This window comes from Mytilus californianus, unplaced genomic scaffold (genome assembly GCF_021869535.1).
Source record: "Mytilus californianus isolate M0D057914Y unplaced genomic scaffold, xbMytCali1.0.p SCAF_90, whole genome shotgun sequence".
Taxonomy (NCBI): Eukaryota; Metazoa; Mollusca; class Bivalvia; order Mytilida; family Mytilidae; genus Mytilus; species Mytilus californianus.
In genome coordinates, this window is record NW_026262746.1 from 93,995 (window position 1) to 238,173 (window position 144,179).

The following is a 144,179-nucleotide window of genomic DNA, read 5'->3' on the forward strand; positions in this document are numbered from 1 at the left end:
AGTCTGGAGCTGGCATGTCAGTAACTGCTAATAGTCCTTTCTTAATGTATGTATCATTGCCATTTACCTTAGTTTCTTTTGTTACCTATTCTGACATCGGACTCGGACTTCTTTTGAACTGAGTTTTTCTGTGCGTATTGCTGTGTGTTTGTTTATTCTACATTGGCTAGAGGTATAGGGGTAGGGTTGAGATCTCACAAAATATGTTTAACCCCGCCGCATTTTTGTGCCTGTCTGAAGTCAGGGGCCTCTGGCCTTTGTAAGTCTTGTTTGTTTTTCAATTTTAGTTCATTTATATGTTTTGGAGTTTAGTATGACGTCAATTTTCACTGAACTAGTACACATTTTTATTTATGCGCCAACTGAAGCCCGCCTACAGGTGCGGAATTTTCTCGCTGTGTTGAAGACCCATTGGTGGACTTCGGCTGTTTTCTCTTTGTTCGGATTGTTGTCTCTTTGACATTTCCCCATTTCCATTCTCAATTTAAAAAAAAAATCATTTTCAATTTTATAAGACAGTTATAGGTTTCAAACGATGCATCATTCAAAGTTTAAAACAGGGAAAGAGAAGCAATATTCATGGTTTAAAAGAGAGAAAGAGAAAATAAATGATAAGTTTTTAATCAAAATCGTTCCTTTTTTAAATGCCGGTCAAAGACAAATTGTTCCAAGCTGTTATCAATTTCAAACAATAAGATACAAATTTGTGATTGATAAAGTCATTAAATAATAATTGTTTTTGCAGGTTAACACCACCAATCAGCCCGAATTAGTTCTTTTCGCTAGTTACAAATGTACAAATGGTCATATTTAATGTACGCTTAACATACAAAGCAACGGTTCTTTAAAACAAGACCCTGAGAAGTTCAGAATAGGTCCCTCAAAATTTCATTGTGTAGATATATAAAAAATCAAAAGGGGGGAAAATTTGATGATACTCAGGCCCACCCCTTAAAAGTGTGTAAGCTTAGATTTTTTTTTTCTAATGTAGGATAATTTTTTGATAAAAGATGATTCATTATTAAATTATATTCGCATTTAATATCAGTTGAATTATGCAATATATTTGAAAATAATCATCTTGAACTAAAAGTGGAACATAATCTATTCAAATAGAATGCACTTCATACTTAAATGATTTTCTCAAAACGTTATTTGAACGTGCCTTCATTCCTTCAAAGCCATTCAATATCAGAAAGTATAATTGATAATAAATGATATTGATACAGATACAGAATGCCACTATGTGAATATAGTAAAACCAATTTAGGTAGATACACATTCACTTACATAGAACAACTGAAATACGATGTATTATATGCTATTCAAGATTTTTTCCAGGTGTTAAAATTGTTTTGTTTTCATATAAAGAAAGAAATTTAAGTAAATGATAGCAAACTTATGCTTTGGTAAAAAATCACAAATTTTGTAAAATAGCTTCATATGCGAAGATTTGAAAAGGATGTATAGGTGTAATAAATTATTCTAAAGTGATCGAAAGTACAAAACAATATTTAAAAAGTGGTATAATCTACCTTTGTACTAAAAATCCGCTTGTGTTTTAAGTTAGGATTTTAAATCGATATATAGGTATAATATGCTATTTCAAATTGTTACTCAATGGCAATATAGGGTAAAAAGTTAAAAGAAAACATGTAAATTTAGAGAAACGTCTTTTTATGGTTGGATTTCAAACAAAAAAAATATATAGGTATAACTACATTCCAAATTATTTCCTGGTGTCAAAATTGTGATATAAACTCAGTTTTTGTAAAGAGTTGATGAACTTTAAGATATACCCTTTTGTTTTGCATTTCAAAGAAAATCGAACGTTTAGTAATTCAGCAGATAGTGTAACGATAAAAATATTTATTTTACATATTTGTATTTTGATTTATATGTGGCGTTATAGTTGTCTTTTTGACATTGTTTTCATCTCCCCTTTTTATTCAATATTGTATTTATATTGTGTCATAGATCAAATTTATTCGTTCAGTGTATATTTACTTGTTTTTGTTGATATGTCTTTTTGATAGAGTTAAGCCATTTAAATTGATGTTTTATTGTGTGTGTCTCTATGTTGTAATGTTACACTACTATTTCAGGATAGGGTGAATGTTGGCGCCTGTTAAAACGTTTAAACCCACTGCATTTGTTTGCACCTGTCCTAAGTCAGGAATTTGTTGTTCAGTAGTTTTCGTTTGTTATGTGATTCATAAGTGTTTTTCGTTTATCGTTTTTTATATAGATTAGACCGTTGGTTTTTCTGTTTGAATTATTCACACTAGACATTTTGGGGACCTTTATAGCTTGCTGTTCGGTGTGAGCCAAGGCGCCGTGTTGAAGGCCGTACTTCGATACATAATTGTGTACTATTTACAAATTGTGACTTGGGTGGAGAGTTGTCTCATTGGCACTCATACCATATCTTCCTATTATTATTTTACAAGGTCTGCCTACATCACTAATGTAAAAGTTATTCTCATTTCTCATTAATTATCATGATTATAGTCTGTGCTATAGATATAACACATCAAAACTTATTATTTTTTGTATTTTCTTCTTTTGCAGAAATTAAATGGTAAATTAAACCTTACACACATTAATTTCACTATCGTAGCCCAGGAACCTAGAAAGTGGTTGCTTGACATGTCTGTCATATATCTATGTTTGTTATTTTTTTATTTGGAGTATTTGGTGATGACAGTACATCTCGATTGTTTCTATTCAAACTTGAATAGACTTGTGACAATTACGATATTGGCATATTGTATAGACACCTGTCAAATGCTGAGGAGTATATGTTGTTGTTTGATGTCTCAACGATGTGTAACCTTGTATACGTAATGCCGATATTTTACATAATAGGATTTAAAACTAGATTTTATATCTCTTATTCGCAGTGGTCTGGTTTATAGTTGTCTCTGTGTTATCTCAAAATCTTTGCTGTATTTAGCTGCAGCATTTGTCATTAAACTCACAGTGACGCACTTTCTTTTCTTCAAGGACATTGGAAGAGAAAAGACGTGGTTGAAAGGCTAAGAATCATTCATTTAATCTGTGTCCATCGATGTTTAATTTGTTAAAGAAATATTTTTACATAGTGAAATACATAATGAAACGGCTTTAATTTTGTAGAATTAACATTATTGCGTCGTTATTTGTACAATTTAAGCGCATAATTAGAATTATATCATAGCCAGGAGACGTGCGTAAATATTTCGCAAATCGGCCACAGTTCCGTAGAGTTGTCTTGTGTTTGCAATTATGTAGCTTTTATGATTGATTTATTTATATAAAGAAAACTTCGTCGTCAGCAATTTTATTGTGCACATGCAATATTTTGTTTCCCGATTTTGTATAGTATTTGGCGTCTGTATGATAATTAAATCGATGACATATGTCCATAATCTTGTTTTAAATTGGCAGAGATATCCAGTTTGATATTTTAAGCTTGTGTGCATTGTTGGAACGTGAATTTTTGGATGATTGCCTGTTTGTCGGCAAGTCCGATTGCTGTGATTACACGTTTGTTTATGAATGAGGTAATCCTAGGCAGTTCAGATATACATTTAATCATTTAATAGTCCATTCTATATCCTATCATGATGTGGCTTGATATTTGAAGAAATTTTGCTCGAATCGCTGTAGATGTCGTCTTACATTATACTAGATTTTTTCTCAAAATATTGAACTGATTATGACAATACTTGACAGAAATGCTTGAAAAAACCAGTATTACAAAAGAAAAAAAATCACATTTAGTTTATTCAACAAAAAAGTCTTCTTCAGATGTAATACCACCAAATCAAAGTACGTCACATCCGGTTGCATACGAAAAAGGGTCGAAAAAAATATTCCCTTGAATTTGAAAGTTGTAGGAAATGAATCCTACATTTCATTGCAGTAAAAAAAAATTTGGTCATAAACTTATATCTTAGGTGTTTTCAGAGCACCATTATTTTTTTATTTGGTGTTTCTAAAGAATGATTTGTAAACTTGAGGTTACATGGGTAGTAAAGCTTGTACATAGATAAAAAAGGGGTAAACATATGATTGGTTAACTTCCAGTGATGGTTGTTTTCTTATATGCAATGAAATGTTATATGAAATTTTGTCTATAGTAATGGACAGGACAAACCTTTACTCATGCCAAGTATTTCTTTATTTGAAACATAGATAAATTCAAATTAGGACAAAAATTGGTCTTTTCAGACTTTTACACTTTTGTAGTGATAACACCTACACTTACTTAAATACTCTGAAAAGCACGTGGGAAGATCATGCAATTTACACATATCGATATATATATATATATATATATATATATATATATTTATATATATGACATATCTTACATCATTAATCAAATACTTTTAAAGATTTGTGATTTGGTAAAACTTGATCACATGTACACTTGTATTTACTCAGTTTGCACGCCAATATTGTCAGAAAAGTAGCTTTTCGTAGGTCATATTGCACAGGCCATACATCATGTTTCTAAAAATACAATCTTGAAATCTCCAAATGACACTGATGTTGTTTGAAGAGCCTATAAATATAGAAACGATCCTTGTTCGCTTATATGTCCTTTGAATAAAATTATCTTAAAATGTTATCAATTACTCTATAATTAGATTGTTTTTTTGATATTGTTGTTTTCGGTAACACCATTAATTATGTTATAAATAAATTAAAAAACATAGCTAAAATATGTATTCCTTTACAGTTATGAAAGTTACAGAAAAGAAGACACTCAAATTTACAAAGACAAAGAAAAAAAAACCAAACAAACAAGTAGGAGATTCCAAAACCATACATACAACGCATCCATAGATTTGAGTAATTTTCAACATAGTTTTTGGAATCGCAAGTTTCATATAAATATCATTAGCATTTGCATGTGCTCACTATTTCGTACTACAAGATGTGTATAAAAAGATTAATTTTTTTCACATTTCTGTAGAAAAATCAAAATTATGCGATCTTTGGCTATTAAATATATGTAATTTAGAAATAAAACTTATTGAACGAATACTTTAAGCTTAAACAACCTACTGTTACAAATACTTTTTTTTGTAGGTCGAAAACGGGGCTCGGTGCGCCTCCTCCTTTACTTGCCGTTTAAAGTCTATTTTACATTAACTTTCTTTGCTTTCGTGCTAGCTAGACGGAGATAAGGTTACTTCTGTGGTTGAAGTATATGCGTTTCTAGTTTTACAGGTTGTTCAAATGTATCAATAGTTTTTGTACATTTTAATGAGACTATTGAATGTCTTATTGTAGTATTTGTAAGATTCCGCATGTTTTGGCAGTTCGTGGTTTCTTGATATTATATCGCATACATGTTCTTTGATGTTAAGAATTGCGACATTTAAGTATTTCTTCTAGTCTGGTGCTATGGGGTATTCTTTCAATTGCAAAGAAGTTTGTGCGTATTTCCATGAAGCAGGCCACATGATGAATTTAAGGTTATGAAAAGCAATCAGAATAAAGCTTAAGATTTATTAAGCGTGTATGAATTTGTGCCATACATTAATGCACACCATATCTCTTCCACCGTTTCCTTGTTGTGTCTAGCGTACTAAATTACAAGCCTGGCATCTGCGATGAGTTTTTACAACCATTGGGTCGATTTTGCTGCTGGTAAACGTTTCGTCCCCAAGGTTTTCACTAGCCCAATAGTCGGTATTTTTGTGTTGACACGAAATATCATTCATGTGATAATTTCTTTTAAATTTAATGCAGATAAAATTTTACACCATTCGAAACACTAAGAGTTTTCTTACCTGAGTCATAAAGTGCCTAAGCTGTTTTTTCTTCAGCTTTTCAGAAATCCTGGTATTTAATGCTCTTCACCTTTGTATATAATTTGGCCTTAAAACTGGTTTAATTCGAACGCTACTGATGAGTCTTATGAAACTGAAACGCAAGTCTGGCGTAAAATTATAAGCTTAGTTAGTATCTTTGATAATTTTTTACTACAGTTGCGTTGATACCACTGCAGGTGGATGGCAGGGTATTACCACATTATATTCAGCATTGTTTTGTTGAAACGAATTATTGTTGATCTGTTCATTTTCTGTAAGTTTAAGGCTTACGGCGTTTTGGACTACTCGAAACATTCATAGATTTCTAAACCCAGACACGTATTGCCTTAGTCATATTTCGCAAAACCCTGGGTATATTTGTATTGTTTTCAACCATTTGGTCGACGCTCCTGCTGGTAAACACTTCGTCCCCGAGTGTATCAGCATTAAAGTAGTCAACATTGTTTTGCAAATTACTATGTTATTGGTGAATAAATTTACTGCTTATAAAATTCTTATTCGAAACATATATAATTCGTTGCATGTAGCCTATTTAATAATATTTTTAGTGAAGATTAATTCCAGAAAGTACTTTTAAAAGTAATTATTTTTCTCCTTGTACGCATGAATAGCTAAACAGAATTGACAAAATTGTAAATATTTTCGTTTAAATAATATGTCGATGTGAAAAATAAACATTTTGAAAATGATATTTAGTTTCACTTGAAATTATTCAATTGTGGAGGTTTAAATATACATATAGAAAGATTCATTTTCATACTACATGTCTTGTTGGGTAAATAGTCAAGTGGAAAAGTGAGTTTATTCGCTTTAAGGTAAGTTCACACTGTGCTTACTTTTAGTATAAAAGACATTAACAACTTAAATTATATTTTGCCAACAGTAAAATAATTGACATAATTAAATATATTTTTTTTCTTTTTAAGCTTTTCCATCAATTGCTTGCTCGATGTCTTCAACAAGTCCAAGCTCCTTGTGAAGAATAAATCTAATTTGCAATTCTATTATATTAATAAATTATAAAACATCAATCTAATAGAGGTTTCTTTACATTAACTAAGAATTTAATCTCTTCTAACTTTTTATGTATAATACATTCGTTTTGTAAATTCTCTAATGAATAGACAAAATACATCAAGTCCTTTCATTTTCTGATCAGATACATAGTAGGATTTATAAATTGAATATCCAATAATAGTTATTAGATAGTTAAAGCCAAAGTAATATTTTATCTGATATTTTATAGCCAAAAAAAAAAAAGATCTTTTAACGTGATAGCTTTTCCTATGTTATTTGTCTCCAAAAATTGTTTAAAAAGGAACATGATATAAAATAATGATGATAATCTTCTTCAGTAAAGCATTTGTTACATAAATATTTGTCTGTTACCTTCCATCTAAACAATAACTTTTTAGTAGGTTATATACTCTGTAAACGTTTCCATGGATACATCTTCAATTTATTTTTTTCTAAATAGTAAAAAATAAAGCTGTACAATGGTTTCAAATGAAATTCTGTTTGTAATGGTAATAAATTTAACCATAATACATTTATACCAAACGGTTTCACAACTTTGTTCTTTTCTTATCTGTTATATAATAACTTATTTGGCAAAAAAGAAATGTCAATATAGTTACCACTTATTGACAAACATTCAAACATTGTCTTTTTACATTGCCTCTACTTCTCGTAGAATTCTCTGATCTAAGACATTGTAACCAATCTTTTGGAATTGCGTTTTTTAAGGATGTCAACTCAGCTACCCAGTTGAAATTATTTTTTTTTTTTGCAAAATAACATTCGTGAAATTTCCCCATTTTCATCTAAAATGCCATTCATATTAATCAAATTACCGTTTATCCAATTTTTGAAAAATAGACATTTGTTATCAAATTTAATGTATTTATTTCCCCAAATAATTTATTTTCTAATTTTGTAAAAGGTTTTTGGTTTATCTGTCTGTCCTCCTACTTTCATCCAGCTTTTTAATACATTTTTATGAAATTTTGGAATATTTGGTAGATATCTATCAACTTTATTATAATCCATATTCATATCAACTACTAGGCAAATGTTTTCCTAAGCCTTGTAAATATTTTAAAGGTATAAGTTGCCATCTGGCAATATCTGTATTTAAGAATCTACCTATTCATGATGCTTTTAGTGATTCATCACATTCATACTAAAATATTAAATATATTAGAGGTGTAATGCCACCATTGATTTTCTCCTTTTAGTCCTTGTTAAATTTACACTTTCCAAAACAACGTGCAGAATTATTCTTTGTGTCAAGTAAAGAAATACTTGGCATTAGTAAAACTTTATCTTGTCCAGGCTATCGTTTCACAAAAAATCGCACGGCAATCTTAGATCTTACGTCGGTCGTACGTCAAATCGTAAGTTTTTTACCGTTTCATAAACAATCGTAAGTAGAATTTTAGTTTGATCGTAAACTTACGAGTGTTAGTAGGCAGTAGTAAGTCAAATCGTAGTGATTTAACCTGTTGACATTTGGATCATTTTGTTAAAATCAACAATATTACATTATCTAACAGAAAATTAAGACACATTGGATGAACAGAATACATGAATTCATGCTATTTTGTCCAAATCATACGTAACTAAAATTTTGAATTCCTGAAATAAACGTAAATTTACCATTCCTGCATTTGAGTTTATTTTAATTTAACAAAAATGGACACTTTGCTTCCAAAAATCCAAAGATTTGACCATAAAAACTTAGAAGTAATCGAACATTGTCGAACTAGCACAGCTCAAAAGGGACTTTTAATTTACACATTTCGATTATTTCAAAACGAATAACAATCCAGAAAGAGTTGAGAAAACAATAATTTATATACATGAATGTAATGGTAGAGTTGTATATGCCCTGAATCCATATGTTCGATATAATTACACCAGCTGCCATGCGCTCTATCAGGTTCGCAGTTGTTTTAGGTATAAAATGTATGCTTCAACCCCGTACTCAATACCTGCTTTGTTCTTTTCGATTAAAACATTTCTATAATTCTAGGATAATTTGAAAAATATGATATTTCACTTTGTCATTATGTGATTGTTTATGTTAATTTCATTTTCAAATTTAGAATGTTGAAGGTATAAAAAACTGAAATTTTAAAATCCTAAATATGTTTTCTTCAGTTTCAAATTTTTGTTAAGGTAACGAGATTCTTATTTTTTAGCATTTAAATGGATGGAAGGAAACATTGGAATATCTCTATTTTTTTCAAGTTCCCACTTTATTGAAAGGAAATAAATTCAAGACCCCACTTTCAAAGACATAAAATGTTCACACACCCCTCCTCATTTCTCAATACTTTTGTATTATTATTATTATTATTATTATTATTATTATTATTATTATTATTATTATTATTATTATTATTATTATTATTATTAATATTTTTTTTGTATTTGGATATGCTAAATATGGTATCATTGTCACTAACCACACCTTCATTCCATTATAGCTTCAGATAAAAATACTCTCCTTGAAGAATATGTTGAAACTTAGAATTTGTGATCTTAAGAATTGATCCGAGCGAAAATCATTTTCTTTGTGTCAAAATATTACATTTGCTTTATTGTATGGGGAGCGCATGGTAGGTTGTGCGTCTCTTGATTATGCATCTCTAGGTCATAAAGGGAAAATAGTACACTGTATTCATCAACAGCAATGATTTTTGCATGTTTGAAATAGAGTTGCTCAAATCTTTTGAAAACATTTCGATGCATCCCCCACCATTTGAAGTATAAAAAAGAAGTTGGATGCTCCCTCTCCCCAATCAAAGTGAAGCAGATAATTTCCAAAGGCAGTCCCTAATTTCTCCCTCTTTGTAATTGTAGTAGTTATATTAGCTCGAACTCATATTCATTTCGCTATTATTCGTGTATGTTTTCAATTATTAAAAAAAATGTTGTTCTTCTCGATTTATCCTTTTAAATGTTCCTATACATATGGTTTTGGTTTTGTCAAAAATAAATTCGATAATTATGTACAATTTAATTACAATTTTAAGACAGTTCTTAGCATCGTCGATCATTGTACTTCCATGCATAAAAAAACCACATTGATAGGAACATCAACAAATTACAAACAATGATATCAACAAATAATCTTATTAATTGCATCCAAATATTTAGTTACATTACTTGGCAGGAAATTGTACATTGGCAATATTTCATGCTGACAATGTCAATTCTTCAACGTATGTCGGCAAGTATAAATGCAATTTTTTTAAAAAAGATAGCATATGGGATAGGGCAGAAATTTTCCCTTAAAATAAACCTCCAACAGACCCATAATGATGTTATAACAAGGAATCTTTACCGTGCAGAGTGTGGAAATCGTATGCATAGGGGATCGTTTTCAATATAATGGAATTTGATGCGACTGTCATACAAGTGAGAGGTTTAGCTAGCTATAAAACCAGGTTGAAGCCACAATTTTCTACATAAGAAAATGCCTGTACCAAGTCAGGAATATGACAGTTGTAATCCATTCGTTTGATGTGCTTGAGCTTTTGATTTTGCCATTTGTTTAGGGACTTTCCGTTTTTAATTTTCCTCGGAGTTCAGTATTTTTGTGATTTTATTTTTTTCCATACTGAGCAAACGTGGCTGCGTACTTATGCATCCAGCACATACGAACGGACGACCATTTCAGGGAAGGTTTTACGTCGTGACGAGAGAGGATCAGGCAGTATAATTTGTATCTATACTAGTCAATTCATTGAGGGTTAAAAGACAGAACGTATAGTAGTTCATATACGACAATTGATACGACATAAATGCCACGAGCAGTGTTAAAAGGCTAGTGAACGCTGTAGTTGAACTATTTAGACAACTCGTCCACCGAGGCCCCTATAAAGTTACAAAATTCTCTTGAATACTAATTTTTTGTCAATAGTTTTGTTTGTTGATAGTATTGAGAATTTTGTCTATCTTTGACATTTCCCTTCGAGTAGTATATTTACCACATGTATCTACTAGCATCTGTACAATTCGAAAACTCTCACAATTAGGATATAAAAACACTTCCCAACAATTGTTTAACAAATATGCAAATTAACAAAGATACGGGTATTGGTGTCCTATGGACACATATTCTTGCAATTTATTTATTTAACATTAATGTTTTAGCCACAAATTGCTGACTGGTCATCTAATGAAAAAAAAGTTATATGAGGGTCTGACTGAAGTTGACAGAATAGAGAATATAAGGGGTTAACATTAAAGAAAATGGATTAAAAAATAAAGAACCGAGAAAAATAGGCCAAAATTATAAGGATAGAGAATAATGTGCCAAATTTATAAAGAATATAGAAAAATGGTTAAAAAAAATAAAGAATACAGATTAGAAGGCAACCCCACCAAGATCCTCTTATATTCTTGATATCTCTTTCTTTAGTTACATTAAATTGACGGCTATAGCGCGCTCCTTAATTGAGACAAAGGGGGTTTTGGGGGTGTGTATAAGCGGGATTTAAGATTCGCCCTTTATAGATACACAAATGCAAAATTTCAAATTGATTTTCGTCATGACTTAAAAGAATTGGAAATTTGGGAAAACTACAACCCCCAGATACAAAAAAAAAAAAATAAAAAAATACGTAGACACTTATGCTTTTAATTTTTTTTTAATCTCCTGTTGACCATTATATTTTTGGATGACACAGTAGCAAATGCATAGCATATCATTATAAAATATGAAATGAAAATATGCATATACTTTTTACATGTCCAAGTCTAAATGTTGTCTTGCCAAAAGGTAGATTCCTCTTTTAAAACAAAAGGCTAGACACGCATCAGAAACTATCACAATGCTTAATGAATATTATACCAGTTCATAATTAACATTTGAAGATACGAATAATTTCATGTAAACAATTAAGAAATTCATATTGATTTGGATTCAAAACATTCCGAAATGCCGAAGTCCCAATGAATGTGTCTTGGTTTTGTTTTATGATTTCATCATTCTTCAACATTATCAAAAACAGACCGTGATTGCCAAAAAAAAAAAACAAAAACAAAACCACCACCAGCCAATGTTTTTCTAATAAAACCAAAGCAAAATATATCTTAAACCTTTTTTTTCGACCCTTTTTCGTTTGCAACCGGATGTAACGTACTATGATTTGGTGGTATGACAAAAAGAAAAATATCAAATGCGAATTTGACAGGTTTGAATTAAGATATTAAAATGACAACAATAACCTTAATCTTAAAAACAAAATGAGGGTAGTGAAATATTAACTGGACCATTGGCCAAAAAATAAATGTAAACAAAAAAGAAATCTTGTTTATGCTAACATTATGTCTAGATTCAGAAAATGGTACAGTTCATATACAATCATAAGCTCTTCGACGGTTTCGGTTCTTATACTTCGCTAGGATGAAATTCTTCGAATCGTAATCGAAGTTATATAATTCTTTCAATTTATTGCTCGGAATAGTGAATATACTAATATATTAGAGTAATCGATATTTTCATCAATCGTCATTTGTAACAATTTAAATATCAAACTCAAATATTTCCCCATCTCAGCTCAGCTATCCAGTTAAAGTCAAATTCATTTCCTGTCGCAGGGTATCTGAGTTCCTCCCCTTTAGAGATTGATACACATCTAAAACAAACTGATCCTGATGATAGTTCTTTCGTTATGAGTACACAGAGTCTTTATCACTTTTACTCACTATCAAATCAGAAGTCACAGCATAAACGAACTGGTATCGAATGTGTGAAGCAACAAGTTCAACAAGAAATTTGGTATCCGTTTTTAAACAATGTTAAAAAAAGTTTTGCCGTCAATAATTTTGCATTTTTGTAGTTAATGCAAAGTTATCAAATACACCAGATGTAAAGTTGAACACCATATCTGATTTTATTGTAACAATTGGTTAATGTTAATATAACAACCACTACTCACTAATACTTATTGGTAGGAACGAGCCGCTGGAATGGGTAACTTTTTCAAGCATTATAATATATAATAAGGACGAAAAATGTAGATTAAATAATCCAATGTAAGTATCATTAGCTGACCTGTCAAGAATATCCCATGTGATATCGCAATCATTTGCATTGCACTGGTCCTGTCGTAAACTTTTTCAAAGATATTCTACCCTTAAACTACAAATTCAAACTAAAAAAAGAGATTAATTTAGAATGACGTTTATACTTTTTTTCCAATCAATCAACAAACATGGTCACAATGGCTAAACTTTAGACATTGAGGGGATGCATGAATTCTAAAACCCTAAAAGATTTAGGGCCATGAGTAGAGAAAGGTTTAAGAATTCACAGAATGTCAAATTCTACCTAGTTCCTCTTTTCACAAACATGGTGCTCGGTCGTTAATTGTCTGTTTAGTGTTTTGTATTTCTATTATTTGTTGTTTTGGGGACTCGTTTTTGCCATGTCGTTGTCAGTTTTGTTTTATTGAACTATGAGTTAAGATATTTCTTTGGTATCCTCCCGTGGTTAACTACCGCCCTCCTTTACATGATAACTATTATTGAAAATAATACAAATGGTAACAATACTTACGTCAAACACCTACAGAAAATGAATTTACCGCAAGAAAAAATGTCAAGATCATTTTCAGTTATTCAGGACGTGTTCTACCTTGGCCACTACTGGAGACGAACGCTTTGCGTTTGATTCATGAGCGTCTAGAAAATTTCGTACAAATTAGTACATCGATAAAATAGTTGTTTAGGAACTTTCATCAGTGTTAAGTGACAAGTATCAATTTGACATACAATTGTTTTTGCAGATTCATAAGACTTGTTACCATTTATTCGAGCTTAATCTATAGTTTTCAATACACTGATTGATATTGCTTTGATATTCATTTCCTTCCGTGAAAATACTGCTGCTTTTTCAATTCTCCAAAATGATATTTATTTGACAGTTATATGATTATAAACTTCAATGACAATAAAATCTGTTTTCTGGAATAGCGTACAAATTGTAACTAGCTTTAACGATGGAAGTGGCTGTTGACGAAATGCAAACATTAAAACTTGCGATCCCCGCTTTCAGTAAAATCGGGTTTCTACATTTTATATTTTGCGTTATAAATCGCAAATATGAACAATATGTAAAAATCGATTTTTCTCTGTCACTATGATACGTAGTTATATGAGAATAGAATTCATTTCTTCACTTTGCAATGTATATTAATTTTATGTTATTCGCATTCCTTATCATAAAGTATTTAAACCTGTTAAATGAGACACATTAAATCAGCCCCCATTATAAATATTGTAAATACGTCATAAAAACCTCAACTTGATTTAGATGTTTACCTTGTATTAATCTTTGCAAAAAGTCCTTATGTCAATATATATATGATTTTATTTGTGTAATTGTATTAATCGCTGTACTGATTAATCCACACTCCCATAGATTTGTATGTCATGTGTTGCTATTTATAGGCACTTATATATATATAATACGTCTAAATAACAGCCCAACAATGTAAGATCTGTAAATTTGCGGAAGCCGGGATTCGAACTTATGCTACTGAGATATCGTGGCACCAAATCGCCTTGCATTATACCCGGCGCGCTAGACCACTCGACCACCTAGGCTCGAGAAAAATCAAGCTTTCGGTGGCCGGGTGTTACCTTTCCTAGTCAGTTTTTATCTAGCGTCGTAACACAGTATATGACACATAAGGCATGGAGATGGAATATTACAGATCAGCTGAATTATCTATCGTAGAGGATCTTACAAATTAATGTAGGATGCAGTCATAGAAATAATTATATTATAAGTACGTCTGAACTAGTGACAACTCTACGACAGATTTTATCCATCGGATCACCAGTGATGGTGATACAAGGCTGAAAACACATTCTGTATATATATTTCGTCTAAATAACAGATGAACAATGTTAGATCTGTAAATTTGCGGAAGCAAATTTTTGTTCTTCCCTGGCCGGGATTCGAACTCTTGCTACTGAGATATCGTGGCACCAAATCGCCTTGCATTATGCCCGGCGCGCTAGATCACTCGACTACCTAGGCTCGACAAAAATCTAGCTTTCGGTGGCCGGGTCTTACCTTTCCTCGTCAGTTTTTATTAAGCGTCGTAACACATACAGTACATGATATATTAGACACGAAGATGGAATATTACAGATCAGCTGAATTATCTATCGTAGAGGATCATACAAATTAATGTAGGATGCAGTCACAGAAATAATTATATTTTAGGTACGTCTGAACCAGTGACAACTCTACGACAGATTTTATCCATTGATCACAAGTGATGGTGATACAAGGCTGAAAACACATTCTGTATATATAACTCGTCTAAATAACAGCTCAACAATGTTAAATCTGTACATTTGCGGAAGCAAATGTTTGTTCTTTCCTAGCCGGAATTCGAACTCATGCTACTGAGATATCGTGGCACCAAATCGCCTTGCATTATGGCCGGCGCGCTAGATATATATATATATATATCAAAAATGTTCATGACATTTTTGTCCCAACTTGTATATATATATAATATTAAGATGAAGGACGACATATTGCCCTTGCGTATTTCACACAATTCACCAAAATATTTGATTTTGTTTTTTGGGGTAATCAAGATTCGAATCTCTATAATGCAGCTAGCAACACAATACACGTTAAAATAAAATCTTTTTTCTTACGAGTTTTACATAATTCGGAATGTGTACATAACATTGATAATAATATGTGTCAATTATGGTTATTTGCCATTTTTTAACACTTTACCCGAATAAATATCTATAATGATGGTGAAAATTTTATATAAGGAAGTACACCACTAATTCATAGCCCCATTGCTTTCTATGTTAAATTCCTCAATTTCAAGCAGACACAGCTATTTTGTTTCAAGTTCAAATAAAGTGACAATCATTGCATGTCAAAGCAACACTTTATGGTGTCTTGTACTGGAAAAATCAACATACCTTTAATGGCATATAAGAAAGAACTGGTTCCCGGAACTTCGGATGTACCAAAACAGGTACTTCAGATATGACATACAGGCAAAAAGTACCCTCTTTATAAAATTTGGTGCAGTTTTTTTAACATTCAAAATTATAAGTAAAAAAGTGTTCTACAATAATCACCAGTCATTCAGCTTTCATTTAATACCAACAATACCTAAATATTCTACATATTTTGAAAGTTACACTCATGCGTAGGAACTATTTTGTGTTAAATATGTACTACTTTCTGGTATGTGCTTTCTGGCCGGGCCGAATTAGTGGTGTTACACCTATAACAGAACCAAACTTGCTATACTGACTTCAGCATCACTTTATTTCATTCTATGATCTATTTCAAGCAATAAAAAACACATAAGGCTTAAGTCCAAATACTATTTTACTAATTTTAAGCTCAAATTGGACTGGTAGTAACATATAGGTTATTCAAAGAAAACTGCATATGGATATTATAAATGGCCAATATACTTATTTTATTCTCAATATCATTGTTGTATTTAATAATTTCTGTTAGGAAACAATGTGCTTACCAATAGTCATATTCCACCAGAGTTTGTTCATTTAATAAAAATAAATTAGACCAAACCTAAGACATAATTGAGAAAATTGTCCCCCCTTTTTTCTTCAAATTTGAAAAGGGACATGTTTGGTATAAACCATACTTCTGTGGTACAACATAGATTATAAAGAGCAATTTATATATTTTCAGCTGGATAACTTGCTAAACTGGTTCAAAATTGCATGAACAGTGAGATTTTGGAATTCTTATATGAGTATATACCAATTGCCTAGGTTGTAAAAGGCTATCATAAGAAAACCAATAAAACTTGAAAAATCATAGGATTATTTGACCAAGAGATATTTTTTTACCATAAACAAGTCATTATATACATGTTTTATTGATTGCAATCCCAAATAATGCAAAAATAAGAATTTGGAGTCAAGTCTTAACTGCATGCATGTTGTGTGACCATAAAAGGCTAAAATACCTGATTATGTCAATTTAAGAGCTGAAATTTCCCATAAACAGAATTGTTCATCCAAAAAAGATGATTAAACATGTTTACTTACATCAAATATGACTTATTTTCATTGGAATAGGTACAACTTCTAAAAATTGAATTTCTGATGATTCTCTGTAATAGGAAGTACACCACTAATTCATAGCCCCATTGCTTTCTATGTTAAATTCCTCAATTTCAAGCAGACACAGCTACTTTGTTTCAAGTTCAAATAAAGTGACAATCATTGCATGTCAAAGCAACACTTTATGGTGTCTTGTACTGGAAAAATCAACATACCTTTAATGGCATATAAGAAAGAACTGGTTCCCGGAACTTCGGATGTACCAAAACAGGTACTTCAGATCTGACATACAGGCAAAAAGTACCCTCTTCATAAAATTTGGTGCAGTTTTTTTAACATTCAAAATTATAAGTAAAAAAGTGTTCTACAATAATCACCAGTCATTCAGCTTTCATTTGATACCAACAATACATAAATATTCTACATATTTTGAAAGTTACACTCATGCGTAGGAACTATTTTGTGTTAAATATGTACTACTTTCTGGTATGTGCTTTCTGGCCGGGCCGAATTAGTGGTGTTACACCATAAATGTGGTACTCGTTATTCCGAAATTAGGTAATTGTAACACGTATACATTAGATGTTCAACAAATCCACTCTTTCACAAATTTAAAATTTGACTTAGGACGCTGAAAGTGTTTAATCGCTTAAATTGACATAAGAAATCGCACGCATGTAATAAAGCTTCAAGATCATTGAATTTTATAAAAGGAAATTAGTCTTAAAAATTAGATTCCTATTGCAAATATATTCCAAACGTTGATTATGTAATAATTGGAATAAATTTGAAGATATGTAATATCATATCTGTTTACACAATGGTTCTCTTAAACACCTTAATCATCATTCACCTTAGTAAATGGAAAATAATACCTGTTTCTGTTAATACTACAAGCTATTGAAAGACATGTAGGCCTTACAATATTTTCTTTGCTTGTCGGTGAACAAACCAATTGGTTGATAGTTGTCTCATTCATATCATTGGCATCAAATTATATCTCCCTTCTTTTATTTTGAATAAGTCTGGCACTGCCAGTGGCCGCTTGCAACGAATAACAATGCTAATAAATTAATGTTTCTGTATACCTAAAACCAAATATCAACACTTATCCTTACTGTAAACACCAAACAGTCTAAACTGTTTTAAAATGTACGTTTTTGTTTCAAACTCTCCGTTCATTTTCTCCTGGTATTGGGATTGATTTGTTACTTGAAGTGAAAATGAAATATTTGAGGGTTTATTTGGCAGTTATATTTTTCAAATAAATGATTAGATTTTATTTAAGACAATGCTTGTTACATTCAATTATACATTGTATAGCCAACCCGATAAGTATGAATGTAAGAACATACTGGTGTCAATAAAACAGCAACCCTAAATAAGAAGATGTGGTATGAGTGCCAATGAGACAACCCTCCATCCAAGTCGAAATGTGTAAAAAGTAAACAATTATAGGTCAATGTACGGCCTTTAACAAGGGACCTTGGCTCACACCGAACAGCATGCTATAAAGGGCCCAAAAATATCTGGTGTAAAACAGGATGGCACAATATAAATACAATATTAATAAAAAAGGGGGCAGATGTCAAACAATATCAGCAAGACAACTATAATCTAGGAAAACATGGCGTTAAATAAAATAACGTACACAGGTAAATTTAAATACTAGTATTATAATTTTGTTGAAAGGAGAACTGGAGTACGAAAATATTTTTTGCAAAATAAATAAATTTGTTGTTTATAGTACGAGAACAGAAGTGAAAATTTATCATCATTCTAAATACTTATTTAAGGTGGTACATATTAAAAATAGTGAAACGAGATATATCACAAAATAAGTAAACATTGAATAACAAAAATGCTTTACAAATTGTGTCAACAGGTCAAATTGACACGAAAGTACGATCTGAGAGTACTCGCAGTTACTGAAAGCTAATTAGAAATAAAAAAAAAACAAACAATAAATAATAAAAAAAAACATGTATCATAGACTTAAATCAACTAAAACACATCCCACGGATTTATTGTTTTAACGCCATGGACAGTCAAATAAGACATGACTTTTGCAATGTCAGATTAAAAGTATCGACAGGCAGTAGGACTATTAGGATGGGACCTTATAATAAATATGTATAATGTTATATATTTATAAAGCAATCTCTGTATAGAAAATGAACGTGAATGTGTATTTATGCATCCAAAAATCATTCGGAAAGAATACAAATTTAGTTATGTTTTAATTTGAGTTGATGACCAAATCGTTATTTGTGTCAATGTAAACATTATTCAAAGATTTTATTACAACATTGATAGGTATCAGACATAAAGGGTTTATAATATTCCAAGTAATCACAAAAACAGGGCTTAAAAGCCTGACTCGCAGGACATTCAAATTTATTGGTAACAAGGGGTGTCGTACTAGCACTCGAATTGGGTTTATTACCTCTTTCATCATGCTTCTTGAGTCTAAAACAATCAGCCATCACGTGACCATTTTTCTTGCAATAAGCACAAGTCAGTGACTTCTTCTCAAAAGGATCAAATTTTGGACTAGACTTATTATTACTAGATTGACTCTTATTCTATTGAACACTTACTGGCTTACTGTCAGTATGCTCAGTACTTTGATTTTTGTAATTTCCGCTCGAAATATTAAAATTTTGACCTTTGAAACTTCTTTAATGCGAAAGGGTATAATTATAGGACATAACAGATGCATCTTGCAATGTCTCAACAGTTTTGTCATCAAAATGTGTTTTTTGTTTAAATGAACACACTGCTTGAACTCTAGTCCCTTTGATTTTTTATCGCAGGAAATAAAATTGAAAACTTTTGTATTTTCTTATAAAATCTTTTTCCAGATGTGCAAAAGAAAACCACTGATGTTTGTGATGATGTTAATGTAGGCGATGTTTCTCCAATTAAGCAACATCATTACCGGCTCATTTACCTAAATCTTGATTTTATGAGACAAGAAATTAGATATATGCTTGATATTGATAAAACCTTTCGTTTTGTGACTGATTTCAGGAAAGTAAATTCAGTTTCAAAACCTCATTCCTATCCGATTTCAAGGATAGAAGATTGCATTGATAATATTGGGCAAGCAAACTTTGTGCGCAAATTTTATCTATTGAAAGGTTATTGGCAGGTATCCCTAACACAGATAGCGCGTGAAATATCAGCTTTTGTCATACAATATGGTTTATTTCAGTTACTGTCATGCCGTTTGCTATGAAAAGTGCTCCAGCTACATTTCAAAGAATGATCAGCAATGTTATAAAAGATTTAGACTGTTGTTATGCTTTTATTGATGATCTTTTTTTATGTAGTGCTAGCTGGGAGGAGCATTTAAAACATTTATATGATACTCTAGATAGATTGTCACAATCTAATTTGACTGTTAATCTAGGTAGAGGTGAATTTTGTCTAACCACTGTTATGTAGGACATATAGTTGGCTGAGGTCAAGTAACCCCTATTATGTCTAAAGAGGATGCAATTAACAAATTTCCTCCTCCTACAAATAAAAAACAACTTATGAAATATTTAGGCATGATTGGATTTTACAAGAAATTCTGTTCAAATGTTGCTACTGTTGTTCAATCATTGACTTATCTTTTACGGAAAGATTATAAATTGATATGGAGTGATAATTGTCAAAACGCTTTTGAAAATAGTAAAAAAGTCCTGTTCTGGTCACACCAAACGTTGAAAAACAATTCAAACTTGCCGTTGACGCCAGTGATATTGGTGAGGGTGCCGTATTATAACAAGAAACAGATGATAATCATGATAATGTTGAGAAACCTATTTCAGATTTTTCCAAGAAATTGGATAACATCAGAAAAATTATTAAACTTTTGAAAAAGAGTGTTTTGTTCTATTGTTTGCACTGCAACATTTTGATGTATATTTAAATCCCAATATGCATCCTATTCTTGTTTATACTGATCATATTCCTCTCACCTTCTTACAAAAAATGAGAAACAAAAACCAGTGGTTGACTAGGTGAAGTTTATTGTTACAGAAATACGATGTAATTGTAAAACATGATAAAGGTAAAGATAATGTAATATCAGATGCTTTATTTAGATCTTATCAAAACACTGTATATATACTATATATTTTTGTATATTTTGTTCATGCAAGTTTTCGTTACACTCAAACTGTTTTTAAGGGGGGGGTGGGAGGGGGGGGGGGGATGATGGGGGTAGGGGGTTATGATATTGAAAGTAATGTGTTTATTTATCTTTGTATTTTATGTTTTATGTGGCCTTATAAGTTTTTTACAGAATAATGTGATAATTTCGCAGTTTAGAAATCTCTTAAACAATTGATACTGATGGCATGATTAGAACTTATTTACTTACATAACGATTCCAGAATGATAGTAATCGACAATGCGTAACTTAAACTTCCCTGAGTGTTCTAGAAGTTTCCCTTCTTTAGTTTTCTATGAGTTTCCCCTCTACAGTATTACAAAAATTTCCGTGATAACTAGATATACAGACACCGAAATTATATTTATCAGATATTAATATGCTTGGATTCTCAAAAGATCTCTGGAGTACTTGGCTTGACACTTGTATTTACTTTATCTTCATCATACTAGATTGTGAACATATTGGACACATTTCGTCAAAGTTAAGAGGAGAATTCCGGATAAAGAAAAGACAAGGGATTGGGAATATTTTAACAGTTAAGTTGACAGTTCAATTTGTATAATATTTCTTGTAAACTTGTGTATAATAAATTTTTTTAAAATTTTATAAATGATTTGTGTCTTTTGTTGGCTACAATTCAAAGGTGATTTCTGGCCGTAACAGTGTTCTAGTGTTCGGTGACCCATATTGGCTCACGTTATGCACGTTTCGTCTTAACGGACAAATAGAATAAAAGGCTAATTGCCAATCCAATCAAAGTTCTCCAACTAATATTCTTTTTTAAAACGTTCTATCGTATTACTGTAAAAATACACATTGCAAGAAAAACACATACATTTCAGACAAATAGAAATACCTGAAGAGCGAACATTGTCAATTTGAGTTAGATATTCTTTTTAAGGATGTTATTTTTAAACATTTCCCATAGAAATTTAATCACTTTTAAAAAAAAATATTTCACTCTAGCACAGTATCACAACTTCACGTATTTATATCTATACATATCCCAACTCGATTGTTAAGCCCGTGTGTGTAGTGAAGTCATAGATTTTGACGAACGTAATCAATACATCACTTGTAAATTATTCAGAAAGGGATTTCGTTACCATAAATTACTGAAACCTTTTACTTAATTCTTTCATAGTTACAAGGATTTCATTACTATATTTTGCTGTACCTATCAATATTTTGTGAATTGAGGCTGTAAGGATGTTGCTTAATTGGAGAAACATCGCCTACATTAACATCATCACAAACATCAGTGGTTTTCTTTGGCACATCTGGAAAAAGATTTTATAAGAAAATACAAAAGTTTTCAATTTTATTTCCTGCGATAAAAAATCAAAGGGACTAGAGTTCAAGCAGTGTGTTCATTTAAACTAAAAACACATTTTGATGACAAAACTGTTGAGACATTGCAAGATGCATGTGTTATGTCCTATAATTATACCCTTTCGCATTAAAGAAGTTTCAAAGGTCAAAATTTTAATATTTCGAGCGGAAATTACAAAAATCAAAGTACTGAGCATACTGACAGTAAGCCAGTAAGTGTTCAACAGAATAAGAGTCAATCTAGTAATAATAAGTCTAGTCCAAAATTTGATCCTTTTGAGAAGAAGTCACTGACTTGTGCTTATTGCAAGAAAAATGGTCACGTGATGGCTGATTGTTTTAGACTCAAGAAGCATAATGAAAGAGGTAATAAACCCAATTCGAGTGCTAGTACGACACCCCTTGTTACCAATAAGTTTGAATGTCCTGCGAGTCAGGCTTTTAAGCCAAATTTTTGTGATTACATGGAATATTATAAACCCTTTATGTCTGATGGGTTTGTTTTTATTGTTAATAAGACTACATTTCAGCCTATTACGATTTTACGGGACACGGGAGCTTCTCAGACTTTGTTGTTAGAAGGTATGTTGCCTTTGTCAGAGGAGACCTTCGTTTGTGCGTCCGTTTTGTTACAAGGTGTGGTGTTAGGTTCTATAGATGTTCCCCTCCATCGTATTTATTTGACGTCAAATTTAACTACTGGACCAGTTGTTGTGGGTGTCCGTCCTAATCTCCCTGTTGGGGGTGTTTGATTATTGCTAGGAAATGATCTAGCTAGGGAACTATGTCCAGCTTGTGTTGATAGTGGGGCTATGTAAAGAAACCAACAAAATGAGGATTTACAAGAAGACCAGTATGATTATATGGAGCTTTCTGACACTTTCATTGCCGATATTGCAGGTTCCTGTAGTTCAGAAAAGAAAGTCCATAATAAAACCACCTAGTTCTACCAAGCATGTAATGATGCCATGGCCAGATGTTAACAGCCATTCATTAGACAGAAACAAATTGTGGAAGAACAAAATAAAGACCCTAAGGTTCATCAACTTCGCAAAGGGGCTCAACCACAGGAGGAGGTAAACAAAGTGGTCGAATGCTACTACCATCAAGACGGCATTTTAATGAAGAAGTGGAGCAAACCTGATGCTATCCCAGAGGAGGAATGGAAAGTGGTATACCAACTGGAGGTGCCTTAAGTCTATAGGCAAGAACTTATTGGTCTTGCCCACGACCCTCCCTTGGCCGGACATTTAGGTATGAGGAAGTCTTGCCTTTAAGTTTTGCAACATTTTTACTGGCCAAGACTGAGATGTGATGTCACAAAATACTGCAAATTATGCCATATATGTCAGGGTGGTGGTAAGCCTAACCAGAAAATACTACCAGCACAACTTCTGCCAATTCCAGCCTTTGAAGGACCATTTGGCAGAGTACTAATTGACTGCGCTGGACCTTTACCAAAGACCAAGACTGGAAATGTATATTTATTGACGATCATGTGTACCTCCACTCGCTTTCCCGAGGCTATTCCTTTCAGGAATATCAAGTTTTTCACGTTATTAGGACTTCCTTAGTCTTTACAGTCCGACCAGGGTTCACATTTCATGTCAGGTTTATTCCAGGAGGTCGTGTACCAGTGCTTATCATCCAGAATCTCAAGGTGCCTTAGAACGTTTTCATCAAACATTGAAGAACATAATTAGAATTGTTTGTCTTCAATTTAACAGGGACTGGGATGGTACAGATCCGAGATTAATCGCAGTCACTGACAGTTATTTCAAAACCAATAACAACTAATAACAAAACCTATTTTAAAGAAAGAGTTTAAACTAACCACCGTCTGAGACAAGGCGATCAGATCTTTGATTGTTTCTGTTTAACTTATTCACATTTTTTAGACTTTTGACGATTAAATGATTATTATATTCTATAGGCGCTGGTCTCCTATACCCCTAGTCAATGTAGAAAAAACAAACACACAGCAATACGCACAGTAAAACTCAGTTTAAACGAAATCCGAGTCCGATGTCAGAATAGGTAACAAAAGAAACTAAGCAAAATGACAATGACACATACATTAACAAAGGACTACTAGCAGTAACTGACATGCCAGCTCCAGAATTCAATTAAACTGATTGAAAGGTTATGTCTTCATCACATGAAAATCAAGCACAATCCCTCCCGTTAGGGGTTTAGTATCATACCATCATAGGATATATGAGAAGAACATAACCCGTATCATGCCAACAACTGGTTTTAGAACAAATGTGTTTATTTCCGATGAAAAAACCCTATGAGTGAATCAATATTAATACCAAAATTTGCCATCTTCAATGACCTGACAATAGTATCGTAACTATTTCCTTTCTGAATAAGTCTGTTTAAAGGTTTGGTTAGCTTCTGTGGTGAATGTCGAGATTTTTGTGCTTTGTAAAAAATATAACCATTAAAGATTGGATATGAAATACCTGAACGTATAAGCCGTCTGCGTGTTGATTTATATTTACGAATGGTGTCCTTATACCGATGATAAAATTAAGTAAATGTTTTGACCAGTTTGTGATATCGGAAACACTGGTGTAATAATTTTTCAGTAATACAGAAATTTTTTCGTTAAAATCAAATACGTTGTTACATCCACGAGCGAATCAAACAAGTTGAGATATATAAACACCATATGGTAACGTCACCATCTAAAAATGGATAAATAACAGTAGGAAATGAAAAATCATCTCTTTTATCATAAATGTTGATATCAAGCTTTTCTTTAAAGATATATATATATATATATCAAGATCCTGGAAAGGGCAGTATTCATTGTAAGTATTAGCTTTATTTAAAGTCAGTTCAGCAGGATAAATCTCTTTAGTGTACATACTGAAGTCGTCATTATTGGGAGCCAATTATCATCCAAATATTTAAAAGTGTTATTAAATTTTTGTATCAGGTGTTGTTTCGATGGGTCTTTGCTGATCTTAGTCATAAATTGTAACTCATAACAATACAGAAACAGGTCCGCAATAAGTGGTGCACAGTTAGTCCCCGTTGGAATTCCAATAACTTGACGATATACAGAATCTCCATAGCGAACAAAACTGTTATCTGGTAATAATTCAAGGGCAGTTAAAGTATCAAAGCAGGTCCAATTGACGTAGTTCTTTTGTTTGGTGTTACTAAAAATTAATCTTAAAGAGTTTGAACAAACATATTCTCAATCTGAGATTTCAAATGCCCATTTAATTAGATGTGTGATTTTTCACTTAATAAGATTATAAGGCAAAGTGGTATATAGGGTAGAAAAATCAAAACTTTGAAAAGATGAAAAGATTCAAAATCACCAATATAAGCATGCAATTTATCAAGTACTTCCAACGAGTTTTTGACACTCCAAAAGTAATAATTCCACTATTTTCAAAGGCCTTATTTGAACAATTTATCAGCAGGTTTTTGATTGTACCAAGTGTACTTGTAAGTAGAATAGACAGTTTAGTAGTGGACAAATGGCTTGAAGACGAAATAAATCTGTATTTGTAAGGTGTTTTGTGCTGCTTCGGAAGCCAGTACATAGTTGAAACTTTCATTGTATTTAGTTCTGCTTGTAAAGAGGTAGCTAAAAGTTTATGTTTGTTACAGATGTCATATTCCAAATATGGAGTCAGTTGAAATGTTGGTGAATTTGTGCTTTCCTTTTGCAGAAACTCAATGTAAAACTTACGTCAAACAATAATGATATTATAAGCAGCCTTATCAGCCGGGAAAAAAACAAATTCCTTGACGAGTTCTTTTAACTTATGTTTGATACGAGCAATAGAGCTACTACGGTTGTTGTAAAATGTTCTTTAAAATGTTGTATACGTATATCAACTATGTTCATTACTGAATTAAAAAAAGAATATAAGGATTTCTTGTCAGCTTAAATATATGTATAAGGATTTCTTGTCAGATTAAATACAATATGTCTAAATCGGAACGTGAATGCATACAGAAATTAAAAATCGACAATACTATATGTATTTATAAAGCCGATAAAAATAACACGACTGTAATACAGAATAAACGTGATTATCTTATTGAAGGCGAATCCCAATTAAATGACGGTATTCACTATACTAAAATACTAAATATTGACATAAAAAACACCAGAAAAATAGTCAATAAAATGGTATACCGTATGATTGATTGATTGTTGGTTGCTTTACGTCCAGTGGCAAATATTTCATGCATATTCAGGACGAGAACAAGTTCACAATAAATACAATAGGTAGGTTCTGTAATAAATTAAGGGATTAAGGTCGGAGAAATTTAGACTGCCACGGGAAATGAGGGTATATTGGATAGGGACAGAAATTTAGCCTTGTAACAGGTCACCTACGGACCCCTCAAAGAGTTGTTGCAAGGGTTCTTATCGTGCAAAGAGCGTGGCACTCTCTTTAAACGAGGCATCGGATTTAACGTCCCCATTCTGACCGGACGTGGCTGCAAATTTGTACATCCCGCACAGCCAAACGGACGCCCCACTTTGACGAGGGTTTTACCGCCGGTCGGAGGAAGACCAATGGTGACCATACTTCTATTCCCCAGTCACCCTTGGGGATTATACCGTATGAAAGAAAATGATGAAATAGACGAAATGTCTTTCAAATTCGTCACGAAGACAGACAGTTAAAACTTCGGAAGAAACAATATAAGAATAAAATAACAGGCAGAAATATGTTCATTACAACGTATCATTATAATGCTGAATATCTTAAAAAGATTATAACAAAGTTCTGGTATATAATTCGGAAAGATCCGATTGCCAAACAAATATTTAAATCTAAACCAGATATGGGTTTTAAAAACAATAAGAATATTAGCGACATGATAATTAATCATTAAGTCGAAGAACCCCTCCACAGGAGGCTTTATAATATAGTGTATACTGTGAAAAAGATGTAATAAAGACATGACACCGATTTATTTCAACAGATCACGTATCTGAGATAACCGACGGTTTCTTAAATGTCCATGTTTCTACCCAGCAGGGTACCTACACATATTTCTTCAAATGCTAAACATGGAGACTTTTGTATATTATCATATAGATGATAAAACAAACACGCCAGTATACCCTGAATTCAACAATATGACATTGATAAATACTATCTCTACTATATCCCGTGTAGACTTATGTTAAAGTAATTAGTGATAAAAATAAAGACAATAAGTCTCTTCATTAATTACACAAAAGTGTTGATCAACTTGGTCAGTTTCTTCAGTCTGTAAAAATACTAACTACAACGTAGACCTATATGCACGTGTAGTTAATAAATTAAAAAAACTGTTATGAAACAGACAAACATCTATCTATGATATTAGATATGAAATAAATACATAAAGGTCGGACTCTGATGAAGGTTTACATGGGAATACTCCCGAAAGAACCCGAAACATTGCATATTAAATTCGAAAGAAATAAGCAATAAAAAGTACGTAGTGTCAGGTCAAAAATATTGATACCATACCATGAATAAGTGGGTTTATGGTCTTTTTATAAAACTAGCCGAAGACATTGATTCACAATACCCCACCACGGGAGGCTTTAGTATACAGTCATTATACTGTGAAACAGATGTAAAAAGACGTGATGCCGATTTATTTCAAGAGATCACGTACAAGGGAAAACAGAATGGTTCCTTTTATATTCATGCATAGACCCGACATGGAATCTACACAAACCTCTTCAATTGTTAAACATGGAGACATTTGTATATTATCAAATAGGTGTTAAAACATACACGACAGTCTAGTGTAAATTCAACAGTATAGCACTGATAACTACTATCTCTATTAGATCTCGTGTAGATTTATGATAGATTAGATTACGAGAATACAGACAATAAGTCTTTTCATTATATATATGAATAATTAACCAACGATGCTGATCTACTTGGTCAGTTTCTTTAGTCTGTAAAAAGACTAGCTACAACGTAGACCTATATGCACGTGTAGTAAATTTGAAAAAAACTGTTATGAAACAGACACACATCTATCTACTATACTAGATATAAAATAAATATATAAAGGTCGGCCTCTGATGAGGGTTTACCTGGGATTATTCCCGAAAGAACCCGAAACATTGCATATAAAATTCTAAAGAATTAAGCAATAACAATTACGTAGTGTCAGGTCAGAAATATTGATACCATACCATGAATAAGTGGGTTTATGGTCTTTTTATAAAACAACTTTATATTTTGAATATCAAAATGACCCGTAGTGCCCTCCGTAAACATAAGAGATAAGAAGTTTTACCAGATTCCTTTTGGTGTCATATGTATCTTTATATCAACTAATGATATCCATAATTTTATGAAGATTGCGAGAAAAGGGAGGTCAATCCATCGTCCTGTACCCTTTCACCTGAATTTTCGACGATTTCTAGGTGAAAAATTAAGCCCTCCGGAGGTATCGAAGATGACATTATTCTATATACGATTTTTTGCTGAAAAGTGGCGATTTCAGGTCACTGAATATATTTTATACAAACTCAATCCACCATTTTCTACATAAGAAAATGCCTGTACCTGGTCAGGAATATGACAGTTGTTATCCATTTGTTTGATGTGTTTGAGCTTTTGATTTTGCCATTTGATTAGGGACTTTCCTTTTGAATTTTCCTCGGAGTTCAGTATTTTGTGACTTTACTTTATACACAGGCAATTTTGAAAAAAGAAATATCGCAACGTCTTTGGCGTTACATTAAGTTGTCACATACTTGTGTTGTTTTGGCTGAGGCATATTTCTCAATATGAAGCTTCAGTTTAAAAGGCAGACCTTAGTTCCGAGGTGTCCTACCAGTGTAGTAGGCAGTATTTTGGTCATGGAATGACAACGCGGATACTGTTTGATTGAAAGTTGCTTTTATGAGGTTTGGGAATCATTTTGAAATTAAGGAATATATAGCCATCATGCAATGCTCTCATCCCTCGCTCGCATTTTGAATTGTAGATCCATTTTGGTTGTATTATCTCTTCAATGTTAGTATTGATTTAAGTTTGTTTTTTGTAGATTTGTTTACCGGATGAAAGTAAATTTCGTAGTCAGTGCTTCGTTACATACATGTATTTCAATTTATACATATTTACAGTTTTTCTGTTAATAAATTACGAACATATTAAGACATTAAGGTTCCAAGACCCTTATGACAGTTAACTAGCTATAATGTGTAGGTCCTTATTGGTCATGACATTAAAGAGTCTTTAAACATTAATGGCTTTTCCGTGGTTTGAGTGTACCTGATAAAGGTACCAATAAAAAAGCACTTCGAACGCACAAAAGTTATAAAGTATTTATTTCATTCACCAAGCTGCTATTATATAAATTTTGCTATTCTCCTTATGTTTTCAGTAGTATCTTAATTCTGTATAATAACACAACAGACATAAGCAATCATATTATGACTGGTCCCTTGCTTTTGATACGCATTTACTTAAACATAATTAAATCAGCATCAATTTTTGAGAAATTTGTTTTACTTTTTTATGTTTCGAATAATTATATGAAAACTTGATAGATTTCAATCTGGCTGATGAAAAAATTTAATAATTGTAAGCAATCACCTTTTTCAGTAGAGCTTGTTTGCCTAACGTTCAAATAAAATGACAGTTATTTCATGTTAAAACTATACATTGTCCTGACAAGTTCCGAATGTTTCAACATACTTTTAGTTGCATATAAGGGCGGACTGGTTCTCGGAATTTTGATACTTCAAAATGGGGTTCTTCTGATCTGAGCAACAGGGCAAATATACCTCCTTTTTATTTCATATATTTGTTTCAATATTCATTCAAGAGAAAATTTCAACAACGGGTCTGCAGTGATCCCAAGTCCTTGCACTTTCATTTGATACCAAAAGTATCTAATAAAGGTAATAGTAGTTTACCGCTGTTCAATAGCCATAAATCGATTTAACTGAAACAAATCCGGGTCACAAACCAAAACTGAGGGAAACACATCAACTATAAGACGCTACAAAAAACAAACGCCAACATTCATAGAAACGGACTATGTGATAACAATTGCCTTATTCCTGACTAGGTAAACGACATTTTAAGAAAAAATGGTGGGTTGAACCTGGTTTTATGGCTAGCCAAACCGCCCGTTTATATGTTAAAATACTGCTAAACGTGCTACTATAGACCAATTTACAGCTATGCGTAGGAAATGTTTTGTTTCAAATGTGTACCACTTTCTAGTATGTTCTTTCTGACCAGGCCCTAATAAGTGTGTTGATACCCATAACAAAACCAATCTTGATATATTTACTTCTGATTTCCTTAAATTCATTCTAAAATATTGAAGCAAAAAAAAAAAAAAAAAAACCCGCATAAAGCTTTTGTCCAAACACTATTTCTTTGAATTCAAATTATAACTGGATAAGTAATATATGAGTCATACAAAGAAAATCTCATAATGTTAATAAAAAAGACCAATATGGGACCTTTTTTCCCATTATATACCACTTCTAATTTGTTGATATATATTCTAATAACAATTTTCTTACCTTATTTTCATCAGAGATTGTTTATTGAATTTAATAAAAATAAAATTGAGAATGGAAAGGGGGAATGTTTTAAAGAGACAACAACCCAACCAAAGATCAGAAAACTGCCCAAGGCCACCAAGAGGTGTTCAACACAGCAAAAAAATCTGGAACCCAAAGGCAGACTTCAGCTGACCCCTTCAGAACAATGTCTACTAGTTCATAGAAATTGGACGTCTCACTAAACCCCAAAGCATATAAATGAACCGAAATTAGAAAAAACATACAAGACTAACAATGGCTAGAGGTTCCTGACTTTGGACAAGCCCAAATATGCGACGGGTTAAACATGTTTTGTGATATCTCTACCCTCCCCCTATACCTCTAGCCAATGTAAAATAACCAAACACACAGGAATACGCACGGTAAAACTCAGTTTAAAAGAAGCCCGAGTCCGATGTTAGAATAATTATTCTAATAAGACGTCCTTATTACGCTTTGTAAACAAAGCCGTGTTCTAATGTAGATACTCAATGGGGTGGAAATGGGAATAGCCGCTAACACTCAGAGTAAAAAATCGACAAATATAATGCCTACCCATGTTAAAATGAGCATATATCATAACATGAAGGAATTATTTCTTAAATAGAAGAAACTAAGCAAAATGACAATTATAACACAAATTAACAAAGAACTACTATCAATTACTGACATGTCAGCTCCAGACCTCACTCAAACTGATCGAAAGAATATGTCTTCATTATATAACAATCAAGCACAAACTCCTTCCCGATAGGAGTTGAGTAGCATACTATCATACAATATACGAGGAGAACATATCATGCCAACAGTTGGTTTGAGAATAAATGCGTTACTTTCCTATGCAAAGATCCTATGTGTACATCAATATTATTTAAAAACAATGCCATCTTTAATGACCTGACAACAGTATCGTAACTATAACCCTTTGGAATAAGTCTGTTATAAGGTTTGATTACCTTTTGATGTAAATGACGATTTGTTTGCGCTTTGTATTGAATATTACCATTACAGATTGGATGTGAAATACGTGAACGTATAAGATGTCTGCAACTTGATTTATATTTACAAAGATGTCCTTGTATCGATGATAAAATCCAGAAAATGTTTTGGCAAGTTTGTGATATATAAAAAACCCTTGTTTAATAATTTTTCAGTAAAAGAGCGATTTCTTTCGTTCAGATCAAATACGTTGTTACATACACGAGCGAATTGAACAAGTTGAGATATTAAAAAACCATAAGATGATGACAAGGGAACGTCACCTTCTAAAAATTGATAAATAACACTAGGAAATAAAAAATAATCCCTTTTTTCGTTAATATAGTAGTCAAAATATCAAATGTAATTGGAATATTGTCCTCCCTTTTGTCTGCATGGTGGAAAATGGCTGTTTTGATCAAAACCATACTTTGTGTAATTACATTGATAAACAGGAGCAATTTATGTATATCCAAGCCAGTTAACCTGCACAACTTGATGCTTTTCAAGTGAGATTTTGGAATTTTTATATAATATACTAATTTCCTAAGTCATAGAATGATATAATAAGAAAAACAATAAAACATGAAAACTTAAAATTTAATTTGATCTAAATATTTTGCAACAGCTATTGTTTTTTTACTATAAAACATTTCTAATTTCCATTTTACATACATTTCATTCTAAAACATTACTAAAACTGAAGCATAATATCAAGTCATTACTGTTGGCATGCTAAATAACACAGTTTTTCATAAACACAAATGATTTAAAATGATCCATAACAATACATGGTATACATTTTGATTGTATTGAGTATAATGTAAAAATTGAGAATTTCACAGGCTTTTCATTGGCAGGTATAAACGACTTATTGACGATTTCATGTCAAAACTCTACCTTATTCTGACATGTTGTGAAAAAATCAACGAACTTTGAATAACATATTAGAGTACAATGATTTCCTGATGGTTGTAGCACAAAACAGGCACTTCGGATCCGAGCAACAGGACAAATATGCTCTCCTATTTTAATTGCATATATATATTTATATTTTTTCGTTTGGGCTTGTATTATATTTGCCTTCGGGTTTATATGATCCGTTCATCCTATTTTGACTCCTCAAAATTCAGGAGTCTATCCTAAATTGAGGTAAATTGTATGGCTTTCCGAATAACGTTTCGATTCCTTACATCACTGAAGAGACATTAATTGTCGAAATCCGGATATGGTGTACAAAAACCTTTGCACCATTTGTAAGCGGTATAACATCTTTTCCGCAAGTTTATTGTTTTCTGTTTAGTATTAAATTTATATTTAAGATCCATTTATTACATCGGTGATCCGTTTATTTGGCAATCGCCAATGGCAGTCAGCAGGGTTTAAGAACATTTGTTGTTCGACCTGTTAGTCAAATGCGTTTGTTAAAATATACTTTTTCACTTTTTTGGTCTTTTGGAAAATGTTGTTTGTGCTGTATTTAGACCCCTCTAACAAGAAATTTGTTTTGCATGCACACGTATAAAAATTGCGGTTTTTATCCAACGCAATCATAGGTTTGAACGTTGTTTTCAATTTAGACTTGTTTATATTTTTTCGTTTGGGCTTGTATTATATTTGCCTTCGGGTTTATATGATCCGTTCATCCTATTTTGACTCCTCAAAATTCAGGGGTCTATCCTAAATTGAGGTAAATTGTATGGCTTTCCAAATACCGTTTCGATTCCTTACATCACTGAAGAGACATTAATTGTCGAAATCCGGATATGGTGTACAAAAACCTTTGCACCATTTGTAAGCGGTATAACATCTTTTCCGCAAGTTTATTGTTTTTCTGTTTAGTATTAAATTTATATTTAAGATCCATTTATTACATCGGTGATCCGTTTATTTGGCAATCGCCAATGGCAGTCAGCAGGGTTTAAGAACATTTGTTGTTCGACCTGTTAGTCAAATGCGTTTTGTTAAAATATACTTTTTCACTTTTTTGGTCTTTTGGAAAATGTTGTTTGTGCTGTATTTAGACCCCTCTAACAAGAAATTTGTTTTGCATGCACACGTATAAAAATTGCGGTTTTTATCCAACGCAATCATAGGTTTGAACGTTGTTTTCAATTTAGACTTGTTTATATTTTTTCGTTTGGGCTTGTATTATATTTGCCTTCGGGTTTATATGATCCGTTCATCCTATTTTGACTCCTCAAAATTCAGGAGTCTATCCTAAATTGAGGTAACTTGTATGGCTTTCCAAATACCGTTTCGATTCCTAACATCACTGAAGAGACATTAATTGTCGAAATCCGGATATGGTGTACAAAAACCTTTGCACCTTTTGTTAGCGGTATAACATCTTTTCCGCAAGTTTATTGTTTTCTGTTTAGTATTAAATTTATATTTAAGATCCATTTATTACATCGGTGATCCGTTTATTTGGCAATTGCCGATGGCAGTCAGCAGGGTTTAAGAACATTTGTTGTTCGACCTGTTAGTCAAATGCGTTTTGTTAAAATATACTTTTTCACTTTTTTGGTCTTTTGGAAAATGTTGTTTGTGCTGTATTTAGACCCCTCTAACAAGAAATTTGTTTTGCATGCACACGTATAAAAATTGCGGTTTTTATCCAACGCAATCATAGGTTTGAACGTTGTTTTCAATTTAGACTTGTTTATATTTTTTCGTTTGGGCTTGTATTATATTTGCCTTCGGGTTTATATGATCCGTTCATCCTATTTTGACTCCTCAAAATTCAGGAGTCTATCCTAAATTGAGGTAAATTGTATGGCTTTCCAAATACCGTTTCGATTCCTAACATCACTGAAGAGACATTAATTGTCGAAATCCGGATATGGTGTACAAAAACCTTTGCACCTTTTGTTAGCGGTATAACATCTTTTCCGCAAATTTATTGTTTTCTGTTTAGTATTAAATTTATATTTAAGATCCATTTATTACATCGGTGATCCGTTTATTTAGCAATCGCCAATGGCAGTCAGCAGGGTTTAAGAACAATTGTTGTTCGACCTGTTAGTCAAATGCGTTTTGTTAAAATATACTTTTTCACTTTTTTGGTCTTTTGGAAAATGTTGTTTGTGCTGTATTTAGACCCCTCTAACAAGAAATTTGTTTTGCATGCACACGTATAAAAATTGCGGTTTTTATCCAACGCAATCATAGGTTTGAACGTTGTTTTCAATTTAGACTTGTTTATATTTTTTCGTTTGGGCTTGTATTATATTTGCCTTCGGGTTTATATGATCCGTTCATCCTATTTTGACTCCTCAAAATTCAGGAGTCTATCCTAAATTGAGGTAAATTGTATGGCTTTCCAAATACCGTTTCGATTCCTAACATCACTGAAGAGACATTAATTGTCGAAATCCGGATATGGTGTACAAAAACCTTTGCACCTTTTGTTAGCGGTATAACATCTTTTCCGCAAGTTTATTGTTTTCTGTTTAGTATTAAATTTATATTTAAGATCCATTTATTACATCGGTGATCCGTTTATTTGGCAATTGCCGATGGCAGTCAGCAGGGTTTAAGAACATTTGTTGTTCGACCTGTTAGTCAAATGCGTTTTGTTAAAATATACTTTTTCACTTTTTTGGTCTTTTGGAAAATGTTGGTTGTGCTGTATTTAGACCCCTCTAACAAGAAATTTGTTTTGCATGCACACGTATAAAAATTGCGGTTTTTATCCAACGCAATCATAGGTTTGAACGTTGTTTTCAATTTAGACTTGTTTATATTTTTTCGTTTGGGCTTGTATTATATTTGCCTTCGGGTTTATATGATCCGTTCATCCTATTTTGACTCCTCAAAATTCAGGAGTCTATCCTCAATTGAGGTAAATTGTATGGCTTTCCAAATACCGTTTCGATTCCTAACATCACTGAAGAGACATTAATTGTCGAAATCCGGATATGGTGTACAAAAACCTTTGCACCTTTTGTTAGCGGTATAACATCTTTTCCGCAAATTTATTGTTTTCTGTTTAGTATTAAATTTATATTTAAGATCCATTTATTACATCGGTGATCCGTTTATTTAGCAATCGCCAATGGCAGTCAGCAGGGTTTAAGAACAATTGTTGTTCGACCTGTTAGTCAAATGCGTTTTGTTAAAATATACTTTTTCACTTTTTTGGTCTATTGGAAAATGTTGTTTGTGCTGTATTTAGACCCCTCTAACAAGAAATTTGTTTTGCATGCACACGTATAAAAATTGCGGTTTTTATCCAACGCAATCAAAAGTTTGAACGTTGTTTTCAATTTAGACTTGTTTATATTTTTTCGTTTGGGCTTGTATTATATTTGCCTTCGAATTTATATGATCCGTTCATCCTATTTTGACTCCTCAAAATTCAGGAGTCTATCCTCAATTGAGGTAAATTGTATGGCTTTCCAAATACCGTTTCGATTCCTAACATCACTGAAGAGACATTAAATGTCGAAATCCGGATATGGTGTACAAAAACCTTTGCACCTTTTGTTAGCGGTATAACATCTTTTCCGCAAGTTTATTGTTTTCTGTTTAGTATTAAATTTATATTTAAGATCCATTTATTACATCGGTGATCCGTTTATTTGGCAATCGCCAATGGCAGTCAGCAGGGTTTAAGAACATTTGTTGTTCGACCTGTTAGTCAAATGCGTTTTGTTAAAATATACTTTTTCACTTTTTTGGTCTATTGGAAAATGTTGTTTGTGCTGTATTTAGACCCCTCTAACAAGAAATTTGTTTTGCATGCACACGTATAAAAATTGCGATTTTTATCCAACGCAATCATAGGTTTGAACGTTGTTTTCAATTTAGACTTGTATATATATATATATATATATTAGTTTTATTATTGAAGAGAATTTTTCGACAACAAGTCTACAGTAATCCTTGCACTTTCAATTGATACCAAAAGTATCTAAATGTGTTACTTGTAGACAAATTTATAGCTATGAGTAGGAAATATGTTGTTTAAAATGTTTACCACTTTCTTGTATGTTCTTTCTGAAAGCTAGTTGTTCTATACAATTTTTCGTAAGGCCTGTTAAAGCATTTACGAGTTGTTAAGTTGAAAATAACCGTTTCAGTACTGAAAAAACCACTGAAGAGCAACTATTTTTTATCAAATTTACACAGTTAAATTCAAAAACGACGACTTTCCTCCTTTTTCTTAAAATAAACACTTTCCTAAGGAAATCTTACGTAAAATCTTCAACACATTGTATGCTGGAAATATATAAAAATAGGCCGTACTTTGACCTTTAACGGTTTACTTTTTAAAAAATTGTGACTTGGACGGATTGTCTCATTGGCACACACATTCAACTTAACAGTGTTAAGATATGTTTGTCCTACAGAATGTTGTAAATAATTGGATGCAGCATCTGTATCTTTTATGATGCGTCAGGTATACACATGACGAGATAAATGTAGTTAATTATACTTACTTTTAGTTATTTCTTAACAGATGACGTATAACGACCGTGTCACCCAGATAATGAATATACTTCCATTGACTTATGTATTCACAGTATATACACGATTTGAAATCATGGCATGAGCTCAACAGCTCTAAAAAGATGGAACAGTATATTAGACAGTCATATTTAGTCGTGGTGTCAACTTTCAAACTTATAAACTCCGTAAAAGTCAGAACTGTTCAGACAATTCGCTTGCAGTTTATCAAAATCTGTGAAGTCAATATTCAGACTGTTCAGTTGTCGTCATTTACCTGTTCACTTCAACATCATATTTAATTGTCTGCAAAGCTACTGAACTGTAATTAATTGACAGCAAGCGTATTGTCTGAACGATTCTGAATTTACCATAGTGGATTTGTCTGAAAAATAAAAAACTGAACATGACTGAAAATTTTTATTATTCAGACATTTCAGAGAATGTTAAGATCAACATCATCGTTTAAGACTAAGTTTTAAATACTAGTGATTCTAATATGACGTGCTTCTTTCGTTTTGTAAACAGCACCATGATAAAGTTCTTGATATATCTTTACTTAGCACAAACTCAAGAATGTATATGATAATGGCTGTTATAATATCCCCCCCCCCCCCCCACGTAAATCCACATGTATTGTAACCAATGTGCAAACGCTATGCCGATTTGTAGTAAAGATTGCAATTGAAATAAAAACTGCGGAACCTTTATTCTTGTTTTGAGGCATAACAAAAAGAATTAATGCAATAGACGTCGAAAAATGTACAAAATCAAAATGAAATAAATTTCCGCAAAATTCCATTAACTTTTTTGACGCATTTAAGTCATTTCAAACATGACGTCATATGAATGAAAACTTCAAAGCTGAAGGTTTTTCCGTTGCGTTAACCCTCAAAATTCGGATAATAATACATTAAAATGAAGTTTTGAGGTAGGTGTTGTTTTATTTTCTATTCTATTGCAATATTCGCACATTTACTGATTTCAGCACATCAACATGGCGGCTCATTAGTACGAAATGTCAACTGTGGATTTGACGGTAGCTTACGAGAAAAAAATAAGCTAAAAATGGCAAATGTTGGGGTTAAAAATTAAAAGAATTAAAAACCTTTATTTAAGAAAAAACGCATGCAAGCTATAGATTTATTAGACATATTGTTAGCCTTATTTGACAGGGGGTAAAATAGAACAGCCACACAAACGCCATACCAACCCTCGCTTCTGATTTTTAATTATCGTATTTGTCCTATTAAAGTCGTCTTAATTCATTGAAGCCATATATTTGTTGTAAATTTACACATGGCCTGGACCGTTATATTCGTTAATTTTATCCCTCGCTAAAGCTCAGGATAAAATTCGAAAATAACAGCCCAGGCCATGATCTGTTAATGTCCAACAAATATATGGCTTCCACGAATTATTTCTTAAATGAAATCAATGACATTAATGCAGGTCTATGTAACGAGAAGAATACAATTGCTGGAGGACATCTGAGTTTTCCTCTCTGTTTATGATAAAATTCTCTATTTCAGGAAGATGAAATCGAATGCCATTCAAGTCACAAAAAGGTGAGCGTAATATTTGATTGATTGAATGTTATTACAATAGTTTTGACTAAACCTTACTAAAAAATTCAACGTTCAAGTGTCAGGAACTAGTAGTTCAGTGGTTGTCGGCGATTCATGCCTGTCATATTTGTATTTTGTGAATTGTTTTGTTATAAAAGAGGGACGAAAGATACAAGAGGGACAGTCAAACTCATAGATCGAAAACAAACTGACAACGCCATGGCCAAAAATTAAAAGACAAACAGACAAATAATAGTACAGATAAAATAGGCCGTTAGTTTTTTCTCAAATGAAGTGTTTCATATTTTTCATGGTGTGTTTTTATAACCGACTATATGGTATTGTTTTTTCTCCCATTGTTGAAGGCGGTACAATTGTCTAAAATTGCTTACATCCACCACATCTGAACTTTGTTTACCATAAATTTCTTAAAACATTTACTAAATTCTTTCATAGATACACATAGTTGATTAGTAACTTTTGCTGTACTTTATTAAAAACGGTATTTCACATTCGAAATTTTACTATAATATTGTACTAAAATCGCGGAAATCACAATGTAACCGTGTAAACCCATCGAACCTTTCAACAAACCTAGTAAAGGTTATCTTATTAATGTTGTAATAAGATCTTTGAATATTGTTTACATTGGCACTAACATCGATTTTGTCTTCAACATGAACAAATTTGTATTCTGGTCGAATGGTTTTTGGGATGTAGAAATACACATCTACGTTTATTTTCTTTTTAGAGATTGCTTTATCTATATTCATCATGACACATATTTATCATAAACGTATATTCTAACGAACCTACTTGCTCTCTGTCATTAATTTTGGCATAGAACAAGTCATAGATACAAGAAGATGTGGTATGAGTGCCAATGAGACAACTCGCCATTCAAGTCACAATTTGTAAAAGTAAACATTTATAGGTCAAAGTACGGCTTCTTTGACTGTCTGTGGCGTATGAACACTAAATCTGTTGGATGTGCTTTAGTTTATTTTAGTCTCTGATGCATAATTTGTTATTATTGATTTTTGTGATCTTTAACTAGCTTTCAGTAAATGCAAGTACTCTCAAATCGTACTTGCGTGCTAATTTGACCGGTTGACACTATTTGTTATGCATTTCTGGGATTCATTGTTTACTTATTTTGTGTTTCTGAGATTTAAATTTACCTGTGTACGTTGTTTTATTGAACGTTATATATAGACTGTAGGTACTGAGTTGTTCATCATCTTGATTACGTTTTATAGTGTTCTTTTATTTGTCTTTGTTAATTATTACTTTTACTGTTGTCTATTTTTGGTAATATCCATTTGACGTGGTTCTGTACTTATACATTCCCGTCATTGTGTTATTATGCTATGGTAAAATTGTGGTGTTCTTGTCTTTCGCTTTTGCTATTGTGCATTGTCTATATGCCTGTTTTTTTTTGCTTTGTTGACATATTTGTTTGTTTTATAATGATTAAGATTATAACACAATGTTGATAGCTCTACCCCTATTTTTGTCATTTTTACTTATTATGTATGTTTCTTTTGTTCACACATTGTTGTCATTATAATGGAATTTTAGACGACTGTCATACAAGTGAGAGGTTTAGCTAGTTATAAAACCAGGTTTAATTCACCATTTTCTACATAAGAAAATGCCTGTACCAAGTCAGGAATATGACAGTTGTTATCCATTCGTTCGATGTGATTGAGCTTTTGAATTTGCAGTTTGATTAGGGACTTTCTATTTTTTTTTACTTTTTAGTTTAACCCGGGTTAGAGTTGAATTTGACACTGTTCTTACATCTTTTTTTTTTTATTAATATTGTATTTATATTGTGTGATAGATAAAACTTATTCGTGCAGTGTATGTTTACTTGTTTTTGTTTAAATATCTTTTTGATTGAGTTAATCCATTTCAATTGATATTTTATAGTTGGGTCCTTTTTTGTTGTCATGTTACATTACTGTCTCAGGTTAGGGTGAAGGTTGGCGCCTGTTAAAACAATTAAACTCGCTGCATTTTTATGGACCTATGCTAAATAAAGGCAATAGTAGTATACCGCTGTTTAATAGCCATAAATCGATTTAACTGAAACAAATCCGGGTCACAAACAAAAACTGAGGGAAACACATCAAGTATAAGAGGAAACAAAACGGAACAACAGAAACACTGAACTGCTTAAATAACAAACGCCAACATATATAGAAACGGACTATGTGATAACAATTGCCATATTCCTAACTTGGTACAGATCTTTTAAAGAAAACATGGTGGGTTGAACCTGGTTTTATGGCTAGTCAGGAGATTGTTGTTCGGTGGTCGTCGTTTGTTGGTGTGATTCATAATTGTTACTCGATTCTCGTTTTTGTTTATAAATTAGCCGTTGGTTTTCCTGTTTGAATGTTTTTACACTAGTCATTTTGGGGTCCATTATAGCTAGCTGTTTGGTTTGAGCCAAGCGTCCGCGTTGAAGGCCGTACTTTAACCTATAATTGTTAACTTTTTATACATTGTGACTTGGATGGAGAGTTGTCTGATTGGCACTCATACCAAAACTTCTTATTTATATTTGGTGGATAGTTGTCTCTATATCACATCTCCTTACTTTCATAGCTTTCCATCATATACATGTATGGGATAGTAAGCTCTGAATTTTAAATTAATGTTACAAAAACAATGAAAACAACACGTGACAAATCCATTCATCTGAAGATTGCTGAAGCGCTTTTTATGATTTACCTTCACCAGGAACGTTGTTAAAAATGCAATAATAATAAATTCAGGAATACCCAGAGTAAATCAATGAAAACCGGAATATGTATACGTACCTCAACACGTGCCTGAAAGAGTTTGAATCTTAGTTTCTAAACATTTTCTTCATTAATGACCGACGAGTTTAAGAGACGTTTTAAATCATGTCTGTACAATTAATTAATTTAATTAATGTTATGCATCTGAGGCAACTTTCTGGATTTACCTTCATCAGGAACACCCAAAATGGACAATTGAAATCCATGGATGTACCTAAATACGTGAAGAGATATATGAACAAAATCACATTTGAATAGTAGCGAAATCCTTTTAAGGTCAACTTTTCTTAAGAGAGTTCCAACATGAGTTTCTTATTTATTTTCAAATGCATCAACAAAACATTTAAGAAAGGTATATTTTTTAACGCATGTCTGTACCGAAGCACTGACAACTGAACTGGTGATACTCTTGGAAACTAGCAGTCCTTCAGCAATGGAATCGATCTTCCTGTAAAAATGAAATAAACACTTTATAAATGCTGTACGTCCGGTGCACTATTCTTGAATGACCTTCATCAGGAACGCTCACAAAGCCTACCATTTTAAAGCCGAGATTGCTTAAATGAACATTTTATGACTAAAATGGAACTAGAAATAATAGCCAGATCCATCTTACATGTCTTAGGCAAACTATGTTCGAAGGTGTTGGAACCTGATTAGCTTCTATATCTTATTTAAAATTTGGCCATAGAAAAGTTTAAGAAATGTATGTTTTTAATTATGGCAGTACCAGTGTAAACGAAAAATTCAGGCGTTATATTCCGCTGATCTACGTATACTACATTGACGCCTGAATGCATCGACAATGAAAAATCTTCAATCAATCATTCGGAATTAGCTCGGGATTAATCTTTCTCGATAAAATGGATTTGATTGCTGATTGGTCACATCTTCTTTAGAGCACCAATAAAAATCCAGCATTTGTGAAGAGTTTTTATCGTCTAAAGAATTCAGGACCTTCCAAGTAGGAGAGATCGAATACGGGGAGGTATTGAATTATTCGGGTTAGTGCCAGTGCACTGATTACTGAGCTGATGTAAGTTACATTCCGCCAGCAGCAAATTCAATCAACATTAAAAACATTAAATAAAGGCTGATGATACCTCGGGGACTAACAGTTCACCAAGAGCGGAATTGATTGGATGCTTAAAATTAATTGAATTTTTCGTGTCTGAAGGACTTCACTGAACTAACCTTCATAAATAAACGCTCAAAGTAAAACAACAAATTATAACCAAGGATGCATAAGTACCTTAGCACATTTATATATATCTTACATCTTACATTCATTTGTAGGATCCTTTACAATAGATAATTCAGCTGATCTGTAACAATTCCATCTTCATGCCTTATATATCATGTACTGTGTTACGACGCTAGATTAAAACTGACGAGGAAAGGTAACACCCGGCCACCGAAAGCTTTATTATTGTAGAGCCTAGGTGGTCGAGTGGTCTAGCGCATCGGGCATAGTGCAAGGCGATTTGGTTTTGATTTTGAACAAAAAATTTGCGAAAGCAAATTTACAGATCTAACATTGTTGGGCTGATGTTTAGACGAATTATATATATATATATAGTGTCTAAGAATAGCAAGAATCAACATTCAATCTATCTAGGCGTGGATCAGTTTGTAAATAAACTGATGCAGTTACTACATTAAATTATATAAGTGCCTAAGAATGTTACTTTAACACACTAATGAGTGTTATAAAATTAGTTGTTATATTCTATATTATTCACGCAATATTTCGCTAAACAAGTTAGCTTCATCAGGCGCGTGCAGCCAACCAGGTAAAAGTTAGAGGATGTAAAGAAATTTTTGCAGCTCAATGTTAAATGTTTAGAAAAATATTTTTGCCGCTTATTGTACATAGCAATTCCTAAATCAAAACAAATAGTTGTTTTAGTTAAATAGAATGAAGTTCAGGATTTTTTTTTTGGTTTTGGGTAGAACTGTTTTTCATCTCTCTCATTAAGTCCATCAGGTTCAAGAGCACGTAACTGATGCATCCAGAACCTTTCTCATTGTTTTCTCCTTTGGGAGTCCCAATTTTGGTTTACCTCAATTATTTGAAAGGTGATATTTTCAAAAGTATGCCCTGTTCTTAAGAGGTGTCTCGTAATTGGACAGTTTCTTCCTTTTGTATAAAAAGACCGGTGATTGTTAAGTCTGATGTTGAATTTAGTTTCTGTTTCACCAACATACTGCAGCTTGCAAGTTCCACAAGTAGAAATATAAATACTATTTTCCGTTTTGCAATTAGATGTAACATAGATGTTGTATCGCTGCTTTGTTACTGTGCTGCTGAAAGAGTGGTCAGCGTTGGCGACTTTACAGTACTTACAATTGGTTCTTCCGCATTGTTTGTAACACCCAATTTTAGAAGTCTCTTGTTTCTTTATTTTAGATGTGACAAGTATGTCTTTGAGATTTTTGGGTCTGCGATAGGCAATAACAGGAGGTGATGGAAAAATTTCTTTTAAGGAAGAGTCATTTTCGATAAGACGCCAGTGCTTGCGGATAGTAGATGAAATATTTGTCAAATCGGGATGGAAGGTGACAACAAACGGAATTCTATCTGCGCGGGTCGTCTTATCTTTGTATTCCATGAAGATAGCTCGATCTTTTTCTTTGGCTTTATCAAAAGCGTCTGTAATATTTTGGTTTTGTATCCTCTAGATTTTAGTTGTTTTTTAGTTGTCCCAAACGATAGTTGAGTTTGGATTCCGAGGAGCAAATTCGCTTTAGTCTGATGGCTTGACTGTAAAGTATGCTCCTGGAGCAGTGTTTCGGGTGACAACTTTTTGGAGAAAGGAACTGGTGTTTATCAGTTTTCTTTGTGTGGAGATCAGTTGTCATGACCCCGTTTTTTACAAATGTGGTGGTGTCGAGAAAAACAATTTTCTCGCTTGAAAATTCAGATGTATATTTAATTGAATGATGGAACTGATTACAATGAACTAAGAAATCTTGTAAATGTTCTGCAGTACCGTTCCATTTCATGTCAATATCATCAATAAAACGGAGCCATGACAAGGGTTTGTATGGCACACTCAAAAGGATGCGTTCTTCAAGATCCCCCATAAAAATTTTGGCAAAAGAAGGTGCCATTTTTGTTCCCATACTAGTTCCGTCAATCTGTAAAAAGTGCTTGTCGTTGAAAATAAAATTGTTATTTTCAAGAACTAGCTTGAGCAATTGAACTAGACAGTCAGTTTGTGGATGTTTATCCTTTCGAGTGTTCCATACTTTTTCACACGCGACTATTCCTTCATCTTTTGGAATATTTGTGTATAAAGAACACACATCTATTGAAACCAAAATTGTGTCATTAGGTAAAGGACTTTAAGAATTCATTTTCTTCAAATAGTCATTGTATCTTGAATATGAGATGGCAGTTGTCTAACATGTGGTCTAAGGTGGTATTCAACAAATTCTGAAATTTTTTCGGTGGGATGGTCATTAGCTGATACTATAGGTCTCCCTGGAATCCCTTCTTTATGGAGTTTTGGAAGTAAGTAAAATCGACCGGCTGTGCAAGTTTCGTCTGGGCGTAGATAATCGTAAGTATCGTCATCAATTTGTTTATTTTTCGTCTGGGCGTAGATAATCGTATGTATCGTCATCAATTTGTTTATCTTTCGTTTGGGCGTAGATAATCGTACGTATCGTCATCAGTTTTTTTATCTTTCGTCTGGGCGTAGATAATCGTACGTATAGTCATCAATTTGTTTATCTTTCGTCTGGGTGTAGATAATCGTACGTATCGTCATCAATTTGTTTATCTTTCGTCTGGGCGTAGAAAATCGTACGTATCGTCATCAATTTGTTTATCTTTCGTCTGGGCGTAGATAATCGTACGTATCGTCATCAATTTGTTTATCTTTCGTCTGGGCGTAGATTATCGTACGTATCGTCATCAATTTGTTTATCTTTCGTCTGGGCGTAGATAATCGTACGTATCGTCATCAATTTGTTTATCTTTCGTCTGGGCGTAGATAATCGTACGTATCGTCATCAAAGCAGTGATAAAACATCTATGTTACATCTAATTGCAAAACGGAAAATAGTATTTATATTCTTACTTGTGGAAGTTGCAAGCTGCAGTATGTTAATGAAACAGAAACGAGAAACCTCTTAAGAACAGGGCATACTTTTGAAAATATCACCTTTCAAATAATTGAGGTAAACCAAAATTGGGACTCCCAAAGGAGAAAACAGAGAGAAGGGTTCTGGATGCATCAGCTACGTACTCTTGAACCTGATGGACTTAATGAGAGAGATGAAAAACAGTTCTACCCAAAACCAAAGGAATAAATCCTGAACTTCATTCTATTTCACCAAAACAACTATTTGTTTTAATTAAAGAATTACTATGTACAATAAGCGGCAAAAATATTTTTCTGGACATTTAACATTGAGCTGCAAGAAATTTGTTTACATCCCCTAACTTTTACCTGGTTGGCTGCACGCACCTGATGAAGCTAATTTGTTTAGCGAAATATTGCGTGAATAATATAAGATATAACAACTAATTTTATAACACTCATTAGTGTGTTAAAGTTACATTCTTAGGCACTTATAGATATATATATAGTCAACGATCTTTCCCACGAGGGCGCTGGATTGTTACGAGGAACGATACATGTACACAATAAATAAATTATATAAAAGTCTGAAAGGTGTACAAAACAACACCAATAACTAAAAAAGAAAACTATAAATGTAATTATTTATAAATATTTCGGATAACAGATATCCTTCATCAGTATGATTATGATCATGGATGTCAAATGAATCATATCAATCTACTTTGATTAAACTATAACAATCTTAAAATTTAATCAATAAAACAGTTAAACCGAACATCATAGTTTAGACTCTTGTACAATTCTAAAAAAATTAAACATGACATAGGTTATATAGCTATTTACAACAGAGACTGCAAAGATATGCTTCAAATAAAAATAGTAATGTGCGATATGAACTGGCACAATTCTAAAATCGAAAAGGTGACGACAGTAACGATGTTACAAGAACGATTGCGTGAATAAACATTCCAAATAAACAGCACTGACCGATCTAAGTTTGTAAATATTTCAAATTTGACAACGGTAGAGTAATTACAACAGAGGCTGCGTATTTAAACATCCCAAATAAGTAGCAGTTAAAAAATATAATAATAAATTTCGACTAAGGTTAAACAGTTGAACGTGAATGGATACTTTTACATCCCTCCAAAATGAATAGAACCAAGCAATTGAAACTGATATATTTACAAAAATTTTAAGAGTTGACTTCCATCTTCGACAACATGTTGAAGACTTACCATTTCACATCAAAGATACTACCGATTATCTTAGAAAAATGCAGGCCTTAAATCCACTTCCATCCGACACGACACTTGTCTCTATGGACGTCAGCTCCCTCTACACGAATATTCCACATGCAGATGGCATTGATGCATGTGAAGAAGTTTGGAATTCCCGACCAGTGAAATATCCATCTACTGAATGCCTGGTCGAAATGCTCACGCTGGTACTAAAAAACAACAACTTAACTTTTGGTGGAGATCATTATCTGCAAGTTAATGGAACTGCTATGGGCACCACAATGGCTCCATTATATGCCAACAAATTTATGGGCAAATAAGAAAAACAACTCCTTGAATCTTGATCGAAAAACCGCTTTCCTGGTTTAGATTTATAGATGATGTGGATATGAAATGGAATAAAAGTGACGAGGACTTAGATACATTCATCATTCATGCCAACAACATACTTCCAAGTATCAAATTTACTCATGAGAAATCTAAATCCAAAATTACCTTCCTCGATACCTCCAGCTCGCTCACAGATGGCATCATATCCACTGATCTATATTCTAAGCCTACTGACACTCACCAATATCAGTCCCCTAAAAGTTGCCATCCTGCTTACTGTACTGAGAGCAACCCGCTTGAAGAGAAGGGGCTACAAACACAGAACTATCCAAAAAGGTTTTCAGAAAGCGGAAACTATTCCAAGGAGTAAACTGTTAGAATACAAATATAAAAATTAAATTAAAAGGACTCCATGTGTTCTTACTTACCACCCATCTCTCAAAAAACAGCTTTGGTATCATTCGTGAGCATTGGAAAACAATTGAAAAGAATTCCAAACTATCCAAGATTTTTCCCGAGCCTCCAATGATAGCTTTTAGGCAACCCAATAGTTTGCGGAACCTGCTGGTGCGGGCTGAAGAGTCTGATAATAGAAGTTCTTCTGAAGAAAGTCGTTCGTGTGATGAAAAACGCTCCAAATGCTGCCTACAGATGCATCACTCATCACCTTTTCACAGTAAGGCAACCAAAAATAACTATAGAATATTTTGCAATGTTACCTGCAAAAGTATGAATGCTATTTACATTCTAGAATGTTCGGTTTGTGGCCTCCAATATGTTGGTGAGTCAAAGCAGCCTTTCCACAAACTCCTCAATGGCCATAGGAGTGATATCTCTAAGAAGCCACTTCTCCCAGCTTCTCAGCATTTCAGACAGTCTGGTCACAAACTTGATGAATTTAACCGCATGAAAATCCTAGTGATTGACCAAAATATTCACTGGAGTGATGCCCAGCGACAGGTTCGGGAAAGTTTTCGGATAAAGAAACTAAATGTACATCATCCAAACGGCTTCAATAAAAAATACTAAGTTTTATTTTTCAATCATTTTGGGATGTAAATATACACAGTCACGTATATTTGAGTATCGAGTTTTGTTTTATATTATGATGTTCAGGATTTTAGATTAAATCAATAGACCAAGACTTACCTGTATTACTGAGCTATTTTTATACATACAATCAGTATTGTTAAAATCATTGACACTGAAGAAGGCTACTTGTTAAGCCGAAATATTTGTCAACACGATTTAATAACAACATTCGTATAATACCATCTTATATTAGTATCGTTGTGCAAATTTCTAGACTTATATATATATATAAGTGCCTATAAATAGCAACACATAACATACGAATCTATTTGAGTGTGGATTAATCAGTACAAAGATTAATTCAATTACACAAATGAAATTATAAATTGCCTAACAATGTAATTTTAACACACTATTGCGTATGTAAATATTAGAATGTTTAAAATATTTACAACGCGATAAAAGATAAACGCAATATTTCGCTAGACAAACTAGCTACATCAAGCGTGCATCTATTCAGGTGAAATCGGATGTAGATAAGAAACTTATGCGGCTCACTGTACATACATTTAGCTGTCTTGTAAAGAATTCCAAATTTGGATCAAGTTCAAGATTATTTACAAAATTGGTGGTTGAAGTTTACAACGTCCATTGGCCAACATCACAGGATAAAAAGGACGATGCTGTGTACTAAGTTATTCTTTTATTCTTTATTATCGTCCTTTGTATCCTGTATATATATGATCCGTTCATCCTATTTGAACTCTTCAAAATTCAAGAGTCTATCCTAAATTGAGGTAAATTTTATGGCCTTCCAAATACCGTCTCGATTCCTAACATCACTGAAGAGACATTGATTGTCAAAATCCGGATATGGTGTACTAATTTTTGCACCTTTTGTTTGCGGTACACCATCTTTTCCGCAAGTTTATTGTTTTCTGTTTGGTATTTGATTAATAGTTAAGATCCATTTTGTTACATCTAGTGATCCGTTTATTTGACAATCGCCTTTGGCAGTCAGCAGGGTTTAGGAACATCCGTTGTTCGTCCTGCTAATGAAATGCGTTGTGTTAAAATATACTTTTTCACTTTTTTGGTCTTTTGGAAAATGTTGTTTGTGCTGTATTTAGACCCCTCTACCAAGAAATTTGTTTTGCATGCACACGTATAAAAATTGCAGTTTTTATCTAACGCAATCATCGGTTTGAACGTTGTTTTCAATTTAGTCTTGTGTATATTTTTTCGTTTGGGCTTGTATTATATTTGCCTTTGGGTTTATATGATCCGTTCATCCTATTTGAACTCTTTAATATTCAAGAGTCTATCCTAAATTGAGGTAAAGTATATGTCCTTCGAAATACCGTTTCGATTCCTAATATCACTGAAGAGACATTAATTGTCGATATCCGGATATGGTGTACTAATTTTTGCACCTTTTGTTTGCGGTACACCATCTTTTCTGCTAGTTTATTGTTTTCTGTTTGGTATTTAATAAATAGTTAAGATCCATTTTGTAACATCTATTGATCCGTTTATTTGGCAAGCGCCAATGGCAATCAGCAGGGTTTAAGAACATCCGTTGTTGGTCCTGCTAGTCAAATGCGTTTTGTAAAAATATACTTTTTCACTGTTTTGGTCTTTTGGAAAATGTTGAATGTGCTGTATTTAGACCCTTCTACCAAGAAATTTGTTTTGCATGCACACGTATAAAAATTGCGTTTTTTTTTCCAACGCAATCATAGGTTTGAACGTTGTTTTCAATTTAGTCTTATTTATATTTTTTCGTTTGGGCTTGTACTATATTTGCCTTTGGGTTTATATGATCCGTTCATCCTATTTGGACTCTTCAACATTCAAGAGTCTATCCTAGATTGAGGTAAATTATATGGCCTTCCAAACACAGTCTCGATTCCTAACAACACTGAAGAGACATTAATTGTCAAAATCCGGAGATGGTGTACAAATTTTTGCACCTTTTGTTTGCGGTATATCATCTTTTCCGCAAGTTTATTGTTTTCTGTTTGGTATTTAATTAATAGTTAAGATCCATTTTGTAACATCTAGTGATCCGTTTATTTGGCAATCGCCAATGGCAGTCAGCAGGGTTTAAGAACATCCGTTGTTCGTCCTGCTAGTCAAATGCGTTTTGTTAAAATATACTTTTCACTTTTTTGGTCTTTTGGAAAATGTTGTTTGTGCTGTATTTAGACCCTTCTACTAAGAAATTTGTTTTGCATGCAGACGTATAAAAATTGCGTTTTTTTTTCAACGCAATCATAGGTTTGAACGTTGTTTCCAATTTAGTCTTGTTTATATTTTTTCGTTTGGACTTGTATTATATTTGCCTTTGGGTTTATATGATCCGTTCATCCTATTTCGACTCTTCAAAATTCAAGAGTCTATCCTTAATTGAGGTAAATTATATGACCTTCCAAATACCGTTTCGATTCCTATCATCTCTGAAGAGACATTAATTGTAATGGTATTTAATTAATAATTAAGATCCGCTTTGTTACATCTGGTGATCTGTTTATTTGGCAATCGCCATGGCAGTCAGCAGGGTTTAAGAGCATCCGTTGTTCGACCTGCTAGGCAAATGAGTTTTGTTAAAATACACCTTTTTTTTTTTAACTTTTTTGGTCTTTTGTGAAACGTTGTTTGTGCTATATTGTTAGACCCATCTTCCAAGAAATTTGTTTTGCATGCACACTTACATCAAATTTATTCGTTCAGTGTATGTTCACTTGTGTTAATATGTCTTTTGATTGAGTTAAGCCATTTCAATTGATATTTTATAGTAAGTCTTTGTATGTTGTGATGTTACACTATTGTTCCAGGTAAGGGTGAAGATTGGTACCTATTAAAACGTTTAAACCGGCTGCATTTGTTTGCACCTGTCCTAAGTCAAGACTCTGATGTTCAGTGGTTCTCGTTTGTTGATGTGGTTCATAAGAGTTTCTCGTTTTTTTGTATAGATTAGACAGTTGTTTTTTTCTGTTTGAATGGTTTTACCTAGTCATTTTTGGGGCCCTTTATATCTTGCTGTTCGATGTGAGCCAAGGCTCCTTGTTGAAGACCGTACTTTGATCTAAAGTGGTTTACTTTTACAAATTGTGACTTGGATGGAGAGTTATATCATTGGCACTCATACCACATCTTCGTATATCTATATGCACGCATACAAATTGCGGTTTTTATCCAACGCAATCATAGGTTTGAACGTTGTTTTCGGTTTAGTCTTGGCTATAGCCAAATCCATATGTGGGATTAAAGTATGAATTTCACAGAAATAATCTATATGAAAATAAATTCAAATAATATTGTCTTTACATGTAAATCGTATTACTACGAATGTCTTGTAAAAGAATTAGAAATAAATGAGCACTCAGGTAATCCCACATACAAAGACATATCATTTGACAAGGATGAGATTTTAGCAAATCATAAGTCCTTCATGGCTTCAATGAACACTACATTGAACACCAAATCGGAGGACTTACCTTGTTTGTATTGGATACCTAAGCTTCACAAAATTCCTTACAAACAACGGTACATTGCCGGCTCATCTGCATGTTCAACTAAAGAATTGTCCATTAGATTGACTAAAATTCTGTCCGCAGTGAAAGAGAGTCTTCAGAAATACTGTGAAACTGTTTACTCGCGTAGTGGTATTAACCACATGTGGATTCTTAAAAATTCGAAAGAAGTTCTAGATAATTTTAAATCTCGGTCTTTTTTTGAAATTCATTCTATCAAAACTTTTGATTTTTCAACCCTGTATACCACCATTCCCCATGTGAAATTGAAAAATCGCCTTAAAGAAATAATCCGCAATGCCTTTTATCATAAAAATGGTAGCATACGCTATAAATTTATTACTTTGGGATATCATAAGGCATATTTTGTTAATAGTGAACAAAAGAGTAAAACATGCTACGGAGAAGAACAAGTGATCAGTATGCTGGAATTTCTTATCGACAACATATTTGTTGAATTTGGAGGTAGACCTTTTCAACAAATTGTCGGCATTCCTATGGGAACGAACTGTGCGCCTCTTCTTGTCGACCTCTTCTTATTTTCATATGAATCGGAGTTCCTTCAGACACTTGTCAAAAACAAGAAGATCAAAGAAGCCAGACTATTTAATTTCACTTTCATATATATTGATAATGTTCTTTCCATTAACAATCCGAACTTTTCTGATTGGGTTCCATTAGTATATCCCCCAGAACTAGAAATTAAAGAAACAACAGACACGGCTTCCTCCGCCTCATTTTTAGACTTATATCTCGAATTTGACATACACAGTCATCTCAGTACTAGAATCTATGACAAACGAGACGATTTTAATTTTAAGATTATAAATTTCCCCCACCTTAGTAGCAATATACCAACTTCAGCTGCACATGGGATGTATATTTCCCAACTTATTCGATATTCAAGAGCTTGCAGCTCCTACTCAGACTTTTTAAAACGTCACCAGTGTCTGAGCAGAAAGTTGATGAACCACGGGTATGTCAAAGAACGTCTCTTCCTTTTTCTAAAAAAGTTCATCGGAAGGTACCAAGACCTTGTTGATAAATATTCCGTATCAACTTCACAAATAATACATGATGGTCTTGAAGTATAGATTCTGCGTACTTACGTTGTTTATCATCTTAACAACGTGTTATATTGTTCTTTCATTTGTCTTTGTTCTATTATTTATATTACTTTTACTGTTTGGTTTGTTTTCTGTGATATCCATTTGACGTGGCTCGATACTTATACATCCCGTCAATGTGTTTGTATTATCTTTCATTTTTGCTGGTGTGTTTTGTATATGCGACTTTTTGTGTTTCTGTGGTTCTTATACCGTGACTCTGTACTTTTAAAGATCCCGTCATTATGTTATTGTTCTATTATATGTCATTATGTTATTGTTCTATTATAAATTTGAAAATACTTTGAACGACAAACGACAAATTTATTTTACTCGCGTAGTGGTATTAACCATATGTGGATTCTTAAAAATTCTAAAGAACTTCTGGACAATTTTAAATCTCGGTCTATTTCTGAAATTAATTCTAACATAACTTTTGATTTTTTAACCCTGTATACCAACATTCCCCATGTGAAATTATAAAAATTGTTTTGAATAAACATTGAACGACAAAATTTCTTATGTGACGTTTCCCTTTTCTGACGTCAGACACGTGAAGCAATGAATGTGGTTTTTAATTTGATAGATGCTTTTGTTCTTTTTTGTAAATGATTGTTTGTTTTGATATTGTAACACAGTGATGACTGCTGTACCCATATTTTGACTATTTTATTTATTATGTCTGTTTTGTTCACGCATCGTTGTGAATATAACGAAATTTGATGAGACTATCGTACAAGTGAGAGGTTTAGCGCTATAAAACCAGGTTCAATCCACCATTTTCTACATCGGAAATGCCTGTACCAAGTCAGGAATACGACAGTTGTTATCCCTTCGTTTGATGTGTTTAAGCTCTTGATTTTGCCACTTGATTAGGATTTATATCTAGAAATTGACTATGAGGGTCGGTTGAAAACAAAACTTTACGACAAAAGAGATGATTTCAGCTTCCAAATAGTGAAGCATTGGGAAGCTGAAATCATCACTTCGTAAATTTTACGGACGCCATCACGAGTTGGTTGACCGTTATGGAATATCTGTTATATAAATGATATCGGATATGTTCCTTATGTCGTAACTACAATCCCGTTCCCTTTTCACGAATGTGATCTACCGAATTAAACTTTTAACCTTTATTTGTGACATTTTTACCTATTGTGTCTGTTTGTTTTGTTCACGCATCATTAGCAATATTATTAAAATTTGATGCGACTGTCGTACAAGTGAGAGGTTTGGCGCTATAAAACCAGGTTCAATCCACCATTTTCTACATTTGAAAATGCCTGTAACAAGTCAGGAATATGACAGTTGTTGTCCATTCGTTTGATGTGTTTTGTCATTTGATTTTGCCATGTGATTAGGGACTTTCCGATTGAATTTTCCTCGGAGTTCAGTATTTTTGTGATTTTACTTTTTTTCCACATACCATACATTTGTTGTGTATCATTTTTTTCCTATAGAATGCTATATTTGATATGACATATGTTAGAGCTAGTGACGTTCTTAGATATAATATACACTTTTATGTTTTTGTTTTGAATGAATCATGTATCTGCTATGGAAAAATATAACTTTCAAAAAGTCTCCCCTCTTTTTTCTAAAAAAGTATATAAAAAATAAAAAAATAATACAGAAACACCTCAATATTCGGAATAAATCAATGCCCGTTAGAATAGATATTTCATATACCTCATACATTTTATCATATCAACATGCCATGTAAATTTCTAAGTCCTAAGACATCAATGAGAGGCTACTGGTTTCTATCAAATCTACACAGAATACACAGAAAAGTTGTTAAAAAGACAGTCCTCTCGTTATTTAAATGCACACTTTCAACAGGTGTACTTACAAAAATTAAGCACTACATAGGATAGACGTGATTTCATCAACAATGTTAATGTACGTTATTTTCATTCATCTATAGTATAGCACTTTTGTATTTCGACTGAACGGTGTAAAAACCTTGTCTACAGTGTTATGCATCTGTTTCTTTCGATGTCATGTCAAGCATTAAAACGTCGTATTGTGTAAACATAAATATATGGATTCTCCACTTTACATGAATGACATATTATGATTAAGATTATCTATATTGTTGATTTTAATAAGGCTTGCCTAGTACATGCATCATTTGAATAAATGACATTTGAAATAGTGACGAAACTTATTAAACTGACCAGCCTAGAATCAAACTATTCCAACCTTATTACATTTCAGTTAACAAAAAATTGTTGCAATGTATGCATTAACAATACTCTGTACGAGAACGGAAAAGAGGAGACAATCTAAGTACTGTCTCTTTTTGCACAATTATATATTTTTTTTTTTCAGTGATATTAAACCACCCACCGTGCAAGTCCGAAAAGGGTGAGTGTAATATATCATTCAAGGCGTGTTTCAAAAATATTTTTCTAAAAACAAAATCCTTTGAGGTTATCAATAAACTGGAAAATTCAAACTATGTAGGTTTTTTTCATCGTAAATGCAATAATTACTTTAGAAGTTTAAATCATTGTGTAGTATCGTGTAGAATTTAATGTTCATATGTTTCCAAAGTCAAACTATTTAAGAAATAATTTATATCACATGAAAGAGGGACGAAAGATACCAGAGGGACAGTCAAACTCATAGATCGAAAACAAACTGACAAAGCCATGGCCAAAAATAAAAAGACAAACAGACAAATAATAGTACAGATGACACAACATAGAAAACTAAAGACTAAGCAACACGAACCCAACCAAAAACTGGGGGTGATCTCAGGTGCTCCGGAAGGGCAAACAGATCCTGCTCCACATGTGGCACCCGTCGTGTTGCTTATGTTATTACAAATCCGGTAAATAGTCTAATTCGGTAAGTCACATTCGTGAAAAGGGAAGGGTATTGTAGTTTCGACATAAGGAACATATCCGATATCATCTGTAAACAGTTATTCCATAACAGTGAACCAACTCGTGATGGCGTCCGTAAAATTTACGAAGGGATGATTTCAACTTCACCATTTGGAACTCTTGGCTTAATAGCTTCCTTGTGAGCAGCTTGTGTGTTCCTCTATCAAGGAAATCATGATAGGAAACACAAGCCCGGGAATATCGTATCATTTGGGAGATATACACTCCGTATGCAAGCGCTGCATAGTCACCAAATTTTGTATTATTTAGTGAGAGAACATCTATATAGCGGAACGTAGAGTTAAAGGATATTGCTAAAGATGTATTGAAATATTTCAAATATAGTTTTAAATGAATAAACGGCTGAATATCAAGATACATTTCTAGTTAAAAGATGAACACGTGCCTGTTTGTCTATTTGTCAAGTTTTTAGTGAATCTATATAACAGTACACCATGTAGTACTAGTCTGAAAGTAACGTGCAGCTTAACAGAGAATATACATGCATAATGAAGAAATGCTTATTTCTATTTGTTTGTCACTAAAAGTGAAATCATTTTCATTAACATTTGATATAACAACCTTTTTATACTATCTTACTTCTGCGATGGTAAAGGATAATATAATAAAACTAGAAAAACAAATACTGTTATTTTTTAAGCATTATGTGATGATCCTCATGCAGAGTTATCGGATACGGACACTTTTCACATCTACAAATGATCGAAAGCTTTTAGTTACATTTTTGAATCAATGGGTATAACACTGTTATACTACTGTTGCCTTTATTTATAACAAATTTTGTCAATCCTCTTATACACTAGTAACGGTTAACTACTTAAACGGTCATTTTAAAATAAAACAGCTCTTAAATGTTTGCATTTTGCAAAAAAAAAACATGTCAAGACCTTTTTCGGTCGTTCAGTACATAGTCAGTACACTGTCTACCGGTTGCGATTAAGAAAAGGACAGTACTGGTTCAGGTAATCAAGAATTGAACGCTTTTAGTTTGATTCAGTAGCACCAAGACCGTTTTCGTTTAAATCAGTACATCGGGAAGATAGTTGTGAGGTAAATTTCAGTAGCGAAGTGCCAGGTAAATCTATCAATTTTGACATACAATTGTTTGTGCAGATGTTTAGGATTGTCTCCCTTTTTTGGAGCTTGGTCTATAATTTTCACTACACTGGTTGATTTCTCAATGATATTCATTTCTTTCCGTGAAAAATACTTCTGCTTTGTTTCATTGTCCGACATAAACTATATTTGACAGTCAAATGATTATACATCATAATGAAAATGTGTTAGGAGTTGCTTACAAATGTTTACCTAGCTTTAACGACGAAAGTGACTATTGACAAAATGCAAACCTTGAAACTTACAATCCCCCTGCTTCCAGAAAAGTTGAGTTTCTACAATTGTATGACTTTATAGATTTTGTTGAATAAATCGCACGAATCAAATATACTTAGTTATTGTATATATCAAGTTTCATAATAACTGTATGACACTTGGATTTATGAGAAATCAGTTCATTCATTCACTCTGCAATTTATATTTGTTTTATGTTTATTTGAATCCATGATCAGTTAGTATAAAAAACCTGTTGAATGTGACACATTAAATTAACACCATTTAATATTGCAAATAAGTTATAAAAACATCAACTTGATTTATATATTTAACCTATATAAATCTTCGCAAAAATCTACTTTGACATATAGAAGATTAATTTATATTATCAAAATCGTACAAGACATTTGTTTACAACTTGTATATATAAAAATATAATATAAAGAGGAAAGTCGACATTATCCCCATGCACCCACACCATTGGACACATCACCTGGACATGTGTTGTTATTTTTGATATTATAAAGATTAGACTCTAATATAGCAAGCAACACATCACACATTTACATTAACCAAAACATTTTACAATTAGTCTTTATATTAATATCATTTTCGTATTTTTTTAATGGTTTTTGTGCATGGAAGGGGATAACATTTTACGATCTGAAGCAGTATGGAAATCCATTGAATAGTTAGCTAATGGTTTATTTGGTTGATTTTCAATTGAATTAAACAAGGGACAACTCATTTACAAATGGAAGCTGATCAATCTACAAATAATGCACCTTACATCGTAATCAAGGGTCTTTTATAAATTTTCGTGTAAACTTAAAGAATCATCATTCAAAACAATATTTAAAATTCAGCAATTTCTTTTTGCAGCAATTAAAAGACTTCAATTTTTTATGATTCGGAATGTATAAGGAATAGAAATTATATCTGTTAATAAAAAGAGACAACAACCCGACCACTGAGCAGAAAACAGCCCAAGGCCACCAATGGGTCTTCAACACTGCGAGAAAATAACGCACCCGGAGACGGGCTTCGGCTGGCTACTAAAAATAAATGTGTACAACCAGTTGTTGGCATGATACGGGTTATGTTCTTCTCATATATTTTATGATGGTATAATACTAAACCCCTAACGCGAGGTATTGTGCTTGATTTTCATATGATGAAGACATAATCTTTCAATCAGTTTAATTGAGGTCTGGAGCTGGCATGTCAGTAACTGCTAGTAGTCTTTTTTTAATTTATGTATCATTGTCATTTTGCTTAGTTTCTTTTGTTACTTATTCTGACATTGGACTCGGACTTCTTTGTAATTGAGTTTTACAGTGCGTATTGCTGTGTGTTTCTTTATTTTACATTGGCTAAAGGTATAGGGAGAGGGTTGAGATCTCTCAAAACATCTTTATCCCCGCAGCATTTTTGCGCCTGTCCCAAGTCAGGAGCCTCTGGCCTTTGTTAGTCTGGTATGTTTTTTAATTTTAGTTCATTTATATATTATGGAGTTTAGTATGACGTCCATTTTCACTGAATTAGTACACATTTTTATTTAGGGGCCAGCTGAGGCCCACCTCCGGGTGCGGGATTTTCTCGCTGAGTTGAAGACCCATTGGTGGCCTTCGGCTGTTATCTGCTCTTTGGTCGAGTTGTTGTCTCTTTGACATATTCCATATTTCCATTCTCAATTCTAAGTTCACAAACTCCGAAACATCTAAAGGATCTAAAATTGAAAAAAACCTTACAAAACTTACAAAGGCCAGAGGCTCCTTCCTGACTTGGGACAGGCGCAAACATGCGGCGGGATTAAACATGTTTAATAAGATAACAACCCTCTCCCTATACCTCTAGCCATATAAAATAAACAAAGCATTACGAACAGTAAAACTCAGCTCAAAAGCAGTCCGATGTTAGAATAGGTAACAAAAGAAACTAAGCAAAATGACAATGATACATAAATTAACAAAGGAATACTAGCAGTTACTGATATACCAGATCCAGACATCAATTTAACTGATAAAAAGATTATGTCTTCATCATAAGAAAATCAAGCACAATCCCTCCCGTTAGGGGTTAAGTATCATATCATCATAATATATATGAGAAGAACATAACCCGTATCATGCCAACAACTGGTTTAAGAACACATGTGTTTATTCCGATGCAAAGACCCTATGAGTGAATGCATATTGATTCCAAAATATGCCATCTTTAATGACGTGACAACAGTATCGTAACTATATCCTTTCTTAATAAGTCTGTTCAAAGGTTTGATTAGCTTTGAGATGAATGACGACAATTTTGTGCTTTGTATAGAATATTACCATAAAAGATTGGATGTAAAATACCTGAACGGATAAGATGTTTGCATGTTGATTTATATTTACGAATGATGTCCCTGTACTGATGATAAAATTTAGTAAATGTTTTAACTAGTTCGTGATATCGAAAACCCTGCTGTAATAATTTTCAGTAATGCAGAGATTTCTTCGTTAAAAAAAAAAAAAAAACGTTGTTACATACACGAGCGAATAGAACAAGTTAAGATATATAAACACCATACGAATGTGACAAGGGAACGTCACCATCTGAAAATTGATAATTAACAATAGGAAATGAAATCATCTCTTTTATCGTAAATTTTGGTGTTAAGCTTTCCGTTAAAGATATATATATCAAGATCCAGGCAGTGTTCGTTGTTAGTATTTGCTTTATTTAAAGTCAGTTCTTCAGGATAAATCTCCGACAAACTGAAGTAGATATTATGGAGAGCCAGCCAATATATAGAAAACATATATAAAAGTGTTATTAATTTTTTGTATAAGGTGTTGTTATGATGGGTCTTTGCCGATTTAGTCATAAATTGTAACTCATAACAATACAGAAACAGATACACAATAAGTGGTGCACAGTAAATACCAATTGGAATTCCGATAATTCTCCATAGAGAAAAAAAATGTTATCTAATAAAAATTCACGTGCAGTTATCGTATCAAAGCAGGTCCAATTGACATAGTTCTTTTGTTTGCTGTTACTTAGATTTTATTCAGTTAACTAGTGAAATATTTGCCGCTGTCAACCGATATATAATTTTTAACTGTGACTTCAAATACTATTTTTGTCTTCTGCAGACTGTATTGGTTTTTTTTTTAATTTTGCTTTAAATGTAAAAAAATATTTCATATATGCAAGTACATGATAAACCCTTTTGATTATACGACAAATTCTGAACGGCCGATAGTATGATTGTAGACTACGGGAAAGTTCTAACCAATACTATCCTAGACGACTTTGTCAAGTTTTTTTAAGCTTGACAATGACAAAAATGAGTTTTGATATATAGTGTGAATTATGAAGTTAACTCTTTAAGACTACATCAAAAGTGTCAAATAAAATAATCCTTTGTTTTTTAGTTTGTATTAATGCTGTCTAATTAATAAAGTATAACCTGGTTTTATGATGACTTGGAGATGGTGATAACAATCTAAAAAATACTATTCTAGGATAAACAAATTTGCCACCCTTTCTTTTTTTTCTTTTTGGTTTTACCTCATTTAAATATCAATTAGATAATGATAACAGATTCGAAATCACCAATAGTAAGCATGCAATTCATCAGGTACTTCCAACGAAATTTTGACACTCCAAAAGTAATATGCTCCACTGTTTTCAAAGGCATTATTTGAACAATTTATTACCAGGTTATTTGATTGTACTAAGTGTACTTGTAAGTAGAATAGACAGTTTAATATTGGAACAATGGCTTGATAGGAAAAAACGAGCTATTATAGTTTTTATCAGGAGTCTTTACTTTATCCAAATTATAATCATTAAAATGAAGTCACTGTCAGATTAACCATGCCAGACAGATGATTTCCACCTTACAATCATTGCATACCGCAAATGTAGTGCCTTATAGCATCTGAAAAATAGACCAAACCACAAAAACTAAACGCTGTTCAATAAACCATGACATTGAGGTCAAGGTCTGATGACACCTGTCAATCGAACATACATCTTACAATAAATTCCATACACCAAATATAGTTGATCTACTGATTATAATATCTGAGAAACAGACTTGACCACTAAACTTTCACCTTAATCACTGATCTATGAAATGATGTCAAGGTCATGTGAACCCTGCCTGACAGACATGTTGATCTTGCAAGGAACCCATTCTCCAAATATAGTTATCCTATTTATAGTATTTCACCTTTCAAAAACAATTTTGTCTCCAGCAGTAACTGAACCATAAAAATGAGGTCAATTGAAATGAACATAAGATAGACGGAAACTTCTTTCAATATTAACTGTCTGCATAAAAGATAAGAAGCATCCAGGCCTTTTAGCTTCTAAAACGTAAAGCTTTATACAAATAGTTTACGCTGTCACCGCTGCATATTTCCTGCATACTGCATAGTCGCAGGCGAGACAATAAATTGATACTTTGAAGTATTGTTTAAAATGCTTGACCAGTATTAAATGCCAGTTTGACAATAAACAGAAATTTAAACTATTACTTATATACATTCAGACTTTGAATACATCAAGCAGTCAATTGACACTAAACAATAGTGACGAACCGTGAGAGGCCCTCGTGGGTAGTCAAGGTCGTTTAACACTCACCAGTGGTAGTTTAAACAATTGCAATGTCATCATTAACTCCAGATGTGATGAACTATAAATGTCACTGAAACTAGGAATTCTCATTATCCATATTTTAAATGAATAATTATCCAAGGTATTCATGAATTCAGGTATGATGCGTATTAATATTCACTGAAATTTCTTGACATGCTTGATAACGACAAAGTATAAAATTCTGAATGATAGTGTCTTTTAAGGTGTTACTTTATTTTATAGTGTTACTGTTAAATTGAGGCTTACATGGTATTTGTTTTGTTCAATTATTTTAAGTCAGACATAGTCATTACTTTCTAAAAAACAACAAGTAATTTCTTTTGATCATGTTGATAGAAAAGAATTACTGCAAAGATAAGTTAGAAGGATAAAAATACCCAGAAATAAATCCTTGTTACTATGCTATAGAATTTCTCTTTGTTCAAGTGAATGTATGAATGAATAAACTTTTTGGATGTTAATGTATAAAATTGAGAATGGAAATGGGGAATGTGTCAAAGAGACAACAACCCGACCACAGAACAGACAACAGCAGAAGGCCACCAACAGGTCTTCAATGCAGCGAGAAATTCCCGCACCCGGAGGCGTCCTTCAGCTGGCCCCTAAACAAATATATATACTAGTTCAGTGATAATGAACGCCATACTAAACTCCAAATTGTACACAAGAAACTAAAATTAAAAATAATACAAGACTAACAAAGGCTAGAGGCTCCTGACTTGGGACAGGCGCAAAAATGCGGCGGGGTTAAACATGTTTATGAGATCTCAACCCTCCCCCTATACCTCTAGCCAATGTAGAAAAGTAAACGCATAACAATACGCACATTAAAATTCAGTTCAAGAGAAGTCCGAGTCTGATGTCAGAAGATGTAACCAAAGAAAATAAACAAAATGACAATAATACATAAATAACAACAGACTACTAGCAGTTAACTGACATGCCAGCTCCAGACTTCAATTAAATTGATTGAAAGATTATGTCTTCATCATATGAATATCAGGCACAATCCTTCCCGTTAGGGGTTTAGTATCATACCATCATAACATATATGAGAAGAACATAACCCGTGTCATGTAGCATATTTTACCTCTGGTTAACCATAACTTTTAACGTTTTAAGCAAGCTAAAATAGCTGACATTTCCTTCTACAATTTTGTAGTAAATCTTGAGTTTCATTTGACCTTTGTTGTGTTATACTTTTTTACTTATTACAGCTTGTATTAAACATGTTAAATAATGCTTTGTAGTTTTTACCCAAATCATACTTTATTTATTTTATTTTAGTTATTTACCAAATTTTATGTTGATAAATCAATACTCACTTAACTTTTAAAAACTACATTTTTTTCTATCCCAAATACCAGAATAAAATTATATCATGTTGTTTTATTTTTGTCTTAAAATTTTTGATTTATTTTGAATATATCCAAACTTTGAAGGGGACAATTAACATTTGTGAAAATCATTACAAAATCATCTCCAATACCCATGACTGTTTAAAATTCATCCCTCAAGGCAATACACTATTGTGTCTTTATCTGTTTATTACCTATTGCATGCATATAAGAATTCCTGATTAGTACCTATTCAATGTCAACATCCTGATTAGTACCTATTCAATTTCAACATCCTGATTATTACCTATTCTAATTTCAGATTTGCATGGTCATGAATTCATGTTCAGTAAATATATTTTAAATATTTATTTTGAAATTGAATTATAGGTATTTCTTTTATTTAGATTCATACAAATGTTCTTTAAACTAAATTCTTAGACATACCATGTAGTTAACAAAGTCAATTTTGTGACAACTTACTTGGTAATACAATATATCTTAAATATTCTGAACTTCATGGAATACTTAGTTACCATGTTTTCCTGTTTGAATGGTTTTACACTAGTCATTTGTGGGGTCCTTTATAGCTTGCTGTTCGGTGTGAGCTACGTCTCTGTGCTGAAGGCCGTACTTTGGTCTATAATGGTTTAATTTTTACAAATTGTGACTTGGATGGAGAGTTGTCTCATTGGCACTCATACAACATCTTCTTATATCTATTTACATACACATTTTATGCCTACAGATAGATTTTTGTTGTTGTTCGTTTTTCACATATTCAATGTTAAATATAGACTAATCAAAAATAAAACATTAATCAAGTAAAAAAGTCAAAAAATCTGCTGTCAGATGTGAATGAACATGATGAATAAACTCATCATAGATACCAGGATTGAAATTTTGTATTTGCGCATGTGTGATATATGTAAAGATACATCAACCCAACAAAAATGTAACCAATATACAAATGATGTAGAAAAATAACACTCATAAATAGAAAGTTATTTATTGATGTAGTAAATAATAAAAAGACGCTCAAATTTAAAAAAAAGTTATGATGCAAACTTTGCTCTTTAAATATGTTTTGTATTTCTTTTTAACTGAAAACCATGTAGCAATAACACGATAAAATATTTATAGATATTTTATTCATTGTAATTATCCATTTTGAAAAAAGATGCAACTTCCACAACCTTTTGTTCAATATGAATCCTTGAGCACATGATGAAACAATTAAAATTTTTTGTAAAATAAACCTTTTTTAAATTGTTTGTGCATTGCTTCAGGAAAATCAACTTAATAAAATTGTTTTATTTTATTGATTAATATTATTTTGAACCATCATATAAATACTCACTTTCAATGCTTTATGTAATTAGATATATTCATTTAATTGAACTGATCTTTTGTCCATGACTCAAGAATATTTAAAAAATATGCTAATAATGTATTCTTGCCAAATAAATCACCTAAAATGATAATGTTCAAAGCAAAATATATGAATATTTGGTTTGTAGTCAAATTCAACATCAATGTTTTCAAATTCTAGTTAATAATATTTTAAAAACACCTTCGAAATGCAAGTAATTATTGTACATTATCCATCAGGTATTGAAGTAAAACCAGGGAAATACTTGTAAATAAAGGCAACAGTAGTATACCGGTGTTCAAACCAGCATTAGCACCATAATATATGGGTATGCACAACTGGAACAAAGATTTAAATAAAACAATTATTTAAATAAATTTAAATAAAACATATATATATATAATCTACACAGTTGGCCACATACTCATCAGGCAAGGCTTGTAAAATTAGTAGCAGGCCTGTAAGAATTTCTATCATCGGCCAATAAAATCTATACAAAACTATAAAAAAAGTTGCATCTGGCCTGTGACTGCCTAATTTGACTATGAGAACAGCATATAGTCTGGTGTGCATGTACACGATGTAGGAACTATAAATATTCTAGTCTTTTTATACTGTATCTGTACTAGCGGCATGAACTGCTTATGATTTTCCTATTTTCATTTTGATCTAATAAGAGTTTTAAAAAAAGGAATGAACATAACGGAGTGTTTGGCTGTGGGTTTACGGAATAGAGAACAATGGACCAAAAACATATTAATAAAAAAATTATGGGTACAACATATAAAGAATAGAGAATAATGGTCTAAAGAATTAAAGAATACAGAAATGAAGGACCCTCAATCTATACCGTCATTAAGGGAGGGAAAGGGGTCATACATGAATTTCAATAATGCAAAGTGCGGCGATATAGAACGTCGATGAATACCTGTAGAAAGAAAGAATGTCCCCTTAACAATCCTGGATCCGCAACTTACCTGACTAAATGTAAACATGAGAGACATGCTTTAAAATATCGTTCATTTCTACTCACTGTATGCAATTTCCAGCTCAGCTTATATTGTAATCGAACATCTGTAGCTTCCCTTCTACAATTTTGTGTAAAATGTAGTTTCCAAACCTACCGGTCGGCCTGCAGGAATGCAACAAAAAATTAAAAAGAGAAAACAGTTTACGGTGAAGAATTTTTTCCCGTTGTTAATAAAACTTGACATATTTGATAAAAGATAAAAAAATTATCATAAAAAATATCCTTCAAGGATAGCAATTCTAATCAAACCAGTTTTTACATTAGTAGCAAGATTCTGAAACGGTCATTTTGGTCTGATCAAGTCTTAATCGACTGAATTTACCGCAAGGGAAAAACGGTAAGACTTTTTCAGACTTTTAGACGCTGTTCCGATATATCGTTTTCAGTCCGTTCAGTCATGTCAATATAAACAAGACAGTTTGTTCTAGCTTTCGATAAGACCACGTTCAGATCAAACTAAACCAAGGGGAAAATGCTGTTTGGATTGTGTAAGATCGTGTTTAGTCGTGTTAAGATTTTAAAGATTCGGATGCAAAACGGGCAGCACTTTCTCTATGCGTATCAGGTGTTGCGCCCCCTTTATGAATAAAATCGACAAAGCTTGGAGAATATTCTTTTGTGGTATTTTTATGTAATATTGTATGTCTATTTCATTTAATAACGTATGCAAACTTACAATTAATTTTTTTCCGAAAGAATTTTAAAATTGATTTGGTTATATAAGAAAAGAATAATGGTTGTAACCTGAAAAGTGTGTAAATAATAAAAACTACGCAGTCGTGCTTTCTGGCATTAAGTAATCCTGTATTTTCTTCATTCCGTCTGTAAAGATTTAATGATAAGTAATAAATCTTAAAAATGTTCTTTAACAAATTTTCGTCTGTAATGTAAAATAATTGTTTTTAGCCATATAAAATTGGTTGAGGAATATATATTCTAAGTATCTGATTTACTTTAATTTGTTTTAATTTTTGACAGATGACAGATGTTTGGTGAAAGTTATGTTATAGAAAAAGTCCAAATAACTGTCCATTCCTAAGAAATAATGGAGCGAAGGCACGTTTCTGTGTGTGTTACATTTTAATGTTGTGTTTTTGTTGTGTCGTTGTTCCCCTCTTATATTTGATGCGTTTCCCTCAGTTTTAGTGTGTAACCCGGATTTGTTTTTATCTCTATCGATTTATGAGTTTCGAACAACGGTATACTACTGTTGCCTTTATTTGGACTTTCGCTAACGTAAATAAAGGCAACAGTAGTATACCACTGTTCGAAACTCATAAACACAACACAACACACAACACAACAAAAACACAACATTAAAATATAACACACACAGAAACGAACTATAATGTAACAATGGCCATTTTCCTGACTTGGTACAGGACATTTTAAGAAAAAAATGGTGGGTTGAACCTGGTTTTGTGGCATGCCAAACCTCCCGCTTTTATGGTAATGTTAAATATAACATTAAAATGACAACATTACATGACATGACTACAATACAAATAAATGGGAGAACATATAGGACACACAAGACTAACCAGTGACGCTCAGATGAAAAAAGTCTGAAAGCCAAAACAAGTACAAAGCTGAAGAGCACCGAGGACCAAAACTTCCAAAAAGTTGCGCCTAACACGGCCAGGGTTTTCTGCCTAGGACAAGAACATCCTTATTATTTAGAATAATTCATACTTTTGCAAACAGTAAATTTTATAGAATGACTATATAAAAGATATACATGATAAAACCGAAGTGGGGACTAACTTCTGAATAAAAACGGATAAAACGGATTGAAATACACCTTAAATATTAAGAACGAATCTTTAGATTATAACATTTTAAAGAATTTTATTTCATTTTGTAATGGTTTTCTTTTCATTTTCCCCGTGGAGTACCCAATAATCCACAGGCAAAATTTAAGATCAAGCTGACCATCTACTCACTTAACGAAGTATTTATGAACATTAGAATAATACCTATAAAAAGATCTTGAATACAGTTCATCCAGATGTATGTTTTAAGTCATTGGATACGCACGTCTTTCTTGTGGTGGGATTGCAATAATGTTCATTTCTGTCTTTAAGTGGTATTTCGGGAGAGAGAAAAAACTAATATTTATGCATATATGTTAATGGATTATGTGTGTTTTTTGTTTGATAAATCTTAGATGAAGAATCTTCTGAGAAAATGACATGGTACAACTAGAATAAATTTCCAGGTATATAACACTCTAGTATAGGTTATTTATTTAATAAGGGTGTGCTCGATTTGAAGTCATATCTGAAACAAAATATGATTATATATTTCAAACCATTCTATTAGATCAAATAAAATTAAACAAGAAAACAGTGTTTCATGTTTCATGTTTCATGCATAACCCAACATATTTTTTCGCTCCCTTTGCTCATAAAAACGATGAAAATGTTATGCATGTTTTAGAGTCTTGGATAGCAATACAAGCAAACTGAAAACATTTTTTTCATTCTTACCTATTATCAGAAAGGAGGCAAAAATATTTAGAAAAAAACCCGCGTGATTAAAAACATTTCTAGATTGCGTTTTGTATGTCTTTAACTTAAATGGAAAACAACTTTTTGATTCCATTTAAACATTTCAAGATTAACGCCGTCATTTGCACTGCCGATATAACTGTTATATTTGCCACTGGACATATAACAACAGTGAAGGAATTCGATTGTGTTACGCGTTTTTGTTGAAAATTGAATAAAAATCCCGCCCAATATTTAACACAAGCCTTATTCAAATGTTATCGATACCCCTCAAATTCTATTCATTTGTACGATATTCAAATTATAACAATGAAAAATCAAATAATATACTGAATAAGGCATTTTGACCATTTCAATTTCTTAAACTATTTATTCTATTTAACCACAATATTATTGTAGAAACTATCTGAGTAATATTTCTTTTTTACTGTACATATTAAAATGGAACAAACTATTTGTGCTGTACAAAATCAAAATACAACACATTGAATTTCAAGCAAATGATATCTCAAATGGTAAAGTTAAAAGCAAATCTGTAAGGGAAATATATTTTTCTCTAATTTTCCTTATTGTATAATGTTAATGTGTTCAATGTTACAAAGGAATTCAACTGAGTAGACATATTTGATATTTTGTAGATGCATAGAAGAGGAATGGCACTCAATGGAAAATATTCGTTTTTACCCGCTTCGATACTATCCGTTACAAGATTTGCATCGGAAAACAAATTGTGGATAATGTTGTAGAATTTTAGTGAAAGCGATACTATATATTATACGATGGAATTACGACTCGCAAATAAAAGCTGTTCATTAATAATGAGATATTTGGTGTTCATTGTATTACTACGAGGTCATCCCAATTTAAAAAAAAACTCAATTTAATATCAGCCGTTTTAGTAAGTTTTCATCTTCATTCAATATCGCGTTACGTCCTTTACAACTATTTCCATGGATGAACACTTTTTAGGAAAACTGAAACGGAATGTCACACACTATCTAAATAATTATAACTACCCATGCAACGCTGTGGCTGTTTTATCCATGGACACGTGATGGAAGTAAAATGAAATATGTTTCCATGTTTTATCATATATCATATACATTTGCAAATTATAAAAAAAATGTTTTTTTTTCAAAAATAAATGCAACAAGTTTACAAGCATATTTTAAGAATTTATATTACCATTAGGTACAGATGGGTGCGGTCCTAACCTGTACAAAAGTTAACTTTGAGCAGACTTGTTGACTGCTTTTCAAGTTAACTTGGGAAATTTTCAGCAGACAAGCAAGTTAACTTTGTCGTTGGTAGACCAGACCTACGGTCTGCTTTTTAGGACTGCTGCAGACCTATTGACAGGTCTGCTCCAGACCAGACCTGTGGACAAGTCTGCTTTTGACCAGTCCTGAGGACAGGTCTGCCCCAGACCAGACCTGTGGACAGGTCTGCTCCAGACCAGACCTGTGGACAGGTCTGATCCAGACCAGACCTGTGGACAGGTCTGATCCTGACCAGACCTGTGGACAAGTCTGCTATTGACCAGACCTGGGAACAGGTCTGCTTATGACAGATTACCGTGTTTATGACTTTTGTTATCAGACCTGAGCCTTTAATATGTATCGCATCGTTCTTTTTTCCCTGTATAGCAAATTTCTTTACTCGTTAGACTCTATCGATATTATACACATTAAAAAAATTTCTTTTTTTCATTTCATGTATTCTTATATACATTACACAATGGCTATAAAATTATACACTTGTGATCACATACAGCTATCATTAAAGAAAGGAAAGTTTTTATTTAATCAGAAGGCGGATAGAAAGGTTATCCAACGCATCGGGACAATATTTTTATGTCATGGGATATCAACATCATTGTCGACGTTGCTTCGTTCCCCATTTTTAACAGTCTCTTCCTAAATTAAACTTTATGCATTACATGGATATTTCATCGTAATTCACCTTGTTTGCCTTGGATTTGCGATTCTGTTTTCGACAAAATATTTTAACGAAAATTGTACAGTGTCCGGATACATAAGGTATTGAATAATTATGAACAATCTCGTCAATTTCGTCAGATTTGTCTTTACGGATTAAAAATGATGATATGGGACTTCCAAAACAATATACTCGTTGGGCACATGAATGAAATAGTTGCCACTTGAGGTTTAGCTACAAACAAAATCAATCAACCGACATAATGTACCAACAGTATACTATTCCCAGAAGAGAACTTCTTATACTTTTCATTATAAAGTAAAAATGAAATCAGACATGTCAGTGTTGGATGATGCAGTCAAATAGTTTTGTTATACACACCATCCTGAACTACTAACTTTAGTGATGGTCTAATATTATTAATACAGAGATGAAAAGCTGACAATCTAAATTGATGCGGAAAAGATATTGCATCCATTGTTTTCCAATATTGCTGTCATTTGTATTATAATACATTATACATCCTGACATAAAAAAAACTTCTGATTAAATATAATGCATCCATATAGATTTACATACTAAAGTGGAAATATGGTCAGTTTTAGTTGATACAGTCATAACATTTTGCTATACCAGTCAGCCTGATCGGTATCAAAAGTACTGAAATTTTGTTACATATCAATATATTGAACAAAAGGAGGACATGCTGGCACTCTAAATTTATGTGGACAAAATTTTGTATTCATTGAGTTCCAATATTACTGTCATTTGTACTATACATTAAATCCTGACATAAAAATAGTTGCTGATTTACTATGTGGCTATATAGAGTTACAAAATAAAGTGCAAATATGGTCAGTTTTGGTTGATACGGTCAAATAATTTTGTTATAGGAGTCAGCCTGGGGTATCAAAACTACTGAAATTTTGTTACGTATCAATATATTGAACAAAAGGAGGACATGCTGGCACTCTAAATTTATGTGGACAAAAATTTGTAGTTGTTGTGTTCCAATATTGCTGTCATTTGTATTATACATTAAATCCTGACATAAAAATATTACCGAATTATTATGCGGCTATAAGGATTCACATAATAAAGTGCAAATAAGGTCAGTTTTGATTGATGCGGTCTAATAATTTTGCAATACAAGTCAGCCTGGGGTATCAAAACTACTGAAATTTAGTTACGTATCAATATATCATGTATATTGACCAAAAGGAGGACATGCTGGCACTCTAAATTTATGCGGTCAAAATTTTGTAGTTGTTGTGTTCCAATATTGCTGTCATTTGTATTATACATTAAATCCTGACATAAAAATAGTTGCTGATTTACTATGCGGCTATATAGATTTACAAAATAAAGTGCAAATATGGTCAGTTTTGGTTAATGCGGTCAAATAATTTTGCTATACAAATCAGCCTGAGGTATCAAAACTACTGAAATTTAATTACGTATCAATATATCATGTATATTGAACAAAAGGAGGACATGCTGGCACTCTAAATTTATGCGGACAAATTTTGTAGTTGTTGTGTTCCAATATTGCTGTCATTTGTATTATACATTAAATCCTGACATAAAAATAGTTGCTGATTTACTATGCGGCTATATAAATTTACAAAATAAAATGCAAATATGGTCAGTTTTGGTTAATGCGGTCAAATAATTTTGCTATACAAGTCAGCCTGAGGTATCAAAACTACTGAAATTTTGTTACGTATCAATATTTTGAACAAAAGGAGGACATGCTGGCACTCTAAATTTATGCAGACAAAAATTTGTAGTTGTTGTGTTCCAATATTGCTGTCATTTGTTTTATACATTAAATCCTGACATAAAAATAGTTGCTGATTTACTATGTGGCTATATAGATTTACAAAATAAAGTGCAAATATGGTCAGTTTTGGTTGATACGGTCAAATAAATTTGTTATAGGAGTCAGCCTGGGGTATCAAAACTACTGAAATTTTATTACGTATCAATATATTGAACAAAAGGAGGACATGCTGGCACTCTAAATTTATGTGGACAAAAATTTGTAGTTGTTGTGTTTAAATATTGCTGTCATTTGTATTATACATTAAATCCTGACATGAAAATAGTTGCTGATTTACTATGCGGCTACATAGATTTACAAAATAAAGTGCAAATATGTTCAGTTTTGGTTAATGCGGTCAAATAATTTTGCTATACAAATCAGCCTGAGGTATCAAAACTACTGAATTTAATTACGTATCAATATATCATTTATATTGAACAAAAGGAGGACATGCTGGCACTCTAAATGTATGCGGACAAATTTTTAGTTGTTGTGTTCCAATATTGCTGTCATTTGTATTATACATTAAATCCTGACATAAAAATAGTTGCTGATTTACTATGTGGCTATATAGATTTACAAAATAAAGTGCAAATATGGTCAGTTTTGGTTGATACGGTCAAAGAATTTTGTTATAGGAGTCAGCCTGAAGTATCAAAACTACTGAAATTTTGTTACGTATCAATATTTTGAACAAAAGGAGGACATGCTGGCACTCTAAATTTATGTGGACAAAAATTTGTAGTTGTTGTGTTCCAATATTGCTGTCATTTGTATTATACATTAAATCCTGACATGAAAATAGTTGCTGATTTACTATGCGGCTATATAGATTTACAAAACAAAGTGCAAATATGGTCAGTTTTGGTTAATGCGGTCAAATAATTTTGCTATACAAGTCAGCCTGAGGTATCAAAACTACTGAAATTTAGTTATGTATCAATATATCATGTATATTGAACAAAAGGAGGACATGTTGGTACTCTAAATTTATGTGGACAAAATTTTGTAGTTGTTGTGTTCCAATATTGCTGTCATTTGTATTATAAATTACATCCTGACATAAAAATAGTTGCTGATTTACTATGTAGCTATATAGATTTACAAACTAAAGTGCAAATATGGTCAGTTTTGGTTGATACGGTCAAATAATTTTGTTATAGGAGTCAGCCTGGGGTATCAAAAGCACTGAAATTTTGTTACATATCAATATATTGAACAAAAGGACGACGTGCTGGCACTCTAAATTTATGTGGACAAAAATTTGTAGTTGTTGTGTTCCAATAATGCTGTCATTTGTATTATACATTAAATCCTGACATAAAAATAGTTGCTGATTTACTATGTGGCTATATAGATTTACAAAATAAAGTGCAAATATGGTCAGTTTTGGTTGATACGGTTAAAGAATTTTGTTATAGGAGTCAGCCTGAGGTATCAAAACTACTGAAATTTTGTTACGTATCAATATTTTGAACAAAAGGAGGACATGTTGGCACTCTAAATTTATGTGGACAAAAATTTGTAGTTGTTGTGTTCCAATATTGCTGTCATTTGTATTATACATTTTGTACATTAAATCCTGACATAAAAATAGTTGCTGATTTACTATGTGGCTATATAGATTTACAAAATAAAGTGCAAATATGGTCAGTTTTGGTTGATACGGTTAAAGAATTTTGTTATAGGAGTCAGCCTGAGGTATCAAAACTACTGAAATTTTGCTACGTATCAATATTTTGAACAAAAGGAGGACATGTTGGCACTCTAAATTTATGTGGACAAAAATTTGTAGTTGTTGTGTTCCAATATTGCTGTCATTTGTATTATACATTAAATCCTGACATGAAAATAGTTGCTGATTTACTATGCGGCTATATAGATTTACAAAACAAAGTGCAAATATGGTCAGTTTTGGTTAATGCGGTCAAATAATTTTGCTATACAAGTCAGCCTGAGGTATCAAAACTACTGAAATTTAGTTATGTATCAATATATCATGTATATTGAACAAAAGGAGGACATGTTGGCACTCTAAATTTATGCGGACACAATTTTGTAGCTGTTGTGTTCCAATATTGCTGTCATTTGTATTATACATTAAATCCTGACATAAAAATAGTTGCTGATTTACTATGTGGCTATATAGATTTACAAAATAAAGTGCAAATATGGTCAGTTTTGGTTGATACGGTCAAATAATTTTGTTATAGGAGTCAGCCTGGGGTATCAAAACTACTGAAATTTTGTTACATATCAATATATTGAACAAAGGGAGGACATGCTGGCACTCTAAATTTATGTTGACAAAATTTTGTAGTTGTTGTGTTCCAATATTGCTGTCATTTGTATTATACATTTTGTACATTAAATCCTGACATAAAAATAGTTGCTGATTTACTATGTGGCTATATAGATTTACAAAATAAAGTGCAAATATGGTCAGTTTTGGTTGATACGGTCAAATAATTTTGTTATAGGAGTCAGCCTGGGGTATCAAAACTACTGAAATTTTGTTACATATCAATATATTGAACAAAAGGAGGACATGTTGGCACTCTAAATTTATGCGGACACAATTTTGTAGCTGTTGTGTTCCAATATTGCTGTCATTTGTATTATACATTAAATCCTGACATAAAAATAGTTGCTTATTTACTATGTGGCTATATAGATTTACAAAATAAAGTGCAAATATGGTAAGTTTTGGTTGATACGGTCAAATAATTTTGTTATAGGAGTCAGCCTGGGGTATCAAAACTACTGAAATTTTGTTACGTATCAATATATTGAACAAAAGGATGACATGCTGGCACTCTAAATTTATGCGAACAAAAATTTGTAGTTGTTGTGTTCCAATATTGCTGTCATTTGTATTATACATTAAATCCTGAAATAAAAATAGTTGCTGATTTATTATGCGGCTATATTGATTTACAAAATAAAGTGCAAATATGATCAGTTTTGGTTGTTACGGTCAAATAATTTGGTATAGGAGTCAGCCTGAGGTATCAAAACTACTGAAATTTTGTTGCGAGACAATATTTTGATTAAAAAGAGGACATGCTGGCAATCTAGATTTATACGGACAAAATTTTGTATTCACATTATGTTCCAATATTGCTGTCATTTGTATTATACAATACATCCTGACATAAAAATAGTTGCTGATTTACTATGTGGCTATATAGATTTACAAAATAAAGTACAAATATGGTCAGTTTTTGTTGATACGGTCAAATAATGTTGCTATACGAGTCAGCCTGAGGTATCAAAACTACTGAAATTTTGTTACGTATCAATATATTGAACAAAAGGAGGACATGCTGGCACTCTAAATTTATGAGGACAAAAATTTGTAGTTGTTGTGTTCCAATATTGCTGTCATTTGTATTATACATTAAATCCTGACATGCAAATAGTTGCTGATTTACTATGCAGCTATATAGATTTACAAAATAAAGTGCAAATATGGTCAGTTTTGGTTAATGCGGTCAAATAATTTTGTTATAGGAGTCAGCTTGAGGTATCAAAACTACTGAAATTTTGTTGTGAGACAATATTTTGATTTAAAAGAGGACATGCTGGCAATCTAGATTTATACTGACAAAATTTTGTTTTCACATTATGTTCCAATATTGCTGTCATTTGTATTATGCAATACATCCTGACATAAAATATTACTGAATTATTATGCGGCTTTTTAGATTTACATGATAAAGTGCAAATTTGGTAAGTTTTGGTTGATACGGTCAAATAATTTTGCTATACGAGTCAGGCTGGGATATCAAAAATACTGAAATTTTGTTACGTATCAATATATTGAACAAAAGGAGGACATGCTGGCACTCTTAATTTATGCGGGTAAAATTTTGTAGTGATTGTGTTCCAATATTGCTGTCATTTGTATTATATATTCTATCCCGACATAAAAATATTTCTGATTTACTTTACGGCTATATAGATTTACATTATAAAGTGCAAATATGGTTAAAACGATTTAAAGAATTTGATATGTATTGGAATATATATTCAGCTCGTGAGCATTGTAACCATTATCGTTTTTTTAATATATAGAAAGGCAGATCACGGATAAATTTGTATATAAACAAGCAAAGTTTTATGCGTACTCAATTTACAAATAGATCACTTCAACACGGAGCTACATGTATTTAATCATGTTTATATCACGGAAGTATTAAATTGACTTTATTTTTTTTATATTTATACTAAGAAACAAAGACATTAAAAGATATTAAAAAAATCGATGTAGAGTGGTCCTGGTTACAAGTTAACTTAGTGTTGAGCAGACCAGGTCAAAAGTTAACTTGAGATCAGGTCTGGTTCGATCGGAGTTGTCAAAATCAAAGTTAACTTGTGTTAACTTATGACAGAACTGGTTTCGAAGTTAACTTATATCAATAACGGACCTGTTTCCAAGTTAACTTTTTCGGCAGACATAAAAACAGTCCTAGGACCAAGTCCGCTTTTCAAGTTAACTAGATTGTGGTCCTAGGACTGGTCAGAGCAGTCCTAAAATCCTGTCACAGGTTTACTTTGACCAGTCCAAATGACTGGTTATCAAGTTAACTTGCTGTACAGGTTAGGACTGCACCCATCTGTACCTATAAAGCCCGATTTTGATACTTCTCTCTCATTTTTTACCATCAAGTTTTTTTTAGTAAGAACTAATGAAAGAATAAATTATATAATAGAAAATTATAGAATGGCACAAGTTAAGAAACGATTGATAAGAAAAAGAGAGAGAGAGAGAGTGAGAGAGAGAGCAGCTGAAACACGAACTATTGGGAATTGAGATAAATAGTTCAATCATCTTCTGTATCGTTGCAAACTTCTAAAACAATCTGATGAGTAAGCTGGTTTCTACAATCACCACTGCCCTGACAACAACAAATGCTGGTGCACGACAAATTTTGTTCGTAGCATACGCAAGATTTGCTGCAAATATTTTTGCCTTAACACGTACAAACAAGGTCCTGTAAAAAGTCAGAGGACATTGGATTCAAAATACTAAGTAAGAACCCTTAGAAAGCTCCGACGTCACTCTTGAGTTTATTTTGATATCACCGTGTACTGATTGAACATGGTTTTTTTTGGGTCAAATACATCTGCGATGAATTGACTCTTCACGGCAACAGATGTGTCAATATTAGAACCAGCTAGATTGACAAACTTTGATACATGCATGGGTTTTATTCGACGCCTTATACTTGTCATTTTGGCCAATTCCGATTAACGAAGACGTGTCGCACCTGTAAGATCGTGATCAGATCGTAGTGAGCCTGATATCAGCGGTCCAATAACTAAAAAAAGTAACATATGTCGTAAACTGGTAAAAACCGTTGTGTGTCTTTGATTGAAGAACACTTTCCAGTCTGAAACCACAATTCATCATGCTTGACATCTGAGGAACCTAAGATCTACCACCAATTGAAATAAACCTCCTTATTCTTTCTGATGATTTTGAAGTGTTCCACACTTTATCGATCAAACACATCCACGACACACCCGAAGTTTTCAAAACAAGACAAAAGGACTTTAAAGACGTCATTGGCCAAATCTGCAAAACTGTTCATACCATACATTTCTGTACAGTATCACATGAAAGTGCATTGTAATCATTTTCCATATGAAAACATTGTCATCTTCTAACTAGGCAAAAGTATTTATAAGAGAGGTAGGAATAAATTGTAAAGCTGTCATTTTGACGGAAATAAATAGCAGTAATTTGAAATTTCGAACGATCGTAAACTGCTTTTCACAATTGTTTCCGGATCATGAAGGGTCTTGCAGAAAGAAACAAAATGTATCTAGCAAATTATACGACAACAAAAAAAATTTTTCCTCACAAACAGACCATCATGTAGCCTTTTGTTAGTTTGTGGAAAGCAACATCATGCTCCGACTGGTTTTGAAGCATCAGAAACACGTTTTGTTTTCATTTCATCCAGTAGTTAACAATGCATGCTTTATGATGCAGCGCCTTGTCATTGAAGTAACCTTTGGAGAGTAAACTTACCACTGGATAGTCTGTCTGGTAATTTGCCTCATTTAAATCATAATCGGCACGCTTAAATGACTGAACATGCATTAATTGCTCATCTCGTTGTATGACTTTTGTCTGCAGAATGAATATGTGGACTAGTCTATTGGTAATGCCATGAAGCGTGTTTAACGAAAAATGGTTCATTATCACACGGATTGGTTTTTCCCTAATTCAAATTTATCAAAATCAAAGAGCGCAACTTGTCTTATTGAGATGAATATTGAGTAGTAAAAGTGCTATATGGCGAGTATTATAAAAGGCTTGTAAAAGTTAAAGTGTATATGTTCGATCAAACTTTGATATATTTAAACTTCTTAAGCGTTTTGTGTTCCACTATTTATTGTCAAAATCGATTATTGGTGATGTATGTTAGAAATTTAATATACTTTGACAGATTGAAAAAAATGTCACATGCAATGAAATTCTTCAAATTCACTCTATGTATATTTTCATGTGATATTTCAGTTTGATATTTATGAAAGCTGTTACATTACTGTTTAATTTCATAACAAACGTTTGCTGATATCTTCGTTCATTAATTAATTATAAGCGTTCCAGTGTTTGATTTTTTAAATAGGAAAATATCGGAAAATCACGCTTTAAAGCTTTTTTACCAAAAAAAAAAAAAAAAAAAAAACCGCTGGAAAACTCTACGCAATCTACGCAAGGGTTGGAATGATAGTATAATGTTTACTCTATTATAATCTCTCAATTATAAAAGATAATAACTTTAAAATTCTTCACCCAACTTCTGATTGTACAGATGTTGACAAACCATTTGAAGCAAATGTATTACTGGTCCATATACAACAATGTTAGATTTTAATCTTCCGATCTGGGACTATTTCACTGATACGTCGGGTTGTTGTCTCTTCGACACATTCCCCATGTCAATTCTCAATTTTATTAGTTCTAGGTCCGATAGTGCTTCCTTGTCACTTGGTCACTGATAATGTTACCTCCGCTGACCTGTCCCTGAATATTTCATGCTTAGGCTAAATAACACACTGTTATTGCTTGAAATGATTAGCTGCTAATTTTAAATTATTTTGTTTTTAATGTAAATGTCGAAAAACAGGGCTTTCACTGAACAGCTGTATACCCAAACTCCCCTTTTGAGGGAAATGTTTGGTCCGGTTCTCGGTATCCGCATTTGCTGATCATTAAAGGAGTTATTTCACAAATCATACAAACACAATTGTACAGCTAACGAATGAATATGAATATAAATCAAAATGTCTTCAAATAATGAAAGTATGTCACTTCAATCGGATCTTGTAGGTCAAGTGACAATTAGCGTATGGATGTTTTCGGAAAGAATCGGGATTCTTCCCCATCGTAACCTTAACTAATGAATTTCTGCCGAGTACGATTAAATAACAAATATAACAGTGGAACGTATATTAGAATCTATACAAGACACATTACAAAGTAACCAAGTATGTGACGTTACATACGGAACACCGTAGTATAACGTTACGTTCCGCGCAAATAAAGTCATTACATTTTTTCATTTCTTCAAACGTTCTGATCATTCCTTTCAAATAAAAAACTGTTGAATAAATTAATGTTCAAAATAAAAGTTGTAATTTTACAGTCCATATTTCACTTGTGATCTCATTTCATGATAATTACCGTCCATATTACACTTATGATATCTATATTCGATAATTACACGCAGGAAGAATAATGTACTGTATATCGGTGTTTAAATCGAAATCTAAATCTGACGTCATTTTCCAAACTGCGCTGAATCTGATTGGCTAGATCGTTTCATCAACGTCAAGGTTGAGCATACTTCGTGATCACCTCCTGATCGGGCATCTTATCATGAGTGTTCACGTTAAACACGTTTAAAAGATAGATATTGCTATTTTTGTAAGGTAAGTTTGTATCAAAATATTATATTCTTGTACTGCCAAAGGCCTTATATTTCATTCCATCAAAGAAAGACTGGACATCTAGATCAAAATGTACCTTTCTTCATTAATGGGGAATACATTGTATACTGGACGTTTTTCTGTCTATTTAAAAACAACAAGGACGAAAGGCAGTGTTTATAGAAAATGCAAATCGTATGTATAATTTTAGAGTTCAAATTACTTTACTTGTGTGAAAAATAATGTCGGTGTTTATGAAAAAAGTGCCCTCTATGACAAATTGACATGTCATGGTCATATCATTAATATAACGGAGGAAAACATTTCAGTATATTTTGAGCATAAATCTTCAATTTACTCATAATGCACATGATTATTATCCATTTTAACTTAGGAATTTGATTTGTATAATCATATACATATAAAAAACACAAAGAAGGGGTGAAACAAAGAAAAACAGAAAATAGTAAAACATATGCATGTATATTTTACAAAATTTAACTGCATCATGGCGCAGCTTTACCAATCATGTCAATCGCTTGTTCGAATTTAGTAAATTATCATAAATAAGAATTTGATATATAAAAATAGCTAGCTTTTATAATTATTTAGTATGATGTGGCCATTTTTCACAATATTAATTTCATTCGTGTTTTAAAATCTCATTTTTACATTTTAATTCTCACCTTTGGTGTTCATACCTAGAACAAATTTGATTTCTTGATTTATTTTACTTTCAAAAGTAATATAAACACATTAGTGTTATATTGATTAACTTCAAAAATTGACATGAGATCTGTCTGTTGTAACATCGATGTCTAGTACAAATTAGGAGGATACTTCTTTTTATCAAAAGACACGTTTAAACTATTGGGTGTGCAATGGGCTTGAAATATGCCAGTTATGATTGCATAGTTATCGTCTTCTCCAGTAGTAAGATTATCACTACACATTAGAATTAAATTTCTAATACCCAGAGAAACATATAGTTTCCACAGTGCTAAACAAGAGGTCTACATAATGTAAGCATTGATATTATTATATTGTTTCGGTTGTACATAACTTTTATGCTTCAGTCAGTTTCGTTCAGTCAGTGCAGATAAAGTAATAAATAAAAAGTATATTGGTTAAGCAGTGATTATGTCTCAGAAAGTATCATTTTAAGTATCATGTAGTTTAAACTATATAATACTAATTGTTATTTTAAAGAAACTTTTTAATTTTGAAATGCATTTCTAACCAAAAGGTTACATCCAAGTTAACTTTTATACTATTTAGGAAGATAGAAATTAAAGTGAAACGTTATATTCTATATCACATCATATATGAAGGTCTAGATGAGGTCCTTCATTTCTGTACTCTTAAATGTTTTAGGCATTTCTCTCTATTCTTTATACTTTTTGCCTATTTTTCTTTGTTCTTTATATTTTACCACCTCAGTATTCTATATGTTTTATTTTTTTGGATCATTATTCTTTATTCTGTAACGTCCATACTCTCATATTTCAAGTATATTTTATTCCAATAAATTTAAAAATTGCCAATGCACTATTGTTTACAATTCTATTTTCAGCACTTTGGGGACTTGTGAGTAATGGTATTGTACCACACAAGGAAACTGAAAGATAAAAAGAGAGAAAAAGACTTCGCATTTATATTATTGTGAAAATGCACCACAAGACAGTTGTGTATCATATAAAAACTAAAAAGATGCTTTTCGATCTCTTCATAAAAACAAGCATGAGCAAAGAGCAAAAGATGAAAAATATATATGTGAGAATTATTTTTGAAGTATATTATAGAAGACAGATTACTGAGCTTTGTATAAGATGATTCATGACATGTTACATGTATTTAGTTATGATCTTTTAATTGTAATTCGGGTTGAATATTGTTTTATTCTGATCGTTTGTGGTTTTAATTCATTTTTGTTCTTCTATTTTCATTTATTATATGTATGAAAGTAAAGATAATTAACCACAATAAAATAATAAAAGCAACTATATGCACAGGAGGATTTATTTGTTTTTACACAGTTTGATTTAGAAGAAAAACCGACATGTTTATGATGTTGGATGTGTACTGATTGATGATTTAGTCTTAGATGCATGATTTTTTATATTAGTTGTTATGAGCTTTGAACTAGCTGTCAGTACTCTCAGATCTGTACTTATTGTCTTTTTGTTGTATTGATGTTCAAGTACACGGTCACGTCCACGTGTTTATGTTACATGTATTTTTAATTGTATCCATCTGATGAGTTAAGCCTTTTTCAACTGATTAATTTAGTTAGTTCTTATGTTGTACTGTTACACCACTGTCCCAGGTTAGGGGGAGGGTTGAGATCCCGCTAACATGTTTAACCCCGCCACATTCTGTGTGTATGTGCCTGTCCCAAGTCAGGAGCATGGAATTCAGTGGTTGTCGTTTGTTGCTGTGTTTGTTTTTCGTTCATTTCTTTGTACATTAATTAGGCCGTTAGTTTTCTCGTTTGAATTGTTTTACATTTGTCATTTCGGGGTCTTTTATTTTGACTATGCGGTATGGGCTTTGCTCATTGATGAAGGCCTATAGCTGATAATTTCTGTGTCATTTGGTCTCTTGTGGAAAGTCGACTCATTGGCAATCACCCTACATCTTCTTTTGTATATGGTTAGAAAATACAACAAATTACACCTTTATTTACACAATTCTATATTTATATTCTAGTATTGTAAGAAAATCATCAAATAACACCATTGCAAACGTAATCCCAATTTTATATTCTATTTCTAGAAATTTACCTGTGAAGTCACTTTTTGTGGCGTTGATACATTCGTGTGATGCACAGTTCATCTTCATAATTCCATTGTGCTGTATTTGTGTTCTGTCGTAAATTGATTTTAGGCGTTCGTTGTTATTCTGTGATTTACATGTTTTAATGTACTATTATATTATTAATTTATGTATTTCTCTGTCCTGCTTTTTTTTGTAATGTATTCCTGTCACGTTATGTTGTCATAATAGTGGTATTTGTAACATTCCCATATAAGTGGGAGTTTTGGCTTGCTATAAAACCATGTTCAACCCACCATATGTTTTGTTTAAAAGTCAAGAATATGACAGATGTTATCAAATAATCCGTTTCTATGTATGTTGGCGTTTGTTTTTGAAGCAGTTCAGTGTTTCTGTTTTTCCGTTTTTTCCCCTCTAATAGTTGATGTGTTTCCCTCAGTTTTGGTTTGTAACCCGTATTTGTTTCAGTTAAATCGATTCATGACTATTGTGCAGCGGTATACTACTATTGCCTTTATTTATAATATTGTGACGATTTAAAATCTATGAGAAATGAAATGTGTATGACTATTTGTGACAGGTATTTCTAAGATGTCATTACAGACAGATAGCTTTAAATAACAATTTGTAAAGCTTATTTGTGGCATACTAAAACAGTGAATTTAAAATAAACCAGTTGAAAAAACATTGAAGTCAACAATGTTTAGTATTACAACAAATGGATATCAAACAAGGAAACAGTAACTAATTTGATTCTAGAACATGTAAGCATAGATATTTTGAAGGTTTGAATGTGATTTGGATTCATTGGAAAAATTAGTGTAACAGAATTTAATATTTTCAAAATAAAGTGTGACGCAATTTGTAGATCAGAAATATATGAAGATTCATCAGACATTTTTATAAAACTTTGAAAGTAGACAGTTACTATTTTACCATTCATTGATACTTCATTATGAATTTGCATATCAAAAGCTTTAGTACAAACCATGGTTTATAGAGATAAATAAATGTTTTGGAACTTCTATTATTGTATGCTATTTGTTTTCTTTTATCATCCTTCTTTATATTTAAGATCAACTACAAATACTTTATTTCCTTTTTGTTTTTTAGTGCTAGAAGTTGAATAAGTCTTAAACTTTGATAAATAGATTCAACAGTTAACGACATTCAATTTTTAACATTTTATGGGCTTTATTACTTACTCGTATTCAGCAGTTGAAGGGGACAATGAATGGTTTATATACAGCATAACATGTAGCATTTCTCATTGGATGTGATTTCTTGAGGTCAACCTACACATCTTAAGGGAGAAATATCATGTATTATCTGTCTCTGATTTTAACAAAACCTACATTTATAGAATGACTGTGTTTAAACAAGGAAACTGAATCATTGTGTACAATAGTTATTGGTATTATAAATGCATCCAAAGACTTCACCAGGAAATTAATAATTGAGGAACCTTGAAATAAAATAATCAGTAGATTTGTATTTTCATACCTTTTTTTTCCGAGGGCATGGTATTTTCTAACAATTAACGAATATTATTGAATGCCACTCGGCAACTAATCAATTGAGTTTGGAATGCCAGTGCTATATGCGAGTTAGAAGAGTAAAGAGTCACGAAAGACTTTTCTTCCGTCTGACTTTTGCTGAGCTCCAATACTTGATCCTGATATTTTTTATACGATAAACGGTTCAAGTTAACATGCAGTTGACCATTTATTTCTTTTTCTCTTGCTTGAATAAGACACAGTCAGTGATTTTAAACGAGTGTTCTCTGTACTTCCTTTTCTGTAAATGTTTGTTTTAAAATAAGTTGATTGTATTCCCTGTCTCTCTGTGTGATCTCCCTGTCTATGTTTTCAGTTTCATCGTTGTTCCGAACATGGTATAATTTAGTCCTCACTTCTTAGTTCATTAATGCTTCATACAATGTGAAACCTGTAGCTGGTTGTGGTGTTGATCTATATCCCATTAACATATTGTGAATGGTATCGTTACTGTGATTACCATTCATATGAGGAATGTGTTCCGTTTTCTTTAGTAACTTCATAAAGTTCTCTGCCTCGCCATTTGCTCTAGGATGTTCTGGTGTAATCTTCTAATGATCAAAGCCCATTTCAGCTGCAAATTTGGAAAATTCATTTAAACTGAATATCATTGTCTGTTTCCAATTTCTGGAAAGATTGGAAACAGACAATGATACTCAGTTTTCCAATTGTTGCTCGAGTTGTTGTGGTTTTTGTTTGATAAACAATTGGGGTTTTTTTTTTGTCTATCTATGACCACTAAAATATAGTGTCCATCTAGATGTGGTCCTTCATAAGTATGTCATGAGGTTTCTGGTATTTTAGTTGGTTTGCTTAGTCCCTGTCTGTATTCTGTTGTCGTTACCTTGCACTCATAACATCGCCCTGTTATATCTTCTACCATACTGTTCAATGCAGGGCATCAGTATTTTTCTCTTAACATCTGTTTTGTCTTTGTTTATCCTAGAAGTCCCATACTATTTGCTGCTTTTACCACTTTACATTGTTACGATTCCGGTATTAAAATTTGGTTTAATCTAAATAATACTACGTCCAATGTGTACAATGCATTTCTTACCAGTTAGTATGTATCTATCTCTGGTCTTGGTTTGTGTTTTTTCCAGTCGTCTCCTCCATCTTTGCTTAACATCTTGCATCTTTTGTTGTTTCTTCTCGTATTTTGTTCAATACTATTGCATGTTCCGATTCTATTAATTGTTTACCTTTTGTTCTGTCTCGTTGTTTTCGCTTTCTGGTAATGGATGTCTAGATAAATAATCCAACGGATCTTGCTCGTCTTTTCCAACTTCCTCAGGCAAAGATGACCACAGATGGATTTTGCTCTTTTTTAGGTCCTTTTTGGTTATATAACTCTTCAACTGTTTAGGTTTTTATACATCCTTGGCTATCAAGTATACGGCTTTGAACGTTCCTAATGAAGGTAAATCTAGAAATGCGCTCCGGACGCATGAAATTTATAACTTTTTGTTTTAATGTTTTCCTGGGTCGTATTCGAATTCATAATCCACATTGTGCATGTTCATTACCCATTTTTCAATAATTGGTGGTAGTCTTGCCTTACTGTTGTTAAATATAGGAATAAGCGTTTTTATGTGAAGTTATCATCTGAAATTTGGCGCTCCTTACACCAATATACCAAACCTTGTTTCACCCACTTCACTACCAAGGCATCTTTCTCTGTCTGGCTATATCTTTTCTCAGTGTCTGTCATTGATCTACTTACCACATGTACAGGTTGAAATACTTAAGCTTTTCGCTGAAATAACCCTGCGGATCAAATTCTTGATAACTAGCTTCCATTTGTACAATAATTGGTCTCTTTGGATCTAAAAATGCCATTGTCCTCTGTCTGTTTTACTATCCTGAAGTTTCCGGAAAGCGTCATTTTCCTGTTTCCACATTTGAATTTAACGTCTATCTTCGTTAACTCTCTTAATGGTGTTGTAAAAACTGTGAACCGTGGAATAAATTTTGAAAGATAGCCAATCATTCCAAGAAAACTGCGGACAGCTTCATTGATTCTGTTGCTTTACAATCTTTAAAAGCTTTCACTTTGTCGTTTGTTGGATTGAGTCCAACTTTTGTAAATCTGTATTTATAAAATTGTAGTTCGTTGACTCCATATTGACACTTTTGCTTATTAAATGTAACTCCAAAGTCCCTTGCTCTTTGCAAAACTATTTCCAATGTTTTATTATGCTCGTACATAGTTTTTCCTCCTTTCATTATATCTTCTCTCTGATTCAAACATTTCGGAATGTTACCAAATATATGATGCAATGCTTCATCAAACAAATCTTGCGAAGATTTTGCACAAAATATCAATCTCTTTGGTCTCATATTTCCTCATGGTGTACTGAACGTAACAATCTGTCTTGATGGAGTACTTACTGATGATACCCCTGTTCAAGTCCATTTTTGAAAATCATGGAACTTGTATGTGAAACACTAGTAGCAAGATTTCAGTATGAAGTGGTCATTTTGGTCTGATCAAGTCTTAATCGACTGAATTTACCGCTAGGGAAAACCTTAAGACTTTTTTCAGAATTTCAGACGCTGTTCCGATATATCGTATTTAGTTCGTTCATTCATGTCAAGAAAAACAGGACATATTGTTCTAGCGTTCGATTAAAACTTGATCAGACCACGTTCAGATCAAATCAGATCAAAGGTATAAATTCTGTTTAGTTTTTGTAAGATCGTGTTCAGTCGTGTTAAGATTTTGAATATTTTAAATAAAACGAGCGACACTTTCTCTGTGTTTATAAGGGGCTGCTCTCCCTTTATGAATAAACTCGGCAAAGCTTGAAGGATATTCTTTTGCGGGCATATAATGTAATACTGTATATCTAATTAATTGAATAACGTATGTAAACTTACAGTTCATTGTTTTTTTCCGGATATAATTTTTAACATTTGATTGGTTTTGTAAGAAAAGATTAATTGTTGTAACCGGAAACTGTGTATGTCATAAAACTTTGCAGTCGCGCTTTCTGACATAAAGTAATCCTGTATTTATTCATTCCGCCCGTAAAGATATCATGATAAGTAATATATCTCAAAAACGTTCTTCAACAAATTTGTGTCTGCAATGTAAAATAATTGTTCTTAGCCATATAAAATTTGTCCAGAACAATATATTCTGAGTATCTGATTTACTTTATCTATTTTAATTTTTGACAAATGACAGATGCTTGTTGAAAGTTATTTACATTTCAATAAACGGATTATCCGAGCAGTCAACAGAAATGGATTGTCATAAACTATCTTAAAAATTACCAATGCAACGCTGTGGCTGTTTTATCCATGGAAGTAAAATGAAATGTATTTCCATGTTTTATCATATAAAAGGATAAAGCGGGTAAAATCATAACATTTACAAATAAAACATTATTATTTTTTTAAATAAATGCAACACAAGCATATTCTAAAAATTTAGTTAACAGTTTATATAAGGTACTTATAAAGACCGATTTTGATACTTCTCTGACATTTTTTACCATCTTGTTTTTTTTTAGCAATAAGTAATTAAAGAATAAATCACATTATAGAAATACATAAAACAGTTTAAACGATTGACAAAGAGAAAATGTACATAACTATAAATCTAGTGTACGGTTTATTTTTCTGTTGCGTATCAGATTTGTTTTTTTATAGCACCAGTGTTACTTCGAGTGCGTCTTAACACTGCTAAGGACTCCTTTGTGCACTACGGACTTATAATATGCCACTAAGGACTAGAAGGGGTGCTATAGCATGTAAACAAATTTCATATCATGGTAGAGATTGATATTTAATACATAAATTCCATATTTTATCGATGAAGAATCACAAATAAATAAATAAATAATTGAACAATGTTTAGGCACGTGCCTGTTTTTCTTTGATTTTGCCGAAAATCAGTGAACCGTAAGACACATGTCAATTACATAACTGAAAACACTTTTATCTTAAAAAAAAATATTTGCATAAGAAAATAACCAGACATTAGATATGTTTACCATAAAACACTTTATTATTTATAATTGTTCTTAAAACTTTTTTTTAATTCAACATCTATATTTTAAAATCTTAAGTATCTAGATATCAAAGAAAAACGAGCACGTGCCTAAACATTGTTCAATTACTCATTTATTTGTGATTCGTTTTCTATAAAATTTGGAATCCATGTATTAAATATCAGCCTCAACCATAATATGAAAACAATGTACATGAAATTGCACCCCTTCTAGTCCGTAGTGGCATAGTATAAGTCCTAAGTTCACTAAAGAGTCCTTAACCATGTTTGCTTCTCATTTTCAAAACAGTAAGACGCTTATTTGATTTTTCGGAATTGACCAAAAAGCTATGAAATAACGTAACGAAATGACTGTTCTTATAGGCTAGACTGTTGGTTTTCCTGTTTGAAATGTTTTATACTAGTCATGATGGGGCCCTTTACAGCTTGCTTTTCGGTGTAAGCCAAAGCTCCGTGTTGAAGGCCGTACTTCTGACCTATAATTTGAGATTAGTGTGTAATTCATATGCAAGACTCTTCGTGTTATTGTAGAAAATTATGTGTTTTGTTATATTTATGGCTGTATTTTCTACAAACACAATATTTCTGTTTAATCAATTTTTTTCAACTTTACCATATAAGGGAAGATAGCTCAGATAGTAGGGTAGATAACTCAGAAAAAGTAATTTTTATAATAGAAAGTGTTGTGAATTTACCTTTTTTAATATATAGCAAGAAAACAAATCCGGTGACCCCATTTTATTCTTTTTCTTATCTAAAAGTATGTTATAAGAGCTATCTTCTCACATTTTAACTTAGAATATAGTGTAGTTTTCTTTATATCACACAAACTTGGCTTTTCCTTGCATAATCTATACAAAATCTAGCAATTTTGCCCAACCTGTAGCGTGAAAAAATGTCCGGTGACCCGTACATTTTATTATATTTTGGAAAAAAAGCATGATGAAAACTACATTTTGACAAATTATCAAAGAATTCTATGGATTAAGACCATATCCATTTTAAGTAAATTAATAGTATTTGTACTATATTGTTACATTTACAAGTCTTTAACTAAAATAAATGATTGAAAGAAATACATAGATTGTATTGTTTCGATCGTAAAATTAATGTCCAGTGTCAAGTACTACACATCGATGACCAATTAGATGTTCATTTGATTCAACAGAAAATTGAAGTACGACTAGGTTCAAATGCAGTTCATTACGTCACAATTGTAACCATTATTTATATTGTTTAAGGATGTACACCTCTAAGAAACCAAAAATTTCTAGAATTAAACTTTTTTTCTTAACCTGATTTTTGGGTTTATATGACTGTAAGAAAGTTATTGATGACGAAAAAATCATATGCCAATTTTTCCTCAATTTTTACCCATTTTGGGGCTATTATCATAAAAAAAAGTCACAGTTTCACAATTGAACTTTTCTTCGTATTTTCGCTCAAGATGAAGTGGACCAATCTGAACAAATTGAACTTTAAAAAGCTATAAGTAGGTGTTGATATAAGAAATTTTTATAAAATTTCGTTTCTTTTTAGCGTCAAATTGACCATGCTGTTAATTAAAATTTTTTGGGATTTTTCTCTTTTGTTTAGAACAAAAAGCATATTATGTCAACTTCTTTGTTATGAATGATTGATTGAAAAAATACATATCTAAGAATTTTGAACAGAAAAAAATTGATATGGAATGTACATATTTTGGTAAAATTATTACTTTGTACACTTCACCCATTTTCTCCACATTTTGGCTGATGAAACTGACCTGATTGCTTATAAAAATGAAAATTTCATTACTCAAAAACTACTAATTGTAAGTACACATTTTTTCACATAAATAAGTTTGATTATAATAATTGTTAAATTCATTGATATTTTCCACTTGTATAACATGTTTCGAAAATAATTCCCAAAGGAGATTTCAACGAGACTGAAACATCAGAAGAAAACATCTTTAAACATTCAGTCAAAGACAAGACACAGTCGACATTTATATGCATTGATTTGCTCTAATTTGATCTTTCTCTCTTGCTTTCGAATGATATAATCCTGCATATCATGTTATATTGTTCGCTGAACATTCAACAATCATAGCCAAGCATGTGCACTTCGGAATGCAATCTATAGAAAAAAAATGAATAAACTTGTTTTAAATCATGTTCATTGCAATCATGAATCGTGTGTTGTGTTCCACCTATAATCCTTTAATCTATAAAATAGTCGTAAATGACTATCAATATAATAATTCTTTTGCATTTACGTAACTCTATATGCGTGTTTTTGCCACTTTGCTTAGATCATCATATATCTTTATTTTTTTTCAAAGTAAGTACGATGTTAGCAGTCATTTCTATAATAATTTTCGTGATTTCATACACCAGACTGGTATCTTCATACAGACGACGTTTGCAAATATGGCTTTGTCTAAACACTTCTAGTTCATATATAAGCTAAATTATGTTAGATATATGGTTAAAGATGATACTGTTGTGACAAGAATTCCAAACTGACTATTTAAGGCAGAAATGTAAACTTTCATTTACAAATAGGCATACAGTAAGATGTGGACTGCAGACAGAGGCAGGATTGGATACTTTATATAATCTTGAATGTTGGAATGATTAACTACTTAACATTACATTTTTTGTATTCTGAAATGCTTTCAATTTGTTAACAGAATAGTTTCAAAAAGGTTTTAGACATTTCAAGTCAGGAAACATGTACATAGGATAAACTGGCAATAATTAAAGTCTTGATTTCAAATTCTTTAAAAAAAAATTGAAACAGGAGTGGAGGTATAAAATGTACTGTAGGAGGATACTTAAAATGTATGCAGTGATTTCGTTAAGGCTATAATTCTGATAAATAAGTATTGTTGTGAGAAAAGGTGTTTTAAGAGAATTTTCTATTTGAATAAATGTTAGTATAAGTTGCACTTTGTAAATACAGCTGTTTCTCAAACCACGCCTCTTTTGGGGAGATATATACTATTCATAGATAATTTGATTTGTTTACGTATTGGTTGCCAGATATGATTTCTATGTTTCATATCATAGAGACATATCTTGGGACTGTAAGTAGTATAAAAACATATAATTGCGGTGGAAATTGAATTCTGAATTAGGCACATAGTGAAGGTAGGGGTGGTACAGCATTTTAGTATTAGTTTAAACTCTAACAAGTTCGGGGCATATAAATACAGAATTTTACCAAATCTGGTTCATATCAGAGATTGTAATAAAATAAACTCAAATATGAAGTTTTATAAATATTTTATGAAGATTGAGAAAATCCTGGGCCTTAACTATGATGACTTAGCATAAATTCACAGTTTACAGTATGGATAGTTTACTTTAAGCCCTGAATGCAAAATAAATTCATAATATATGCATATTTGCAATTTAAATTGTTTAGAAGTGCTTATATTTACTCTTAGCAGTCATTGAAACTAATATGTCGTTCCTGAATATTATTGGTGGGGTGTTTTTGTCCTGTCGATAACCGAAAAGTAAGTCGTAACACATAAATGTGCTTTTCTGTGACTGCGGCATAAACAAATACAAGCTAGAAATACAAGAATACCTCAATAAAACTTACAATAGTGTGTTCTATCCTAAATATGTCCTAAATATTCCATATTGCTAGAAACAGCAGAATAATTTAGAAAATTTGAGGCCCCAGGGGCAAAAAACAGGAAAATGCCTACTCCCTGGGTCATAAAACAGATAATGTAACTTGTAAATGCTATAATTTTATTATTTTAAAGGTCTTTTGTAAAGGAAACAATAACTGTGCTTGAAAATTATGCAAAAATCTGATGTTGGCAGTCATTTCTTTAAAACTTTTAGTGAATTCATACACCAAACTTGTATCTTCATACATACAACGTTTGCAAATATGACTTTGGTTAACACTTCTAGTTCATATATTAGCTAAATTATGTTAGATATATGGTAAGAGATGATACTGTTGTGACAAGAATTCTAAACTGACCACTTGAGGCAGAAATGTTTTAACTTTCATTGACAAATAGGCATACAGTAAGATGTGGACTGGAGTAAGAAGCAGGATTGGAAACTTAATATAATCTTGAATGTTGGAACGATCAGCTACTAAACATTACATTTATTGTATTCTGATATGCTTTCAATTTGTTAACAGAATAGTTTCTAAAAGGTTCTAGACGCGTCATGTAAGAAAACATGCACATAGGATAAGCTGGCATTAATCAAAGTTTTGATTTCAAATTCATTAAAAAATTGAAACAGGGGTGGGGGTATAAAATGTACTGTAACAAGACACTTATAGTATATGCAGTGATTTCTTTAAAGCTACAATTCTGATAAATAAGTATTGTTGTGAGAAAAAGGTGTTTTTAGAGAATTTTCTATTTGAATAAATGTTAGTATAAATTGCACTTTGTAAATACAGCTGTTTCTCAAACATCGTCTCTTTTAGGGACATATATAATATTCATAGATAATTTGATTTGTTTACGTACTGGTCCCAAGATATGATCTCTATATTTCATCTCATAGAGACATAACTTGACACTGACCATTTGAGAAAGAAATTTGTTAACTTTCATTGACAAATAGGCATACAGTAAGATGTGGACTGGAGACAGAGGCAGGATTGGATACTTTATATAATCTTGAATGTTGGAATGATTAGCTACTAAACATTACATTTACAGTATTCTGAAATGCTTTCAATTTGTTAACAAAATAGTTTCTGAAAGGCACATAGGATAAGCTGGCAATAATTAAAGTCTTGATATCAAATTCTTTAAAAAATAGAAACAGGGGTGGGGGTATAAAATGTACTGAAAAAGGAAACTTAGAGTATATGCAGTTATTTCTTTAAGGCTATAATTCTGATAAATAAGTATTGTTGTGAGAAAAGGTGTTTTTAGAGAATTTTCTATTTGAAAAAATTGTTAGTATATGTTGCACTTTTTAAATTCAGTTGTATCTCAAACCACGCCTCTTTTGAGGAGATTCCTATGGAATACAAAAATACCTCTATAAACTTCAAAACAGTGTGTTCTGTCCTAAATATGTACTAAATATTCCATATTGCTAGAAACAGCAGAATAATTTAGGAAATTTTAGGCACCAGGGGCAAAAAACAGAGAAATATGCCTACCCCCTGGGTCATAACACATATAATTCAACTTTTAAATGCATTGATTTTTCATATAAAATAAATAGGAGAAAGAAATACTTTTACGGTTTTATGAAACATATGCATTTTAATAAATAATTTAACAACTGATACTTTTATATCAATTTTCAAGCAAAATCACATACCTCCCCCTTTTTAGATGGATACCATAGTCTTATCTTATAAATGATGGGAAAAAATGGGGAATTATGTCTTTTTATGTTGTTACCATGGATAAAAAATGCTTAGATTTCATTTTTCAAAAAGTTAACTTTTCTAAAATTTTGAAAAAAAATTGTTTCAAAATCTTATTCTGCAGTCAGATAAAGATAAAAAAATGTACAATACATGTATGTAGAAATTTTTGTTATTATTCAAAATTTTAAACATATTCATATATAACATGTATAACTTTATTATAGTTTTAACCGTTTGCTATGGAAACAATTTCATGGTTATACACAAATTTAGAACAATTTTGAAAAGTTTCAGTAAGTTTCCTAAATGTGCACAAAAGAAGGAAAACTGAAACAACCTACACTAAATTAAGTTACACTGTGTACATACATGTTTATATATAAATAATTTTGCTAATATAGTATATCATAATGGATTTATCAACTGAAGGAAACAAATACAGAATTTTTCTAATCTGGATAAAAGTGCTGATTATGAAGAAATCCAGTCTGTTTTCATGATCATATTAAACATATTTTATGCATAAAATATATTTAAAAGCAATTAAGATGGGGGTACACTTAGTTGTATATCAATTATTATAACCAGAGCAAGTTAAAACATTTTGACAGTGTACAAACATATCTTGGAAAGTGCCCTTTTATAGTAAATTTACAACTACATGTATAAAAATTCCTAGGTCATGATTGGGTAGGTGGTAAGGTGTATTTTTTTCCCGAATTGATCATTTATTTTCATCGGTTGCTATGTATTATTGTTTTATTCGTGGAAGGAGGGAGTGGGTTTCAGGTTGAATTTTTTTTCTTTCCGAACTGATCAGTTATTTTTATCTGTTAGTGTTGCTACCCATGCTTATTTTTCTTTGCCATGAAAAAATTAATTTACACATATGTATCCTCAGGCCAAATACAATAGTATGTCTAATTCCAGTTACATCTATACAAAAAGTTAGGGTAGGTAGGGATTTTTTTTATTTTATGTTTTTTATTTTAAATTGAGTCTTTGGGAGCAACATTCTCAATTTAACAGTGCTTAATGAAAAATGACAAAAAAATCTTTAGGGCAGACTATTATTAAGACTAAAAAGTAAGGTAGGTATGGGATCTGGAACCACACAAATATTTTATTTGGCCTCAACTATCCTGCACTTTATTTTGCAGAATATTCATTGTCATCCTGTCTTGTGCAAAGTCATTTATTTTCAGTTCTTACCAGACAAAGGTATTCCTTTCAAAATCCTCCTGCTCCTCCTCCCTTTCAACTAAAAAAATCAAATTGATGTCCTTTCAAGCTCAGAAATAATGTTGTTATTTTGTAATCTTGAACATATCGAAGTTAAGAAGTATTATGTAGATATAGATTTTGTTATTTTTTGTGGGGATGAAAAGAAATGATGTAAATAGTAAATTTGAGCTATACTAACCTTGGCCAATGGAAAGTACAATGCTTCTTGTCGTGAAGACATGTTGGACATGCTGCTACATCAAACGGTGGTTTTACGTTCTAAGATTGTTGTTGTGAACTGCTAAACTGGATGCTACTTAACGTTTATTGTTCGCTGTCTACTGTACTCCCTATTGTTTAGTTCAAGTAAATAGTTTCCACAAATTACAATATTATCGATATCATGACAGGACACAAATTCACACAACGGGCAATCTAAATCTGAGATCAACATTATCATCTCATCCCAATGAATTTCTTTTACACTCCAAAATATACATTGATACATTGAGTTTTATCATGAAAGTCAGTTTTATAGTTTCAGTTTAATTTCACACATTTTTAGGTAGATTCCTCATAACTTCTTTTGATTTTTGATAAAAACAAAACTGAAATTAATTGTTTTATGTGTCTCTTTTTAATAAATGTAGCCGCATAAGTTCACCATACTACACCAAATATTGTAATTTTTTTCAAAAATCCCAACTTTCTCTCTTGTTACCATGGTAACCAACCAGTATATATATCGTTTGGCATTATTTTTCTGACTGAACTATTAAGATCTACATCTCAGCCGAATTTCAGAAAGATCGGTGACTATGTGTGACAAAGAATGGATATTAACTCTAAACATTACATTTATAGTATTCTGAAATGCTTTCAATTTGTTAACAGAATAGTTTCAAAAAGGTTTTAGACATTTCATGTCAGTAAACATGCACATAGGATAAGCTGGCAATAATTAAAGTCTTGATTTCAATCTTTATTAAAAATTGAAACAGGGATGGGGGTATACAATGTACTTTAAAAGGAAGCTTATATGCAGTGATTACATTAAGGCTATAATTCTGAATATATAAGTATTGTTGTGAGAAAAGGTGTTTTTAGAGAATTTTCTATTTGAATAAATGTTAGTATAAGTTGCACTTTTAAATACAGCTGTTTCTCAAACATCGTCTCTTTTAGGGACATATATAATATTCATAGATAATTTGATTTGTTTACGTACTGGTTCCCAGATATGATCTCTATGTTTCATCTCATAGAGACATAACTTTGGACTGTTACCAGTATAAAAACATATTATTGCGGTGAACACTAATAAAACAAACCAGATTTAACAAATTCATGTGTTGGATTTTGAAAATCGTATTGAGTCACACTGTATTGGAAATCATACATTGACCTATGGATATTCGTTTTTCGTGTTATATGTACATGTATCAGTATTTCGTGCTCTATTCGTGTCAATTCTAAATTTATTACATCTAAAGGTACCTATACCTTTTACTCTATCAAATGATCAAATAACCAAATATTTTAATTTCTATAGAATAACAGCCACGTGCTTTATGATAGGGTTTGGGAGGGAGTATGATATTTAATTCTGACTTAGTTCTCTGTTTAAAAAAATGTCATTCAAAAGTGAAAACAATAATTCTGAACAGCTCGTTAAAAACTGTTGAAAAATATTCTGCTTTTCCGCGATGAAAATGTCACGAAAAAATAGAAAAAACATAGCATCCCCTTTCTTAAAATAAGTTCAAAATAAATTACTTACACAGTGACTTGTATTTTTCATACACCGTAACAATCCATGTGTGTCTTGCTTCATGCGTTCAGTGATATTTCTTTTGTAACTGGATAATGAATGCTAAAGCTTATCTCTAGATCAATTACTGAGTTTTATTTCACGTTTCAAATGACCCGTAGGACGTATTAAAACCAGTACGGAGCAGAAAAGAATATCCCACTTTGGTCGGTAAAATATGATGGAAATCTTGCAAATCGTTGCAGAAAATAATACTTTTTTACGGTATATAAGGCGGATAATGCATATTTTAAGGTTTTTCTTGTGGTATAACACACCTCAGGAGTGTCTGGATTGCCCAAAGAAAGACCTCCCTCCGGTCGGTCTTTCATTTGATCAATCCTGACACCCCTCGGTGTGTTATACCAAAAGAAAGACCTTAAAATATGCATTATCTATAACAGGTATCAAAACAAATAAATGTTCTAAGACGTTTGAAATGCCGACTAAAAAGGGAATATTTAGAAAAAAATATATTTAACTTTTATTAGGCCCGTTCTTGAATATTCTTCTGAAGGTTGGGATAATTGCGGATAATTGAATTCTGAAAGATAAGAAAAATTACAACTGGAAGCAGCAAGTTTTGTCACTGGTCTAACACTAGCACTCAATTACTTTATTTAGAAACGGGATGGGAAAAGTTAAAGATTAGACGGGAAGTTAAGAAATTAACTCTGTTTTACAAAATTATGAATGAGGACGCTCCAGAATACTTATAAGATTTAATACCTCCTACCGTTGCAGAAACAAACAATTACAATCTACGAAGTAGTCACAATATATACCAAACCCCCCGCAGATTGTCCCTTTATCAAGAATAATTTATTCCATCTAGTATCAAATTGTGGAATTCACTCGATATGAGTATTATAAACGAACTCTCTTTAAATATGTTTAAATTAAAAATTAAACAGAAATATTATAAAAACAAATCACCCCCTACATATTTCACACTTGGCGATAGATATTTAAATGTTTTGCACGCAAGATTAAGAAATAAATGCAGTGCCCGTAACATGGATCTGTATCATGCAAATATTAAATCCAACGCAATGTGTCAATGTGGTTATTTAGGGAGCAACCAATTAACTTCAAGGGGGAACATTTTTATTTAGTTTTTCGACTCTATCAATCAAATTATGTTTTTTCTAAATTTAACACTATAAGGATTCAGAATATATTTTTTTTGTCTTCTGTATGACCAGAATATTTTTTTTCATCAAGTTGGAGATCAGAATATTTTTTAGGAAAAAACCATAACCCCCTCCTTGAAGTTAAATTGTCGTTTCCTTATATGAAAATACTCAACATTATTTCCTCTCGTGTAAAAAATATACAGCTCAAAGGAATACCTTATTTTTTGAACTTAGGAAAGAAAATATTCCTACTGATTTTGAGACTTTAATGTACGGTAATAGCATGTATAATATGGACATAAACACGTTAATTTTAACAAAAGTACAGAATTATATTAAAGAGACCAATCGATTTCCATAGCGTAAAGACATTATGGCTAATTATATAAACATTTATAGTGTAATTACTTTTTGTTTTGACTTCGAATGAAATTGTTCAATTTATCCAAACACATGGATCATCCATTTGATTTTATATATAATATCATATTAGTTGACAAAAACAATTTAATTTAATTGCTAAAAAATAAATCCTTAACTTAACAGTGAATATTTATTCCCAGATTAAAACAGCCTACTTGGTCTATCATAAATAAATTTACGGTCAACTCGACTTTTAGAAATCGATGAGCCATGTCGTTTAAATTCTTGTTCATTTCATGTCTCCATATTACTATTGTATGTGTTGTCATTTATATGTTTTTTATTTTGTAATGGAGAAGACGTTCTAAGTTGCAAAACTTGTGTCTGATCCTATTGTCAAAGTTTTTATGGACAATACAATATGTTTAAACATAGCATGACTGTGTTAATAAGGTAATATATATTGTTTAATTTAATTAGGGTTACCTAGTGAATGCAACATTTGATAAAATGGGATTTGAAATAGTGATGAAAATTATATAAACGACCAGCCTAATATCGAATTATACAAACATTATTTCATTTCATTTAAAAAAAATCATCGGTAAAATGTATGCAATACTGCAATAACAATGTTGTGTGCGAGAACGTAGAAGAGCAGAAAATATGAGTACTGTCTTCAAATGCACAATTACATTTTCTTTTTATTTCAGCAATATTAAACAACCCACCGCGACAGTCCAAAAAAGGTGAGTGAAATACATCGCTAAAGGCGGAATTCAAAAATATTCATAAAAATCTCGAAATCTTTTGAAGTTGTCGATAAACTAAAAATTGAAAGCTTTAACTATATCCAAGATAATACATTGAAAATGTAAAGATAGAAATTTCTACATTTCATTTTACCATCCAAACAAACAATTACGTTTTCGTGGAAATAACTACAGATCCAGTATGTAATATCATGGAAGATTATGAACATTACTTTTTGACATGCAAAAAGGAAAAATGCATTAAATTTTTTTTTTTAGAAACAAATAAAACCAATACTATATAAACTTAAAATAGTACATCATATAATATCAATGTGTATGAATACAAGATAAACGATACAAATTATTACAATATTAACGATTTTCTAACAATTATACTTCGGATAGTACACACTGGGACTAAGTCTAATAAATGCTCAGCATTTTATGTTGGTCTGACATGCTTGGCATTTAGGTTGTGATTAGGGGAATAGATGAATAAACAAGGGAAAAATTATCACGTATTCATTAAGGGCAATACAATACAACAGGGATTAAAACATAAAACTACATGTAAAATCTATGAAAATATATTTTAAACAATGGACACATAAATTAGTAATAATATTATTGGTAAGCTTTGTATTTTAGTCATTATCACCTATTAACTTTACTGGTATTTTCTGTTAATTGTTATACTTTATTTTTATATCTTATAATAAAGCAGTGACTCTCATGTATCACATGCATAGTATGATTCTTTTAATTTGACTAGACATTTGCTATAAACTCCATAGATCTGTTTTCAGTGTATATAAAGGATACATGATCTCATTAAAAACAGTTTTGTATTGAAAAAAAGTCACAGTTTATTGGTTTACAATTGTTTGAACATGTTAACTATAAAAGTGGCAATACTTCAAATATTTTTTTTTTAAAGTTCATTGTAGGAAATTGTTCAGTTTTTGTTAATTATTAAACGAATGACGATCAAATTTTAATATATATAGGCACCAAGAAGCAAGTAGTTTAAGTCTGTTTTCATAACACTAATAATTTCATTTTAATTTTTTTTAATATCAATTTTATTTATATGTATGATGTATTATCATGATTATTATTCAAGAAAAATTAAGAAAAACAAATTTTGAACATACATTCTTTGTTTATCAAAGAAAAAAGACCTCAAAACAGATATGCGAGTTTGTCAAACAGTAATGTATTATTCTAAATCAGTGTTGAAATAAACTATAAATAAAACAATGAAAAATTTATCTAAACTTGACTTCCAATTTTATCATTTGTCATGTGATTTATTTATTTATGTTGATACACTGTACAACATACAACAGCATACTATTTTATATTTAACTTACTCATATGGGATTTGGCTTTTTTTTCATATAACCTTTAACCTAATCACTTAAAAAAAAATTTCCTCCAAAATTTACCTGTAAAAAAGGTTAACATGAACCTTTGACAAAATATGAAACATAATTGTCAGCCCATGGAAGAAATATTACACACCTGGCTGACCACCAGACCTGTTAATTGACCCATATAAATGCAACAGTAGTATACCACTGTTCAAAAGTCATAAATCGATTGAGAGAAAACAAATCCGGGTTACAAACTAAAACCGAGGGAAACACATCAACTATAAGAGGAAAACAACGAAACAACAGAAACACAGAAGTGCAACAAAAACAAACGACAATGCACCATACAACATACATAAAACGAACTATTAGATAACAACTGCCATATTCCTGACTTGGTAAAGGACATTTTAAGAAAAAATGGTGGGTTGAACTTGGTTTTGTGAATAACCAAACCTCGCGCTTTATGGCATTGTTAAAAGAGGGACGAAAGATACCAGAGGGACAGTCAAACTCATAGATTAAACACAAACTGACAACGCCATGGCCAAAAATAAAAAGACAAACAGACAAATAATAGAACAGATGACACAACATAGAATACTGAAGACTAAGGAACACGAACCCCACCAAACAATGAGGGTGATCTCAGGTGCTCCGGAAGGATAAGCAGATCCTGCTCCACATGTGGCACCCGTCGTGTTGCTTATGTTATTACAAATCCGGTAAATAGTCTTATTCGGTAGGTCACATTCGTGAAAAGGAAAGGGTATTGTAGTTACGACATAAGGAACATATCCGATATCATCTGTAAAACGTTTATTCCATAACGGTCAACCAACTCGTGATTGGGTCCGTACAATTTACGAAGGGATGATTTCAACTTCACCATTTGGACCTCTTGGTTTAATAGCTTCTTTGTGAGCAGCAATCCTCTATCAAGGAAATCATGATCGGAAATACAAGCCCGGGAATATCGTATCAATTGGGAGATATATACTCCGTATGCAGGCGCTGCTGGAATGTTGCTACATAGAAATGGAAAGTTCACAATTGGGAAGCTGAAATCATCTCTTTTGTCGTAAAGTTTTGTTTTCAACCGACCCTCATTGTCAATTTCTAGATGTAAGTCAAGATATGAGGCAGACTGAACTGTATTTGTAGTATCCTTTATCTCTAGTTCGATGGGATAGATTCGTTCAACATAGTCACCAAATTTTGTATTATTTAGTGAGAAAACATCATCTATATAGCGGAACGTAAAGTTAAAATATGTTGCTAACTTCTTATCTTTCTTCCTAAGAAGTTCCTGAATGAAGTCAGCCTCATAATAATAAAGAAACAAGACGGCAAGGATGAGCACAAATTGGTTCCCATTGGAATTCCGACAGTCTGTTGAAAAACACGTCCTCCAAACGTAACAAATATGTTGTCAATCAAGAAATCAAGCATCTTAATAATGTCAGTTTCAGAGAACTTTTTGTTTGAATCAGAGTGATTCTTTACAAAGTAGGATGTATCCCTCCCCAGGAGAAGATACTTGTATCTACGTTCGCCATTCTGTTTAATGAAACAAAGTAATACCAACTCTTTCAATTTGTCTTTTAGTTTGGAATGGGGAATACTAGTGTAAAGTGTAGTAAAGTCAAATGTTTAAATACTATTGCAAGATGAGAGAGTCTTAGATTGTATGTACTTTAAAAGATCTTTGGAATTTTTTAGTATCCACATCTGATTCACGCCACCTCTAGAATAGGCAGTTTCACAATAACTTTTGAGCCCGGCTTTGATTGCTGATGAAATAGATGTTAATAATTTAGAAAGAGGTTTCGTGGAGCACTTGGAAGACCCAGCAATATACAGTTGTTTGTAAGGACACTTATGTAGTTTAGGTATCCAATACAGTTATGGAAAATCCATTTCTTCATCTTTGGTTGAAATTCCAAAGGAACATAGAACAGACCTATCATTATCCAGGATTTCCTCTTTGGTAAGTGTCATGAGGGTATATGTTGAGTTTCCAAGTGAATTGTCAATACCTAATTCAATATACCGCTTAAATGACAACATTACATGACAGGAATACAGTACAAATAAATACAAGAACACTCAGGACAGTGACATACATTAATAAATAATATAATAGTACATTTCGACATGTTTACCACAGAATAACAACGAATACCTAAAATTAATTTCGGACAGTGCACAAAAACATCAATATTTCACTTCCCTAGTAGTCCATGGTTCATGACCATTTCCCAGTGTGTTTTGTACTATATATAAAGTATCTTATATATCCGAGCAGAAAACAAAACAAATTAATGTGTTTGAAATTCTTAAAATGAACTTCCCCAACATTACGGAAATATTGATGAATAAAGGAAGCAAATACGAAAACCTCTACAATTTGGTTGCAGAAAAAATGATTTATCTTCTTAAACTAAAATTAATAATATCATATCATAATGCTTTCTTTTAAATCTGTTATCATATTATATATTATCTAAACTGTATTTTGTGTAATAATTGTTTACCAACAAGTAATAACGTTCTCACTGAAATGCTATCTACTAACGGTAACGAGGTAGAGATAAGGTACATCTACTTTATGTTTCTCTGACAACTGTACATTTCAAATAAAATTATAGACGATTAACACAAAAAAATCAGTTCGTTACACGGTGTTCTGGTGACCTAATACGATATATACGGGATGGTTAAATTTCATATCGGGATTCGAGCTTTGATCTCACTAAATAGGAAATTTACTGACTCTGTACATATCATATTAGTTCACTAGTACACTCTCTAACTAATTGGTACTCAAAAAGAAGCGATTAAACCAAGAAGTCCAATTGGTGAAGTTGAAATCGTCGGAAATCATTTGTCTTTTTTCTTTTTTAGCCATGTCGTTGTCGGTTTATTTTCGACTTTTGCGTTTGAATGTTCCTCCGATATCTTCTTTAATAGTATATCGATAAAAATAAATAAAACCAATATATTTGCACTATTGCCTTGCGCAAACGTATACCTTCTCAGTAGATTCGTTGAACTGTGTTCTACCCGATTGCTAAAGGTCGTAGAATCGATCCCAGGGCCTGTAAAACAATCGAAATGTTTCATCTGTGACATAATTAATACATGTTAATAGATATTTACTGGCTCTGGAGGAGAGCTGTCTCATTTGCAATTATACCACATCTGCCTTTTTTGATATAATATGTAACAAAATACTTATTTACATTCAATACAATAAGAATTCAATGATTCCTGATTTCAAAAGATGTAAATTATTTTGATAATGTAAACAGTAAAGCAACAAATGAATCGAGTTCCAAGGAAAATTCAAAACGGAAAGTCCTTTAAAAATTGGCAAAACCAAAAGCTCTTACACATCAAACGAAAGGAAAACAACTGTTTTATTCCTGACTTGGTACACGAACCTTATGTCAAATAAATGTATTACTATATTTGACAATAATTCCCTATTTGGAATGATATGAATCATTATTATTGTTTTTCACTAGTAGCAAGATTTTACTCTGAAACGGTAATTTTGGTCTGATCAAGTTTTAATCGACTGAATTTACATCGAGAAATATTTTTAGACTTGCAGACGCTGTTCCGATTGATCGACCCACCAGGTAATTCTGTCCGTTCAAGCATGTCAAAATAAACAAGACGGAGTGTTTTAGCGAGCGATTAAGATCTGTTAAGACGGTTACAGACGAAATCAGACCATAAATACAAAGTAACGTTAAGATGTGGTCATACTGTGTTCAGTCGAGTTGAGATTTTAATAATTTGAATACGAAACACGTGAAACTTTCCCGGTGTGTATCAGTGGTTGCTCCCCTTTAGAAATAAAAACGAAAACTAGAAGATGACGTTCTTTTATCTATAAGTCATGGTTTTTAAAACTTTTCATTAAATATTCTTTTATCCTTCAATCTTTATTTTCCCCTACGTAATTATTAAACATTTGTTTTGTAATAAAATAAGTTTTACTGGTTCTTGTTCAATGTGATACGGTTTTGAAAAAGTGAAGATAATGTATCTCAGAATATTATACCTAATTAGTACAATAGTCCAAGAATATATATTCTGCAAATTTACAGAATAACATTGTTGGGCTGTTATTGAGACGAATTATATATACAGAATGTATTTTCAGCCTTGTATCACCATCACTGCCGGTGATCCGATGAATAAAATCTGTTGTAGAGTCTTCACTGGTTCAGACGTACTAATAAAAAATTATTTTTGTGACTACATCTAACATTAATTTGTAGGATCCTTTACAATAGATATTTCAGCTAATCTTTAACAATTCCATATTCATGCATTATATATCATGTACTGTGTTACGACGCTAGATAAAAACTGACGAGGAAAGGTAACACCCGGCCACCGAAAGCTTTATTATTATAGAGCCTAGGTGGTCGAGTGGTTTATCGCGTCGGGCATAGTGCAAGGCGATTAGGTGCCACGATATCTCAGTAGCATGAGTTCGAATCCCAGCCAGGGAAGAACAAAAATTTTGCTTCCGCAAATTTACAGATCTAACATTGTTGGGCTGTTGTTTAGACGAATTTTCCAAAAGACCAAAACAGTGAAAAATATATTTTAGCAAACCGCATTTGACTAACAGGTCGAATAACTGATGTTCTTATTCCGCAGTGATGTTAAGGCAATTTCGATTAGATTTGGTCAGGGGCAGATAACCCCGCAAGTACCTCATTATGTATTCATATATTTGTTAATGGCGGATAGTACCCAAGCTGCGTCTATCGATAAAACTGTATGAACTCAAAGTACATACATGCCTGTTAATTAAAAACAAGTATCCATATGGTGAAATTTGTTTACTGAAACACGAATATTGTATGTTTGTGCTTTAATTATTATGGTAAACGGTTGCAATAGCTGTTTTGTTGTGCCGATATTGTCGGCTTGTGGACACCCCCTCCTTTTGCGGATCAACCAATCAGTAGACAATCGCCGTCGAACAGATGTTTGTAGTTTGCAGAATGGAAAGCACCTTGCAGCGGAAATTATTTTCACTTCTACGTAAAAATCTAGCCAGAAAAGTAAGTGTAAGCCACCAAATATGTAAAATTTATGAAACATGCGTTGCTTGTTTTGTTAATCATTCGCTTCAGAAGGCGAAAAACGGCACAGTATTAGTTAAAACGAGGTCAGTGTTGGCAAGCATGTTATACACGTGGTCAAAACGAAACTAGACTGCAAAAAATATCTGAAATTTGAATAATTTATCGAGTCCCGTCAGTAAATGAACAGAATATCGAATGAAACAAGTTCCTTGCATTATACCAAGAGCCCATTCTCAACATTTACCCTGAAATTCATTTCTAATTTACCTTCTGCCAGTCCTCCGGCTGGATCCCTACCTACAAATCATGGAGCCCTTAATTTGAAGCTTAGGGCACAAAAAGTTGCTCAAAGGATCCCATAACACGTAATTTTGAGATCGGTCACATATGGTGTAACCCCCCCCCCCCCAACCAACCAACCGACCAACCAAACCAATTCAAATGTGAAGTCCATAGTATAATATTTTCTGCCGAGTGCTGACGGTATATATCAACTTTGAATTTTATAGATCCCTACTTGGGAGTTTACAGCGTTAACACCACCCCCCATTATCGGAAACATTAAAAACAGCCTATTATTTGGACTTATCGTGGACCATGCGTCTTTCTCTGGAAAATGCCCGCCCCTTGAATAAATTATTTTTGAACCAGTATTTTTAAGATCCATAACCGAGTCAGCAATATGACCAATTGCAAGTTTATATACTTGTTGGTTATAAAATACATGTAGATCCATTTTGAACATGATAGTCCAAATGATATCATTTTTCTTGAAAGGCTTTGTTAATGATTTACTGTGACACTTCCTTTGACTGTCATCCTAAGGAAGGAATCGGCAGCAAAAAATTAAGGAGCCTCTCATGACACAATAATAATAGACTTATTAATATCACGACTGCCCACGTTGACAGACATATTCTTTTTAGATATGGTTATCATCAGTATTAAAATGAAAAAAGATCACTGCTTGCATGCTGATAATGTCTTACGTCACAGTACCCAAATTGCACCTATTTAGCAAAAATAGCATGGAAAATCTTAAGTTTTCTAAGGCACTAAACAATTTGTATTTTTTAAAATTATTTGACATTATGCACGTTTTTCTAATACATGTAGGTAAATATATTTAAATATTAATAAAACATTTACAGTAACAGATGAAGTAAAAGTAAAATCTACGGAAACGTCAGCATGTGACGTCCACAAAAAGTCATCTTTTAAAAATGAGAAAATAGAATATGTTACGTCATAATTTCTTAAAAATTGAATAGCAAGCATGGACTAATGTCAAATTGTTCTAAATATTTTAAGAAATAAAACGAAACATCTGTTATTTGATTTTCAAGGATAGGAATTAAAGTATGAATGCAATTTGGGTACTCCTCATTACAGAATCATGGATTGTTTGGAGGACGGTTTAAACACATTTTTCTATGATTCAATATGGATTCAAAATTAAATTGGTGGAATTAAATAGTAAATAAGGATACATCTACAAAATAAACACAGAATGGAAACTTTTGTCTGGATCTTAAATAAATGTATGTGAAAAAACTGCAAAATAGGTGCAATTTGGGTACCCTCGGCTCACGTTATATACAGTTACAACAGACATTGACCAGGCAGTAATTTATTGTACTATAAATTCAGAAGAATTGCGATTAATCCAATGAGTATCGCAATTATAATTATCCTCACATTTTTATATGCCCGTTTACGGGACGTATTATGGTATACCGTTGTCCGTCTGTCCGTCCGTAGTCAACATGTTGGACATTAACTCAAAAACGCTTTAACCAATTTGCATAAAATTTTGATTAATTGTTTATATCTATTGACATGAGCTCCCTTTTGATTTTTATAAATTTTAGATTTTACGATTCCAAGTTACTGGGTTTTATTCATAAAAAAAGGGTGATTTTCCAGTTTTCGGACAATAACTCAAAAATACTTTCAGCAGTGTTCATGAAACTTTGATGAATTGTTTATATCTATTGATGTAAACTCCCTTTAGAGTTTTATAAATTTGAGATTTTACATTTCCGAGTTATGATGTTTTATTCATTAAAAAAGAGGGGATTTTCCAGTTTTCAAATAATAACCAGATGCATGTAACTCAAAAATGCTTTCAGCAATTCTTATGAAACTTTGGTGAATTGTTTATATCTATTGATGTAAGCTCCATTTAGAATTTTATAAATTTTTTTGGTTTATAGTCTGACAACTGATTTACTAAGTATTGCGCAACAGCATAGTGTATTGCACAACAGCATGAAATCTTCAATTGAATATAAATTCAATTCATATAACCAATTTCAAGTTCTTTGACTACATTTATTCAGAAACCTATACATGCTATAATATGTCAAATATTAAATTACAATCCAAATTCAGACCTGTATCAAGCTTGAATATTGTGTCCATTTTTGCCCCAACTTTTCAGGGTTGGACCTCTGCGGGCGTATCCAGCTGCGCTCAGCGAAGCAGTTTATTTTCCCTCCTTTTTAAAAAAACACAATAATATTTAATGCACACAATGATTTATAAATGATAAAAAATAAAGCCTGCAGTCATTATACGCCTGCCTTTAATCATGTTAATGGGGCATTAGCTGCGAGATATAAAAATAATTTAAATATAATTATTTATTTTCAATCAATAATGAAAGTGCAATAGTGAAATAAAAGTCACGTTTAGCACCCAGTTTGGATCAATTTTGTCGAAATAAGCTAAGAAACATCGCTGGTGAATCATTCAGTCAATTACTCAAAAACGCTTTCACCAATTTTCATGAAACTTTGGTGAATTGTTTATATTTATTGACAAAAGTTTCCTTTCCATTTTTTTTTTTAATTTTTGATTTCTCGCTTTTGAGTATTGGGACTTTATTAAAAAAAAGGTGTTTTTTTTTCCAGTTTTTGGACAATGACTCAAAAATGCATTAACAAATTTTCATGAAATTTTGGTGAAATGTAACATAAGCTCCCATACAATTTTTATATATTTAAGATTTTACTTTTTCTCGTTATGGAATTTTATTCTTAAAAATTATTCATGATTTGTGCCTCTGTGTGCATGTTTTTTTTGGTGTTTTTTTTTTTTTGGGGGGGGGGTGGGGGGGGGGGGCTATTTTGAGTAGTATTTCTAGTTAATCATAAAAATTAGTTAAAGGCATAAAGACCAGTTAAAGGACAACAGGCGTATCATGTGCTCATGGCGCAGCTCTTTATTTTAAGTATGATGAAGCAATTCTTCTAGAAATCAAAGAAAAAATGGGCATTATTTCTATGAAGGAAATCCAGATATCAATTCAGGGTTGGGTGGCAGACGTAATTTCTTTATTTGATATGTAATATTTATTTATGTATCGTGTATGATACATTGTAATTAATCTGCTCCTTATTTTGAAAAAAGTATCTGTATTTGTATTAAAAAAATTAATTTCTCTTATTTTTAGGTGACCTGTCAAATATAAGAAACAGAGTGCTATTCCAGCTTTGATGAACTATAAAGTAATGGTTTGAATTTGGAAAGCTTTATTATTAGACAGGTAAATTGTTGTATTTTTTCTTTTTACTAGCTATTAAAACTGGTTATCCCTTGTTTTTGTATATCAAATCAATCTGCACCAAAATCTTTTCCTACTACTAGTTAGAAGACCAAATCTATTAATATAAAGATAAGGTGATGTGGTATGACTGCAATGAGAAAATATCCAACAGACACCAAATGATGTTGATGAAAGCATCTATATATAGGTTGCTTTGCTGTCTTCAACAACAGTGGTGTCACAGTACAACATAAGAACAAACTGTAAAAGTTATTGAAATAGGCTTGACAATTAACTTGTCAGATCAACACATACATGTTGCACAAAACAAATGCACAAAGTACTTGCAGTTACTGAAAGCTAGTTCAACGCAAATTACAACTTTTAGAAAGGGCAAGTTTCTAAAACAAAAAGAATCGGTACACATTAATAATCCCATAATCAAATATTACCTATCATTTAACTTTACAAATACAGGTGTTCAGATAATCTGACTGAAACGATAAAGCTATAATATATATATATTCTACTGGTACCCTGCAGCTTCTGTTGCTTGGAGTTGGAAACAGTTATGTCATCAAATTACTAAAAAAATCTATTTTACAGCTCAATTTTGTGTCCTCTTTACAGTCCACATTAAAGCAAATGTTATGAACAAAATGACGAATAGGAGAAAAGTTATGCAAGCCTTGCTTTTCTTCCTCTTTTATAATTTGTGCAAATAAATTTCTGTTGTCGTACAATGTAAGAATATTGTATGGTGTAAATTCAGAAATTATTGCAATGTTTTTTTTAAGGTAACTTTGTGAGTATCGCAACAATAAGAAGTCACATTCTGATATCCAATACATATAACTGTACAATGTATGCAGATTTTTCTGAAATCACAACAATTAATCTCGCATTTTTGTCCATTCTTCAAAAATTGCAATAATAAATGCACACACTAATTTCTGAATTTAATAACATACATGTACCTTTACCAGCAATAAACTTTATTAGGGCCCCGCCGAATGGCGGGTCGCCTTATAGTGATCAGTCTGTCCATCCGTCAATCCATAACAAATTGTGTCCGCTCTATATCAAGAGAACCGTTATGATTTCATACTTTATACTTGACATGTATATTAACCAACACCAGAGGGTGTGTCATAATGTTTGTACAACGTCCTAGGTCAAAGGTCAAGGTAAAAAAACTTTGGTTTCAGATGACAATCACATGTCCTATGATAAAGATACAAATTTTTTACCACAAGTCGATATATGAGTTTGACTGTCCCTCTGGTATCTTTCGTCCCTCTTTTATTCACAGGGGGGGCCACAGAGATAGCTCCCATCTCAATGAAGTCTAGTTCAAACAGATATTATTAAAAAATGTACTAAGCTTGATTTCTAAAAGTTCTTAGCTGTGGTTTTAGTGCATTACTAATATTGATATTGCAGTATAGCACCCTGCCTTATTCATGTCATAGTTTACATTTAGGAAAGGAGATACAAAACAAAGTAGTTAAACATAATAGGGGCATTAAGTTTTTCGGTCTGTGCATCCGTTCTTTCGTCCGTCAGTCTGTCATGCTTTAGATTTAAGTTTTTGGTCAAGGTAGTTTTTGCTGAAGTTGAAGTCCAATCAACTTGAAACATGTTCCCTATGATATTATCTTTCTTATTTGAATGCCAAATTAAAGTTATGACCCCGAATTTCACGAACATAGAAAATAATAGTGCGAATGGGGCATCCATGTACTATGGACACATTCTTGTTTAATTTATTACATAATACATCTTATAGGCTGCCTATAAGATGTAGTGTGTGTTAAATTTTAAAATTAAATAAAGGTAGTGCACCTTATTATAATGTGTATGACTAATGAGGAAATTAAATTCTTGTTCAAATGTTAAATGAAGACAATATTAAATTTAGAACATGTAGGACAGGGGAATTATTTTGTTAGAATTTTCACAGTAACTTATTTTTGATCACTTTTGGCATGTTGAAAATTTCATTTAATATAATTATTATATATACACATGTATATGCATTTTCATATTTCAGGGATGATGACCTGCAGTGAGACAGCAGTAGACAGTTACATATAACTCATCATGACCATTATGGAAGATCAGATCAGAAGAAAATTATGTTTAGAAAGTCACCAAATATGTCCATGAAAAGTAGAAAAAAGACAGCAATTCGATGTAAAGTACTTAGCAGAAGCATTGGCTGTTTCAATACCAGTGTCAGAGTTGGAATTTAGTGTTTTGATGCTGAGAGATAGAGGAACATTAACTGGACAATTTAGCTTTTTTTTCATGTGTCATTGAAGTTGATGTTTACCATCTTAAAAAGCTTTTACCACAGTTAAAATGAATTCTAAATACAGGCAGTTTGGAGATTTTTGAATTTTCTTACAATTGGGGTTTCAAAATGGATTTCATTTAAAAAAAATATTTATTTCACTGTGAAATTTGTCGTCTCTTTCATGAAATATATAAAAAATCAGCAATATATTTTTAGTAATACCTAACCAAACGAAAGATCTACAGAGATAGACATATGAATTTCAGTTGAACTGTGAAGAAGGAAATATTTATTTATAAGACGTATATAAGTGTTTTGTTATTTCCATGGCAATTACAGGGAAACGATGAAGCAATTCGATTTAAACATGACTATATATATATATATATATATAGCTAATATCTACAGATATACATGAGATATATATGCATACAATTTACTGATGCACCACTAATGGATATACATGTAATTATGAAACTAAGAAGATGTGGTTTGATTGCCAATGAGACAACTCTCCACCAGATAACAAATAGTCATATTTTATAACGACTCGCATTTCAATTTCATTTCATAACACAGCATACAGGTATACAAAAAGTTCAAAAGCATAGAAAAAGTGTTTTTATTGCAGTTGTTGTTGTTCATCTTATACACATGTAGTCACATTGAGTTGGGCCTTCAATACTGAGCAAGACCACTGGAACAGCCACAGAATGTTTGAAAACAGACATCTGGAAATTTTCTTTGCTTGTATTTATATCATGTAGCTGCCATTATGTACATGTATCTAGTTTGTCTATATAATATACTTGGAAATCAGAAAATTTTGCAATGTTTTCATTTCTTGTCTAAATTGAAATTGGTTATACGTTTTGCCAAAAAATCATGTAAATTTATTTAAATGATGGTATTATTTGTATCCAGCATTTTCTGAAATTGCAATAATTAATCTCGAATTTTTTGTCCTGGCATTGTTCAATAATTATTATTATCATGATTATCTTGATAATAAATTTACGCAACAATTTCTGAGTTTACAATAGTTATCAGGTTATATCATGTATATCATTTTGAAGGATACCTAACTTGGAGACTTGTGATGGTATATTTTCATAGTATTAGAGATTCTTATATCTAGTCTGTTCAGCAAAATATGTTGGGTATACATGTATGGCCATGAGACAGCATCCGCAACACTGACAGAAATAGTTTTTTGCTAACTTTGAAATAGCGTACATGTTTGGTAATACAGCTAGAATTTAATACAAAATAAGAAGATGTGGTATAATTGCCAATGAAGTTTTGCTTAACAATTACATGAATTAAGTCATGTTACTTTTTGTGATTGGGTCAGGTTTAGATTACCCACTGATTGTACTTTTGTCAATGATATTTGTAGGCAGAACTAGTATGTAGCTTTATTAGCATTTACATATTTTTATTTCCATGCTGACTATTTAACCTTGTCACCTATGTCATGATTCAATCACTTGACACTTTTGGATTGTTTACATGTATATGTAAAAATTGTGATTCTTTCAGTCATTTCTGTATATTTAAATTTTATATATTATATATATATTATATTCGCCTTCGGGTTTATATGATCCGTTCATCCTATTTTGACTCCTCAAAATTCAAGAGTCTATCCTAAATTGAGGTAAATTATATGGCCTTCCAAATACCGTTTCGATTCCTAACATCACTGAAGAGACATTAATTGTCGAAATCCGGATATGGTGTACAAAATTCTTTGCACCTTTGTTTGCGGTATACCATCTTTGCCGCAAGTTTATTGTTTTCTGTTTGGTATTAAATTTATAATTAAGATCTATTTATTACACCTTGTGATCCGTTTATTTGGCAATCGCCAATGGCAGTCAGCAGGGTTTAAGAACATTTGTTGTTCGACCTGTTAGTCAAATGCGTTTTGTTAAAATATACTTTTTCACTTTTTTCGTCTTTCGGAAAATGTTGTTTGTGCTGTATTTAAACCCCTCTACTAAGAAATTTGTATTGCATGCACACGTATAAAAATTGCGGTTTTTATCCAACGCAATCATAGGTTTGAACGTTGTTTTCAATTGAGACTTGTTTATATTTTTTCGTTTGGTCTTGTATTATATTTGCCTTCGGGTTTATATGATCCGTTCATCCTATTTTGACTCCTCAAAATTCAAGAGTCTATCCTGATTTGAAGTAAATTATATGGCCTTCCAAATATCGTTTCGATTCCTAACATCACTGAAGAGACATTAATTGTCAAAATCCGGATATGGTGTACAAAAATCTTTGCACCTTTGTTTGCGGTATACCATCTTTGCCGCAAGTTTATTGTTTTCTGTTTGGTATTAAATTTATAATTAAGATCCATTTATTACACCTTGTGATCCGTTTATTTGGCAATCGCCAATGGCAGTCAGCAGGGTTTAAGAACATTTGTTGTTCGACCTGTTAGTCAAATGCGTTTTGTTAAAATATACTTTTTCACTTTTTTGGTCTTTTGGAAAATGTTGTTTGTGCTGTATTTAGACCCCTCTAACAAGAAATTTGTTTTGCATGCACACATATAAAAATTGCGGTTTTTATCCAACGCAATCATAGGTTTGAACGTTGTTTTCAATTTTGACTTGTTTATATTTTTTCGTTTGGGCTTGTATTATATTTGCCTTCGGCTTTATATGATCCGTTCATCCTATTTTGACTCCTCAAAATTCAAGAGTCTATCCTAAATTGAGGTAAATTATATGGCCTTTCAAATACTGTTTCGATATCTAACATCACTGAAGAGACATTAATTGTCGAAATCCTGATATGGTGTACTAAAATCTTTGCACCTTTGTTTGCGGTATACCATCTTTGCCGCAAGTTTATTGTTTTCTGTTTGGTATTAAATTTATAATTAAGATCCATTTATTACACCTTGTGATCCGTTTATTTGCCAATCGCCAATGGCAGTCAGCAGGGTTTAAGAACATTTGTTGTTCGACCTGTTAGTCAAATGCGTTTTGTTAAAATATACTTTTTCACTTTTTTGGTCTTTTGGAAAATGTTGTTTGTGCTGTATGTAGACTCCTCTAACAAGAAATTTGTTTTGCATGCACACGTATAAAAATTGCGGTTTTTATCCAACGGAATCATAGGTTTGAACGTTGTTTTCAATTTAGACTTTTATAAATATATATATTAATCTGTAACTTGTCATGATAAAACAATATACTAAATATCAAATCAATATCAGAAAACACGAAGAAAACAAGTGTGGAAAACTGACGGATGGACAACATTGTGCGGTAGGGGACTTATAAATTCTATGTACTGGTATTTGTTTTCTTCGTGTTTTTTTATATTGATTTGATATTTAGTATATTGTTTTATCATGACAAGTTACAGATCAAGTTCGAATTTTGTTCCTGTCTGATAATTTTGTGCAGAGTTATGTCCTTGGAATTAGAAAATTCACTGAAATATTCAGTTTTCCCCGCGCGTTTTTTCGTCATGCTTGAAGATATTGATTTAATATTTGTTATATAGTTTACACCATGACAAGTTATAGATCAAGTTAGCATTTTGTTCCAGTACAATTAATTTTTAACCGGTATTGTACTTGCGTATTGCTATGTATTGCCATGCAATACTCTCAGAAAGCTTGTTTTATTTTGACAGAAAAAAAATTTAATTACCATCATGACCATAGCTACCAATCAGTTGCTTCCAATTTCAGCAGGTCGTAGGTAATATGTTTTCTGATTTTAACATGTTTAGCGATGAACCTTAAAATTATATGGCACTTTATCATGTAAAAACAATTGATTGCTTGTGTTGGATGTCAGTTAGCACTTCTGGCTATTTCTTTGCTGTCCATTTTTACTGTTGGCACTCGGGTAGGGAGAAACTTAAAATGTAATGAGCGGCTGAAAAAAAAAAGATCACTATTTGCAGCTTCATGGTATACTATAATGTTGAGAATTTAAGAAGATATATATGACAAGGTTGATGATTGAAGCATAGGTACATGTATCTGAAACTATTCCAAACTGGATTTTATTCACAGATGCGATTAAATTTAGTCGTAAATGCATTCGATATTTGTCAAATCTGTTTATCGCTCCATGATATAGTGCAAGCATAAAGCATGAGAGATAAAGGTATATATTTTAAGGATGGGTTACTCAATGTCTCAAATGCTATTATCCTTACTCCATAAAGGTAGTAAGCAGTGGTAAGTGCTAATATTAAAAGTTACTCATTCTAGGAAAAGGGAATTGTATCCCCCATGTTAATGCTGTTGTGTGCTTTTGAATATTCCAAACAGAAATAAGTAAGGAGGGCAGAGATTTTACCAAGTAAAAATGTTGAAATAAGAAAAATATTGCTTCAGATGGGATGACAAGGAATTTTCTGTCCAACAAAATGCAGGAAATCATTAGGGACAATATCAAAAAGTGCAAGCTGTACATAATACTGGCTTGGTAAAAATGAATATTCAGAAACAAAAAATCACAAGAAATTCAAAACGACCTCCCAATCATGATTTACAAATTGATACCAGTTCTCACTTGAGACATTCAACAAGTAAAATCTTAATATTTATATGCAGGCAGGATTAGTATTTATAATTTATTTACACATTATCAATGACGAAGAGCAAACAAATAATACATGTGAATTCATGAATTTTGGTGAGTTCTTTGTGAAAATGCAACTTTTTTTAATAATATGTTAATTATATAATGATTTACAATATATACATATTTGATGTACTAGGAGAGACCTAGTAAGCTTTTAATTTGTATAATGAACTTGCATTTGCAAAATGAGAACTACACTAGGACCCCTAATCAGATGTGGAATCCGGATTTTGAAAAAAAGGGGTACTGGGTCCCCCAACACTAAGCGACGTTTGGAGTGGGACATGTAAAAAGTGTATGCATTAACCATATAATGGTTGCTCCACAAGGGGGCCGAGCACGCCTGAATCCGCCTCTGCCATTTGCGATGATACGCCAGAGGTTCGAACATGAAAATACTTTGCAATTAATACATTGGTATACACAATTTGTGGAACACATACTGTGTAGGAGGGGTAGTGCTAGGATATTTATCTTATTATTTTTGTTCGCCAACCAGTTCTCGGGTATTTTTTATCTCTGTTATCTAGCTTGTACGGCCTCGTATATATGTTGGAATCTTCCAAGAAAACTGGAAAACTTGAGCATATCTTAAAATATTTTATTTTTATAGAAATTAATTTCAAATTATTAAGAAAAAACGAATGTTTCATCGATGGTAATAATACAATTTTATACTTACAACGTCCCCGTTTCCGGGTTGTTGACCCGTCTTATCCCGTCTTTGCTTTTCTCCGTCTTGTGTGCGTTTGTATTTTATCTCGGAAACTAAAAACAATTCAACAACTATTTTTTATACGAAAAGTGCAGGTTGAAGATCAATGAGTACCTCTTAATTTCAGACATGTATAGATTCAGCAGATGTTGCAGTTTATAAAAAGTGCTGTTACAAATAAAAATAGTTATGGATCATATTTCTAGCGCCATCGGGAGGGTATTTTTTGCCTCTTTATGCCATTTTACTCGTAAAAGTTAATCGATTTTCAATTTAAAGGTATATATTAAACTTGTAACAGCAGTTTTTATATAAAGTGTACCTAGCAGTGTCTAGAATTCCTTAGTTGGCGTTTGTATGAGGTTATCTTCAACGTGCACTTTTCACTTTTGTGATCGCTAAGGGTTGTTTTTAGATTAGTGGTCACGTGACTACTTTCACTTTACTGCAAGACCTTACAATGTTATTAAACTGTTTACTTGTATGTTTTTTGGAAATAAAGACATTGGCATATACTTTTAACAAAGTTATAGGTGATAACAAGCGTGTTTTTTGCAGATACAAATTATGGCCAAAATTATTTGATTTTCCTTCAATGTGCCTTAACCTTGCTGCGACCCTGCTGACTGCCATTGGCGATTGCCAAATAAAATGATCACCAGATGTAACAAAATGGATCTTAAATATTAATTTAATATCAAACAGAAAACAATAAACTTGCGGAAAAGATGGTATACCGCAAACAAAAGGTGCAAAAATTAGAACACCATGTCCAGATTTCGACAAATCATGTCTCTTCAGTGATGTAAGAATCGAAACGGTATTTGGAAGGCCATATATTTTATTTCAATTTAGGATAGACTCTTGAATTTTGAAGAGTCGAAACAGGATGAACGGATCATATCAACCCGAAGAGACGTTAATTGTCGAAATCCGGATATGGTGTACTAATTTGTGCACCTTTTGTTTGCGGTATACCATCTTTTCTGCAAGTTTGTTGTTTTCTGATATATATTAAATTAATATTTAAAATCCATTTTGTTACATCTGGTGATCATTTTATTTGGCAATCGCCAATCACAGTCAGCAGGGTTAAAGAGCATCCGTTGTTCGACTTGCTAGTAAAACGCGTTTTGTTAACATATACTTTGTCACTTTTTTGGTCTTTTAAAAAAATGTTGTTTGTACTGTATTTAGACCCCTTTACCAAGAAATTTGTTTTGCATGCACACGTATAAAAATTGCGGTTTTTATCCAACGAAATCATAGGTTTTCAATTTAGACTTGAATATATACATATATACATATATATAAGTACGTCTGAACCAGTGACAACTCTACAACAAATTTATCCATCGGATCACACGCAGTGATGGTGATACATGGCTGTGTACATTCTGTATATAGAACTCGTCTAAACATCAGCCCAACAATGTTAGATCTGTAAATGTGCTTTCGCAAATTTTTAGTTCTTCCCTCGCCGGGAAAAATATTTCAAAGTGTTTAATATTCGGGCGTTAAAAAGGGCAGCTATTTATAACTTTTCAATGTGTTGCTCGTTTGCTTGGTCGTGCTTGCTGATTATTTATTACTGTTAACCTTTTTTTATTCTGTAAGGAGACCATAACTCGGACAGTGTTACAAAATTAATGATTGGCACTTGAAAAAGACAGGTTTTAGTTCTCCAAAAACTTTTAATCTAAATAAAGTTTTAACCTTCTTATATTTAGGTTTCATAGTTATTTAAATATATAGGAGAAAAAACTAAAGTTCAAAAATAAAAATAGAGTGTATAATGCATTCGGAGATATTTTACGCGATTGCTGATGTGGTAGCATCCGCGTGGTTTCGATTAACTTTTGAGACACTACATTTCTGTCGCTAAAGCCGAACTCTTGTTTATTTGCTTTAAAATTAATAGGACAAACCGGTGAGTACGATATATATAACCATTTATTTTGTAGTCATTGTAGTTTTATCGATGCCGATCCTTTTATAGCAAAATTTATTTACTGCAAGGTTTTCGGTTGAAGAGGCGCGTAAATATCCTTAACTGTGACAACAATATGGCAATCACACCACGTTCATCTCCTTATTTTATTCACTTTTAAAAGAAAGCTGGAATTTTAACAATTATTGAAAAAGTCCAGTGCAAGTTTTGGAATTTGAAAGAAATCCATATATTAGGTGGATATCCGGTCAGTGCATTTTAGTATTATTGGGCGGATCCAGTCAATTTTAAAAGGGGGGTTTCAACCGTATGTCCTCATTCAAAAGCATTGATCGTCAAAAAAGGGGGTTCCGACCACCCTTGAACTGCCACTGATTGTCACTTGTTAAAGTTATGATTTTTCATTATACGTTTCATCTTTAAATAACTATACAAACCAGTATGGTGTCATTTTGGTACAAAAAAGCATAATTGTACCGGGCTCATTTGTTTATTTGGTTATAATTTTGTTCTAAAGCTTTTTCATTTTTGAGGTTTGTTATAAACATACAAGATTAATTGCTTGTTTATAAATTTGGTCATTAATTCAACCAACTAAATTATAAAATATTATCATATACATGGAATAAATAGAGCAAAAATGAAATTGTTTCCTACCTACCTCGTCCAAATAATTATGACATTTGATACGGCTTTTTGATAAAAAAAATTGTGGACGCCTTCCTTACAGCAAAAATCAAAAAAAGCTTTCGAGATGTCATAATTATTTGGACCACTACCTTCAAATGAAACCAAATTTTTTGTGTTTTCAACAATGAACTCATACTGTTAATTGGACTAGGACGACGACGACGAGGTGGATTTTTAAGGACCTTTACTATCCATGAAGGTCGTGAAACGTCGATATTGTACTATTAAATTCCAGGACATATTTTATTGCCTAGCAGTTGTAAATATCAAACCAGGAACTGCTATTTATAAGATATAGCTCTAAATAACATTTAGATACCTATATATACATGTAAATGTAGGAGGGTGTGGATACGGGTTTACAGAATAGAGAATAATGGGAAAACAATATAAAAAAGAGAAAATGAGGTGCTAAATATAAAGAACGGAGAATGTTGTGCAAAAAGTATATCGAATAGAGAAAAATGGTTTAAATAAAATAGAAAAATGCAGAAATGAAGGACACCCCATCCAGATCCACATCCTATTTCGACTCTTCAAAATTCAAGAGTCTATCCTAAATTGAGGTAAATTATATGGCCTCCCAAATACCGTTTTGATTCCTAAGATCACTGAAAAGACATTAATTGTCGAAATCCGGATATGGTGTACAAATTTTTGCACCTCATGTTTGCGGTATACCATCTTTTCCGCAAGTTTATTGTTTTCTGTTTGGTATTAAATTAATATTAAAGATCCATTTTGTTACAGCTTGTGATCCGTTTATTTGGCGATCGCCAATGGCAGTCAGCAGGGTTAAAGAACATCCGTTGTTTGACCTGTTAGTCAAATGCGTTTTGTTTAAATATACTTTTTCACATTTTTGGTTTTTTGGAAAATGTTGTTTGTGCTGTATTTAGACCCCTCTACCAAGAAATTTGTTTTGCATGCACACGTATAAAAATTGCGGTTTTTATCCAACGCAATCATAGGTTTGAACGTTGTTTTCAATAGGCAATCGCCAATGGCAGTCAGCAGGGTTAAAGAACATCTGTTTTTCGATCTGTTAGTAATATGGGTTTTGTTAAAATTTACTTTTTCACTTTTTTGGTCTTTTGGAAAATGTTGTTTGTGCTGTATATTTATATATATATGCAAATTTACAGATCTAACATTGTTGGGCTGATGTTTAGACGAGTTGTATATACAGAATGTACACAGCCATGTATCACCATCACTGCTGGTGATCCGATGGATAAATCTGTTCAAGAGTAGTCACTGGTTCAGACGTACTTATATACATATATATATATATTATAAAATGCCTAGAAAATCAACCTAACGATGTTAGAGTAGATCTGTTTCTTTACTTCCTCCCCGAGCGGGGCTGGAACCTGTACTTTTTATTTCTAACTTCTACGACAACACCGCCTAGCATTGCGCAGACACCTTATCCCCTCCTCTAACTATAGCTGATAAAAATCAGCTTTCGTTTCGGGAGGTGTTACCTTCTCGTAGGAATTAAACAAGAATATCTGATACAATACACGAAGTATACTTTTAGTGTACAGAAATGATCATCTACTCATCTCTTCAGTATAATTACAGGATGCTAATCTTTATATATATTATATATATATATATCAGTCGACTCTCGTTATGTCGGAGTCAGCCGGACCGGAGATATATTTCGAAATACTGTTAGTTCAACTCTAACGAAAAACGGAAATTTGACAGACTAAAGGACACAACACTTGCTTAGTTTGCTAAGGCTTAAATAAATCCGGACTAATATGGACAGGGGATCGATATTCTGATCACAGATCGATGTTTCTGAACGTTATGGGCTTTTATTATTATGATAGCACTACAGTCTGACTTTTCTGACTCCAACCAACAGTCTTTAAAGATTAATTTCTCTAAAACTACTCAATGTATTTTTAGAATTTTAAACTCATTTTAAAACTAAAATACTACTCTTTTTGAATCTATAGATACAGTTATTTTTGTATTATCAATTAAAAGTATATCTCAATAACTGCCAAAAAAGTGCTCTCCCATCTTGGATGAACATAGCACATTCAGGTCAAATGGTAATAAAAATTTGTTTTTATCCCTTCAATTGACCATGCACAAGCTACAAAACCGTGTCTCAGATATATCCCCCCTCCCCACTTAAAAGATATATCGATTCAACTGCTGGGTGCCAAACCTCATTTCACCTTTCATCTTTGAAGACCTATAAAATCATTCAAAAACAAATCATCCAAAAACTGTGACACATTTTTGTAGAAAATACTTCCTTAAATCACATATATTAAAGCCAAACCACAGAAGGCACCCAAAGAGATTCTCTTTTCATTTTTTATTACAATTCCCATGAAAAATTGTTTTGAAAAAATCACCTAAAAACTGAATATCCCTTATTGAACCCCCATGAATGCGACATAAATATAAACATTCCCTTGGGAACATCCAGGAGTGTTCTGACACCATTTTCTTTTATCAATAAAACCACACAGTTTGTGTCTTTTGTACACTTAAACTATAAAATTTGCATGATTTGTACACTGTCCATCCCTTAACAACACTAATGTAGCATTTGGCGGGAGTTTGACGTCACAGCTTTGATCATCATCTGTAATGTAGTAATTAATTATAAATGTGGTCAAAGTTCTTTCCCTGTCCAAACAGTATAAGACAAGAGAATATTAATAGTGATCAGTTGCATATAATCAATATCTAACATAAATATGAAATAATAATTATAACTCATATTTAAAAAAGAAATATATTGTACTGTGAAGTTAACTAGAAACTTGAGACTATGCATTAAAAAAAATTTGCATACTACCTACTGTCCTCTACAAAATAGACCTGATACTTCTTATAGTACAAGTTTAAAAAAAAACTTTTATGTAGGTGATTTGTCTAGAATAAGGATTGTTGCTGGTGTCAGATTCAATACAAATTGTGTTGCCTTATTGAGAACATTTGTCAGAGGCTTTCAAATGTTTGTGTAAGCTAATGTTACACATTTATATCTATCTACATGTCTTCATTTTAGATTTTAATCTCCCTACATTTTGTTCTCTTTTAAATGGTCTTTGTTTACCTCCATTATTATGTAAATCAAGTTTGATTGTAACATATTAAGATTAGACCACATTATTTTTCTTATGATCAGAGATTAACAGCTGGACACTGGGTATCAACAGTTTATTGCATTGTTAGCTCCTCCCATATGCTCTTATATATAAAGTATTTACCATGTGCTTTTTTTTTTACCTAATGTAATTATTAGTTAACTCCCTGTTGTGACATCATAATTACTTTTTTTAGAAAATTTTCAGATAGATAAATACTTAAAAAAAATGAAATAAAAAAAATCACCAAAAGATCATCATTAGAATGTAGTGCTACCTAAAAATATATGTTTTCGTCTCTCCTTTATACAATTACAATTTTTTCCTGTGTTTTTTTGTTAACCGAGAGAGTAATTTCCAATCGATCTTAGCGCTATTTACAGTTGACAAAATTGTTCAGTTTCGTGTAAAAGAGATTTAAAAAAAATTAGATTTCTTTTCATTTGTTTTTATTTCAATCCTTTTCTGATGGAGAAAATACATATATAAAGATTAAAGATCACGAACGGTAGTCACAATTCTTACTTTCTACACAATCAAACTCATTCATGTATGATTACTGTTTATTTTTTTAAACATTTAAATAATATTTCCATAGCTATAACAATGAATAACTATAATATCAAGGTGATAAAAAATAATCTTTAGCAAACACTCGTGGAACAAGAATGTCATTAATCAATACAGTGGTCAGTGACTGGAAATGTAATTCCATTATATGTCAGATTAACTCTTCAATCTATTTGAATTCCTGAGGTCATGTTGTGACATATGTATATTTGTTCGAGATGAATAAATGAATTTTGAATGCTTTTGTTAATCTCGGGACCGTAAATTTAGTTCGAGTCAACCGAAATTTCGATTCATTCAATTTCGACTCATTAGGAGTCGAAATACACGTTATGATAGGGAACAAAGTTCGGGACCAATGGAAAATTTCGACACATCGAAATTTCGAGTCAACCACGTTCGAGACAAAGAAAAGTAATAAAAGATAATAACGGTTTCAATATATTTCAAAACAACAATGCTAAATCTGCAAATTTGCGGAAGCAAATGTTTGTTCTTCCCTCGCCGGGATTCGAACTCATGCTATTGGGATATCGAGACAACACCGCCTGCACTGTGTCAAGCGCTCAATACCATTTGGCCACCTAGAATGAACAAAAAAGTAAGCTTTCGGTGGCCTAGTGTTACCTTTCCGCGTCAGTAGAAAGTAAAATCACAAAAATACTGAACTCCGAGGAAAATTCAAAAAGGAAAGTCCCAAATCAAATGGCAAAATCAAAAGTTAGAATCTAGAGTTCACAGTGCATGATATATTAGGCATGAAGATGGCATTGATTGCCGATTAGCTAAATTATCTATCGTAAAGGATCGTAAGATGCAGTCACAGAAATACTGATGTGTTAAGTATGTCTAAACAAGTGTCAACTCTACGACGGATCCATCAACAGTGAAGATGATACTGGGCTGAAAACATATTTTATATTCATAATTACTCTAAATATCAGCACAACAAATTTAAGTCTGCAAATTTGCATAAGCAAATTATTGTTCTTCCCTCGCCGGGATTCGAACTCATACTATTGGAATATCTAGTCATGAGTCACAATTTATAACTAAATTCAGCTATGACCTATCGGAACAACATCTGATACAAACACTTTTTGATGTTTGGATGATATATTGGCTCTCAATAATGACGACTCACTATGTACACTAAAGAGATATCCCGCTGAACTGACTTTAAATAAAGCTAATACTAACAATGAACACTGCCCTATCCTGGATCTTGATATACATATCTTTAACGAAAAGCTTAATAACAAAATTTATGATAAAAGAGATGATTTTATATTTCCTATTGTTAATTTTAGTTCATTTATATGTTTCGGAGTTTAGTTTGACGTTTATTTTCATTGAACTAATACACATTTTGTTTAGGGGCCAGCTGAAGCCCGCCTCTGGGTGCGGGATTTTCTCGCTGTGTTGAAGACCCATTGGTGGACAGTTTTCTGCACTTTGGTTGGGTTGTTCTCTTTGACACACTCCCCATTTCCATTCTAAATTTCATTCTGTTTATGTGGGCGATATACACAACACGAAGTAGATTTGTCCATGAATTAAATCAAGCATATATATACAACAACAACAAAACACATCAAAGCTGGATATGTAAAGAATTGTACAATTAAAAAGTGTGTCCATTCAGAACACTTCTCTTTACAATACATTGTATGTCTATTGCTTGCATTAATAATTTAAATTTAGAAATTTTTGCATAGTTGCATTATGATTTAAATGTAGAAATATTTGCATATTTTGCATTATAATTTAAATGTAGAAATGTTTGCACCGTTTGCATGTTAAATGTTAATGTGAAAAGGTTAGATTAAGGAGAATCACAATTCACTTTTCAAAATGTCCATGATATTTGGTATGCAGTTGTATACATGCACTGACACATATTATTATTTGGTTCTGCCTCTTCTATTGATTTTAAAAATATCTAAGGTTTAAAAATTGTGATAGATCAGTTTAAGGGGAACCCCTTACATGACTAATGGTTAGAAATGATATTTGGTATGCAATTGCATAATCATTGGCATGTTTTATTTTATCAAGAATGATTTGTCCCTGTTCTCTCAGTCATGGTCTATTATCTTTAAAAATGTTGCATAGCTTACATGTTTAAGTTTGTACTTAACTCAGTTAAAGAGGAAACCACTTATAGAATCATGTTTGCTAGCCAGCGTAGATAACTTATATTACGACAATTGGTATGCATTTACAAGAAATTTGCATGTATTGTCAAGTTGGGAATTTAAATTTTGCTAATATTTACGCCCTGAAATAATTTGTGTAAAATTTCATGTCAAATCAGTCAATTCTTATATAGTTCGTGTAGTTTGGGCCCTTTCAGGAGAAGTGGTATGCTCTTTTTTTGTGGTTGAAGCCTCTTTTGAATATGTACCAAGTAGGTGCGAATCCAGGTTTTTTAAAGGGGAGGGGGCTTGGAAGCCAACATTTGGAGTGATACTTGTTAAAAATTAATGCATTTATCAAATGTGAAGCTCCACAAGAGAACCCTGCCCCATAAGCCCCCCCCCCCCCCGTTAGTCCGCTTCTGTGCAACATCTCCTCTCATTACATTTTGAATATCTGCATGCATGGTCATCCATATTAAAGATTTGTTACAGTATGGTTATATTATATTATTTGAGTCTTTTAGTGATTTTATTTTTAAGAACTTTTAATTTGTGAGTGGTATATTAATCTACATATCTTGCATTTTTAAAAGCATTTGCTTTTATGGTCATCGTGTAAATGCCATTTTGTTTACGTGAAATAGAGTGCACACATGTTTCATTCTACAGTTCTTTAAAAATCGTGTAAAAGTATGTTTTTGCTTAACATTTGTATTGAAATTAAGTTTGATTAAGCATTCCTCAAACGCAATATCCAAATGGAAGTTTTATAGTTACATGTAACCCTTTCACTTAGAAAATTTGATCCACTAATGGTTACGTAACAAACTGCAATTTCGAAAGCAGTGATACAAGTAGCGTCCTCTAACGGCTAATTTCGATCCGTCTTATTACCAAAGCGTACCAACACGGTTAATTATTATTTTTACGAATCAAATTTTGCTGTTATAAAAGAAAAAGTAGGGGCTCTCTTGCTTGTTTACATTTTTAAATACTTTTGTTAATTTCGTCAGAGTATCGTATTGGTAAACCTTACTGTGTTTGCAGATCTGCAACAAGTCGTGTTTATTTCCACGTAGTAATTTGTGATATTAGGATATAGCATTACCGGACTGGTTCACGATGCCCAGTATTTCGTATGAAAACAGTTGAAAAGAAACGATCTAGAATTTAACATTTTCTGTAAGATATACGGCAAATGTTTTTTTCCAGCGCTACCACGCTATGATTGTTAAGTTAATATCCTACCAATGTTCTCCTCTCATAATTTTCATGGATTTGTGTTTTGCTGTTTACCTCATTAACACGATAAATGTACACGTGTTACATATGTTCTAATTGTTTTAATTAAAACATTGAATATGAGGGAGAGAATACAATTAAGATTTTATCTGAAAGCAACATGGTAAAGTGTTTAATGAGGGTCTGGATGGGGTTTACAGATTAGAGAATAATAGACGAAAAGTGCAGAATAAAGGACAAACAAATATAGATAGAGGAATACAGGCAAAAAAATAACAATAAAGAATAGATAATAATGGGCAAAACAAAAACAAATATTGAAAAATAGGTAAAAAAATGAGGGACTTTCATCCAGACCCACCAGGCATGGGCCGAATTACATTGCAATGTAATGCATTACAATACAATTACTTTGACAAAACCATGCATTAAATTACAATTACAATTGCATACATTTATCAAAGTAATGCATTAAATTACAATTACTTTTGCAAAGTAATGCATTGAATTACACATTACATTTGTAAATTTTATTTTCAAGTGAAAAGAAAAAATCAAGAATTTTGAAAAACAACATGAAATCACAAAAGATTCTAGCATATCCTTGGCTTTAGTATGAATAAGTTTAGACGAGAGATGTTTTCTGCTTGGAATGTTAAATTTTGGGTCAAGTTTTTAACAACGTTCTTTAAGTTCTGGCTATCAATTGTAGCAAACAGAAGTAAATCACCAGCAATATACTGAATTAATGCATCTGTAGCCTCCTTTTGCTTAGGATCATCCCAATGATATTTCGGACTACCTGACTGTTTCACAAAACTTATCAACGCATTCTATTTGAAAAAGAGAATTTCTATTTTATTCTCTTTTTTCAATGTTTTCTATTTGTGTGAACAAAATATTTCAACAAATATTTAACTGGCATGATTGTAACACACATATTTGATGATGGTATCAAATAACACTACACAACAAAACTTGCAGAACAATCTCAAGAAATGAACACGTTTTACTCTACATGTTCAAGAAACGTAGAAATAATTTGTTAACAAGTATTGGGGAAATTTCCCCATAAAGTTGATAACCAATCAAATATCAACAGTTTGGGAAATTTCATAAAAAAAATGATAACCAACAAGAAGTCAATACAATGGAGAAATCTCCCCAAAAAGATGATAACCAACAAGAAATCAATAGAATGGGAAAATTTCCTCAAAAAGATGATAACGAAAACGAAATCACTAAAATGGGGAAATTTCCCTACAAAGTTGATAACCAAAAAGAAATCAAAAGACTGGGGAAATTTCCGAAAAAGATGATAACGAAAACGAAATCACTTAAATTTGATGACCAAAAATAAATCAATAGACTGGGGAAATTTCCCCAAAAAGATGGCAACGATACCGAAATCAATAGAATAGGGAAATTTCCCAACACAGTTGATAACCAAAAAAAATATTTAGACTGGGGAAATTTCTTCACAAAGATTATAACCAAATAGTTATCTGGAGACTGGGGAATTATTGCCAAAGAGATGATAACCAAAATAAGTTCACAGGCTTGAAGAAAATACTCATGCATTGCACAATGGTTGCATATTCCGTTGTATGCAACAGCGTGAAATATGTCGTCTAGTAGTTACTGTAAGAATGGAAAAGAGTCACTGTGGTGAAACATTTTCAGCAGCAGATAACACAATTGAAAGGAATCATTGGCTGGGGAAGCATTCACACTGATAAGTTAAACAACAAACATCAGAGATAGAGATTATACAGTATACGAAATGGGCTAATTTCCTCACAAACTCTTGTTTAACTGTAATCATGTATATCGGGGCCTTTAATAGGCGACTATACAGTATGGTTTTGCTCATGTTGAAGGCCGTAAGGTTGCCGATAATTGTTACAAACCACTTTAAATGATCTTTGAGGAATAGTTGTCTCATTGAACATCATACCCGATCCCCTTATTTATGTATAGCTATGAATTAACTCGTCTGTCAGGCCTCGGTGGCCGAGTGCTCCAAGTAGTCCAACTACTGTATCACTAGCCAGTCAACGCTGAGATTATGAATTCGAATTCCGCTCGTGCAAGGTGCGCTCTACTCCAAACCTAATTTACTAGGCCCATGATTGTCAGTTATCCTATCGAAGGTTCGTGGTTTTCTTCGGGCAATCCGGCTTCCTCCATCAATAAAAAATGACCGCCACAAATAGCACAATAGTGTTGAAAGTGGCGTTAAACACCAACAAATCAATCAATCAACCAATTAAATCTGGTGCATTTTCTTGCCCGTTTGAAAAAAAATACACCCTATGGGAGACCATGAAAAAATTTGACACATGTGAAGTGAGTTTATAATCTTGCAGAATGTGGTTTTAATTTCAACTGTTCAACAGTTACAGCAAATATTATAATTCAAACCAAACAGATTAAATAGAAAATAAGCTCTGTCCGTTAATTTGTGTCTTTATACAGCAGAAATAGATCATGCCTTAATTTGCAGTCTTCTTTTCCTTTCCTGTAAATATATCATGCCTTTAGTAGAAGTCTTCTTCTCCTTTCCTGTAAATTTATCATGCCTTGAGTAGAAGTCTTCTTTTCCTTTCCTGTAAATGTATCATGCCTTGAGTAGAAGTCATCTTTTTCTTTTCTGTAAATATATCATGCCTTGAGTAGAAGTCTTCTTTTCCTTTCCTGTAAATAGATAAATTGATGATACAAAACATTGCTACATGTTCCAGACAGTATGACGTTACGTTAATATTATAAGGAAGCCACCATTTCATTTTTATGAAAACCTTCTCCCTTTTCTGAAACAGTAGTATAACATCACAACATAGAAAGACACACTATAAAATATCAATTGGAAGGCTTAACTCAATCAAAAAACGTAAATTAACACACAATGAAATAAATTTGATCTGTGATACCTGAATGCAAATACATAGCTAATAAAAATTATAAGGGATAAAAGTAAATAAACAGGTTTAAACAAAGTTAAAGTATGATACTACTGTGAAATGTTAAACAATATTTAGAAAATCATCACTTTTGAAAAAACCTGCGTCATATTAATCACAGGTGAATGAAAATAATTTTGTTGTTAAGTATACTTCTTCTTCTATGTGTATAAAATCTTCCGTTTAGGAATACCAAGAAATTTCTTTAATATCAATAAAACTAATTTAACACTAGGTACATATGTGGTGAATATCAACAATAAAACTATACAATAAGTGCTAGATAAAACATCCTGTACAGGTGAAAGAATTTAAGGAGAAATGAAATAATTTTGATGTTCATAGAACGAAGAAGTGAAAATTTGTAGTTATACCAAATAATCAAAGCTGGTATATAGACAAGATCCATGTTAACATTAAATAACAAAAAAAGCATTACAAATAGTATCAACAGGTCAAATTAAAAAGAAAGTACGATTTGAGAGTACTCGCAGTTACTGACAGCTAGTTAAAAGCCAAAACAATTAATAATAAAACATCATGCATCCATGCATCAGAGACTGAAATCAACTGAACACATCCAAGGGATTTAGTATTTTAACGTCATGAACAGTCAAAGAAGACATGACTTGTGAAATGCCAAAAATAAATGTATCGACAGGTAGTAGGATAGTTAGGAGTGACTTCTTTATAGATAAAAATGAACGTGTGTGTGTCTCTATACATCCCGTTTGAAAAGAAAATACAAATTTAGTTATGTTTTAATTTGCTAATTACAAAATCGATATTAGTGCCAATGTAAACTATATTCAGAGATCTAATTACAACATTGGTACGATAACCCTTACTAATAAGTTTGTTTAAAGGTTCGATGAGTTTACACGGATCACATAGTGATTTCCGCGCTTTAAGTACAATATTACCGTAAAATTTAGGATGTGAAATACCATTTTCAAAAAGGTACAGCCAAATTTACTAATCAAGTCTTTGTATCTATGAAAGAATTTAGTAAAAGTTTTAAATAATTTATGGTAACGAAATCCCTGACTTAATAATTTACCAGTGATGCATTGATTACGTTCGTTAAAATCTATGACATCACTACACACACGGGCATCCCAAACGAGTTGGGATATATAAACACCGTACGATGGAGCCAAAGGCACATCGCCGTTCAAAAAAAGAAAAATTAACAATAGGGAATGAAAAATCGTCTCTTTGTCGTAAATTTTAGTATGGAGTTTCCCTTTAGAAATAGAAATGTCTAAAACTAGAAAAGGACAACTAATGCTGTTTATGTTAGATATAGTTAAAGTAAGTTCTTTTCGATAGTATATTTAGAGAACTCTGGATTATTTAACGAAAAAATATCATCCAGATAACGGTAGGTATTGTTGAATGTATCAACCAAATGTAACAAGGATGTGTCTTTACTGAGTTTGGTCATAAACTGAGATTCATAGTAATACAGGAATAAATCTGCTATTAAAGGGGCGCAGTAAGTGCCATAGGAATACCTACTACCTGACGATACACTTTATCGCCGAAACGTACATATATGTTATCTAGGAGAAAATTTAAAGCTTCAATCATATCCTCACATTTCTAGTGAGTGTATCTAGCATACTTTCCTTTTTCGTAACAGAAAAAGGCTATAAACGAGTTACAGCAAATACATTTACAATGAGAATTTTCGAAAGACCATTTTATTAAATATGAAAACTTTTTCTTTATTAGATTGTGTGGAAGTGTAGTGTAGAGAGAAGAAAAATCATAACTGTCAACAGAATTAAAAGAACCATCAAAAGCATGTATTTTATCTAAAACCTCTAAAGAATTTTTAACACTCCAAAAATAATTAATACCATTATTTTCATAAGCTTTATTACAAAAGTTAATAACCAGTTCTTTGATAGTAGTAAGGGAGGTAGTAAGAAGCACTGATAGATTAGTAGTAGAACACTTACTAGATGCGGAGATGAAACGGAATTTAAATGGTTTTTGAGTAATTTCGGTAACCAGTACATGGTAGGGACTTTCAAATGTTCGGAAGAGGCTTTAAGCTGGGTAGTGGCAGTGATATGCTTGTTAACGATTTGACTCTCTGTGGTGCGTACGGACCTGAATGTAAAGGAATTGATAATTTCGTTTTGAAGAACTTCCCTGTAGTATATGCGTCATACCACCACTACATTATTGGCTGCCTTGTCTGCCGGTACGAACACAAACCGCTCTGCGAGTACTTGGAGTTAATTTTTTTATTCTAGAAATTGGAATATCATGGACCCTATTATTAATTACAGAATTGTTTTCAAAATGAGATATTCGAATATTAAAAATATTCATAATTTTATTCAAATAACTGTCTAGAGAATTTTTATCAGATTTTTCACGTTTGCGCCAATTTTTACAGTAGGCAGACAGAGCTTCCAATCTATTATAGATGGAGGACGGTATTTCGGTCCTTTCTTTAGAAAAATTTTGACCTCACGGTCTTCGACGATGTTGAGGTCTCCTGTAATAACATGACCATAGGGAACATATCTAAAACTAGATGTTTCACAGTCTCAAGTGGAAGGAACATTATTTTCTTTTCTATATTGACGTCTGATATAACTGACGTATAATTAAAAATCAAACTTCTGCTCGTTTTTTTATAAGAATACGAAATAATGGGTGGTTCTATATTATCAAAATATGGAGGTATTTGGCTATAGACGGAAGAGTCATTAAATATGCTAGATAAGTTAATAAAATCAATACCTCTATTTATATATTTTAATTTAAGAAAATGTCATTTATGATTTTCAAGTTTATCGATACTAGGAAACAGCCTGTGATGACAAAAGGCTGTAATAATACGGGTGTATTCATAAAACGGGCTAAACAAGAAATTTTATCACACTCCAGAAAAAAAGCATATAATTTACTTATTGGTATCTGACCCAGCTTGCATAAAACTAGATGTCTGCGATTATTTTTTTATTATAGATAACAGATCAGCAAGTGTACAATTAATACGATGTTTATTACGTTGATTACGGTTTTTGCGTTTACCATGAGACCTATTATTTCTAAGTCGTTTATCAACAATATCAATGACATCGATAGAAGTTTTAGATACGTTCCCCTGCCCTAATATTTTGTCATTGAGACCGAGAGGATCGAATAGAGTGAAAAACAAAAAGAAAAAGGCAGGACAGAGATTTCAATTAAAAAAAATGCAGGACAACATTTTTCATCCTAGCCCCCGCCCCCCCCCCCCCCCCCCCTTTCCTCCAATTAAAGTCAAATGGTAGCTCCCTTACGTATAAATAAGCTTGCTATATGTATATCGTTACAGGGTTAACTGCATTAAATGTCTCAATACTTTCTGTTATCGTCATTCTGACGTTGGTATCTATAAAATAAGAAGATTGTACCTGCATAGGACGATTTTGATATCATTTAGAAAGAGTACGAGCCCTTTTACAGACATTCTGATATCTGAGTAAACAAAATATTTTGAGGAGGTTTTCGCGAACTATAAGTTCAGTTTTAAAATATGTATCATGAGAATTATTCTGTCAACACTGTGTTAATCTGGACAATTGCAAACTCGATATTTGATTCATAAAAATTAGGACAATACAAACATTTAAAAACAGATGTGAAACCCTGTCTAATTTAGAAAAGATGTAGTTACAGTCTATACAGTAACTTTCTTTCACTTGCAGTATATTTACATATTTGCCAATGTGCATTTTTGTATTGGCAGCAGAAATATCCTTAAAAATTAGTACGTTTATTTCCTTATCAATTGATTACGCTTGATAATTGGCAATAGTTAGGAATAGTTCACGCTTACGATTTTGTTACGACACTGTATGGTATAATAGTGTTATAGAGTATAGAAGTTGTGGTGGCTTTACAGTAGAAATTAAATAAGGTCACCGGATTTTTTTTTTGCGCTAAAAATCAAACCTTTAAGAAATGCATTCTAAAAAAATAAACTAAATAAATGGGGATGGACACATATGCTGCCCCCGCTTGCATATAATGTTATAAAGGGACACAACTCAAGAACTGTAAAAGTGACGCTACCTAAATTTGTACTTGCTCTGAGTTTTGTAGTAATAAGCATTGTGTATACGTTTCATAACATTTAGTTGAGGCAAAATTAAGTTAGACAACCGAACCAAAAAAACAGCAATTTTTCCATTTGTAAAGGGGAATAACTCTAGAACGGTAAAAATGACGCCACCAAAGTTCAAACTTGATCTGTGTTTTGTATTAATAAGCATTGTGTATCAGTTTCATAACATTTGGTTGAGGAAAACTAAAGTTAGAGAACGGAAACCAATTTTGGGACGTACTTACGGACGTACAGACAGACAAGGATAAAAAAACGTATGCCCCCTCCGCTACGGCGGGGCATACAAATTTGAAAATAAATCTTTATATGTCTGTTGCCGATAAAAAAAAAAGCAATATCTAGAAGCATTGAATTGTATTTAACAAGAATTTATCCATAGTACACGGATGCCCCATTGCACTATCATTTTCTATGTTTAGTGGACCGTGAAATTGGGGTAAAAAATCTAATTTGGCATTTAAGTTATAAAGATCATATCATAGGTAACATGTGTACTAATTTCAAGTAAATTGGACTTCAACTTAATCAAAAACTACCTTGACCAAAAACTTTAACCTGAAACTCGCACTATCATTTTCTATGTTCAGTAGACCGTGAGATTGGGTCAAAATCTAATTTGGCATTTAAATTAGAAAGATCAAATCATAGGGAACATGTGTACGAAGTTTCATGTTATATTTACAGGAAAGGAAAAGAAGACTCCAGCTCAAGGCATGATATAATTACAGGAAAGGAAAAGAAGACTCCAATTCATGACATGATCTATTGCTGTTGAATAAGGACACCAAAAAAACTGAAAGAACTCATTTTCTATTTAAGTCTGTTTTATTTGGTTTGCTTTGTAATATATGCTGTAAATGTTGAACGGTTGAAATTAAAACCATGTTATGCAATAATGTCAACTCTCTTCATATGTGTCAATTGTTTTCCATGGTCTCCATGAGCGTGTACAATTTTTCAAACAGGCGGGGAATTTCACCAGATTAAAGCATATGAGTTGACAAGTAGCTATATATAATGAGGAGATCTGGTATGATTGACAATGAGACACCTATCAATCAAAGTTTATGAAGAAAGCGGATTTTAGGACTTATAGGCAACCGTACGGCCTTCAACATGTTCAACATTAGAAAACCCATACCGTATAGTCGACTACAAAAGGCCCCGATATACAGTTAAACAAGGTTTTGTGAGGAAATTGCCTCATTTCGTGTACTGTGTCATCTTTATCTGCGATGTTTGTTGTATTCTCAGTCAAAGTTTTCCTTAAATTGTGTTATCTGCTTGTGAAAATGTTCCCCCTCCTTTTCTCTTCTTACTGTATCTGTAAGACGACACTTTTATCACTGTTGTAATTGTGCAATGCATTTGGATTTTCAACAAGCCTATGAAATAATTTTGTTTATCAATTTCTCACCCTACTGATTACTATTTTGTTATCTTTTTTGGGAAATTTTCCCCAGTCTATTGATTTCTTGTTGGTTATCATCTTTTTGGGGAAATTTCCCCAGTCTATTGATTTCATTTTGGTAACCATCTTTTTGGGGAAATTTCCCCATTCTATTGATTTTTTTTTCGTTATTATCTTTTTGGGGAAATTTCCCCAGTCTATTGATTTCTTGTTGGTTATCATCTTTTTGGGGAAATTTCCCCAGTCTAATGATTTCTTGTTGGTTATGATCATTATGAGGAAATTGCCCCAGTCTATTGATTTTTTGTTGGTTATCATCTTTTTGGGGAAATTTCCCCAGTCTATTTATTTCTTGTTGGTTATCATCTTTTTGGGGAAATTTCCCCAGTCTAATGATTTCTTGTTGGTAATCATCATTATGGGGAGAATTTACCAAGTCTTTTTATTTTTAGTTAGTTATAATCTTTTTGGGGAGATTTTCCCATTTTATTGTTTTTTTTGTTGGTTATCATCTTTTTGGGGAAATTTCCACAGTCTATTGATATTCGTTTGGTTATCAACTTTGTGTTTCCCCAATACTTGTTAACAAATAATTTCTACGTTTCTTATACAACTACAGTAAAACTTGTTCATTTGTGGAGATTGTTCTCCAATTTGTTTTGTAGAGTTATTTGATGCCATCATCAAATACATTTGTTACAATCATGCTAGTATAACGTTTGTTTCAACGTTTTGGTCAAACAAATAGTAAACATTGAAAAAAGAGAATGAAATAGAAATTTTCTTTTTCAAATAGATTGCGTTTATCAAAGTTGGTTGCTCTTCTATCTTTGATTTTAAAGTTTCAATTTATTATACATCTCTGTGTTTCTCTAAAAAGAAGTGACAGAGATGAAGTTTAATCTTCATTTTAACATAATGTTGACTTTTTTTTAATAAATATACATTTGTTTTTTTTTTAATTTGAATCAAAATATTTACTGAGAAATTCTTTCCTAATTAAGAAATAAACACAGAACTTAATTTATGACCAAATGTTGTTGATTGTAAAACAAACTAATTAGTGTTTTATACCAATGTTCAATTATCTGTTATTTAATTATGACAAGCTACTCTCTGATCTTTTGACAACAATGGGACACTTTTACAGTAATGCTTTTCAAATATCAATCTTTTTATGCAGGAAAATATATGAAATAAAATGAAATAAAAAACTAAGTAAGAGAATGATAATCCCATTCTTTATGATTAATTACACGTGGGTAAAGTGTGGAGAATAAATAGAAAATCAATATTCAAATGATAATTTTTTAGTTAATCAAGAAATCTTATATTCTGCTTTTGTTAAATATCAAACAACCTGTTAAAAGATATATATATATATAGTTTCAGAAAAAAGTAATGCCATGTAATGTAATGTAATGCCTGAAATTACACAACTTTTTGCTATTGTAATGCATTAAATTACAATTACATGTAATGTTAAAATTGCTGAATTACACATTACATGCAATTAATTGGCAAAATGTAATGCATTACCATGCATTACAATTACAAATTTGCATTACCCCATGCCTGAGATCCACTATATGAAATTTAATCTGTTAAGACAGTAAATTAGATCATTATGTAAAGCCTTCATTAATTTTGCATGTTCTTTATCAAATTTAGAATTTACAGATTAATGATGCATCAATGTCATAAACCTCGCTACTTAAAAGAAGCAATAGGTCATTTTTTTTTCTATTTTACTAATAGTTAGATATCATCTAAACCTGTATGTTTCAAATTTTGGTAAAACTACAAAATCACAGAATTTCTAATTTGCTACTTAAATGATTGATTTGAAAATCACTTTATTTCAGTAATTTCCAAGCTGACTAATAGAGAAAAATGGTTAAAATTTAAGAACAAAGGACCCTCATGTATTTACTGAACCATGTAAAAGTGAAATTAAAAGATGTAATAATCAGGATGTTAACATCGAATGGGTAATAATCAGGAATTAGAATATACATGCTATAGATAATAAACAGAGGAAGGCCTAAACAAATGTAGACAACACAGTTTATTGACTGGAGGGATGAATTTAAAAAATATCATTGGTTAAGTAGATGAATTTATTGTGATTTTCAACTTACCCCTTTAGCATCTTCAAGTGATATTTTGTTTATATTTCAAATAGATTAAAAAAGAAGAAATATGAACCTCCATAATTTATTTTGTTATGGTATTTTACAAAAAAAATGCAGATTTTAAAACTATTTGAGAAAGTTTAGAAAATTTGTATTGATTTTTTAACTTGGGTTCAAACCATATTTTTGAGAAATAGCCTTTTTAAAGATGATAATTCAATGAATAAAAATAAGTTGAGAACTTATTAAACATTTAAATTAAACTATGAACTTGAAAAAATATCTTTTATTAAATCTAGATAAAAACATTATTAAAAACTATGCCAAAATAAGAATAAGTAACAGCCAGTTAGCTATTGAACGTGGTAGGTATAATATGCATGATATTAGATTAGTTACAACATTACACAATAGTTTTATGTCACAAGTTCAGTATCAATATATATTTTATTTTGTAGAATTATAAATGAAGAAAGAATTCCAGCCCGAAAATGAAGCCAGCTACAAAAATAGTATACATGTGTATGTGAAATCTTGACTCATAGGAAATAAACATGAAGATTTCAATCACTTCTATAGTTTCAATTTGTGAAAGAATTGATGAATTTTTAATTATGTGTTAGTTATTCATAGTTTTGGGGGAAAATTTATATAAAACTAATAGCATTGTGCCATGTTGTGATATTATGATTTAGTTGGATCTTAATCAAATTGGTTACTGAATCACTGTAAATAGCTTGGATAATTATTCATTTTTGACATTTGGAATAATAAAAAAATTCATAATTTCAGACAATATTTATAGCGCATCAAATCTGAATTTAATGGATATATTGGAATTGTTTACTGTCAAATGACTGCTTACCATGCTTCAAGTCAAAATGTATATATTAACAATGGTCATTATCACTGTTCATAGCCAAACTGGTATTTTCATCTGGTCAATCATATTAAAGAATACTTCAAAGTATCTATTTATTTATATCAACATTGGTCAGAGCAGCTTTTTGTTTTACAAAAAATCCAGACAACATTATATAAACATTCATTTAATAATAAAGTAGTCATGTATAATATAGAACAAAGAGATGTGGGTATGTAATGAGCCATCTAACCACCAAAGGTAGATTTTAGCAAATATGTGTCGCCGTAGGACCTTCAACAATGAATAAAACCTTTTCCCCATAGCTAGCTATAGCTACATGTATAAAATTTTTACTTTTATGATATCGAAGAATATAAATACATATATAACTATTTTCAATAGTGAAATGTAATATTTTCTACAACCGTTCTATATTAACGGAGACATATGTAAAAATGCACGTCAAGATGATGAATTGAGTGAACCTTGCCTCGAGTTTGTTTAATTTCTCGTTAAATTGTGCACATTGTACGGAAAGAAAGGTACGGAAAGAAAAATATTGACATGGAGATTGCAAGATTAATCACTTTGAGCTCCTCAATACTTGTATTGCTGTGCATGGAACGAAGGAAATGGGTTATTTCAAAATTATAGGACCCGGTTTTTCAATGTGAACGACCCGGTTTCGTCCAATATTTCACAAAGCAGAACCCGGTTTTGTCATAGAAAAAAATGCATAATCGCATAAATTAATGAAACTTCAGAGTTTAAAAGGATTTTGATGGCTCGTTAGAAAATGATTTCTATCAGAGGACAACTTATTATTTTATTAGACATTAAAAGTTGGTTTGTCGGTTTCAAACGATAAATGAAGTACCTAAATGAAGACGACACTGGTTGGCTTGGTTATCTTTTAAAGAAAGGAGACACTAGATGTCGTATTGTTAGAAAATAGATCTGCCATATGTGCGTGATGAAAAATTGAGTTCAAATTTCCAATCAATTTTATTACAATCGTCCAATAGATTTAACAAACAATTATAACCAATAATAATAAAAAGTGGTACACATAACAATTGTAGAAATAAGAAAGTGTTTCTCTCTCTTGTATAAATTAATATTTGTATACAAAATATATAAATAAATTGTTAACAGTATAAGAGTTCTCTGTTAATATAATTGAGGCCTGAAAATAACAATACGACATAACACACTGTTCATCCTCATTGATGATATTTCCTTATATATTTAGACTTGCTAGATTTATATCGAAAGTCTTTGTTACATATTTGGCAATGATATTGGTCTACACTTTTTTTGAGCTTTCCTGTCACATGATCAGATAGAAGATCTTTCCTCTCGAATATCTGAGGACCCATTGAACACTTGAGACATTTTGCAATAAGTGGTACAAACTTTCAAGTGCCTCTTGTATGAACCTTTGTATGTGTACTGTTTTTTAAATTTACCACACTTGAAAGGTTTATTTCTCATATGCGTGTTCATGTGGTCAATAAAGTGGGCGTTCTCTACAAACTTTTTGTTACAGATCTAGCAACCCGTCTCCTTTTGTCAATGTTTCAGAGTGACTTATTTCATGACGTCTGTGGCCACATTTTAAAGTGTCCCCCACAAAAACAGCAAATAAATCCGGGCTAATCATTGGTGTTGCTTAAAGCAGCTGTTACAGCTGAGGAGTTTTCATTAATAAGGTCATGAAATGACTCATCTAATCCCTCAATAGTCACGTTTTCTGTCATCTGAAGTAATTAAAAAAGATTTCTTGGAGGTTGATAGAAATGTCTAACAATATGATAAATTCATACATTTTTGGATAATCGTAATATTATCACCAAGAAAAGTTTTAGACCAAATTTCCCCTCAAATAAACCATCGAAATCAACACTTTCTAACCATACATACATGTATATTTTGTGGTAAGGGATAATCGTAACAAAGATATAACTTTTAGCGCAAATCGCGCATTTACTATACAGGCTCGGTCATCAGATTAGTTAGGCCCTTTTCAACTTTTTTGTACAGTTTTTTCTTATGTTGTGCTGTAACACCACTGTTTTGGGGGAGGCGCAAACACGTTTAACCCCACCATTTTGTATGTGCAAGGTCAGTCGTCCCAAATAAAGGAGCATGTAATTCAGTGGTTATATTTGGATGCTTTATACCATATTTGTTTTGTACATACAATAGGCAGGTAGTTTTCTCGTTTGAATTGTTTTACATTTGTCATTTCGGGCCTTGTTATAGTTTTCTATATGATATGGATGTTTCACATTGTTGAAGGCCATACGCTGACCTTTATTTGCGTCATTTGGTCTCTGCAGGAAAGTTGTCTTATTGGAAAAATTTTACGGGCTAAGTGACTACTCAGGTTGTTCTAAAAAGTAGAATAACAAAAGTACCGAACTCCGAGGAAAATTCAAAACAGAAATTCCCTAATCAAATGGCAAAATTAAAAGCTCAAAAACATAAGACGTAGCTATTATGACGATAATATCTTGCAAACAAACTTTTATTCACATTGAAAATACATAATTGTAATATTTATTTATTTCAAATGTTAACTTTTAAAGTTTCATTGGAATTTGAACTGTGAATATAATATGGAAAACATACCTAAAATGCCTTTACAATTAAAATTGCTTACCTGAATATAGGGAGAGAGTTGAAAATCCCACAGCTATGTTGTGTGCGTCCTTAAGCGTGAAAACTCGCATTAGTACGAGTAATATAGTATATATAGTTCCAGATACTTTTGCGGGGTTGCATGATTAATTCGTGCAGAATATTATAGACTAAAAATTGTTCTGCCTGTTCGTCAATGAATGAATGAATGAATGAATGAATGAATAAATGAATAATAGCAAATATTGTAAACAAAGCGTAAAGTATAGTAAAGCATTCTAGCTTTACTCTTTGAATAAATTAATATGGTGACACAATCATATCACATCGTCTTATTTTCACACCATTACATACTAGTATAGTAAACAAACAAGCACCAACATGTTATAAACGAATAAATGTAAGTACATGCTATAAAGTATATATGTTCCATTTAAATTAAGTTCGAAGATAAGTACAATATTGTATACGTTTTGCATTCGTAAAATGTGTACTACCTATTTTAAAAAAAATGCAGGTTTAAAATAAATTTAAAAACGACAGGTTTGTTTAACAAATCATATATATTGCATTTCTTTAGACGAACAATGTTCAGATCCGTGTTAACGTTGCGTTTCGTTAATATTTGGTTCAAAACGAAACCGGGTCAAATATAATGCCAAAACCGGGTCATTGCGTAGTAAACAAAATTGACAAAACCGGGTCCTTCCATTTTGACATGACCAATTTCGTTCGTTCCATGCACAGGGATACAAGTATTTATGTGCTCAAAGTGACCAATCATGCAATATCCATGTCAATTTCTTTCTTTCCGTACCTTTTTTCCGTACAATGTGCACAATTTAACGAGTAATTAAACAAACTTGAAGGGAACGTTCACTCAATTCGTCATATTGACGTGCATTTTTACTTATTTCTCGTTAATATAGAACGGTTGTAGAAAATATTACATCTCACAATCGAAAAAAGTTATATATATAGTTTTTTTTTTCGATATCATAAAAATAACAAATAAATAAACAGAAACCTATTGTTTTTCTCTGTCTGTTGATGGTCCGTCGAAGTACCGGATATTAGATACCATTGAGTCCAAACATTTTTTGCCGGGGTAGTTTAGACACAGTTCAAATGTCTTTACAACATGTTTTAGAAATTGTAACTTTGTGTGTTTTAATGTCACACAACATAAAAAGACGTGTTGTGCACACGTGATTTCAAAGGAGTCAACTAACCATAGGTCACTTATGCAGTCTTCAACGATAGGCAAACCCCATACCGCTTTTGATGCTTGCGGCTAATACTTGATATAATCTTCAAAAATATGCTATTATTAGTAAATAAGAAGCATCCGTTGAATGAACGTTTTTACTTTTCTCAATAAATGTGTATAAATTGTGGGAAGGAATAAAATAGTATGTCTCAGATTAACTTTACGGTTTTTGCATTAAAAAACTCGAATCCTTAGCCTAGTTTCTTGTCCCGTTTATTTGATGTTATAAAATAAAAAAATAAAATGCAATTTTGCCTTGTAATTTATCTTCAAATAACTTACCAATATAGCTAAACAAATACATTGTTTACAAGTGCATGCGTATGCTGTCCATTTGAGTATAGTTTTTACGAATAACAGCAGTGTATAATTGAAATTTAGAAGCAAGGCATAAACATGCAGACATATTCTATTTCCAAAGAATTTTTATTTGTAATTTGTCTTTATAAGACAGTGAATTTGAAACATTAGCCATCTTCTTAAAGATTCCAATACCTCACACCCGGTCTCGCTTGACCAACATGATATACTAGTATTACATTATGTTCACATGCAGATATAATATAGTTTTGAAGATAAATTAGTGGTTGTAATCTATTCAGGTGGGAAAACGAAATTTATATTACTTATACATGGAATTGTATTTGATGATTAAGCAATACCACAATACTATAGGCAACGTCCTTATGTAGATCCTAGATTCATAATGTAGTGTCAAACAGTTGTATGGTTTGACAATATAAAGTCCCAGACTCACTTGTCATGGTCACGATGTTTAGACATAACTCTATAGATATGTCCTGTTCCAAGATTACAAATACAACAAATACTGCAATAGTTTAAAAGAAAAACAATATTCAACTTCAATACGATTGTGGTACCTATTTTGGTGTTTTGGGGTATTTCCATGGTCACGGAGTCATGAAGTGTTTAAATTATATATTGTAAGTCTACACTATTATACAGTTTGTCTTAGTAACTCTAACTAGTAAGTTTGATTATCCCTTTGGTAACTTAATTTCGCCATTTTTACGGTGTTCAAATGCTGTGAAGATGATACGGTTTAAGGTTATACTATCTGACTATAGAACATCCGTATAATTTTATAAGGGTCTTGATTGGTAGTAGGGAATTCTTCATTTCCGTATTTGTAAACTTGATAGGTCCAAATTCTTTTTCCTACAATTTACCGCACAAGGTATATTTCAACAGCCAGAAGGTTATGTCCATCAGTCAGAACAAATTGTTTTAGTCTGAGCTAAGCTATTATCTATTTTCTGACTTTATTTCTAAATACTCCATTCATGCTAGTTCATTCGTTTCTATGTTGTTGTCATTTTGACAAATGTGGCATTTTCCATTTGATATCTTCATTGTTTTTAATCTTTCGTCAGTATATAAAATATTGTGCATGGATCTCCATTGAAATTCTTTTACTTTATTTTCAGTTTTCAACTGTTTTAATCCCGACCACATATTTTCCTAAAGTATATTGTTTCCAAATATTTGCTCCTACTGAATTTGACATTTTGGAGATACATCTTTATTAAATAGCGTACGAATATATTTGAAATTCAACTTTGATGGTTTTATTTTTTGGTTGTTTAAGTTCATAATCTCAAGGTCATTTGATATCTTTAATTTCATTTCATTATGCAAATTCTGGTTTCCGCAAGATTTCAAAATTTAGACGAAATCTTTAGGAATTGCCTGTTCAATTTTAGAAAATTCGAAAATACAATTTCTCCGATCAATAAACTTCCTATAAATTTCATTACAGCTAATAAAATCTGTAGTTTCTGAATTTAAAATGTCCTTGATAGTTGTGATATCGCTTTATAAAAAAGAAGGGTATCACAATGGTTTATTTTTGAACAGAATAGAAGAGTTTCCAAATATTCTCGTATTTAATATATCACTTTTATTTGATGGTGTATCAATATTTTGAATGAAACCTGACCAAGTATTTATAATTTTCTAATATAAATTGTGGTAATTGGTTCATATCTAAACTATTTAAACTTTAACATTTACATACAAAAAAGGTACCATTATATTTGTCATCAAATTTCTGAAGCCAATTCTTACCAATCGCATTTCAGCTTTTCAATGGTTCCTACATTAAGCGGTATATAAAAGTTTTATTTGTACTTTTTGTAAACATATCTACACTTACCATACCCATCCCACCTTTAATTTCATGCAAACAGCAGACATTTCTATCTACCTGATTCACTTTTCCGTCCCATATAAATTTCCAAATTAGATCATTTAGCTCTTTAGTATATTTATCCGGAATTCCACGTATTTTGATCTCGTAAGAACACAGAAAGTATCATAT

General features: G+C 32.1%; 1 long non-coding RNA gene across 1 annotated transcript; it reads left to right on the top strand.

Annotated features, from left to right (window-relative positions):
* The first annotated feature begins 6,602 nt into the window (after positions 1 to 6,602).
* Positions 6,603 to 99,002, top strand: LOC127717220 (uncharacterized). Its single transcript, XR_007989147.1, has 4 exons — positions 6,603 to 6,646; positions 38,965 to 39,000; positions 55,487 to 55,522; positions 98,968 to 99,002. It is a non-coding gene; the product is annotated as an uncharacterized LOC127717220 (long non-coding RNA).
* The last annotated feature ends 45,177 nt before the right edge of the window (positions 99,003 to 144,179 follow it).